General features: G+C 53.6%; 3 protein-coding genes and 1 long non-coding RNA gene across 7 annotated transcripts; 2 read left to right on the forward strand and 2 right to left on the reverse strand.

The window, feature by feature from the left end:
• Positions 1–396: 396 nt before the first annotated feature.
• Positions 397–60,246, forward strand: ADAMTSL4 (ADAMTS like 4). 4 transcript variants are annotated; one of them, XM_073322868.1, is made up of 19 exons: positions 397–440; positions 1,282–1,391; positions 16,869–17,017; positions 25,020–25,089; positions 29,293–30,098; positions 30,816–32,142; positions 33,833–33,935; positions 45,434–45,570; positions 46,977–47,181; positions 49,484–49,662; positions 49,981–50,086; positions 50,509–50,751; positions 51,493–51,622; positions 52,722–52,926; positions 53,312–53,485; positions 54,328–54,501; positions 56,313–56,492; positions 57,190–57,334; positions 58,331–60,246. In XM_073322868.1, the coding sequence occupies exons 3-19, from the start codon at positions 16,986–16,988 to the stop codon at positions 58,468–58,470; spliced, it is 4,356 nt and encodes a 1,451-aa protein (XP_073178969.1). In that variant the 5' UTR covers positions 397–440; positions 1,282–1,391; positions 16,869–16,985; the 3' UTR covers positions 58,471–60,246. The 4 variants fall into 4 exon arrangements, with proteins under 4 accessions (XP_073178969.1, XP_073178970.1, XP_073178968.1 ...); XM_073322869.1 differs by lacking the exon at positions 397–440 and adding an exon at positions 10,571–10,687 and having other exon boundaries at positions 578–1,391; XM_073322867.1 differs by lacking the exon at positions 397–440 and adding an exon at positions 578–822.
• A 38,628-nt stretch (positions 60,247–98,874) lies between these two features.
• On the reverse strand, positions 98,875–105,306 carry MCL1 (MCL1 apoptosis regulator, BCL2 family member). Its single transcript, XM_073323497.1, has 3 exons — positions 104,638–105,306; positions 102,243–102,490; positions 98,875–101,633 (listed from the first exon to the last, which is right to left on the reverse strand). The coding sequence occupies exons 1-3, from the start codon at positions 105,266–105,268 to the stop codon at positions 101,517–101,519; spliced, it is 996 nt and encodes a 331-aa protein (XP_073179598.1). The 5' UTR covers positions 105,269–105,306; the 3' UTR covers positions 98,875–101,516.
• A 13,996-nt stretch (positions 105,307–119,302) lies between these two features.
• LOC140902465 (uncharacterized) lies at positions 119,303–128,307 on the forward strand. The gene is made up of 3 exons (XR_012156071.1): positions 119,303–119,348; positions 127,389–127,430; positions 127,950–128,307. It is a non-coding gene; the product is annotated as an uncharacterized lncRNA (long non-coding RNA).
• ENSA (endosulfine alpha) lies at positions 121,652–134,578 on the reverse strand. Its single transcript, XM_073322558.1, has 4 exons — positions 134,407–134,578; positions 127,439–127,564; positions 124,677–124,843; positions 121,652–122,913 (listed from the first exon to the last, which is right to left on the reverse strand). Exons 1-4 carry the CDS (start codon positions 134,461–134,463, stop codon positions 122,856–122,858), a joined length of 408 nt encoding a protein of 135 aa, XP_073178659.1. The 5' UTR covers positions 134,464–134,578; the 3' UTR covers positions 121,652–122,855.
• Positions 134,579–140,776: the final 6,198 nt, after the last annotated feature.

A 140,776-nucleotide genomic window follows, 5' to 3' on the forward strand; every position in this document is an offset into this window, starting at 1 on the left:
GGGACGAGACACCCCGATATTAGGGGCTTTGTCTTGCAACTATACCTACCCCCCCCCCCCCGCAAGAAAAAAAATGGTGCTATTTTTCACACTTGCTATGTGGTCACCCTGGGCAAAAGTCCCTCCCTTCTCCGTGCCTCGGTCCGTCCCCCCTCCCGGGAGGGGATAATCACCCCACTTTGGGGGAGGGGATTGTTATTGCCTTTGAATTTCCAGCCCCTGGGGTGCAGGGGTCAGAGGGTGGCTAGGCGGAATGTGTGAATCGCAGCTGGCAATTGGGGGGCGGGCCGGGGAGCGGGGGGGCAGGAGTCCAGAGCGGCTGCTGCTCTGGGGGGGAGGGGGTCTCTCGGCTCGGCTCGGCTCGGCTCGGCTTTTCTCTTCCGTCCTTTTTCAGGCCAGGCGCTGGGAGCCTCTCGCCGGCAGCAACTTCGTGCGGGGAGGTAGGAGGCCGCGGGGGGCCAGGGGAGCCAAGCCCCCGGGCGCAGGGGAGGGAGCGCGGCCGGAGGCGGCGGGGGGAAGCGGGCTGGGGAGGCGGAGCGGCCGGGGATGCATGGGGAAGGAGGCGGAGAAGGGGCAGGAGGAGGCAGGGCTGGCCGGGCGGCCGCTGCTGCGATCCGCGCCCGGGGGGCTGCACCCGGGGACCGGCTGGAACTGACCAGCCAGGCAGCGAGGGCTACCGGGAGCCGGGGCAGCGGTCGGCGGGGTGAGCCGGCCCCGGTGCACCCACCCTTGGGGGCGAAAGGGGCTCCCATCCGGCAGCAAGAAAGTTACAGCCAGGTCCGGAGCGGCCGCTGGACCCCTCTGCCTGCATTGCACTGGGAGGTGGGCGCAGACCAGAAGTGGGGTGAGGGGCTTGCAAACCGCCCAGCGCCCCCGGATCACCAGTACTGGACTGGGGGCATCCGTAGACGCTGGAAAAGCGAGTTTTCTGCCTTGGAAAAGGAACCCAGCTGTTTGAGCCCAAGCAAAATATCTGGCGTTACCAGCTACTTAGTGGATTTCCCTCCCAAAATATTATAGCCGTCTCCCGTTTCTTTCTATCCTTCCATTCCCCCGTTTCTTTCTATCCTTCCATTCCCCCGTTTCTTTCTTTCTTTCTTTCTTTCTTTCTTTCTTTCTTTCTTTCTTTCTTTCTTTCTTTCTTTCTTTCTTTCTTTCTTTCTTTCTTTCTTTCTTTCTTTCTTTCTACTCTCCATACACCCCATCTATTTATCTATTTATCCCTATACAACCTCTCTCTCTCTCTATCTCATCTTCTTCCCCGCCCCCTTATTTCTCCAGGAGCATATTTCTTTCTCAAAACAAACCCGAGAGCCAAGGGGTTAAACGTCCAGTCTGCAGCCCCCTTGCCCCAACCCCTGGATGTGACTTGGGAGCTCTTCAGAAAGAAGGTAAGTGACGCCGGTTGATTATTCTCTGTAGATAAGTGGATTGCCATGGAAAAGCAGCTCTTCTCCATTCGGCCCCTGTCTATTACTCACTGGAACTGGGTCAGTTGCACTGTAGTTTGAAACCTGTTGCCTGGGTGTGCTGCTGGCTAATTGTCATACACCTGTTGGGTTTTTGAGACTATCTTTTAGCTGCTACTCCCCAGAAAAATGCCAGAAAATTGTGTTGTGTGTGTGTGTGTTAAAATGGGTCTTGTTGTACCAACCTTGGTTGCAAATGAAGCTTTCATCTGCTCGTAATATTTCACCTTGCACTGATGTCTGTCTGAAAGAACCACCGGGTGGATTGTTGTAAAAGCAATGGGGTGGGGCGGGGGTTCATAATATTTCAGACACCAGATGCTTAACAAAAAGTCAATCTGACTTTTTAAAGTTCCCCTTTTTTCTGCCCATCGTGGGTGTGACATAGTTACCAGGATGTGTTTATTTGTGTGCACCGGGGTGTGTTGAAAGCAGTGGCTGGGAAGTGGCAATGAGAGCCGGGGCAATGCTTTAGCAAGCCACACACACAAAACAGCGCCCATCAAGTTTGTTTTAACTTTTATTTCTTGCAGAGACAAAGCTTTGCCCCATCCCTGCCTGGAAAACAGCTCAAAATAAATTGTTATGGAATGTGCAAGTGAAAAATTCTCCCCCCTCCCCAGCGGTTTTCTCCTTCCCAGTTGTGATTCTCACACTTGAAGGCTTTGGTCCTGATCCAAAGCCCCTGTCGAAGTCAATGGCCAGGCTGCCCCATTGATTTTGGGCCTCTCTGTGCAGTAGCAAAGAGCAAAATGCTCCATTCTACTGTTTCACTTTGGCATCCAAAAATACTTCAGATTCTTTCATTTCAAAGGGCTCAGGGAAGGGGGCAGGGAGGGGGATGTTTACAAACAAGGATGGGTTACAGAGGGGAAGAGAAAGGTGCATGCAAAGCTCTGGCCTTTAGCCATTTCTGGGCCCAGCACAGATCCACCCTGAGGGTCCGGGTATTTACTGGGCTGCGTTTTCCTTTTTCTAAGATACTCCAGTGAGGAATCTGGGCAGTGGAAGCCACTGGCAGCTCTGCCGTTATCACTAAAGGGGCAAAGGATTGTGTTGAGAGAAATATAAAAGGACCCTGCATCGCATAAAGGAACCTAGAGAGTGCTGTTGGGTTTTTTTAACCCTGATCTATAGCCACTTTTGGCTGGCACTTCCCTCCCGTGATATATTCGAGAGTTAAAACCTATGACCTCTCTCCCATTTGGTCCTCGGTGCCAGCCTGGGTGGTCCTCGGTGCAAGCATGGGATTGGGTCTTTTCTCTGCGATAGATAGATCCATATTTTTATGGGACACATTGCTTCAAACTCAGCCCAATTTGGTGCCAACCCGTCGCACCCAGCCCAGGACTCTGTTCCCAAACAGACTAAAAACCACCTCTTGATGCGTATCACCCCATTGCAGCAGCTGCTGGGGTGACTGGAACCTCAGTCCTTCCAGGAGTACGTGTGCTGGACTCTGTTTTCATTCACACGGCACGGCTTAATCCCCGAGGGAAAACGTTAGCGGGCCGTAATCCTCTGGGAGGTGGCAAGCGGAACCCACCTGCTGTCAACTCCCAGCAAAATTCCCTTTATAGAGCCATGTGTCGAATAAAGGCCCAGATTGTTTCACTGCATTGCAGTGTGCTGATTGGGAAGCTCCCGTGTGGAGTGGAGTTGCTTGGTGGAAAAAAAATGACTTCACTATAAATGTGTTAGTGGGCTTTCTCTCCGGTGCATATGCACTGTGGTAGCAGCTCGAGCAAGGTGGAGTGTGGGCCACATCGGGACCTCCAGACACTTTTGAACAGACCCCCCAAAATCTTTTTATTTGCTTATTATGATCATTATTGTTGCTGGCTGTTTTTTTATTATTTTCTCTGGAGTCTGGACCTTGGCTATACCTTGACCAAGAAGTTTGGAACTTGACAAAAGGAAATAATTGACTACCCCTGGGATAGACTTTCTAGAGCTAGCTTTCACAGAATCATAGAGTTGGAAGGGACCTCAGGAGATCATCTTGTCCAACCCCCTGCTCAAAGCAGGACCAATCCTCAATTTTTGCCCCAGATCTGCAAATGGTCCCCTCAAGGATTGAACTCATACAACCCTGGGTTTAGCAGGCCAATGCTCAAACCACTGAGCTATCCTTCCCCCCATTTGGAAGAGGAGAGGAAGAGGAGAGTTTGTTTAATCATCAGATCAGGGACCGGGAGTCATGACACCTGGGTTCTTTTCCCCGTTCTTCCATTGTGTTACCTTGTTCAAGTCATTTGCCTGCTCTTCAGTATTGCCAATGACAAGTGTTTGAAAATTATGAGTCATCTCTCCACCCCCACTTGCGGGCAAAAAATAAATAAATAAAATCCACCAGATTGGTTTAGAAATGATGAGATTTCTAAAGAAAAGAATAAATTTTGTGGGCTTCCTGTAAGGCCTCGGGATTCTGAGACTTTGATGTTCATGACTTGCAGCTTTTTTCATAACCATGAGGGCGAGTAATGTACTATAAAAAAAAAAACCCAAACAAACAGGAACCTGAGATTCTGATATATTCACATGACTCCAGCAGCTGGGTCTGCAAGAAAAGCATCAAATAGCTCAAGATTCTCAGTTAAATTAGGAGAGCTGACACTACAGGGTTTGTGCCTCTGTCTTCCTAAGGGGAGAATATTCCTTGCTTTTACAGGGGAGTTGTGAAATATAACTGGTTAGGGTCTCACGGGCTCCCATGGGAAGTTTGCCTGAGTGGGGAGTTCAGATCCTGGCTATCTGTGAAAGGTTTTGACCTCCTCCAATGAAAGGTGATCTATAAGAGCAAAGTATTATTTAACAAGGATATGGGGATATATTGTACGCTTAGAGGAGGTGTATATTTGAGTGGTAATACCAGCATTAACCCCTGCCCACGCATTAACCCTAAATCCTGCCCCCAAGCCCCCAAATCCTCTGTCCGAGTCAGTTTAGAACCAGCACGGAGTACTAGAGACTAAACCTCATATCTAGCCTGATCTCCTGTAATCTAAGGTCAGGAGCAGCCCCAGAAGCTTTGAGCGGTCCCCAAAATAATGTGCAGTGGCATTTGCTAATTGCGGCCTGGAACGGAACAAACTCTGTTTCTAGTGGAAGAGAATGGAAAGCCAAAGCTATTTCAGTGCCCTGCAATGTTCAGATTGCAATCCATGCCTGTGACAGGGCAGGGTGTGTGTGTGTGTGTTATGACTTTGCTGTAGTATAAAATCCCTCCTAATTGATGGTTCCATGCACCTGGATTATTCTGTGTATTCTGGAGCACCACCCTTTGTGCTGGGCACCATCCCAACACATAAGAGATGGTGCCCGAGACATCATTAGATGAGCTGCAAGTAGCATTTCCCTGCCATATTTATCCCTTTGATTGGAGTAAGTGCGCAGCGAGCCTAAATGTCACGTTTAGACGCTTCCTTTTCACACCTCTATCCATGGGAATCAAAGAAAGTAGAGACAGAAGAACCATATGGGTTCATGGCCAGCACTGGATTTTTCCCTATGCACACTGGCGATGCTCTGGTAGCTTTCCCTTGCAGGAGCCGCCACCCCTGCTAACAAGCTGGCTTGTCTCTCTACAAAAGTGTACTCAGCCAGAGATAGTACAGCGGTACAAGCGTCCCCTCGTTATAGAAAGGGGCTTACAGGAAGGGGCAATAAACTATCTCAGCATCAGGCACTTTTATACCAGGACAACAGCTAGGTGTGAACCAGGCTTCAGAATGTTCAGTTGACCGCCCTCTTGAGAAGGGATAATAGACGACCGAGGGTACGTCTACACTGCAGAAAAAACCCTGTGGCAGCAAGTATCAGAGTATCAATTGTCTGGGGTTCACAGGGCTAAACATTGCAATGTTAAGTGTTCCCGCTCAGGCTGGAGTTGGGGCTCTGAAACCCAGAAAGGGGGGGATTGAGTTGACCCAGGCTCTGGGACTCGCTGACGTGGCTTTTGTTTTGCAGTGTGGATGTACCCTTAGGCCCTCATTCTGCAAACACTTAACACAGAGCTGCTGGACTTTATGACCAAGAGAAATCATGCTGAAATCCAGTTTGTGAGGGAAAACCTGGAAAATTTGGGAGAAATGTTTCATGGGGGGGTAAAAATCCCCATTTCCCACTCAGCTCTGGTAGTGACGTTTCTGCCACGGATGCTGATTTGCACCAGTTTGCAGCATGTTCTGCTTGACCGGCCCTTGTCCCCCGGTGGATGGAAGCTGATTCGTTACTTGGTACATCTAGTTACAGGTGCTTTCAGCAGCAGTGTGTGATCCTGGCTGTGGGCCTGCAGCTGCAATGACATCCATGCAGGCGGACTCCTGCACCCAGATCTGATTGCAGGATCGGGGTTGGCTGATCTCTGATTTAATGCAGATGGTGAGGTTGTTAATATGAAAGGCTAGATTCTCCCAAGAACGCAGGGCCAGATTTCCAGGGGATCAGCAGTGCACCCCTGATTGGGGCTAGATTCTCCAAAGCACTCAGCACCCAGCAGCTCCCATGGTGAGATTTTGCAAAGATGTTGGCAACCCGCCCCCCACGCTGAGCTCATCTGAAACTCTTGGGCTTTAGGAAGACGCAATCTGTTCTTGTGTTCCAAAACGTGAGCAGCGCTTGGACGCTGGTGTTGAGGAGCCTTGTAAAGCAGATGTGCAACCAAAGGAAGGCAGGGACTTTTAATGGGACTGAACTAAGCGGAGCAGTTTGGCTCCAAGCGGGAGCGTTCTCCTGATGTTGGCTCTTCGTTTCCTCTTGTCTCCGTGTCTCTGCTTTATTTCCCAGCGATTTGCCTCCTTTTCCAGTGTATCTCCAAGAAAAGAGTACGTCATAGTATTAAGGAACATATGTGAGTGTAATGAATTGGAACAGGTCCGGGTCTCCAGGGAGGCGGTGTGGCAATCCGGAGGATCTGGGGCCTAGTCCTAGACCTGACACTTAACGTCTGCCCTTAGGCAGGTTATTCAGGCCCAGATCAATCGATGGAAGGGAAATCGGTGGCCGTCAAGAGCCGAAATCCCTTTGAAGAGCTGGGCCTTAGAGCCTGTGATACTTACGCTTGTCCTCAAGTCTATCCCCGTTGGGCTAAGCCTGTGTTTAAGCGCTTTGATAAATGGTACTCAGGTGTTTTGCTGAATCAGGGCCAAAGTAACTAGTGATTTGGGGGGCCCAACGTGAGACAGGCTACAGGATGCTGGAGAGGCCCAGTTCCTGTTGACTCTGATTGGTGTGGTGGGTGCTCAGTACCTTTGAGGCACTAAAAATCCAAGGCCCCCTCTGGAAATTTGGCTTTGAACTTCTGTGATGTGTTATCACCAGATGGGGAAAATGCCTCCCTGAGTCAATGGGGAGGAGTGGAGGATGGGCTATAAAGCTCAGGCTGCAAAACTGGGTTCCCTTAACCCCTCAAAGTCCCAGGGCGTTTGAGGTGTCAGTCCCGGGCTGCCTCTAGTCATTCCTGGTAGATGAAATGCCTCCTCCCTGGAATGGGCTGCCGATGTGCTAAGTGGCGGTCCTGCTACTTCGGACCCTGCTGTTTTACTGTCAGATGTTGCTGTGGTTTGAAAATCCCACAGAGGAGAAAGTCTCTTTTCAAAGACACTCAGGCCCCTTATATGTGATGGGACAGGCCAGGCAAAAAGAGCTGGGACTGGGTTTTGGTCCCAAGCTACACCCCCTTTTCATCAGTCTCCCATCCAATTGGTCAGTTCTATGCTGACCATAGTCTCGGCAGGGGGCCGATGGAGAGAGGAGGTGGAGCCGTAATACAAAGCACTCCGGCAGTCCTTAGCTGGTGTAAAGATCCTTAGGGGGCGTGTGGCTCAGAGCAGCCCTTAGGCTGCTCTAAGTTGTGGCATGGGTTGGCCCAGCCCTGAGTCAGACCGAAGATCAGGGGAGGAGGGAGATGGCTTAGAACCACTCTTCTTCCCCTCTTAGGGTCCCCTCGCTCTTTGCAAAGATCATGGATCTCCATTTTATTGTGATGACCTGGCTTTTGTTTAAGGACTGAACCACTGCTCTTGTCCAGATATTCGTTACTAGGGAATATGAAACAGCTTGTCCAGTGAGAAAGGGGCAGAAAAGCTATGATGCTGTGTGGGAAATGGCTACAGGCAAACAGTCCTGTTTTGAGCTGGCTAGTTATAATATGGGGTTTTCCTCTCCCTTTTTCTTTATTACTGTCAGGACTATTTGCCTGAAAATGGGGTTTTTGCTGTTCTCTGGGGCTCCCTTTCTCCCTCCTGACATCATGTTTCTCATTTCACTGTTGTAGTGTTGCCAGCTCTTGGCATTTTATCGTGATAGCTGGTGTTTCTTTCCATAAAGCCCCAGCTCCTGGAATCCTTTGACAGTACAAAAATCTCACCTTCAGTGTAAAAGAAAAAGAAGGTTTCTAGCCCTCACAGTGGCAGATAAAAGCTCGTGTCCGGAAGGCTCAAAACCCAGAAAGCAAATAAAAAGAACTCAAAATGCATTATTATTTTTAAATCTCGTTATTTTAAGCCCATCTGATGATTTTGGAGGGCCTGAAGAGTGATTTTAGGATGCTTGCAGTTGGCAGTCCTGTAGCTGGCTGCCACAGAAATGACTCTGATGTTATAACTTCAGGTAGGGAATTTATAGGCTTTGGAGCCAAATTCCTGAGTTCTCATGCAAAAGTTCTCAAATCCCTTAATAATAGAGATCAATAAAAGGAGTGAAGGCAGGATCTTTTCCATACAGAGTGTTCCTGAAAGTTTTTTCCACTAGGCATCAGCTGTCTTGGCATTCAGCATTCGTTTTATTCATTGTTTTTTGTGTGTTATTAAAATGGCTTGCTAGACAGTTAGCTCACAGCATCCAACTTTATCTGCAAATCACCTCCTGTTTTCTGTGTGAAAACATCTGTCTTAGCTTTCTGCTTTCCCCGGACACTTAATTCCTCTAGCATATTTTTTTCCCCTTTGCCCCCTCCCTTCCCCCACCTCCCTGCTGCAAACGACTGGTGGCTCGTATGAGGTTATCAGGAACTTTGTGCTCTTGAATCTGAACAAAACCGAGCAGGGCTGTTTCTTTAACAATGGGGGTTTGGATTCAGTTCATAACCCAGATCTGGGCCCCACCCAGAGAAACTCTTCCAAGCCCTGGTGTGTTTTGGAATCTGGATTTCATGGTTGGCTCTCTTACTATAACAAACCAAATGCAAAATCCCACATCTCAAATTTTGGGGCGTGTGAAATGCACGTTCAGATCGGGTTCCAAATTTTCCAGCTTTCTAGTTGAAAGAGGAAGCATCTGGTAGTTTAGATCGCCAATTTAGGGTTAGGGTGGGATTTTCAAAGGGTCTGGAATAGGAAATATTATTATAATCTCAAAAATTGTGTTCTATCCTAGAAAGGTTCCTATACCAGGCCCATCACCATGGCGCCTGGTCCCTTTGCAGTAGTGCAGTAAGAGATGGGGCTAGCATGTGTCACACTTTTTCTTTAATTTTTCTGTGGGACCAGAGACCCAAACACAATAAACTTGCCTTGACCTATGAGAACCAGAAAGTGAAACTGACTAAAAACATGAAGTGAAATTGACCAGTCTGGTTTTACAGTCAAAAGTGAGCAAAATATTAAATACCCCAATAGCATCAGGGATGAAAGCCGAACTGGACACAGATTGCTAAGTCCTGGCCTTTTGACTCCTGTTTATTCCTGTGGCGAGTGATGGCGCAAATAAGAAGCTCCCATTGTCATTCCTATACAGCCCCTTTATAATATCGTGTCCTCATATTTAACAAGTTCTGGTGAAAGTTTAGCAGCTGGCATTCCAGCACCGACCAGCTGACAAGTGCAGCTATGAGGGTTTCTCGTAGCTCGAAGGACAGTTCAGATTGTGGGGAGAGTCACTGTATGGTCTGAGAAGAGCGAGGTTCTCATCCCAGCTCTGACAAGGATTCCCTGAGTGAGTCACTGCAACGCCCTGCCTCAGTTTCCCCTTCTGTGCGATGGGGAGGATAATGCTGTCCTTGTTCACGGAGGCCTTTGGGAGGGTTAGTTAGTTCATGTCTGAAAAGTGCTGTAAGCGCTAAGCACTGAGAGCTAAGAAGTGGTTAAATAATGTGCTAGGGAGGACATAGGAGGAGAGGCAGGCAGGATACCTTTCTCTGCCTTGCCCTTAAATCCAGGGCCAGATCAGAGGGCCCATGGGCGACCCCTGTTGGGTGGTATCTGATGACGTAACAGGTGAAACATCACTTACAACGTGATCTGATTCCCAACTACCTTCACTTTTCCGATTGGCCTCAGCAGGCCCGCCCTCCGCTCCCCCAGCCCCTTACGGCGTTAGCTCGGTGGAGGGGTGGCCGGGGACAGACATGATCATGGCTTCAAGCCCAGAGATCTGGTTCCAAAGTGATTAGCACTAATTGTGTTCCCCACAGACAAAAACCCGCTGCGAGAAGTCTCCGGGCTTCTTTCCGTCCTTTGCATAATCTCCTCTGAAACCTTGAGGAGGGATTGTCTCCCTCTTGATTCTTAGCTGAACTGGCAGGTTCATAGAGTCATAGACCTTAAGATCTGTAAGAGCCATTAGATCATCCCGTCAGACCCCCTGCTTAACTGTATCCTCAGCATTGCAGGCCCCTGGAGCTCTAGCCCTGGGGATTAGGTGCTGCCGGAACTAGGGGGCTCCCATCAGAGGAGTCTTTTAATGTCCCCTGGTTCCCAGACGTTGTGGTGGCTCAGCTATCTTGGAGATTAGGCCTGGTCGGCCTGAGTGGTGGTGACGGCTGCTGGATTGACGGTGCTGGAGAGCTCTGTGTCTTCAAAGGACAGGGGCTGCGTCCGTGTAGGCCTGATCTGCAGTGTGGCTCAGTCCTACCCCAGAGAGAACTGTCTCAGGAGGGGAGGCAATGAGCCCCTGAGCTCCCCATTCAGGCGTTGACCCCCCAGGCCCACTGGGATGGCAGTGCTCACTGCCGTGAGGAATCGATCTCACCATGCCATACTCTGATCCCATGGATATTTGCAAGGTTAGGCTAGGCTGAGAAGGAACGACGCGGGTAGGGATTACAGGCAGGCTGGGGAGATGCTTCCTGAGGCTAAACGCATTGTCCTCCTTCTCCACAGCAGCATCTGCTCAGGCGATGTGATAGACACGGGCCTTTGAAGTCCAAGGTTCTGGAGTGGATTGCGCCGGGCTTGGGAGTTCCTGGCAGAGGTCGGGCTGATCAGAGAGCTGGCAGGGTGAGCGGTGACTAATTTGCAATGCCAGGGAGTTAGTCCTGCCAGCCTTGGCACAATCATCAGTCAGTGAGGCCTGATTCTCAAGCAGTGTACAGGAAGGTCATGTGGCTTAGTGGACAGATCACTGGGGTCGGGTTCAGGACACTTCCGGTCTATTCCCTCTCACCAAGAGATGTGCCTTGGCTGAGCAGTTGTCCTGCTGCCTGGCCGTGGCTTGGTGAACCCTCCCACACCCTGGAGAGATGGTGCTATTTCTAATCGCCCGCTTGGTCACGACCGATTTGGGAAGCTAAAGGGGAATGCAGGGGGCGCGGCGTATTTAGATCCCACTTGGCCATCTGAGCGAGTGCCACATAACAAGGAGCTGGAGACATCCCAACTAGATAAAAATACCAGAGCGTGGATTAGGGGCTGGTTGGCCAACAGGGGACAGAGCCAAAATCTCACATCTAGCACAACCACCTTAAAGTTAAGAGAGCCTAACTTTCACTAAGGCCCACTGTTGAGGTATCAAGGGAGGCAGTGTGGCCTCGTGGATAGACATGTGGGTTCGATTTCCACCTCGGCCACCGGCCTGCTGGGTGACCATGGCTCTGTGCCTCAGTTTCCCCATCTGTAAAACGGGGATCATCATCGCCACCTCCCTGGTAAAGCGCTTTGAAATCTACCAATGGAAAGTGCTAATTAACAGCCAGGGACTAAGTGTAACTGTAATTCATGCCCACTTTAAGGCCCTCTTGCTCTGCCAGAGTGTTGTAAATGGGAATCAGGCTCTTGTCTTCATGACAGGAAGCTGTGGTTTATCTCAAGATAGGATCTTGGTATAAGATCCTAGTGGACAGGGCAGGAATGGTTTTATCCTGATGGAGCTAATCAGGCTCAATAATATACTCCCCATCTGGAGTTTACCTGGGCTAGCTACATGCAGGTAAAAACCCCTGAGCCCTGTCTCTGCTAGGATTGTACACTGAGACAGCTAGCTCTGTGTCATGAGTGTTTTAAAATATTCCCAGCCAAACTCCGGATGAGACATCGGAATTGCAACAATGTTTACAAACTGAAAACATTTTTGGTTTGTGTCGATTGAAAAATTTAATTTCAATTTGGGCCCTTTTTAACCTTTCTTTAGTATAAATTAAGTTACATTTCGAACCACCAAACCCCAAATTTGGGTTCCAAGAGCAGCAAAATGAGAGATTTTGAAACTTTTCCCCAAGTGTTTTTCATGTCAGGAAATTGGTGGAAATGGACCTTTTCCTGCAGACAGGTTCGGTTTTGGTGAATCAACATTTTTCAACAAAAAAATTGTTTTGTCTCAAAATTCCCAGCCAGCTCAATATAAAAACACACCTTGTTTTTGCAGTGAAATGGCCAGAGGCCGAGGGGAGCTGGTCTGATTTTACCCGAGAGTAACTGACTGCAGAATCTAAGCCAGCGATGTGGAGTGTCAGCCCCACGTTTGGGGCGTGGATTTACATGGATGACTTTTTAAATAGGGAGTTGAATGCAAATAGAAATGTGACCATGGGGTTTATTTTTAAAAGCAACAAAAACATTTGTGGTTGTTATGGAAACAGTTGCACTCCCCCCTCCCCCTCCCCTCGTCATTTTGGGAACCTAAACATAACAGCACAAGACCCAGGAAGAGAAATTGTCTAATGGGGCTGGATTCTGAATTCCCTTGCACCCCTGGGTGCTAGAGATGGGAAGCCAAAGGACCATCGTCCTCCTACTTCTGAGAACCTGAACTCAGCGGGGTGCAACGGAGGAGGGGGGCAGGTCCCCCTCCTTGGCCCCTGACCACAGCCAGGTGGCATCCCAGCAAAGCCCCTTTGCTTAGCCACATAGGGGTGGCTGGGCCAAATTTATGTGGCATTGTGACCTCATGCACCAGGTTGCAACGCCACTCATTCAGATTTGGCCTGGCCCCGCCTCCACCATAATGGAGGGCCGGCTGAAGCAAACTTGTCCCCCCCCACCACTTTTTCAGTCCTTCCAGAACCGCACCGCCCCCCCACCCCAAAAAAAAACAGAGAGGAAGAACCACACGCAGGACAAAAAGCCAGTCTCTGCCCCAAGGAGCTTGCAATGGCTGGGGACAGCCAGCCGGGTGGGCGAGCACAGGGAAACGACGAGACGATTGTGGTCAGTGTGGCGGCCGGTGGGGATGGCACAGCAGCAGCCTGGCTAGTCTCGGGTGCTTTGGAGTCACCCTGGTTAAGTAGCGTTTTAAGAGGGTTTAGAAGCAGATAATTTTGTGGATGTTGACAGGGAGCTTCCCCGTCGGCGTGAGGAGCAGCAGGGGAGGAAGGACAAAGGGGCTCATTTGCCTGCGCATCACGTGGGCGACAGAGGCTGGGATCGTGGGTCGACATCTCGAGGGCACGGGAGAGATGCTAGGGAGGGAGGGGCCAGGCCGGGAAGGGCCCTGAAAGTGAAGGCAAGTAGCCGACCTTTGATGCGATGGAGAAGAGGCAGCCAGTGGAGGGATGCAGAGTAGGGCCAAGCGACGGGCTAGGAAAACCGTCTTTGCAACAGCCTCGTGAATGGCTCTGAGCGAGGCCAGACTGTATCTGTCCGGGCCAGAGAGGAGAAGGTTGCAGCAATTGAGATGCAAGATAAGAGCCTGCCTGGTCTGGTCCTCGTCGGGGCAGGGACTGTCTCTTGCTCTGTTCATGCAGTGCTCAGCGCGAGGGGCATCTAGGTGCCACCATGCGACAACAGCCGACGGTTGTCTGCAGTGCCGGTCCCGGGATATGAGAGAGACGAGGTGGGTGAGGAGATATCTTTGTTTGGATCCAGCTTCTGATGGTGAAAGAGACAAACTCTCATCTTCTTCAACCCGAACGTTTCTCTCTCTCACCAACAGACGTTGGTCCAATGAAGCCGAGGTTCTCAACCTTATTCTCTCTGAGGGTCCCCCAAGATACTATTAAAAACTCCACTGCTCATCTCTGCCACAACAACTGTACATAAAAGCCAGGGCCAGCATTAGGGGGTAGCAAGCAGGGCAATTGCCTGGGGCCCCATGTCTCCTCGGGCTCCGTGAAGTTAAGTTGCTCAATCTTCGGCTTCAGCCCTGGGTGGCGGCTTCAGCTTTCGGCCCTGGGCCCCAGCAAATCTAATCCTGGCCCTGCTTGGCGGCCCCCCTGACACCTGCTCGTGGCCCCCCAGGGGCCCCTGAACCCCTGGTTGAGAACCACTGCAATAAAGGATATTACCTCCCCCACCTTGTCTCTCTCAACCATCACTAGAGGGAGGAGTTGGTTCACCTGCAATCCAGGGCCTGACCCCACCCTCCCGCGCCCGAGTCCCGTGGGCGACAGTGGTGTTACACTAGTGCCGCTGAAATCAGGATGGGGCCCCGAGTCTGCATCCGGTGCTGAGGAATGCACAACCGCTCAGCCAGAGGACAGGCGCAGGGGGACAGGGCCCTGGACACAGTGCACCCGAGATCTAGTGGGGATCGGTTCTGATCTCCCTGACCCCGGGCGAAATCCAGCGGGACCCTATTGGCTTCAGTGGCGCAGCCATGTAAACAGAGCAGAGCTTATCAGGAAGTGCTCCAGGGACTGACTCGGAGACGTGCTCTTCCCGGATGGGTGCAGAGGGGGGTCATATGGAAGCGGGGGGGGGGGGGGGCAGGTAGTCCCAGTGCCAGCCCATCTGGAGCTCCTCAGCCCAAGGTGATGGAAGATGATTTCAAGGCTGGGTGGTGAAACCTAACAGGAGGGATGGAAGGGGTTAAACTCCTAGTCCTGAGAACGCTGGAGTCTCCGGGGAAGTGATCAAAGCTTATAAATGCCGCCCAGGGAGCCATCTAAAGGAAGGATGGAATTAGCCTGCGTAAGGAGCAATGGCCCCAAGCGGAGGAAGGAACTGTTCGGGCTTTGCAGGGGGAATTCTTTATCAGGACAGTTGAACAGTGCGCAGCCATCCTCCCCCGCAGCCGGGGGACGGGGCCTCGGCCCTGCAGGGACGGGAACTCTGGGGGCGTGCAAGCTGCCGTCCTGCCTGGCGAGCGCCAGAGCCCCCCCACTCTGCACGGGGGGGTGGGAATGGTGACATGGGGCGCAGAGCGTACAAGGCGGGGTGTCCACGCGCGCTGTGTCTCTGGGCTGGGTACGCAGCTCTGTGCGTGGAAGCAGAAGTGGGTCTGCGTGTGCAGTGTGTGTGTGGGGGGGTTGTGTGTGTGTGGGGGGGTGCGCGCACCTCCGCCTGTGGACATCTCGGCTTGCTCTGGGCTGCTGGCTCCCGCTGTGCGGTGACCGACTTTGTCCCACTGGCTGCAGCGTGTTGCCAGCTGCCCAGATTCCTTCCACAAAACACACAGGCCAAGAAAGAAGCCTCCAGCCCGGGCTGACAGCGTCCTGCCTCGAGGGGCTGGGGCCAGGCTTTCCCCCAGGATCCTGACACAGCGGGGATTCTCCTGGCAATTGCTCTGGGTAGAACCAGGGGGCAAAGTCTCAGGGTTGTGCTGAACTTCGATCTAAGAGAAAGTCCTTATTTCAAAGGCTGGTGGGAGAGCCGAGCTTGTGTGTTGCACTGCCCGGTACCTCCCTGGATGGGACCATCTGGGAGAGCAGCAGCCCTGACTTTGGTTTGGACCTCCCCTCTGTATAACACGGTCCTGACGGGCCCTGGCTCTGGGGCAGGGGCTGGGTGGCTCAGTGGGTTGAGAAGGGGCTGCAGTGCCCATCTCCCTAGGTTACCTGTTCGACACCAGCCCAGAGCAGCAGTAGCCAGCAGGAGGGACAGTCAGGTGCCCTTGTTCTCGAACAGGTCGGGTGGGTCCAGTTCCCGGGGAGACGAATGCTGGTGAGGGTGGCTGTTAATTGCCCCCCAGTCTAGTGGCCTCAGTGGAAAGCCCGAGGGCTGAACTGGCCCATGGAGACTGCACACGAGACCTTAGCCCCTGGCCCCCCTTTCTGATGACCTTGTGGGACGTTGACAAGAGGCAACCGATCCACAAGCAGCTGTTCTTGAGCCGGGGTAGGGCAGAAGCTGATCCCGTCCCCAGGAGACCTGCCCGCCCCAGCCTGGGCTTGGATCCTCCGGAGGTGTCTCAATAAAGCCCATGTTTGAGATGGGATGAGCCCGTCCCATCCAGTCTGCCAGGGGGCCTGCACCCTGGAGTGACCCTTGTGGAAGATATTTCCCAGCTGCTGTTCAGTGTTCCTCAGGCGAGCCGTTCTGCCGTCTCAGAGATCTCACAGTCTGGAAGTCGTCCCTGGGATCTAGCCTGGTCTCCGCTTTATCCTGGTGATGCCTCTCCGCCCCTGAGGCATGGGTCACCGTACTCACTGATGGCAATTTAGGCGTGGAATTCCAAAGGAGATTAAGGGAGTCCGGTGCCTAACTCTCACTTCAGTAGGATTTGGGCATTGATTCCTATAGGTTCCTGTGAAAATCCCACGCTTTGTAAGCACCCGTCCCATTGAAACCCTCCCTCCACGAGGGGCAGCTGCACTGAGCGACCCCCGCTGTGCTAAGAGGCGTGACAATGGATAGACGCGTTCCCTCTGAGAATCACAGCCGCCACTGGCGGGGCACCAGTTCTTGGGATTTTACTGGGAGTCTCGCGAGATTTGTCGTTTTCCTCAAAGCCCCAGCTCCTGGAGTCAGGTGATGATGAGCTCTCAGCTTGTATTTCAATAAGAAAAGACATTTCCTAACCTGCACAGTTGGAGAGAAAAGCTGGAACATGTGACCCCCCCCAACAAAGGCTCTAAACCCAGAAAGGAAATAACAAGATCCCCGAGTTCATTATTTTGTTTCAATCTCGTGATTTTTTGAAGGCCTGTCTCCTGGTGTTTGAATGCTTGGGGGCTGGCAATGCTGCATCTGAGATGGCTGGGAACCTCACAACAATCCCATCCTCCTTCTCTGAAAGCACAGGCCTCTGCCACCTGAGCTAATGGAGAATCTTCACTGCAGTGTGGCGTCTAAGACACACAGCGAGCAGTTCCCAGTTCTTTCCAGCAGAGAGCCACATTTGCAATGATGCTTCTCCCATGCAGCTGGTTCTTTGATTATGAAATGTCCCTAAGGGATTCAGTGTTAGGTTTAAGAACAGAGCCACCCTTAAAACCAGAATTGCCTGGACGTGCCGTCAATATTTAAGGTGGAGGTAAAGGGTTTATGTAACAATTGACTTTTGTCTCTTACTATTTTTACGCAGGGAGGCAAGGACGCCTTAAAAAGACTCTCAGGACAGCCCAGATGCTGAGAAGAAGAGGAGGTCATTTGAAGAAGTAAAGCAAGGAGCTTCCACTTCAAAGGAAGGAACTGAGGCAGGATGGGATCTGTGCATGGAGGCTGGATCAGCAGGTAAGGAGGTATAGTCCCTGGGCTTCTCTGTAGGTTTAGATGTTGTGAAGTGGGAAAGAGAAAGACCTGGAATCCAATGCACAGGGACTTCAGTCAATCTGTGGAACTCACTGCTGCAGGCAGTAGAGCCAACCCCTGCTCAGTTTATTTATATGGCTTACTGTGTCCATAGGGGTCCAGCCACCGTCATCCCTCACTTTACAGCTAGAGGGACAGCACTTTGCTCAAGCACACCAAGTGAGTCAAGGGCAGAGCCAGAAATAATCTCTCTGAGCAACTCACAGTCTGCAATGCGTTTATCTCACAATCCCCCAGAGGCAGGGCGGTACTACTATCCCCACTGTACAGATGGGAAACTGCGGCACAGAGCAGCTAAGGGACTTGCCCAAGGTCACACAGAGAGGCTGTGTCAGAGCAGGCAGTCCAGCCCAGCCAACCCAAATCCCATGCTACTGTCCTAATCACTAGACCATCCTTCCTCCTGTGCTCTCTGCCTCCCAGCCCGTGTCCCATTCACTGGCCCATGCATGTAAGCCATGCGAGCTCAGGTAACATGGTTAATCAGATCTCAGGCTTCAGGGTGGCAAGTGACCACCTGCTGGGGTCAGGAGGGAATTCCCTCCTTCCTCACCACCCCACGTTCCACGCTGCACAGTCAGCCAGGTGCAGTGTGGAATGTTTTTTATTTCCTTTGTTTGGAGCATCAGGTCTCGGCCATTGCCGGAGGCAGGGATGCCAGACGTGACGAGCCGACAGTCTGATCTGCTGGGGCAACTCCTCTCTTCTCCCTCACCACGCCCCAGCTCCTACTTCCTGGGCATTACTGGGTGGCCGTGGTCAGAAAAGTGACAACTGATGGCCCCTTCTTATCCAGACATTGGCGTGCGAGTGTGTGCACACGTGTGTGAGCACATGTAGAACCAGAGCTCCTTTAGTGACACAGATTAATATTTATCTTGCTAGCCCCCCAGAGCCATCTCAGCTCTGGGGAAGGGAGCTGGCCTCTGTCTGTTACCATTAGCCCAGCCCAGCTTCAGGATCAGGTGGGTTCAGTTCTGTCTCAGCCCCTCCAGGTCAGGGTTACGTGCGGGATGGCGCGTAAACCACACAGAACGTGGCGTGATTCTTACGAGCCTGGGGGAAGGTGTGGGGATGGTGGGTAGAAAGCCCGTCCTTTTACTTGTCAGCTGAGCCAGCCAGACCGAGGGTCTTTGAGACATGACAAATGTGGGTCCGCCCCCTGTTAAGGCCGTTCCCCCCCAAGAACAGAAAGATGCTCCCAGCTGGCTGGGTCTGCAAGGCAGGGATCCTAGGTGTTCACAGGGAATTTTACAACATTGATTGGACACACAAGCCTGCCGGGTGCTAAATGCCTCTGGTTCAGTCCTGGTCCCACGGAGCATAATGCAAGGGTCATAAACAGACCAAAAACCAGGGTGAAGGGAAGAAGGTAAAGATCAGGGAGGATTAATAGGCTCATGTGGCCACTTAGATCCAAAGCCCACTGAAATCACAACAGATCCGCCAGTCCCTGGGGCTCTGGATTGGCTCTAGGGCATGGACACATGGTGGTGGCTTCCCTTTAAATCTCACTTCTTGTAAGGTTTGCAGGAGTGAGTTTTATGAGGGGGTTGGAAGTGAGGCCAAGGCAGTGGCTTGGCAAACAGTTAGTGTCCTATTATATAGGGGCAGCCTAAAAGACTGGGTACGTGCCCCCATCTCTCCCTCTGGGGGCTGGTGCAGCTAAAGGATAAAAGCCTGCTGTTGTTGCTAGCTAGTGGAGTTGCTGCTATAGCGTAAGACCGTGCTGCAGATCCAAGCTTTGATTTTGCTGCTGACCAGTTCTAGAACGGGACGGGGACGGGAAAGGAGACCGGCCCGCACCAATGTAGTCGCATCGTTGCCGTGACAAGGGCACAAAATGCACCAAAAAAGGGACCACCAGCTACCAGCGTGGGGGTGAAGCAAATTCAGCTCACTTCTGCCTCAGGGATGTGGGAGCTTCCCTGCTGGGACGCAGCCCCGAGCCCCCGGTGCCCAGCACGACGCACGTCCCTGCGAGATGAAATGGGCAGCCGTGCCTCTGGCATCGCTTGGAGCTAAGGGGCCCGTGGAGGGGCCGCAGATTAAACTAGAGCCCACGGGAAACTGCGACGCCGAGCATCCCATGCTCCGTGTCGGGCTGAGATTGAGCGCCACACTGCATGCGGGGACCTGTTTGCTGGCGAACTCCATGCTCAGCACCTGGCCCGTGTGGTCTGATGCTGCTCAAGCTGGGCTGGTCGGCTCCACAATGTCTCCTGGTGCTGAGATGGTGACCCAGAAAGTGTCCGCTGGCCTCCTAGCTTGGGCTGTGTCCTTCCCTGGCTGCATTCCTTCGCCTCTAGCTCCCTTCGCGTTCCTGGTAAATGCCGTGGAACTTGCCCTGACAGCCCAGAGGGCCCAGCTGTAGCCAGGATGGCGAGCAGAACTGGGGCCAGATCCTCAGTAGATCTCTGCTGAATCTGAATCTGCATGGGTGTAAATGACAGCACAGGCTGCCGGGCAGCAGAGAATGAGACCCAGGGAGTTTCTGAGAGCCGCTGTCCAACCCTGAGCCTGACTGATCACATTTACACTGGGGTAAATCAGATTCTTCTAGCTCATGGGATGAGTTCTCCTTAGACCCTGCGCTACCATCCTGAGCTGTTTAACCCAGGAGCAGCCGGATTGCAGGATCGTGTGAGCAGCGGCAGAAGGGCTGGTGCCTGAGTGCGGAGTGGAGGTGCATGGGAAATGTTCTGGCGTTGACTTTCTAGTGGGAGTCCTGCTATGGGACCAGGAGTCAGAGCACGAAGGGAGGCATGTCGTGATACCACATCATCAGCCATTTGGGACCCTTGAATGGTTTGCTGCTCGGGCTCTGAGACGCAGAGATCTCGGCTCCACGTTGGCCTGGGGTGCTTCTCAGGCTGGGAGCAGATGAGACACTGAAGAAGGCGCCCTCTCCAGGGGAGGTCAGGGCCAAGGGCCGCGGCTACTTAATTCCAACCCTGCCGAGGTGGTGGAGCAGCTCCCAGGAGCTCTCTCGAACAAGCCGACCTTTCAGACCATGGCTCGACGCGCCTGCAACTCCCCGTCCAAGGCGGGGGAAACAATAATAAACACAGAGCGCGAGAGAGTTCATCTGTGTCGACAGCGCTTGAAAAGACCAGCAATCTTTAGTCCTCCTGGCTCGCACCCGGCTTCCGGCTGGGGACTGGGCTTTGCCACCAATTCCCTGCCGGAGACCATTGCCCGAAGCTGAATGAGATCTAACAGGGGCACCTCGGAGGAGAAAGAGGGGAGGGTTCGGCTGGGATAAGCGCGCCAGGCGGTCAGTCTGAGGCTCTGAATTTGAGACTTTAATCTGAATCAGAATTAGAATCTGAATCTACTCCGAATCCAGATTTTTAATCTGAACATGAATACATTTCCCAAGGGTGGAGGAGCATTCACCAGCAGTGGCAATTTAAAATTGGCTGTTGTTCTAAAATACACGCTCGAGTTCAAACAGGATTTAATTCAGGGCAGTTCTCTGGCCTGTGTTATGTGGGAGGGCAGACGAAAGTGGTCCCGTCTGGCTTTAGAAGCTAGGAATCTATAATCAAAACCACACATCTTAATTTGAATCTGAATGAATCGAATTTGAATCCTGCATCTTAATTGGAATACATTTAAAATGAATCGTAACTGGAATCAGAACTTGATTCTTAGTCTTAATTTGAATACGTCTCATTTGAATGTTACTTTGAATAAATGTAATCTGAATTCTACTCTGGATTTGGATTTTAGGCCCTGATCCTGGAGAGATGTTCACAAGAGCTTCGTTTTATGTACGTGGGCGTTCCCATTTAAATGAACGAGACTGTAAAGTTAAACAGGCTTAAGGGTTTGCAGGGTCCTCCCTTCATCTTAATTTGAACCTTAATCATTTGAATCAGCGTTTTAATAAACTTGATCTGAATCTTATTCTGAACTGTAATTAGAATCTCAGGATATTTTAATATGAGTTTAGGGCTAAAATGTCAACAGTGCCTAAGTGATTTAGGAGCCTGCATTACATTGGTATTTAGACTCCTAAATCAGTTAGGTTACATCTACACTGCAAAGAAAAACCTGTGGCACTGAATCTCAGAGCCTGGATCAATTGACTTGGGCTTGCGAGACTCGGGCTGCAGGGCTAAAAATAGCCGTGTAGACGCTCCCATTTGGGCTGGAACCCGGGCTCTGAAACCCAGTGAGAGGGGACAATCTCAGAGGCCAGGCTCCAGCCCGAGCAGGAGCGTCTACGCTGCTGTTTTTAGCCATGCAGTGTAAGCCCCACGAGCCTGGGTTGCTTGACTTGGGCTCTGAGGTTTTCCTTTGGAGTGTAGACGTACCCTTAGGTGCTTATCAAAACATTGCCCTGAATCAATTTAATTTACCTCTGCATCACTCCTTGATCAGACTGATTTTAACCCAGCACCCTGAGCTCTGGATCCCACATTTGCTCCGCTCTGGCTGCAGGTGCTTCCCTGAATAATCAAGCAATGCGATCACCTCAGTTCTCTGGGCTGCCTTCGGGGCCCCCGCACTGCCGCCAGCTCTTGCTGGGGGAAAGATGGAGCCTTGAACTCGGGGCTCGGTGGGCGGATGTGCGAATCCTCCTGGAATGTCTGCGTCGGTTTCGTCCACCATCAGAGACCTTGGATGGGGGGGTTGGATTCCCTTGAGGCAGAGCTTTTCCGGTCTTCTTTGGACAACGACTTTTCCCCAAGTGCTGCCCAAGTGTGGCCACTGGCCACATTCCTCCAGTCTGAAAATATCCCGTGCCCTTGACCTGATGGCCTGGCGGAGCAGGGCTGGGCTGGCTTTCCCAGGCTGCTGGCTGAAGGAACGCTGTGGAGGATGTACCCTCTCCAGCTGGTTAACCCCTGGGGCCTCGGCCGGCTCCCGTCCTCAGTGTGTGCGGAGGATCAGGGGTCTCGCCCCTCATTTCCCAGGCCAGGGATTCTGCAGGCAGCTCCGGGCCAGACACCATGGGCAGGCCGCTGGGGCTGTGTCCAACCCTCCCTTGGCTGCAGCAGGAGTCACAAGCACCGACTAGCATTACTCCAGATGCTGGCCGAGAGCTCGATGAGGGCCCCTGATGCATGACGTGGACTGGCCCAGCCCGGGTTTACTCTCCAGTCACCCGCCCAGCTGGCCGCTCTTTACATCCTCTCGCTGTGTTTGCTGCCTCTCCGGTGCCATTTCTGCCACCTGGGTGTGAAACTGCACGCTCCTTTGCTGGCTGCCCCTGAAACCCAGCCTGGTGCTGCAACCTCCCCGCGCGAGTCACCCTGGGCACCGGATTCCCGCTCTGTTCCTGGCCGGGCTGGTGGATCATCTGGCAAGTCCAGGAAAGGGTCAGGAATTCCAGACCCCAAAGAGCAAATAATGGGCTGAGAGGGGCCCTAGCCCTAGATCTTCATCGCTGCCCTGGTAGGTGACTGATCGCTGCCTCCCTGATGCTGCTTCTACCGGGATTTCACTGGGAAAGGCCTCTCCACGGACCCCTCGCTTGCGATCGCACTAGCCCCCGGGACAGACACCGCTGCGTCGACAGAAGGATTCCTCTATTGACTCTCCAGCCTCTCGCAGAGGTGGGGGAAACCTCTTCCCTCGCTGGTGGGATAGTCTAGACTATGGAGCTGTGCCGCTGTGGGGTGGATGTACCACTCATCCTGCTGTCCATGGGGAGGAGACATGGGCTGAGGGGGCTGTCAAGGAGCAGGTGTCTTGGAAGAAGGAGGGGCACTGATTTACCATTCTATTTCCCATGTTCTCATCTAGCTCCTCTATCTCCGGGTCTTTCGTCTAGTCACCGTAATGATGCCTCTCCAGTATTTTATGTCCATAGATCTCCCAAGTTCTTTGCAAAGGAGGGCGATAACCTTAGCCCCATTTTAAAGAGGGGGAAAACTAAGTCATGGAGCAGGGCTGTGACTTGTCCGAGGTCATGCAGCAGTAGAGCTGGGAATAGAAGGCAGGTCTTCTGAGTCCCTAGCTCAGGGGTGGGCAAACTTTTTGGCCCAAGGGCCACATCTGGGTATGGAAATTGTACAGTGGGCCATGAATGCTCATGGTTCCCAGCCAATGAGAGCTGCGGGGGCAGCGCTTGGGGCCGGGGCAGCGTGCGGAACCCTCCAGCTGCCCCTACGCATAGGAGCCGGAGGGAGGACATGCCACTGGGTCTGGGAGCCACATGGAGCCCCAGCATGTGCGGAGCAGGGCAAGCCCTGGACCCTGCTCCCCGTCAGGAGCTTGAGGGCCGGATTAAAACATTTGAAGGGCCGGATACGGCCCCCGGGCCGTAGTTTGCCCACCCCTGCTCTCGCTGGTGCGTTAGCCATGAGGGCACGGTGCACTCCCACTCTCTTGGGAGGAGCGGTTGGCTTTGTAACGTCCAGCCAGCCGGAGACAGGCACTGGGGCAGCTCCTGCCTCATTGCACTGGAGCTGCAGCCCCCTCCTGCAACCCTCAGGCGAAGATGTGCTGTCCAGAGCGGCCCTTGCTCTGTCAGACTGACGCCGTAGCTGCCAGGCTGTCCCAGCCGCCCCCGGCTGACTCAGGGTTCACGAGCAGTTCTGGTTCCCGTTTTTGTGCTGAAAGGAGCGAGGGGGGCTCTTCCTGGAGAGTGGTGGGGGCTTTGAGTGGGGACGAGCGGGTCAGAAAGACAACGAGCAGCTCTTTTGCTGTTTGGAGGAGAAAAAAAAAAAAGAGAGAGAAGATACTTGGCCGATTTGTGTGAACTCATCATCTGGGAGGAGAGTGGATGACTCAGGAGGCAACAATGGAGAATAACTAGGTCACTGGTTCAAATGGGAGCCCCCGTTCAGATAGTTCCGGGGGTCATGGGGTGAGGGTTTGGGGCCCCCTCCAGATTATTCATAGGTCTCTATGCTCCATGGTGGCCCCTGCTTTTTGCCAGCCCCAGACTTTGGACGTGGTTATTAGAAAAGCAAACTTTGCCTTCCCCCCCGTTTGAATTTTTCGGCAGTGACTCCCCTGGGAATTGGGATTACGGGAACTTTTCATCTCCAAGGTGCTGGTTCATCTCTAGTGCTGGTCAAGGAGCGTGGTGGGATTGGGGTAGGGAGCTGCTTGCTACGCGGCCGCCCGTTCGAACCCCGCCTTTCCCCACCCCCAGGCAATGTGGGAATGGGAGGTGGCTCAGGGCTCCGGGTTCAAATCCAACCCAGGTTGCTAGTGACACGAAATTGTCACCAAATTGTTCCTGAGTTGGAGGTGCTTTTCTGAGTGCTGCTTCGAATGCTGGAGTCCTCGAGGGGTTTGTTATTGTAGAGTTGCTCATGGGCATACTGGTTTGTTATTTTCTGGTTGCTCCTGGGCGTTGGGGCTGCCTATGCAGGCTTGTTGTTGGAGGGTTGCCGGTGAGCACAGGGGCAGCATGCGCAGGTTTATTATGGTAGGGTTGCGGTGGCAGGGTGCCTTGCTTTTATAGTTTCACAGACTCCAAGGCCAGTAGGGACCGTTGTGATCCTCTGGTCTGCTTTGTTATTGTAGGGTTGCTGTTGATCACTGGGACGTGGGCACTGGTGCAGAAACAGGGGCTCCTAGCCACAAGGCAAGAAAGCAGCGCTGTGGTTGGTTTGGATAAAATCTGTACAACGGATTACATGGGCCGATAGCAGAGACCCATGGAGACGGGTCTCACCCATTCTGGGCCGTCCAGCCGGGGTGGGGTGGAGCGGGTAGACACCCCTGTGTTACCGTGAAGAGCGGATTTGGGCACCTCTCCTCCTGGATTCGCGTGTGGAACCATCTCTGAACATTAGCAGCTGTGAGGTGTCGGGATAATGGGGGGGCTGGGTGGCCTGGAATCCAGCCCTTCCCAGGAGAGCGAGGGGTTAACAGCGGCCGAAGGGAGCTGGGCATTGGAGCCAGCAGGGTGGGCACCTCCTCTTGCTAACGGCCGCGTCTCTGGTTTTCTCTCCAGGCTTTGCATGGCTGGACTGGCCCTGGCTCTGGTCCTGCTGACGGCCCAGCTCTGCCAAGGCAGCCGGAAGGTGAGTCACCAGACCAAGGACCTTACAGCTGGGCGGGAGGATCGGGGTGGGGGCGGCTTGGGAAGCACAGACGAGTTATCTCGCCAGCCCCAATGTGCATCGCCACCTCCTGGAGTCACAGGCTTCATCACCAGCAGGGAACCTGCCTGGGGCGTCCCTCTTGGGATCTGCTGCTGGGCTAGTGGAGATAGACCTTGGCCCCCTCCCCCGGAGCCGGGCTGGCCCGCAGGGCTAACGGGGATAGACCCTGGCCCCCTCCCCCAGAGCCGGACTGGCCCACAAGGCTAATGGGGATAGACTGTGACCCCCTCCCCGGAGCCGGGCTGGTACATTAGGCAGGGTTGGTGACCTGGAGACCTTTCTCCTGGAAAGCAATGGGGAGGTGCCCCTTAGGGGGTGCTCTCCCTTCTGTGGGGGTGACGCCAAGCGTGCTGGCTGCACCTGATCAGTCACAATCTCCTGGTGCTTTTTGGGGTGTTATACTGGCCAGTCCCAACTGGAGGTAGATGGTGTTCTCCCTCCATCAACTCCCTTGGGGCTGGGTATATTGTACTCCAGCACTGCATTGCCTGGGGTGTTGCTGTGGGCTGTTAAACAGCTGCCATGTTCTTCCCCAGAGGTGGCTAAAATCAGGCAAAGCAGGAGCAAGTGGGAATGGTGGGGCAGGGATAACCCCCTGGGGCCTGGTTCTCAGTGACGGTGCAGCTCCTTTATGCTATTCAGGCAGGAAACATTCCCCTGAGAAAGCCCTCATCCTGGGGCCTCCACTGTGCTCTGGCTAGTCTCTGCTTCCCCCAGCTCATATGGGGCTGTGAGAAGCTGAGCATGAGTTAGAGCAACCTCAGGGCTGCTCTAAATTACACCGAGGGCCAGGCAAGGCCCTGTGTGCAGGGATCACAAGTGTAGTGTTGCCAGAGCAGCTGTGGGGGGGCTGTCTCCTGGGTCGGGACTCCTGGGTTCTATTCCCAGCTGGGAGGTGGGGGGAGATGGGGGTCTAGTGGTCAGAGTAGGAGGGATGCTGAGAGTCCGGACTCCTGGGTTCCATTCCTGATTCTGGAAGGGAAGTATAGTCTAAGGGTCAGAGCAACCCCCCCCCAACACACACCCGGATCCCACCCTTGGAGGAACAAGTAAAGATCAGGCCTGGGTTAACCAGTAGCAGAGGAAGGTACAGAAACAAGTGGGAGAAAGAGGCTTAAGCTTGGCTCCAGATTCTGCCCTGGGATTTGCATACGCTGTGGGAGCTGCGTGCACGCGGCACCAAACAGGGATGGGAGAGCACCAAGTGAGCGAGATGGGCAGGTTCTCCAGGCAAAAGGCCGCTTCCTTTTGCCAGATTCTCCCCTGGAGGGGCTCTGCAGGCAGCCTGCATGTCAGGGCTGCTTGCGGGCTTGGGGAGAGGCAGGGGCAGGGGAGACGTGCATTAAAACACAGCGTCACATCACGGGCCAAGTCTATGAGGAGCGGGATGCTGGAGGGGAGGGCGGGAGCTTCTGAACGACCGTCATCGAGGAAATTCCCAAAGAGCCGAGCCAGCGCGGAGTGTCCTCCCTGCGGCCTTGGTATGTTGCAGCGAGCACTGGCCGGGGCAGGAGCAGCATCTTGTCCGCTTTAGGAGTTTACAGCCCGTGGAAATCAGCAGCAATCTGGGCTGAGGGGGAAGCCAGACGCTCTGCGGGGTGGGGTGGTTCTCTGTGTGTTTTCTCCGGGGCAGCCTTGCTAACCCGGCCGCGTGTTGCAAAACGGAGCTTTCCCTGGCTCTGCCGAGCAGTCCCTGTGCCCCCCCCCCCAGCCCTTCCTCCGCCAGCGTCCTTAGGAGCCAGAGGCCCTCAAGCAAAAGCCAAGTCGTGAGCCGATGTTTGCTCTTTGCCCTGCATGTTGTGCACAGTCAGTGAGCGCCACACTCAGCCGCTCTGATCTGCTGGCGTGCTACGCCCTCTTGGGCACACCGCCGTACGAGGCACCAACAGTTGGAGGATTGGGCCCACAGCTGGGGGAGTTTGGGATTTGGATTGGCGGGCCCTGCTGGTTGGGGTGTGTGGCTGAGGGTTGGGGACAGGGGCTCTGGGTGTCACTCAGCAGCTGGCAAAGCCCCCCTTTTTACAGCAGGGGAAACTGAGGCACGGCACGGGGCCGTGATTTGCCCCAGGTCACCCCGCAAGCAGTGCTTGGACTAGAACCTGCGGGCCAGGCCAGTGCTCTGCCTAGTCGGACACAGGGTTACAGTAGCACCGAAGGGCCCCAACTGGGCTCTGCAGAGACACAGAGTGCGAGGCAATCCCTGCCCTCTTGCTCCCAGTCTGAACAGCCAAAGGGGAAACTGAGGCACGATAGCCGGCCACAGTCGCCCAGCGGGTCAGTGACAGAGCTGGGACTAGAGCGCTGTAAGCAGCCTCCCAGCTCTGGCTGGGCAGTCTAAGGGCTGCCCCAGTGCTCCAGGGTGGTATCCTTGTGTGAAGGGTCAGCGGGGCTGTACTCAGCCCTGCCCCCACGGCTTACACTGCACAGGTAGCTATGCTTCTGAGCGCTGGAAAGGCTCTGAGGCATCGTGGGCCTGAGCCCCAGCAGGCGTAAATCCAGATCGACTCCAGTCAAATGGCGCCCATTGATGCCAGCAGCAGACTTGGCCCTCAGCTCTCAGCCTGACTGTGTCGGTCCTTCAGGTGCCGTTGTTCTTGGGGGGGAAGGAGAGGGGGCCCCAAATCCTTTGAAATCTCTTTCCCTCTGCCCGTCTCCACTGCTTCTCTGGCCCAGGAGGGGGCAGAGGAATGTGCTGGGCACAGGGCAGTCAGGGCCTTGGTGTGGAACGCCCGGCCGGCGCTTTCCAGTGTCCCTGGAAATGAAAAGAAAAACATGGGAAATTTCTGATGCGGACACGGGGGCCTGGACAGGCTCGTGGGGGGAGGTTGTGTGATGGGGGTGCTAGATCACTGGTTTGAATGCAGCCTGGGGCGTTACTGGGAGACAGTCATTATGCCCATCTAGCAGCTGTTTGCTGTTGGCCTGCATGGAATGAGTTGCTAGTTCTCAGCCTAGGACCAGTGTTTCCCAGCGGCTAGAATAGTGGAGCAGGACTCAGGAGACCCAGGTTCTACCCCTGACCGCCTCTTGCTCTGCCTCAGTTTCCCCATCTGTCAAATGGTGATAAGATCCTGACCTGCTTTGCACTGTGCTTTGAGATCTCCTAATAAAAAGTGTTCTACAAATGCTAGGGGTCATTGATGCTTCCCCTGGAGATGCTGAACCTTAGCTGAATCTCCTTCCATCTTTTTGATGAATGAGCCATACAAAATATATATATAGCCCGCCCAGAGAAGCTCGCGGGCTGTAGCCAGGCTGGCCAGCTTGATCCGAGCCACTAGAGCAGAGGCCCCAACCTGTGGGGCGCAGGAGGAACGTTTGTTGGGGGGCAGTGGCAGTGCTCTGCTTTGCACTGAGTGGGTTTAACAGGCCTCTCCCCGCCCCACGGTACCTGTGCCCTCGTTAAAATCCAGCCAAGCACTAGCGTCTCCTGAACCATGCCAAATATTGGCGAGCACGTCTGTTTTCTTAATTTCCTTTTTTGGCGAAGGCTGAGCCCTCCAGCCCAGGGGCCTTTGGGATGCTGTAGTGAGGAGCAGCGAACAGCTGGGCAGCGATAAACTCCCCAGCCTGCTCCCCACAGCTGGACCCGCCCCGGCTGGCGTGGGATTGTCCCTCTGTCTGAGGCACCCGGGAGAGGCCAGGCCAGGCAGAGCCAGCTGAGGTGGGGGGAACAGGGAAGGACCCCACGTTTCGCAGCAGGGACACAGAAGGAAAAGCTGAGTGGGCAGGTCCGTGCCCCTCGTCCCAGCCTGCTTCCCTTCAGCCCCGTCTTTTGGCTTCTCTTCCCCCGTCTCCGGTCTCTTCCCAGGTACCAACCCGCTCGCCGCCGGATCCAGGAGGCTCTCCCTGCCCACCTACGTCTTTCCGTCTGTCTTAGCTCCAGAGACCTGGGCCACAGCTACCCCTTGGCACCCAGCGCCATCCCTGAGTCCTGGCTGGCATGGGGCTGCTGGGTCAGGCGTTCAGCTGTGTAGAGGGGATGCGAGCCCCTGGTCAGATGCTCACGGGGTGGAGGTGGGAGGCTCCGACTGAGGCCAGGCCAGTGGAGTTGAAGTCCCCTGCTCTTCAGAGCCATGGCCAGAGCCCCCCGGTGACGGCTGTCTCCTTGTGCCCTTGCAGGTCCCACAGCGGACGTCTCGGCAGGTGCCCGAGGAGGACGGAGATGGAAACCAAGTGGCGGGCACCTGGAGCGGCTGGGGCCCGTGGTCGTCCTGCTCCCAGCCCTGTGGGGTGGGGGTCTTGGAAAGGGTCCGCACCTGCCTGCCCCCCTATCTGCGAGCCCCCTGGGGGGGCCCTCATGGCCCACGCACGTACGCTCAGCCCCTGTACCCGGAGGAACGGGCCAATCCTTACCCACCCCGGCCGTCCTACCCCCTTCACACTGATGGGGAGTCAGGGGCGCCTCTATCCCCACCGGGGCCTGCCTTCCCCCTCCACACCGGCTCTGCCCTCCCCCTCCACAGCGGCCCCAGCCACACCCGGCCGGCCCCCCCTCCCGCCCGCTTCGGGCCCCAGAACAGATACATCCGCCGCGAGTCCTTCCCCTCCGAGCAGCTACCTTCGTCCCCGCTGCGGGACGCCTCCTCCCGCCCCTCCAGCCGCGGGAGGGACCCAGCCCTCGCCCCCGGAGCCCCAAGGCGGGAAGAGGACCCGTCTGGCAAAGCAGGCACCTCCAGCCGCAGCCTGGCCCACTCTTCGCGTCGGCTGCGCCACCCGGATGCTCCCGCCACCTCCAGCCCGCAGAGGCCCTCCAGACATGGCGGCGCAGCCCTGGCGCGGCTGCCCGCCCAGGACTCTCTCCCGCTCTTCAAACCCGAGCGGCGAGGCAGCCACCAGGCGGGCGGCACAGCCGGCAGCTCCCAACACGGTGCCCTCGGGTCCAGGTGGGCGACATCCCCAACACAGGAGTCCCGCGCCGCCAGGAGGTGAGAGCCAGGTTCCCCCGTCGGTCCCCCGTGGCAGAGCCTGGGCTCGCAACCAGGCCGGGGTGGGAGGCGAGGGAGAGGGAACCGGCTGGCTCTGGGCGTTGGGTCAGGTGCCCTTTGTCCGCCAGTCACTGACTGGAGGGCGGGGGTCCCGGCACTGTTCCTACTGCCCTGGCCTCTGCTCTGAAGCCCCCCTCCCAGCGGGGAGGCTCGGATCCTAACTCCCATAGGCACCAAAATACCTTGGATCTGGGCATGGAGACCATGGTGGGGGTGCAGATCCCGTCTCTGTCCTCGCCCTGGGAAATGGAAATTCAGGGCCTGGGTCCCCAGGGCCGCCCACCTGCCACGGTCCCCAGGGCTAAATCCACTCAGAGACTGAAAAGGAGTCAGCTGATCCTCACTATCATATGTCAGGCCTTATCTGGAATGCCCCGGTGGCAACAGCAGGGAGAGAGCTCAGATCCTCCCACTCCAGAAGCCTAGTCCCACCCCCACTAAACTGTGGGAGAATCCCCTTGAGCTGTGTGCAGTACAGGGCACGTGACACAAGGCGTACCATTCTGAAGCCAGTAGGCACACACGTTAGCCAGCTCCCTCCTTGCCCACTGTCCTGGGTGGGATGCCCATTCTAGGGGCAAGAAGACAGATGGGTCCCTGGCTCCCCCTTTGCTCTGTTTATGCAGGGCCTGTAACAATACTTCCCCCCCATTGCAGGTCTCGAATTCGAGAGTCCATCAAACCGGGTAAATATGGCTACGGGAAGGTGCCCTTTGCGCTGCCCCTGCACAAGGAGGTGGCGGAGGGGGGCACGCCACGGTTCAAGAGACACCGAGGGCCCCCGAGCGACCAGCCACCGCTGCCCACCAAGACTCCCAAGCGCAAGGCCAAGGAAGCCCCCCGCCGGGAGAAGGAGCCGCCGGCCAAGGGCGAGCACCATCCGCACCACAAGCAGAGGAAGTCCGTGCCGGCGGAGGACTCTGTGCAGCCCCGGCTCCAGGCTGGAGAGCTGGCAGAGAACAGCTCCGAGCTGGCAGGGCATAGGGCGAGGCCCAGAGGTGGGGGAGACGGGCCCGCTCCACACCGCCAGCCCCACACGGCCGAGCAGGGCAGCGCTGGGCCACTGAAGGCCGAGGCCACAGCGAAGTCCCACGCAGGCCCCTCGGCGGAAGAGGCGAGTCCTGGAGAGAATTGGGAGCCGGCAGCAGCGCCCCCAGAGCCACGAGGGGCCCGGCATCGCACCGCGGAGGGCACTCCCCAGCCAGGCCCGTCTCCCACGGAGCAGGTTGGCTGGGCTCCGTCGGCCACCGTAGGGCCTGGCGGGGGAGAGCCAACGGCTCCGGAGGAGACAGGTTCACGGGAGTGGCGCCCGAGGGCGGGTGTGCAGGCACCCACCGAGCGAGGAGGAGGAGATGGGCTCGGGGGCGCCACAAGGGGCACCCAGCAGTCTTCCCGCCCTGGGACACCCGTGGGAGAGAGGGCCCCAAGCAGCGGCCGCGCCCCTCGGCCACGGGGGGAGCTGCGCCTCACGCACAAGGTGCTGAAGAACCACAGCTCCACCGTGGAGGCTCAGCTGGAGCCCAAGGGACACGGGGCAGGGGGTGGCCACAAGGAGACACCAGAACTTGGCCACCCCCATCCCCGCTCCCACCATCGGGCCGCAGGAGCACCAAAACCCTGGCCTGAGGCCACCCACCTGGCCCGGCCAGAGGGAGCAGGCCCTGCTGACCCTGCCGCACCCTCCCATCTCCGCCAGCCGGCCAGGCCCCGTGTTCAGAGACAGAACGAGTACCGCCCAGGCGGCTACAGCACCCGGGCCTCCCAGAGCCTCTTCGTGGAACAGCCCTCGCCTCACCGGCTGGCAGAACCGGACATCTGGCTGCTCCACCGTGGCAACCCCGTCCAGTTCCAGGCCAGGGGGCAAAGGCCCAGGCTGGGCCTGCACCCAGGCCGCGAGGTGCCCCAGTGGAATCTCTACGACCCCGGCACAGAGACCTTCCACTGCGAGGGGGAGAGCAAGCAGTTCAAAGCCTGCAGGCAGGAGGTAAGGGCCTCTGCTTTCCCTACAGGGGCGCTGGATGCCTCCCCCTGGTGGGACTAGAACTTAGAGCCCCATGCTTCAAACCCCCTACAGGAGAATCTCCATTCTCCATGAGCAGTATAGGGCATAAGACACACAGGTGATCAGCTCTGCTTCCCTCCAGGAGAGGGCAGTGCTGGGTACACATGCCCACCCATTTTATTACAGTATTAGCCACCCCATCTTACAGGCGAGAGGGGCAGCAACTTGCCCAAGGTCACCCAGCCCATCCCAGGAAAAGAACCCAGGAGTCCTGACTCCCTCCTCCTCCACTTTAGCCAGCGGGACCAAACTATCTTGTGGGGCCTGCGTCCATTTAACAGTAAAAGGCTTCGAGTCCATCTAGGGAAGCAGCCGCCAGCGAAGCGGAGAGCGTCTGAGCTGGGAAGGCAGACAACGAGCGATTTGGTTGCTAATGGGGTTTTTTGTGCCAATTTATCCTTTTTTTTTTGGTTTAATAAACAGTGAAAAAATACACAAATGTCAGGCCCAGCCAGTTCCAGGCGAGCCCCGCTGCCGTGCTCCGAGAGCACAGGGCTTATAAATCACCCATCCCGCTCGTTTATACAACCCGGGCCAAACCTCCCCCATTGGCTGGCGGGAACTTGCTCCTCTAAATAGCTGTGAGGGCTGGAGGTGCAGGACGGGGCCCAGGGCATGCTGGGTGAGTTACAGGGGCTGTTCGGAAGAAGTTATTTAGGGGCCCCATTGTCTGGTGACTTGAGGTCATGTGGTTAAGGGGAGGGAGCCAGGACACCTGGGTTCACTCTGTGAGGGGAGTGCGTTCCACTGGTTAGAGCAGGGAAGGGGGCTGAGCGGGGAATGTGGTTTGATGGTTAGAGCAGGTGACAGGGAGGCATAAGTCCTGGGTTCTGTTTCGCTGGTTCTCTCTGTGGCCCCGGGCTAGTTGCATCCCTTCTCTTTGCCTCAGTTTCCCCCCGTATAATGGGACAGCCCTCTCCTGCCTCACTGAGTGCAACTCCAGGAACATTTTTAAAGCACCTGGAGATCTTCACAGGGAAGGTGCCCAAACAAGGCAAGCACTCCATGGCAATGGCTCCCCCTTTCTGGCAAAGAACGTGCATTCACGGCCCATAGCATCTTTCCCCACAGCTGGGACCTTGAGGGCTTTGCGGACACAAGGGATTGATCCCTTCCATTGAGAGATGGTGGGATGGGGGGTGGCTAAGCAGTGTAAGGAAGAAAAAGGATGGGCAAAGAGTGGAAGGAATGGGGTAGGAGAAGAGGGGAGGACGGATGCTGGGGAGGAGAAAGAAAGGATGATGAGCATCACATGAGCAATCCCTGGTGAACAGCTGCCATGTCCCACCCCAGAGGTGGCTGCATTTTGCCACTGAGTAAGCAACCTCTGTTACAGCATTGCTATGTGGCCCTTGACCAAGTGCTGCCCCCCCCCACTCCAGAGGAGGCTGCATTTCGGCAGTGCACAAGTGATCTCTGTGCCGCGTTGCTGTGTGGCTGGTAAAGACCTGCCATGCCCCACCCCAGAGGCAACTGCATTTCAGAGCCCAGGGTATTTGTATCTCATGTTGGTGGCGGGCACTGATATAGCAACACGCGCCACCATGTGGAGACCTGCTTGGTGTCTCCTAGCGCCAGATTCAGCTGCATCCCAGCTTCCTTTCCCTTCCAGCCGTGCCCAGCTGACCAGCCCGACGCCCGAGCCGTGCAGTGTGCTGCCTTCAACACCCAGGAGTTCATGGGCCGCCTCTACCAGTGGGAGCCCTTCACAGACGGTAGGGGACTGGGAGCCGGGACTGGCATTCGGTTACGGGGCAGGGGGAAGTCCAGTGGACCCTCGTGCGATACCATCTCATTGCTCTGCCATGGCTTGGCGTTCCCAGGGGGTGCCTACGTCTTTGGTGGGCTGGCTAGGGGCCCCCTCTGGGCCCGCTGCCTCTCCACGGCTCTGCCGGTGCCCCTCAGTCCTGACCCGCAGCCCCCCTGCTATCCCAGCCCTCCCCCCTCACTCAGATCTGCCCGTGCCCCTCAATCCTGACCCGCAGCCCCCTTTGCGGGTGGAGTCTGGGGCTCCCCACTTGCACAGCTTTGCAGGTGCCCCTCAGTCCTGCCCGGCCACCCCGCCCTCCCGTTCCAGCCCAGGGGCTGGTGCACGGCGGCCTCGTGCCATGGCCAAAGTAGGAAAGCACCGGGCTCCTTTCGCACAGCCTGAGACCAGGCTGTGGACCAGCCCCCCACTCCTGCGTTTAACCCCTCAGTGCTCCCAGCTGGGATGGGCAGCTTTGCTCTCCGATGGCTGTGTCCCTGAGACCCCGGCCTGCAGCTGGGATTGGCCTTCGCTGCTTTCCGCTCCCTCCAGGGCCCTGTGCTCAGCTTCATCCTGGACTGGTTTTATCTCGGGGGCTGTTGGCTGCGGCCCCTCTCGCTCTCTGGGTCCTTTCCCCTTTCTTTGCTCCCGCGCAGGCGCAGGCAACTGCTCCCACCCCGCCTCGTTCCTGGTGGCCGGGTTTGGTCTCTGCACCTGGGGGACATGTTCTCCACGGCCAAGGGGCTGTCGGGCCTGTGTACACACACGGTGACGGATGGGCCCCAGCTGGGCCAGGGCGCGTCTATCCTGTCGGCTCCAGGGTGACCCATGCTGACGGGTGTGAACCAGAGATGTGTCCACATCTCCCAGCCAAGGGAGTGGGTCACGGCGCTGTCTGGTGGCGCTCAGCTGAACCCAGCAAACTCATTTCACTGGTGATGGAAGCACACTGCCCTGCTCCCTTGGCCGAGCAGGGTGTGTGCCGGGTGTCCTTGAGAAGCCTTTCCCACAGCCTGGGTTGCTCTCTGATGAGCCGGTTAGTTCTCAGTGCTCTGGAGCGTAACCCGGGCCTGGGGTTTGGGCAGGGGGCAGTTTCGTGGGTGTCCTGTTGAGCACAGCAGCAGTTCGGGGGCTGGCGTGTGCAGAAGCGTGATTGGGTGTACCTGTGTGCGGCATGTGGGGCGAGGATGGTGCCTGGATGGATCTCCCCGTATGCTTTGTGCGTGTGTCTCTGGCTGTGTCCATGGGCTCCTCCCTGCATGTACCGCATGGATCTGCGTGTGTGTTTCATGCAAGCATGGACTGCGTGTGCCTTGCTGGCTGTGAGCATGTCTGCAGGGAAAGGGCCTTTTGTCTCTTAAATCACCGCATCCAGGGCACTTTGGAAGCCAATTAGCTGGAAAACTTCTCTCCAGGGAGGCTGTTGTACTAAGGAAGGGGGTGGAGGGTTCCTCATGGTGGGGGCTGGGGTCCCAGCAGGGCGCTGGGACATTCCCATTTCCTGCCTCGGCCCCTGACTCTCTTGCTCTGAGTTTGCTCACTTCCTTTCGCTGTGTCCTCAGCAGGAGTGCGGGAGAGGGGGCACGGACTGGAGGGGGTGAGGGGTTGCAGGGGGTGGGGGGGCACAGGCGGGTGGGAGGGCAGGACCTTGACACCTCTCAGGTCTCGGGGGCAGCTGCAGCAGGGCTGGATGGGAATTAAATAATAATCCGTAAGAGCACAGTGTCAAACTTTGGAAAACAATTTGCTTTGAGTTGGAGACAGTTCTGATCCAGAGAGGGTCCGGGGGGCGGTTCTAATCTGGGGGGACCAGGCACCAGTTCTGATCTAGGGGAAGCCAAGGGCTGGTCCCAATCCAGGTGTTGTGTTTCAGGGAGCAGTTCCGATCCAGAGGGAACCAGGGGCTGCATCTGATCCAGATGGGCAGGGCTAGTTCCAATCGGGGGAGGCGACGGGCTTGATTCCAATGCCGATCTGAGGAATCTGATCTCGGTTCTGAGCCAGGGCATCGCAGCCAGTTCTGACCCAGGGCACTGGGGTCACTTCTAATCTCATTCAAACTGGTTCGTCCGGTCGCTGCTGGGAACCCTGGGGGATCTTCTGTGAAATTAGTCACCACTTCTGGGTGCAGGCAGCAGCTGCAACCCCAGCCACTGGCTCCCTTTCTGAAATGCCAACCCCTGGGCCCCACGCCCCTCGCAGAACCAGAGATGGAACTCAGGAGTCCTGACACCCAGCTTCTCCCACTCACAGCACTAGCTGATTTGGGGGTGAGGAGTGCCCAGGAAACCCCCTGAGAGGAGCCCCTCTGTGCCCCACAGTCCTCGGAGGCCAAGACCCAGGCTGGAATATTTCAGCACGAAGTGAATTGGATGGAGAAAAGTCGAAGCTGGCGGGGGGTGGGGTGGAGGTTGGAGTCAGCCCCCCATCTCTGTGCTGCGGTGCCCACTCCATCCTCCCTTCCCGCCCCTGCTGTCTGTGCCAGGCCCCCTCCTCCCCCGTGTCCATGGCACGAGGGCTGGCAGGTGTTTTTTGCCGAGTTCAGCAGATCCAGCCTTTTCGGCCGTAATCCCCTTTCTCATGGCCGATGGCCTGTGCAGTAATCACCGAATGGCATCAGCCCCACGCCCAGTCTGTTATTCTATGCCCTGCCGGGGCTCTCTGCCCAGCTCAGTCATTAGGCAGGGCAGGGGCAGCAGGAATCCAGAACCCACTCTGGGTGCCAGCGGGTGCCCCCATGCCTTGGGCCCGCTGGCTGGCTGCCTTCCCCGACTCTCTTCTTCTTCGTTCTTTTCTTTCATCTTCTCTTTTATGTCTCTGTCATTCTTTCTCTCCTTCCTTTCCTGCATTGTCTCTTCCTCCGCTCTCGTCTCTCTCCTCCATTCACGTTTCTTTCTTTCTTTCTTTCCACTCCCCCCACCCCCAGCTGGCACCTTCCATCCCTGCAGGACCCCTTTGCAAACAATCCCCTGCCAGAGCCGCCTTGCCCACGCTGCTGTGCTCTCCCTTCCCTGCCCTCCCCCCACCCCAGCCATGTCCCCGGAATGGCCCAGGTCTAATGATGTGCGTAGCAAATTGATTAAGCGCTGGAAGATTTATAACCAGCTGACGCTACACTGTTCATTGTGCACCGGGTGCAGCAGAACCAAGGACTGTGCACATCTGAGCCGCCAGCCTCTCTGCCTTCCCTGGGGAGAGCCCATCTCACGTCTCCATCCTGCAGCCGTGGGGTTGCCCCTCTCCCCATGCCCTGCCCACCGTGGGTCTAGCACTGGGGTGGGGGTTGTTAGCCATCAGGCTGCTGCGAAGGGGGTCTTTATCAGATTCCTTTCTAAACCCAGCCGAGCAGCTGGCAGTAGCATCTCTGTTAATGACTCTTCATCCCTCTCCGGCCCCGCAAGGATTTCAAAGTGCTTTACACAATGAATCAAACTCCCTGGGAGGCAGGGATCAACCATGTTACAGGTGGGGAAACTGAGGCACAGAGCAGGGGGATGCGATTGGCCCAGTATCACACAGCCCGTCAGTGGCAGAGATAGGACTAGAACCCAGGAGTCCTGGTGCCCAGTCCCCAGCTCTAACCACAGGGCCACACTCCCCTCCAAAAAGCCAGAAATAGAACCCAGGAGTCCGGACATCCAACCCTCCCTGTCTGTATCCCGGGGCTCTGGCATGGGGTGTGCTGCTCACGAGTGGGGGTGCCAGTTCCAGGGCAAATGGATCTCTGAGCTTGCCCCAGAGCCAGGTAGCAGGGCCCCCTCCCGCTTAGCTGAGCCCCTGAGCCAGGGTGTGGGGGACTGCAGGGTAGCTAACAACGTCCTGAGCATTCATTAAATAGTGTTATCAGCAGGTGCCGGCCATTTCCCTGCGCTCGGTGCCGCAGGCCGCCTAAGCAGCTTTAGCCAGTTAATACAAGGACACGACTTATTAACGGCTCTGCACGGCCAGGGCTGGACCAACCTGGAGTCCATGATTAGCTCAGCGCAGCTGGGGCCTTTCCGAGGACGGGCTTTTGCTAATCCAGTTCCACGGCAGCATCAAAGGCAGCCACCCCCACCCGGCGCCTCTGGGGGATAATTTCCAAAGTGAATTTGCTGGTGCCACTACAGTTTGGATCCAGCGCTGCCTTATCCCCAACTCCCAGTGATGGGCCCATGGGGCGAGAGGCTCATCCCTGTGGATTGGGGCCCAGATCTCCAAATGAGTCAGGGCCCCAGATCTGCTGGTGCATCCCCATGGGTCAGGGGTCAGGATCTCACAGTGTGTCCCAGTGGGGCAGGGGCCTGGACCTCCAAGCATGTCTCAGTGAGGCAGAAGCCTGGATCTCTTGGCATGGCCCAGTGCGGCAGGGGCCTGGATCTCCTGGCGTGGCTCAGTGCGGCAGGGCCCTGAATCTTTTGGGGTGTCCCAATGGGGCAGGAGCCCGGATCTCCTGGGGTGTCCCAGTGGGGCAGGGGCCTGGATATCCCAGCATGTCCCAGTGGGGCAGGGACCCAGATCTCCCTCAGCTGACCAACTGCTCCAACCCTCTGTGCTCTGCTCAATGTGGGCCCCCCCATCTTGCATTGTAAAGCTGGCCCTGTAGGTTCAGAGCCATGCACTTTGATTTGGGGGCTGGGGGAATTGTTCTGTCTCTCAGCTCCTTCCAGGGGCTAAAGCTAGCCAGAGCCCATCCAGATGTGCAAGGTCCTTCCCCTTCCCATCCAGATGTGCAGGGTCATGCCCCGCACACGCACTCCCCACGCATCTACCTTTCTACCGTCCATGCCCAGCCAGCCCTCGGCTGCCGAGCCCAGCCGGGGGGTGAGGACGTGAGGGATGAATAGCGTTTCTGTTCAAACACTGTGTTCTTTCCAGTTGGCCGGGGGTAGAGCCGTGGCCTCCAGCCGCTGAGACAGCACGTTGGGAAAATAAACCCTGGCTGGGTTATTATTATTACTAAAGGGTCCCACTCCGGCTGTGCCCACCCCTCCCCTGAGCTGGCACCAGAGGGCACCAGCATCTCTAATCACTCGCTCTGCTGTGGAAGGGGTGGCACCCAGGTCTTGCAGCGCGATCCAGGGCAGAATTGGGGCCTCCCGCCTGTCCCTCAAGTTGATGCCTTGTGTCCAGCTGCTGGGACGCACCCTGGCTTCTGGCCAGCGTTAAACCAGCCCTGATACCCACAGCACACCAGGGAGAGGGGAGGTGCCAGGTTGGAGGGCAAGGCAGGGTCACCCAATGGGGACTAGGACAGAGCAACTCTGGGCTCAACCTCGCGTCCACAGCACCCCTCCCTTCCCCCTGAACTCTAGGGGAGGTCAGATCTCAGTGGGCTCAGGTCCATCTGGATTGGGGTCAGAACTTGGTGGATTCAGTCCATCAGCATCAGAACTTGATGGGTTTGGGTCTACCTGGATCTGGATCAGAACTTTGTGGGTTCAGATCCATCTGGGTCAGTACTTGATGGGTTTGGGTCTGTCTGGGTCAGTACTTGGTAGATGTGGGTCCATCTGGATCGGGGTCAGAACTCGGTGATTCTGATTTGTCCCATCTAGTTTGAAATATCCCACCTGATGAGGTTTCCACCCCCGCCTGGCGACGATTCTGCTGTCTCATTAGACCCCCATCGATACCAAACACCCCCTGCTGACCCTCCCGAAGGCTGTCTCCTGCCCCAGCCCCTCTCGCTCTCACCCCTTGGACCAGCCTCAAAAATCAATCTTCCCTTAACGTGGTGGCAACCACCCTTTGCCCCTGCCAGCGGGGTTTGAGCCCTGGACCGCTGCCCCTTGAGCTAAAGGAGTAACTGTCAGTTAGCAGCAGTTGTAGGATGTTATCCTTGGTGAGGGCTCTCCTGTCCCCCTCAGCCCCCAGTGCTGCGCTCAGACCACACCCTTCTTGAGTGTTATTCACCCCCATGCTCCAAGACGCTGAGTGCCCAGCAGCTTGAGGGGCGGGAGGGTCAGGCAGATAGCTCAGGAGGAGACAGGTTGAAAAAGAGGCTGTCAATCTCTTTGTTTTACTGCAGGGCTGGGGGGAGTTGCGAAGCGTGCAGCACAGGAATAGGGCAGCATCCCTTTAAACAGTTTGTGAACCCTCTAACAGCGCTCACCATGCTCTGGACTGTAGAAGATGCCACCCGCCTGCTGCTCCGGCCGTGTCTAAAACAAAACACGGTGAGCACCAGTAGAGGGCCTACACAGTATTAAAGGGGATACCAGCTTATTCCTCTGTACCACAAAAGGCTTTCGGGGGCGGGACTTCGCAGCCGGAGGGGAGGCCGGCTACAGAAAAGGCTGCAACCCACTAGCCTAATGCAAAACCCTGACTGGAAACAAGCATTTGCCCCAGTCCGTACGTATCCAGCTCCCACCTCCGCTGTCCCACGCGCCTCCCGTCAGCGCCCACGCTCCATTTACAACCGGAGCGGCCTGGACTCTTACCGCAGCTCCACAGCCGGATTCAATCACCCAGACTGGCGTGGGGCGGGAGCGAGGCCGGGGGTGGGGGAGCTCAGGGGGCCCTGCAGACGTTTGCTTCGAAGTATGCGGTGATCTGTCAGGCTGGGGAGCTGTGCCAGGAACTTCCTAGCCTAACGAGCCCTGTCCCGCAGAGGGGCAGGGGCTGGGAGATCAGGTGCCGATGACCTTTGCTGGGGGGGGTGGGATGGGGTTGCAAGAAACGACTCGGGCTATGGGCAGGAGCCCTTGCGCTCGACCTGGAACCGCCTCGAGACCGATCCTGGGGGAGGCAGAGAACGTGACACTCAGTGATTCTCAACCTTTCCAGATGACTGTACCCCTTTCCAGAGTCTGATTTGTCTTGCGTACCCCAGGTTTCACCTCACTTAAAAACTCCGTGCTTACAAAATCAGACCGAAAAATACAAAAGTGTCACGGATTACGGGAAAATTGCTTTCTCATTTTTCCCATATAATTCTAAAATAAATTAATTGGAATATAAATATTACACTTACATTTCAGTGTGAGCCTTGTTCACTTGCGAGACTTGTCTGAAGCCAGAGCCCGCGGCAGCGGGGCTGAAGCCTGTAACTCAGCTTCATGGGGGTCTCCTGTGGCCTGGGGCCCTGGGTCAATTGCCCTGCTTGCCACTCCCAGTGGTGGCCCTGCATTTGCGAGCCCCCAGGTTGAGAAACACTGATCTAGATGAGTTGACTACCTCCTGGAAGTCCTCTGCGTGCCCCCAGGGGTACATGTGCCCCTGATTGAGAACCACTGACCTAAGAGCCGAGGGCTAAGTCTCTTTACTGCCCTGTTTGCCCAGGGTTGTGAAGATCACGGGTGGGCCGTAGTGGATGGCTGGGGCTGCGCCGTGAGACTGAATGGGGGTGGGGGAGGAGGCGGTGCAGCCTGGCACCTGCTTTTGGGGGTCACTTCAGGCCTGAGGTAGTGGATGGCTGGGGCTGCGCCGTGAGACTGAATGGGGGTGGGAGAGGAGGCGGTGCAGCCTGGCACCTGCTTTTGGGGGTCACTTCAGGCCTGAGGTCATTTTCCCAAGAAACTTTTTTTAGAAGGCATTTAGGAGCCTGGCTCCTGCAGTGGGAGGAGACCGATGCAAGGAGTTCGTTTACTCTGCAGCTGGGGGTGTGACTGACACCTGTGGAGAGGCCCAGGGACCACGTGCTGCAGCCATGCACCCCAGCTGCCGGGGAGACGTACCCCAAGTGTCACTGCAAGCCAGCGGGGACGGGGGGGCTCTGGCTTCAGACGCCTCCGTGCAAATGAACAGCCCTGCAAAGGTGCAACCGCTGCCAGGTAAACCGCCCATTTGGCTCCCAATGTGAAAGGGCGGGGCTTTGATTATGTTGGGGGGTTGGTGACTCAGTGAGCTTGGTTACCCAGAAACCACCCGGCCGTTCTGCCCTGTGATCTGCCTCTGCGATCTGCGGGGTGGGGAGGGAAGCAGCGGGCCTGAGATTCTGGCCAAGACTCAGAGGCCTGGGGAAGAAAAGAGCCCAGACGGATGGGACCTTTACGTTGGAAACGGGAGAGCAGAAAGTCATCCCAAGTGATTAATGACCTGTGAAGAATGATAGTGGTGGAAAAAGATGGGCGGCCAGCCAGGCTGGGCTGGAGTCTTCTCCTGCATTTGTTCCCCATCCCTCCATCTTCCATTTTCGCTCTCTCTTCCCACTGCTTTGTTCATCCCTGTTTTCTCCTTCTCTCTCTGGTCCCCCCTCCATTTTCCCTCTCAGATGCCTGGAGAGCCCCATAATCAGCCCTTTCCCCACTCTCTGCAGAATGGGCCCAGAAGATGCTGGGGAGAGCGGCTGCTGGGGTCAGACCCTGAGGCCGGCTGAGAGCAGAGCACACGGTGTGTGTATGGAGGGTTATTCTGGTGAACCCAGAAACTCCCAGTTTCCAGCCTCTTGGACTGATGCTGTGTTGGTATAATCCCCTCTCTATCAGTGTAACTCCACTCACAGTGGGGAGTGGGGCACTGCTTTAACTATGCAGCTACAGGATAGTATAGCCCTCAAAACCAGTAAGGTGCCACAAGTCCTCCTTTTCTTTTTGCGAATACAGACTAACACAGCTGTTACTCTGAAACCTGTGGTGTGCGATGCTCTTACATTGATTTAAACCTGGCCCAGCTCCTGCTGGGGAAATGTACAGATGCAAGTTAAACTGGGAGAAACAGTTTGACATAGAGACGAGCGTCCGCACCCAAAAGCTGAACTAAAAGCCATTTAACTGGTGCAGCTTCTGGCAGATCTTAAATTGACGGGGCGACGACTCTCTGTAACTGCAGCCGCAACACAGGGCCGGACCCACTTTAACCCCGCTGGTCTCAGAGGGCTGTGGGTAGGGGTTAGTCCCGTGGCTTAATGCACGGCTGGACTGTCCGAAGAACCTGCCTAGACCAGAGGACAAAAACTTTGCCTAGATAAGCCCTTCGTTTCCTTTGTAGCTTTCTTTGAAGGGCTTTAGCAAATGCATTTGGAAAGTCAAAAGGGCTCCTCTGCCCTTTCTCTTATCCACTGTGGTGCACAAAGGACATGGGTCTTTGCCAGCCCACCCACGTCAGGGCGAGACGTGGCTCGTCTGAGCAAACAGCAATTTGCGCCCCGCTTGGCCCTGGTGTAACTGATTTCCCAAGGTGTCTGGCCCACAGAGAAGCAGCCCCAAACCTCTGCAGGATTTAGAGCCAGGTGGTTTTCCTTTCCAGGAGCTGGGCTCGCTATTTACTGGCTGCTACTGTTGTAGTACCAGAGCGTCTCCCAATCTGTAATGGTTTTATCTTCACACACACACACACATCCCCCCCGCTTGTGGGCAAGGCTAATTAATGGGAGTGAGGCATCCAACGACCTTGGAGAAGCTGGGCCTATGTCATGTGCCCAAGGGGACACAGGACGCTGGGGAAAGAGCAGGGAAACAACCCTAGCTCTTCTAAGTTTGAGGCTACCGCACTGACCACTGGGCCATCCTTCCTCCTCTCCCTGCGCCCCAGTGACAAAGCCGGGCTGGGCCCTGGCTGCCATCCAGCCCCCCGGCAGAGCTGTCACCGTCCAGGAGACGCACTGTGCGGCCTTTAGCCAGGAGCTCAGCCACCACGTTCTCGTGTTCCCGGGGCAATGCCCTCCGGTCCTGGCTACGCATCATCCCACGGGGCTAGTGATGATGCAGGGAAAAGCTTGGCAAGAACCGAAAGCTGGACGTTCAAGCCAGACCCATCCCAAGTAGACCATGATTGGCCCGCGACCCTGGGGTAAAGCCGGAGTAAACAGGAGGCAACGGGGTGAAAGCAGCTTCCCCCGCCCAGCCCCTCCCCCTCTGTATTATTTCTGCTCCCGGCCAATATTTGGATTTCTGCTGGACGCGGTGGGAGTGGGGACGCGAGGGGAGGGGCTCGCACAAAAAGCCCTTTGTTCCCTGCCCCACTGTCAGCCCCAAGGCTTTGCCAGCCAGGGCTGCCAGGGGAGATGGGGCAGCGAAAGGCCAATTGCCGCACGTCCCAGGGGGCAGGGGGGAGGGAGCCATGTGGATGGCCGGGGGGGGCGGGAGGCGGGGGGACCTTTGGTGATAAATCACCCCCGGAGCCAGCAGCTCTTAGTAAAATAAACTGTGGAAAATGTTAAAAAGCCTTGGCTGCTCCCCCACCCCACCCTGTCCTGAAGCGAGGTGGGGGCCGGCAGAGGGGGGTTAACCCTTTGCGGGGTAGCATGCAGCCTGCAGGGTGGGGAGCTTGGGCAGGACTAGACAAGGTGGGCATTCGATTCCCCCCCCCCACAACCCTGTTTCATTAACGAGCCCTGAGAGGGTTTGGACATTCAGCAGTGACGCCAAAATGCCCCGGGCCGGGCCCCCGGGCCCCAGTACTCAGAGCCAGGCTGGGCTAGCGGGTGGCTAGGAGATCTTGGAAACAAACCGGGGTTAGGGGGCAGGAGCCCAATAGAGGGCGCTCTCCCCTCTGAGTCAGTGCCCCGCTAGGGGGCCCTGTGCTGGGGGGGGCGCTGAGGGGGCTCAGTAGGTGGCGCTCTCTCCTCTGAGTCAGTGCGGGGGGGGGGGGGGGGGGCAGATGAGCCCCCAAACCCCGGTCTATCATTAAAGATCCCCCAGCAATCTCCCCAAGGTTGCCGCCTTCTGCAAGCCGAATTCCCCAGCAGTCCCCCCGGACGCGATATTTTCTTTCCTGTCCCATCCCGAAGAGCGAGCGCCCTGTTTGCCCTGTCTGTGCCCGCCGGGCACGCGCCTGCAGCCCTCCGTGGGCTCCTCCGAGCTCCAGGCAGCACACGCTGCCAACGATAACGTGTCTTTGGTTTCTCTGCGAGCCCCCGGGCGGCTCCCAGTGCGGCCCCTGGATCCCAGAGCGACCCCCGCTGGGTCCCCAGCCTGGTGTCTCTCTGGCCCCTTGCCTGGTCCATGCCCTGGGGTCAGTCCCAGCTGAGCGGCTGCTTTTCAGGAGGGCAGCTCGCCCGTGCCCAGAGCTGGGGTTGGGGTGCACGGCCCACCCGCCAGGGGCACTAGCCTGAACCTACCATCCCCTCTAGCCTCATGCTGCTTCACCAGCTTGGGGGAGGGGGGGCAATGCCCTGATCTGACCCCTCCCCCCCCGAGAAGCCCCCTTAATCCCCCTCCAGGATATAGTAAGTCCCACGAATGCTTGTCAGCCTCCCCATGTGCTGTGGGGGTCACCCAGGCCGGCCAGGGCCCACCCCTGGGGGCAGTGGGGCAGCTTCCCCACCCCACCCTTTAGCTGTGCCCTGGGTAAGCCGCATTTTAGGGCTGAGCGGGCGCTGGGTTGCCACCAGGACACCTGGGGTCTGTTTCCACGGGACAATGGCAGGGAAAGGGGGCGACGATCCAGTCTGGGAGCTCTCCAGGGCCAGGCCGGGCTCCCACTGGGGCTGCCCGGCGCACGGTTTCCCTGTTCTTGGTCGGGGCTCGAGGCGCGGCCATCGCCCGCGCGCGGGTTCTCCCTGGCAGGGCCGCCCTGAACCCCGGCTCCGTGTCGTTGCAGTGCGGGGCTCCCAGCGCTGCGAGCTGAACTGCCGCCCGGTGGGGTACCGTTTCTACGTGCGGCACACGGAGAAGGTGCAGGACGGCACGCCGTGCGAGGCCACCTCCCTCGACATCTGCGTGGCTGGAGAGTGCTTGGTAAGTGAGGCGGGGGTGGGGGCGTGTACGTGCAGGGGGGAGCTCTGTGCTCTTGGACAAACCCCCCCCCGCCCCCCCCGCCCTGGACCCACTGCTCTAGGCCCTGTCTGTGGCTGGAGTTGAAGGGAGAGGGGCTGGGGAGGGGGAACAGGGCAGACTCTGGCCGGGAATGGGGCATAGGGACGTCTCTGGGTCTGAGCAGCAGGCTGGGAGCCTGGACTCCTGGGTTCTCTTCCTGTCTCAGCCACTGACATCCTCAGTGACATTAGGAGAGTGGCACCCGTGCTCTGTGCCTCAGTTTCCCCCTTGGTGCAAAAGGAGGGAGCCATGGGGCAGCCCCCGGGGGGATATACAGAATCTGTGATCCAAGCCCCCGGGGGAAGGACGCTGTGGGGGAAGCCCAGAGCCCGGCCCCACCTAGCAGCCCTCGCCCACCAACTCAACTCCCTCTGCCCTTCCCACGCACCCCCTTCCCCTCTCTGATGGCCTGTCCCATCTCCCAGCACCCTCCCCGCCCTGCCATGTACTCCTCCCTCGTTAACCCCTTCCTCCCTGACCTTGAGCACTGATTGCATGGGTGTGGGGGTGTCATTTATACCCTGTGTTTAACCCCCAACTTTAACATCTGGCCCAGTGTGGGTCCCCCTCCCTGCCTGGCTCAGCTGGGCTCTTCAGGGGTTGGAAACCCCTGTGCCCTCCAAAACTGGACCAGCTGCTAGGCTGCCCCTAGGAGCAGCAGCACCTCTTGGCAGAGCAGGGGTGCTCCCCTGGCTGCAGTCGGGGAGCCCCCCTTGCTCTGGGGTCCCTCTGGGGAACAGGAAGGAAATGGGGGAAGCGCTGCAGAGGGGCCTGTGTTGGGGAGGGGTGCGTGGGGGATGGGGCCACTGTGGTCACATATCTCTAAGCTTATGGAGTCCGGCTGAGACCTGGGCGAGAGTTGGGGCGGCCCCCTAATTTAAAGCAGGCCCTGGTTAGTTTCTCAGGGGCTCACCCTGGTTCGTTTCTCTGGGACTCACCGCCTCTCCCCATGACAGGCTGCTCCAGGGCCTATTCGGAGAGGTGCGGGGGGGTCCCCCGGGGCTAGGGGGTCGGGCAGTGAGTGTGTCGGGTCTCGGCCCAGCTCCTAGCACGATGTGGGTTTGCTCCCGCCTCTCCAGGCCACCCTCCAGCCAGGCCAAGCTTCGCCCAGGGAGGGGAGGCCCCGGGGCTCAGTCGGAACATGGCCAGGGCACTGGGGTACTTGTGCCACACATGGGGGGGTCTGTTCTGCACAGGGATCACGGGCAGGGCAGGAGAGGCGGGGGGCTGGCAGGGATGGAGCTAGGTGGCCAGAGGGGAGGGCCCTTGCCGCGGCTCCGTCCCATCCCAGCTCACATGCCTGTTTCTCCCTGGCCTTCGCTCCGCAGAGCCCTGGCTGCGACGGGATCCTGGGGTCCAACCAGACGCTGGACAGCTGCGGTGTGTGCGGGGGCGACCACTCCACCTGCAAGCTGGTGGTGGGCAACTTCAGCGACTCCAACGTGCCCATCGGCTACCACAAAATCCTCGAGATCCCCCAGGGCGCCACCAGGATCAACGTGACCGAGATGACCCGGAGCCCCAACTACCTGGGTAAGGGCTGGGTGGGATGGGATGGGATTGGGAGGATGGGTCCCTCTTGGGACTTTGCTCGTCACACCAAGGGACTCTGCACTTGCACTGGGACTTGTGCAAGCTCGCATGCACACACGTGCGATATACACACACCCCGGACTCACACATCTTGCATGCACACACACCTTGCACGCGAGCATGCACACACGTGTCTGTGTGCCTTATATGTGCGCACCGCTGTTGCACACACATTTTGCACAAGCATGTGGCTTACATATTGCCTGCACACTTCACGCACAGGTATCACAAGCACATGGGCACCTAGCTCGCCTACCTTACACGCTCACGTGTCTCATATATGCACACCTGGCACGTACATTTTGCCTGCTCGCTCCTTGCTCATGCCCAGCCCACATGCACTGTCTGCACACCTTGCACGAGCACGCTTTGCACAGATGCATTGCACGTACGTGCCTAATACACGTGCACCTGGCATGTACCTCTCCTGCATCACCTGTACACTTTGCACATGCAGACCTCGGGCACGTGCCGCACATGCACACCTTGTGTGCACACGCCATATCCTCATGCAGGCACGCCGCACCTAGCTGTCACACACCCGGACACGTCACACCCAGCTTGCACGCACACCCAGCTGAGATGAGGGCAGGCAGCTGTCCTGCTCCAGGGTCTCGGCTGATCGCCTGCATGGTCAGGAAGGGGTTTGGTAGATTCCTTCCCATGCAGCTCTGTGCTCTAGGCAAGAGTATCCTCTGGCGCACCAGGTGTTGGCGCTGGCTAGGGGCATGAGACAGGGGCAACGAGCTGCTGCGTTGGGAGAGCCTCTCCCAGGCTTGGAGGAGTTTGGGTCCAGATTGGCACTTTGCCGCTCAGGCCATTTTCTGATGGGATCTGGGACAGCCAGTGCAATGCACCTACACTTGTGTGCAGAGAGACATGCACACACATGCACAGGTACACGGATACATGCACGTGTGTGCACCTACCCACGCACTCGTTCGCAGACGCACCCACATGCAGGCCAGGCTCACGGACACACGGGTAACCTGAAACCCATCCACTGCCACAGACCCCTCCATACGGGCACATAGACCCACACATTCACACACACACACACGTGTCCTGCACAATGACACACAGAGATGGGCACGCAGACATACACGTGTTCACTGACACACACAGTCGTACACACACCCCTGTACCCTGACACACGCTGACATGCACAGACACACGTGGACACTGACGCACACAGACATAAACACACCCACACCTGTACAATAAGACACGGAGATGTGCATACAGACATACACGTGTCCACGGCAAACACAGACATATGTACCCCCCCATTACACTGACACCCACAGACATATACACACCCATGTACACTGACACGCACACAGACATACACACGTGGACATTGACACACATAGATATACACACACACACACCCCTGTACACTGACATACACACACATACACACCCCGGTACACTAACACACACACACCTGTACACTCACACCCACACCCCAGTACACTGTCACACCCACCCCCTTGTGTGTGGTTTTTGGGAGGGGGGTGAGGGGGTGAGAGAACCTGGATTTGTGCAGGAAATGGCCCAACTTTATTATCATGCACATTGTGTAAAGAGTTGTCACTTTGGATGGGCTATCACCAGCAGGAGAGTGAATTTGTGTGGGGGGGTGGAGGGTGAGAAAACCTGGATTTGTGCTGGAAATGACCCACCTGATGATCACTTTAGATAAGCTATTACCAGCAGGACAGTGGGGTGGGAGGAGGTATTTTTTCATATTCTCTGTGTATAAATAAAGTCTGCTGCAGTTTCCACGGCATGCATCCGATGAAGTGAGCTGTAGCTCACGAAAGCTCATGCTCAAATAAATTGGTTAGTCTCTAAGGTGCCACAAGTACTCCTTTTCTTTTTACCCACCCCCTTGTTCACTGACACACACCTGCACGCAGATTTATACAGGCACACCTGTACACCGACACACAGAAACATGCGTGCAAAATCTACAAGGACATGTGCACACACACACACACACACACACACTGAGTGCACCTTTCACTAGCATGCAGGCTGCCCGGGCTCCCCGTTCTTGCCAGGTTGTGCTGTGACCCCAGCCCCACAATGCGGCAGCTCTCCCTGTGCCCCGGAGCGTGGGCTCCAGGCCCGCAGTCCATGCAGAGCACGCCGGGGTCCCAAGCGAGCACGGGGGAAGTCCTGGAGCCCCAGGCTCAGGACGCTGACGCAGCCCCTCACCCACTTCTGTGCGCTGCAGCCTTGAGGGGCCGCTCCGGCAAGTCGATCATCAACGGGAACTGGGCAGTGGATCCCCCCGGGCGCTACGAGGCGGGCGGCACCGTCTTCATCTACACCCGGCCGGGCCACGAGGAGCCCAGCGCAGGGGGAGAGTCGCTGACGGCCGAGGGGCCCACCACAGAGCCCATTGATGTGTATGTGAGTACGGAGGGGGGCCAGGGGGGCTGGAGAAGGGGGCCACTGTGTGCCGTAGAGGGGAATGGGGGAGCTGGGAGGGATTTTGGACCCTGGGACCCATGGGGAGCAGTCTAGGGGTGGGGGGGTTCCTAGGCTCTGGGGGGGGGGGGATCTTGGGGAAGGAGGCTCGCAGAGGAGCAGCCGGCTGGCTCCGAGCATGGCAGGCCATTGCTGGCTGTGGCGGGTGAGGCTCAGAGACCGGCTGGGCGGCCTGTTGAATGGTGGGTGCCTCTCACCCCTGGGCCCCCTGCTCGAGCCGCTCTCTGTCGTCTCCCCCAGATGATCTTCCAGCAGGACAACCCTGGCGTCGCCTACCGCTTCTTTCTGGCGGGGGCCAGACCCGACAACCCCGCCCACGACCCCCCCGGCCGCCGGCAGGACGTCAGTAAGGAACCTCCTATCACCCTCTGGACGCCCTTCCCCCCCGTCAGCCCTCGGGGGCCCTTCACCCTCCATCATCCCCTGGGGCCCTTCACCCCCTCTGTCACCCCTGGGGGCCTCCCCCCATCACATCCCTGGGGGCCCTTCACCTCCCATCACCCTCCAGGGGGCCCTTCACTCCCTCCCCAGGGGGCCCTCCCCCCCCCATCACCCTGCAGGAGCCCTTCTCCCCACATCATCCCACGGGGCCCCTTCAACCCCCATCACCCTCCAGGGGGGCCATTCCCATCCACCCCTTGGAGGCCTCCCCCCATCACCTCCCAGGTGGCCTTCGCCTCCCTAACACCCCCTGAGGGGCCCATCCCCCCTGGGAGGCCCTCCCCCCCATATCACCCATCGAGGGCGCCCTTCTGTTCTCCCCTCCAGGTGCCCTGACCATGTTGTCGCCGAGCGACCAGCTGGTGCCGCCCACCTCCTACAATCACCCCATGGGGACCCGGCACCGGGCGCCGGCACCGGCCAGCCAGTCGGGCAGGACCCCCGGGACACTGCAGCGTAACGTCCGCGTCCCCCCACTGCCGCCCCCACCCGCCCTGCCCCGGCCCCAGCCGCACGACGTCTATTGGAAACGGGTGGGGAGCACCGACTGCTCCGCCTCCTGTGGGAAAGGTGAGCGACCCCCGCGCCCCGTCCCCCGCACAGCCTGGCCCCTCCTCCGCCCCGTCCCCCCACGACCCACCCCAGTACCCCCATCCTCCCCACTACCTGTCCCCTCCTTCGCCTCGTCCTCCTGATTCCTGTCCCCTCCTCCGCCCCGTCCCCCCACGACCCATCCGCTCCTATGCCCCATCCCCCAAGACATGTCCCCCTGATCCCCATCCCCGCCATGACCCGTCCCCTCCTACACCCCGTCCTCACTCCCTGTCCCCCTGATCCCCATTCTGCCTCCTTCCCATTCCCCCACTGCCCTTCCCCCCACTCCTTGTCCCCTGCTCCCCAATCCCATTGCCCCATTCCTCCCTGCCTCCCTGATGCCCCCCCCCGACCCCCAGCCGGGTGCATGAGCAAACTCTGTGGCTTCCCCAACAACTCCAGCAGCCCGCAGCAGCTCACTCACCGCTGCAAATGCTGCTTTCCCTTGTGTCTATGACCCCCAGGTTATCGGGGGGCCCTCCCAGCCCCCGCTGTCCCCCCCGGCCATGTCTATGACCCCCAGGTTATTGGGGTCCCCCTCCCTGCCCATGCTGTCCCCCCGACCGTGTCTATGACCCCCAGGTTGTTGGGGTCCCCCTCCCCACCCACGCTGTCCCCTCGGCTGTGTCTATGACCCCTGTGTTATATGGGGCCTCCTTTCCTTCTCCCTTCCATGCTGACAGCCTCTCCCCCACACCCCCCGCCGTGTCTCTGCAGGGCTCTGGCAGCCCGTATTCCGGTGCAGCACGCGCCACTCCCAGGAGCAGGTGGGGGAGGAGCAATGCGCCGATGCCCCCAAACCGCCCGCGCCAGACGAAGCCTGCAACACGCAGCCCTGCCCGGCCTAGTGAGTGTCTGCGTCCCCCGGCCTGGCCAGAGCCCTCTGCGGGGAGCCAAGGACACAGGGCCCTGGGCACGGAGGGCAGGTCCGGGGCTGTAGTGAGTGCAGGTCTCCCCCAGGACTGTAGTGAGTGTGGGTCCTCCCCCCCCCGGGGCTGTAGTGAGTGTGGGTCTCCCCCCACCGGGGCTGTAGTGAGTGCGGATCCCGCCCCCCCCCCCGGGGCTGTAGTGAGTGCGGATCCTGCCCCCCCCCCCCCCCGGGGCTGTAGTGAGTGCGGATCCCGCCCCCCCGCCGGGGCTGTAGTGAGTGCGGGTCCCGCCCCCCCCCCCGGGGCTGTAGTGAGTGTGGGTCTCCCCCCACCGGGGCTGTAGTGAGTGCGGATCCCGCCCCCCCCCGGGGCTGTAGTGAGTGCGGGTCCCGCCCCCCCCCCCTGGGCTGTAGTGAGTGTGGATCCTGCCCCCCCACCGGGGCTGTAGTGAGTGCAGATCCTGCCCCCCCACCGGAGCTGTAGTGAGTGCGGATCCTGCCCCCCCCCGGGGCTGTAGTGAGTGCGGGTCCCGCCCCCCCCGGGGCTGTAGTGAGTGCAGATCCCGCCCCCGCACTGGGGCCGTAGTGAGTGCGGGTCCTCCCCCCACCGGGGCTGTAGTGAGTGCGGATCCTGCCCCCCCACCGGGGCTGCAGTGAGTTCAGGTCGTCCCCCGTCCCCCCCCGGGGCTGCAGTGAGTGCGGGTCCTCCCCACCGGGGCTGCAGTGAGTTCAGGTCGTCCCCCGTCCCGCCCCCGGGGCTGCAGTGAGTGCGGGTCCTCCCTACCCGGGGCTGCAGTGAGTTCAGGTCGTCCCCCGTCCCCCCCCGGGGCTGCAGTCAGTTTGGGTGTGTCCCCCCCTGGGGCTGCAGTGAGTGCGGGTCCTCACCCCCGGGGCTGCAGTGAGTTCAGGTCATCCCCCGTGTCCCCCCTCGGGGCTGCAGTGAGTTTGGGTGTCCCCCCTGGGGCTGTGGTTCCCGCGGGCGCCCCATGTGCAGGCTCCCACGGCCACAGGGCAGGGCCTGGAGTCTGGAAGGCCGCGGTGCCCAGCCCGGGCTGACCCTGACTCTCTCCGGCCGCAGCTGGGACGTGGGCGAGTGGTCGGCCTGTAGCAAGTCCTGCGGGCCGGGCACCCAGCACCGCCAGGTCCTGTGCCGCCAGACCTACGCCAACCGCAGCACCATGGTGCACCCGCAGCACTGCGGCCAGCTGGACAAGCCCAGCCCCACCCAGCCCTGCCAGCTCCGCGTCTGCAGCCACTGGGAGGTGCGCACCAACTGGAGCGCGGTAAGGACGGGCCGGGGCTCGGGGCCGGGGCTAGCGCCGGGAGCTGGGCACGGAGGGGGGCGGCCCCCATGCGTCAGGGCCTGACCTCAGCCCTGGGCGGGGCTCGAATGTGGAGGGGGGATAGGGGGCGGGAGGGGCCATGGGTCTGATCTGGGGTGGGAGGGGGCACGTGGGGTAGGTGGGCCCATGGGTCTGATCTGGGGTTCCTGGGAGGCGGTGCTGTGGAGGGGGGATGCCTCGGGGGGGGTGCCATGAGGGAGGGGAGCCCCTGGGGGGCAGGACTGTGTATGTGGGGGGGGTTCCCTCCCATCCCATACAGGGAGGCGTTGTCGTGGTGACACCAGTCTCCATGGTGACACCACCTCCGGCTCCGCCCTCCCCCCAGTGCTCGGTTCTGTGCGGCCTGGGCCACCGGACCCGCCACATCCGCTGCATCAGTAACCGCGGCGACCTGCTGAGCGATGGCGAGTGCAACGGCAGCCACCGGCCCCCGGCCAACGAGGCCTGCGACATGGGGCCCTGCGTGCGCAGCTGGTTCCACAGCGACTGGAGCAGCACGGTCGGTGACCCCCCCCCGGCTCCGCCGGTGCCCCTCACTCCCGACCCACAGCCCCCTGCTAGCCCAGCCCCCCACCTCCGCCGGTGCCCCTCACTCCCGACCCACAGCCCCTGCTAGCCCAGCCCTGGGAACCACCCCGCTCCGCCGGTGCCCCTCACTCCGACCCACAGCCCCTGCTAGCCCAGCCCTGCCCCATCCCAGCTCTGCTGATGCCCCTCAATCCCGACCCGCAGACCCCTGCTAGCCCAGGCCTGGGCCCCTGGAGCAGGGACAGCCCAGTCATGCCAGATTTTGCGGTGATCTTGCAATGCTGAAGCCCTTCCACTAGGAACAAGGTTGAGGCCCAGCAAACTCACTTCTCTTGTGACCTGAGATTCTTGGGAACCCCCCAGCCTGGCCCGGATAAGTTCAGTGGGTTCCTCAGGGGATTCCCCATAGGAGAAGCTCCCTGCCTCAGGGCTGGGGCTGCGGCATCCCTGGGGTCGGGGGCCAGGAGGGGCTACGTGCAGACCCTGGCCTGTGGCTCCCTGCCTGGAGAAGCCCAGCCATGGCTTCCCTGCGATGCTGGGCAGTGCTGCCTTCTAGCGTCCCAAGGCCCCAGGAGTGCAGCTGGGTGGATCTGCTGAAGGATGGATAATAAGCCCCATCAGCCCCCCCTGCCCCTTGCAGGGCCCAAGGAGCCATGGGGCCAGTGAGGGGTGGATCCCTGTGTAATGAACCAAGGTGCAGGGGTCTGAGCCGTCCCAGGCTAGATAGCACCAGGCCCCAGGAGTCCTACGCTGGGAGGTGCCCCCGGCCAGGTTCCCTGATGGTGTCTCTCTCTCTCTCTCCCATCGGCCCAGTGTTCGGTGGAGTGCGGGACGGGGATCCAGCGCCGCTCTGTGGTCTGTCTGTCCAGCTATGCCAACGGGCAGGTGGAGGAGACCTGCGCAGGCACCAAGCCAGCCGACATGCGGGCCTGCAACAGCGGGCCCTGCCACCGCACTGTCAAGTGGTACACGGGGCCCTGGAGCCAGGTGAGGAGGGGTGTGGGCGCCGGGCCGAGCTGGGTGGGAAAGCACCCTGCTCTTGGGGCCAGGCCTGGGGACACTTCTCTGCAGCCTCCTGGGATCATTTGCACTCAGCATGGGGTATGTGTGCTGCACACGCGTGTGCCAGGCAGAGCAATCAGTGCTGCGTGTGTGCGCTCACGGGCCCATACGTAACAGTCAGTGCTCTGTGTGTGTGTGCATATGTATTGGTGTGTATTTGTGCCCATGCATAACAATCAGTGGTGTGTGTGTGAGACACATATCCAGCATACAGTCCAGCCTAACGAGTAGCTGTGTCACCCCTGCCCTCTAACCTGGGGGCCCTTTACACTGCTTGGCGTCTATAGCCTCCAATCTGGACCGCTCCAAAACAACCTCCGGTGTGCAAGTCACTCCCAGCTACGTCTGTGTGTGCTCCAGCCAGACACACCTTGGCCCTCACCAGCCTTGGCTATACTGCAGGGTGACCCCAGCACTCCCCTGGTCCTAGATTTCCCCCCAGAAATGTATGTCCTGTCCTGCCCGGCCCTCTGCTGGACAATACAAGCGAGTATAAAGTCCCTCCATTTATTACTAGAAGTGACATGCACACATCTCGTTCCCCCAAATGGAGTTTCGCAGACACTTCGATTCCGACACGTGGATTAGATAAACCAATAAAACAAGTTTATTAACTGCCAGGAGAGAGATTTTAGGTGAGTTACAAGTCATGAGGCATAACAGTCAGAAATGGATACAAGAAAAGTAAAGAGAAACACTGCAGGTGCCTAACTTCGCAATCTCTGTTTAATTCGGGGCAAGGTTTACTCCCCACGTGTTCTCTGCCGTTTTACTGAAGAAGCTTCTTAGGCCAGGAGCCCTTCCCCAGTTCAATGGCGGCTTCCTTTGTCCCTCTGGTGCAGAGAATCGATGGGCAGAGAGAGAGAGAGAAGGGGAGCCTTGGGGTGTCTGTCCCCCTTTTTACAGCATCTCCCCTCCTCTTGGAAAACATTTCTGGCTGAGATTCTGGCGACAGAGAGTCTGTGTGGAAGGATGTTCCCTGCTGCTTTTCCTCACCTGTTTGGGGTTTCTGTTTCTACCCGCCCTGCTTGATGTCTCTGTTTGCTGCTTAAATGCCAATTAAGCAGAGCCCATGTTCCTTTGTTTGAGACAGGCCTGTTTGCCGGGCTCCCTTTGGACCATGTGTTAAGATCCCCATGCAGTTGGAATCTATCGCTTCACAATGTGGCCACCCATATTTTATCAGGACAGTATTGACCAGCAGACAATGACTTTTCTGATGATACCTCCCAAGGCATAACTCAGTACCCAGATTGTTACAGTAGTGTGCAGGGTGTGCACATGGGGACATTCTGTCACGGGGTGTATGGCTCCCCTGGTCTGTGTTTGCACTCGCCAACCCCAGTTTTGCCCTCCTGGGGGCCAAGGTCTCTCGCAGACCCCATAGGGACACACCGCAATTCCAGGAAGCACACAGAGCAGCAGCTGCTTTGCCAGCGAACAGAGACGGAGAGATTAGCGTCTCCCATGACCAGCTGGGCTGGTCCCGCTAGGACATGCCCTAATGACGAGCACTCCGGGTGGGACGTGGGTGGTGGGTGGGTAGCGGGTGGGTTTTCCCTCAGTGCCGGGTGGGTGACATGCAGGAGCCCTGCATCCGATAAAGTGAGCTGTCGCTCACGAAAGCTCATGCTCAAATAAATTGGTTCGTCTCTAAGGTGCCACAAGTCCTCCTTTTCTTTTTGAGTGCCCCCAGTGGCCTGAGCCCTTTCCCTCCCCTCCCTTCCCCCCCGCAGTGCTCGGCGGACTGTGGCACCGGTTCCCAGCGGCGGGACGTGATCTGTGTCAGCAAGCTGGGCTCAGAGTTCAACGTGACGGAGGCCTCAGAGTGCGCCCCCCTGGAGAAGCCGTCCTCCCTGCAGCCCTGCACTGGAACTGCCTGCGACGCTCGCTGGTTCTCCACCTCCTGGAGCGCGGTGAGAGCCTGCAGGCCCCTCCCTGACAGACCTGGGCTCCCACCCCCAACCCAGGCCCCTGCCAGCTGAGCCTAGGGAGACTCCCCTTCAGATGAGAGCCATACAAGGGCTATGACATGCAGTCGAACCATTCCGATCCCATCCACTAGAGGACAGTGCAGTACGTGCCCTGTGGCCATGCCAATCTGGTTGCCCATTTTTCCAGGCCCTGGAGGTTTGGCATAGCATGAGTGGCTATTCGTTTGCCAGATACTTGAGAGGCAGCGTCTCCTGCAGGGCCGTCAGGGAAAAGTGGGGGCTCAGCTTCACTCAGTGCGTCGGCTCTAAGCTGCCCCCAGCCTCAGGAAGAAAAAAATGGCATAAAATGGCATAAAAAATCCCAGCATAAAACCTAGTGTCCTGGCCAAGTCGGGTTGTCCCCTCCCCCTCTCTCCCCGTACAGGCCCCAACTTCACTTCCTCTCTTAAACTGCTGTTCAACAGCTGCTGCACCCAAACCATTTCAGCATTGAGTGAGCCCTGTGCAGCATTGCCGAGTGGCTGTTGCCAGCTGCCACGCTCTGCACCAGAGGTGGCTGCATCTCTGTGCTGGGTGGGGAGGCCGATTCCCCTGCACAAAATCTGCAGAGCAGTGCAGGGGTCCTTATGGTTCGGGGGGGATGTCGGTCACTCTCCTAACCCCCTCTCTGCCCCCGCAGTGTTCCAAGTCGTGTGTGGGGGGAGTCCAGGTGCGGGAGGTGCAGTGCCTGACCCAGAACAAAACCTTCAGCAATCTCTGCCAGTCGGACCTCAAGCCCATCAAGAAACGTTCCTGCAATACCCAGCCCTGTACCCCTGAGCTCGGTAAGGGATGCCAACCGCCTGTGTGGTCAGCCACCCCCTTTTCCACCCCACTTCACCCCTGCCTGAGTCCATCTGTATACCTCTCCTCTACAGTGCCCTAAGCAGAGAGCAGCCAAAGGGAGCCCAGGGCAGGGGGAGTGTCTAACAGGGGAGGTGGTGCAGACGCTGGGGCCAGGACCTGGTGCAGACTGATACGGAAGGGATGGACTCCCTGAGTGAGGAGTGCCCCTCCCAAGCCTCATGAGAGGTGGGGGCTTGGGGTATGAGCAAAGGACTGGCAACCAGGACTCCTGGGTTCTATTCTCAGCGCAGGCTAGTGATGAGAGCCAGGACTCCTGGGTCCTATTCCCAGTGCAGGGAAGGCTAGTGATGAGAGCCAGGACTCCTGAGTCCTATTCCCAGTGCAGGGAAGGCTAGTGATGAGAGCCAGGACTCCTGGGTCCTATTCCCAGTGCAGGGAAGGCTAGTGATGAGAGCCAGGACTCCTGGGTCCTATTCCCAGTGCAGGGAAGGCTAGTGATGAGAGCCAGGACTCCTGGGTCCTATTCCCAGTGCAGGGAAGGCTAGTGATGAGAGCCAGGACTCCTGGGTCCTATTCCCAGTGCAGGGAAGGCTAGTGATGAGAGCCAGGACTCCTGGGTCCTATTCCCAGTGCAGGGAAGGCTAGTGATGAGAGCCAGGACTCCTGGGTCCTATTCCCAGTGCAGGGAAGGCTAGTGATGAGAGCCAGGACTCCTGGGTCCTATTCTCAGCTCTGTCACTTTTCTTCTCTGTGCCTCGGTTTCCCCTTCTGTGCAGTGGATGATACTTCCTGCCCCGCCCCCATCTTGGTAAAACCCCTCTGAGAGCGAGGGCTGCTCCCTGGGTGCCGAGCAGTGATGATGGATTGGAAGCCCGCCAAGGGCGGGGGGTGTGGGACCAAACGGGGTTTCCCCACAGCGTTAACCCCGAGTGCGCCGCACCCCCGGCTCCTCACCGCTCCCCTCCTCTTTGCAGACGAGAACTGCAGGGACAAGTACCACAACTGCCCCGTGGTGGTGCAGGCCCGGCTCTGCGCCTATTCGTACTACAAGCTGGTGTGCTGCGCCTCCTGCACGCGGGCCGTGGCGCGGAGCAAGGACTTGCAGAGCCGGTAGCGGCGCCGGCCGGCCAGAGACGGGGGCCAGGCTCTCGCACGCTCATCATGCGGATGGGCGTGTTCCTTGGGGAGGACTCGGACGGACCTGGGCTGCTCGTCCCCCCCAAGGCCACCCCGCAGCATGTGGGGAGGGAGCAACCAGACTGTGCCCAAGAGGCCGGAACGGCTTTGAACGAGGATCATGGCCAGGCCGCATGCCTGGCTCGTCCCAGGGCCACACATCTTCCCTGTCGCTGGAGAGGCCAGTTCCGCTCGCAACTCTAGGGCCCAATCCTGGGTGGAGCTGAGTGCCGGGAGTTTGTCCCCGCTCACTCCAGCAGAGGCAGTCCTGCCCAGGATCAGGGCCCTTGTGTGTTACTGACCAATTCTGCGTACGGGCCCAGTGGTGAGGGGAAGGGGCCGCCGCAGGCCGCGATACTGACTGCTCCCTGGGGCCGGGATGCTGTAGGGCCCCACCCCCGGCCCGGCTGCCCCGTCATCACGTAGCCCCACAGGTGAGCCCGGAAAGCCCGCCACCCACCCTCCACTGGAAGGAATTGGTGCTTCCTGCTGGGTAACGCGACTCCCAGCGCTTCCACGGAGCCTGACCCTCGTGTTGCCTGCATCCCATGGAGCTGCGAAGCCCAGTGGTGCCCCGTGCCGGCCGGCCTCGTAATGGTGCAAAGGGACCCATGTGCTACGTGTCCCACCCCAGAGCCTGGCCTGGGCGTCATGTCTGAGGCCTCCAAGCCCCCTCTTTGGGCATGGAGGTGACACAACTCAGAGGCTGGGGGAGCTCCCAGTCCAGCTTCTGGCAGACACAAGTCACCGCCCCGATTAGCACCAGGCCGAGGACCGAACGGGCAGCAGGAACCTGAACTCCCCTCTCACCCCTAGGGGGTGCCCCTGCACGTGGGGAGCTTGCCCTGCACACCCAGCTCAGCAGCTTCTGCCGGTGCTGACGTGACCCCTGAATGCGTGTCAAGCTCGAGTGAGTCCCCTCTAGTTGTTTCCCCATCAACTTCCTTCCCTGTCCCTGCTTTGTCTGGGGAACTTACAGAGCAAACCTCCTCTGTAGAGCCCACGCCCCCAGGACGTCTGCATGGGCTGGCTGGCTGGCTGCTTTGGTGATAGCGTCACTGAACTGCTTCTCCCTCATGTCTTTCTGCTTCTCTTGAGACCAATGGGATTCTTGCTGTTAACTTCATGGGCTACAGATCAGCCCCTAGATTTCCCTTCACTTTTATTGTCCATGTGTAATCCCCACCTGCCTGCTTGAGCTATACACAGGATTTGAACCTGGGAGCTTCAGGAGAGAAAAAAAAAAAAAGCACACACGTCTACCAGTTGAGCTAAAGCATCACCTCTCTTAGGCAGTGTCTGTAGTAGACCTTTAACCTCTTGTGGACCAGCCATTGGACGACAACATGGACACACCATGCTGGAGCATTGCAGGGCCACATTTTATGAGGCTGGGTGAAGAAGAGGGTAGCAGGGGGTAGAAAACCCCTGACAAATAAAGGCATTATATTAAAGACATTTTATAGAAAATTTTTACTGCAAAGCCATTCAGAGTGTCCAGATTATATAAATATATAACTATATATTATAAAGATTGTATCTGGGTTTTTTTGTGCAAATCTAATTTATTTTGTATTAAAGATGAGCTGATGTTTCCCTGTGGGCTTATATTTTCCCCCCCTTTTTAAGAAATATGTTACTTTTGCCAACTTGAAGAACACAAAAAAGAGTATTCAGGATTAGTTACCTGGTTAAGGGTTGGTTGGTGCAGAGAAATCTTAGATGGGAGGGGGGAACTGGGGCTGGGAAAGACTGTGTAAAGAATAATAATGTTTTATTATTGTATTACAATAGGATCTAGAGTCCTCAACTGAGTTTGGGGCCCTGTTGTGCCAGGCATTGCATAGGCTGAGTGAGAGACAGTCCCCAAAAGGTTACAATCTAAAGCCCTGATTCAGCAGAGCGCTTAAGTCAGTGGAGCATGAGCTAACAGAGAGCTGGGCATCAAGACACCTGAGACAGCGGTAAGAGCAGGGAGCCAGGATGGTTCTGATTCACATGCTTGAAGTTAAGGGCATGTTCATGTGTGTTGCGGAATTGGGGCCTTAGACTCTGCGCTCTGCTTGGCTGGGATGGTGGCATGAGCCTGGTGAATTTCACTCTCTGTCAGGGACCAACCTGGCTACAGCATCATTGCAGACAACAATGGGAGACAACTGAATTTTGCTTCTGAAATGGCCACTCCCCAATACGAAGAAAAAGGAAGCAAAACTGAACAGCAACAGTGACTTCCTGAGCAATGGCAGGAAACAAAACATCTCCAGAAGACTCACTCTCCACAATCCTTTAACCCTGACATACAGCCCCAAATACGCTGACCAGCTTTGCAGAACTTCTGAAAAATTGAGGAACCTTCACCAAGACCTCACGTACTCCAAAAGGGACCCTCTCAAACAAGAAATCAGTGTATGGTGCCACACATGGGAAGGAAAAAGATCAGGAATCCTACGTGGAGACCATGCAAGAAAACCAAAACAACTATCAACTCCCTCTGATGCCAGCCATCCAACACAAAACAAAACCGTGGAACCAACTCCAAGAACTCCACAACCCACAGAACACCACCTCCAGGAGAAACCAGGGCACCAGGACCCACGTGGACGCTACATGACACCCCAACATCATCCATCTATCAAGACCACCCGTATCTGGAGCTGAATTGTCTCTACTCTACAAGGGACTGAACTTTGCCCAACTGCAAAATCTGGTATTGTACTAACGTCGAGAACTAGAGGAATTCTTTCGCTGACTCTGCTTCAAAGAATTTCACAACAATAGCAACACCACCCACAACTATCACGTCCCCACCGACAGGTCATAAGGGAAAAGAATCATATGACCCCCCAGTAGACGATATCACGCCATCATCATTACACTGATTGTGTCAGGGAAAAAATTGAAATCCTTAGTAAAACATCACATCCACCCCAATCTCTCTACCACCGAGAGAACAGCTACACAGTCCCTGAAAGCTAACCACCAGATACGGATCAAACCCGCATGCAATGGGGGCACCATTGTAATACTCAACCGTGATGACTACGTTAACGAGGCCAGCCAACAATTCTCTGACGCCGCCTACTAGGAAGAGATCAGAGAAGACCCCCACCACAAGTCACCCAGGAATTTAATCATCAAATCCTTCCCCAAACTACTCTCAAGAGAAACTCTACAATCTCGTTCCCCACAATTCCACCCCAGGGACCTTCTGCATGCTTCCCAAGAGGCACAAGAGACCCCAGGCAGACCCATCATATCTGGCCATGGCACTCCTACTGAAGGAATATTGAGACCCATAGAGACCATCCTCAAACCACTCACCTCACAAAGGGCCAGCTTCCTCCAGGACACAACTGACTTCCTCCAAAATCTCCCAACATTAACAACCTCCCTCAGAACACCATCCTTGCCACTATGGAGATTACTTCCCTATATGCCAACATCCCACACAGTGATGGCATAGCTGCCTGCCTCAAATATCCACAAGACAATGGACGACTCTCAGATATCCACCCCAAACATGTCGCCAAAGTCATCCTTTTCCTCCTCACCCATAACAATCTTGCCAAGCTCATCAGCAGAAGCAAGCTCCCCACAGACCCACTCAGAGTGGCACCAGACCCCGCCAGAACAACAGATGCAAAACCTACAGACCTGTCTCCACTGCTACAATGATCAACACCTCCCACAACACACCTTTCAGAATCCTTGGGTCCTACACATGCCCATCACAACATGTGACGTACCTCATCCAGGGCACTAAATGTCCCGGTCCCAACTATGTGGATGAAACCAGACAATCACTACACTCTCAGATGAATTCACACAGGAAAACGCTAAAAGACACAAACACCACATCACCTGTGGCTACCACTTGTCACAAAGTGATCACAATCTGACCTCTCAGTCCTCAGCCTTGAAGGAAACCTGCACGACATCTTCAAAAGACGAGCCTGGGAGCTTAAATTCATACCTTTGTTAGATGCTAAAAATCATGGTCTTAATAAAGACAAAGGATTTATGGCTTATTACAACAATGTGTAACCCATTCACCCACTTTTGGTCCTGCAGGGGTGTTAACGGGCCGCATCTCTTTGAATGGTCCTTATGCTAAACAATCTGTTCCACGTTCTGTTTAGCTATGAGGTGCTGACTACCTTTCCCAGCCCTGCAGAAGAAGCTCAAAAACGTCTCTCACACCAACAGAGGCTGGGCCAATAAAATATATTCCCTCCCGCACCTCGTCTCTCTACCATCTTTCTAGTCAGTTTCACCTCTGCATTTCGTCCTTCTATCCAGGCTGCATAGGGGGAGGAAAAGCCACTCTGCTCCTGAGTCCCATCATATCGTTCCTATCTCAGAGTAACTGCATGGCCTGCAAGGGCATCACGCCTGATTTACACCAGGGTAAGCAGAAACTCAGGCCCATTGAGCTCAGTGGAGTTACTCCGGATTTACACAGGAGCAAGTGAGAGCCGAATCAGCCATTCTCCCCCAATTGCCTGCAAACTTAAGGAAGGCAGAGGCCGGACAGTGCGTAATCTGCATCCTGATGCAGCCGGATCCTAGTCCTGAACTCACACTCATATGGTCTCACGTGGCTGATTGCACTGTAAACAATCCACCATCTCTAGCTGCCTGTCCGCCCACAGGAGCTGTCTTCTCCCAGACACACCTGTCACCCGTCCAGCTAGTCTCCTATTCCCATGACAGGCTCTGGCGGCAGAACCTAGCACATGCTGGCCAATCGGACTCAGAGAGCTACGCTTCTCTGCTACAAAGAGGGATGGGTCTTCCAGAGGGCAGACGCTGGAGGGAACCTTGTGGGGCGGAAGGGGCAGTGGAGCATGAGCTAACAGAGAGCTGGGCATCAAGACACCTGAGACAGCGGTAAGAGCAGGGAGCCAGGATAGTTCTGTTTCTATTCCTGGCCTGCCATCTTCAGTTAGTCCCATCCCTGCTCTGCGCTTAACATCTCCAGGGGCAATGTGGGGTGGATTGGGAGCCTTCAGTAATGAATGGCAAGGTGCTTTGCGATCCGTGGCGAGGAGGTGACGGAGGAACCATCCTTGCAGCCTGAGGGGTGCCCAGCGGTTTGCCTCTCGCTGCAGGGCCTGCCGCCGGACACATGGTAGCTCTAAGGAGCACGTTTGCTTTGGTCTGGTGTGTTATTGACATCTGGCAAGGACAGCTGTCCAGCCCGGCTTGCGGCCTCTGAGCTGAGCTCCGTGGGACGCTTTTCTGCTGGTGCAGGCCGGTCTGCAGACTGGGTCTTCTTGACACGGTTACTGCCCGAGTTTAGCAGAACCAAACACTGCCCCTGCTAGTGGCTGGGCTCTCGTTAGAGGCAGCAGCTCGGCTGTAGGGTCACCCAAAGCTGCTCTGAAACAATCAGCATCAGCAATCCTCCCCACCCCTTCCCTAGCAGCATGAGAAGCTGGTTGCTTTCGCTGGGCAGGGCCCGTTAGCAGCTCACGGACCTCACGGTACTGTGATTTGCTCTGAACTGCTGCACTCCAACACCCCCCCGCCACCCCCAGCACTGCTGGGCCTCCTAGTTGCATGGGCCTCCACTGCTGGGCCTCCTAGTTGCATGGGCCCCCACCCCCAGCACTGCTGGGCCTCCTAGTAGCAACTAATCAGCATGCAAGCCCTAGAGACGCCCCCCTGCCAGGAGTGGTGTCCTGGTACCTGACGCAGCCCTAGGGCAGCGGGATGCTCTGAGGTGACCTGCCACTGCACTATCAGCTGAGAGGGGGCAGCAATGAGCTGGGGGGATCCCACGCTGCCCAGACAGCTGTGGCCACGGTAGCGCACACACGGGAGATACAGCACAGAACCCAGCAAAGCACATGCCCTGAGCACCTGGAACCAGCACATTGCCAGCAAGGTAAGTAGCCCTTCCCCGCCCGGGGAATTCACCTCCTCCTTCAAGCCTGAATTCTGCCCTGCCTCTTTGCTGGTTCCCAGTGCAGTCAGTTTATAGGCACACGGCTCTGACCGGGCTCTGCGATGCACAGACCTATATGGCGAGTGAGCCCAACGGGGGCCCACCAGTGCAAAACCTATGTGAGAGAGCGGACTCCAGCCCCCGCGTTTCCTGCCCCCCCCCCCCGGCACAAACCAGTGAGTTATACGTGCACTTGCCCTGGCGTAAAGATCTGCAGGGCAGGACAATGGCTCCTAAGGCCCTGCTCAGGAACACCCTGATACGAGGCCAAAATGGGGCTTTGTGAAAACTCCCTGTGCCAGCGTGCAGGGGGTGACCAGGAGCCGGGGGGCCGAGCACTCAGCTGCTAATTAGTCCCCGGAGGAAGCTGATGGGGTAATTGTCTGATTGGGGGCTAGTTGGGATAAAGATTCAAGCAGTCCAGCAGCGCTAGGATTGGAAGGACATGCTCGGGAGGGGGGCGAAGGACAGGACAGTCACACAGCGGCCCTCTACCCTCCAAGCCCTGAGCAGAGAGCCACACGCACGGCAGGTTTTGTATATCGACTGTTGCCCAGGGTAAAAGGTCACTGAGCGCACACCCTGGGGAGTGTGAGGAAGAAGGCGGGCGGGTGAGGGCACCCCATCACCCCAAAGCACCGCCAACAGCTGGGACCAGGAAAGGAAGACTACAGCCAGGACAAAGCCAAGCTGCCCTGAAACCGACTTATGCCACGCAGAGAGGCCAGGTCATTGTGAAACCCAGCCCAACCCCTGCAGGCTCGGCGAGATGGAGAGGAAACCAAGGGAATTCGGATTCCCAAAGGGGGCAGCAGCAGCCGGATATCCTAGGGCTCGGCTCCCATCGAGGCACCAAAACAAGGGCCCAAGTCTGCAAAGCGCCCGGCACACAGCGCGTCCCGTGGCGCCGATTTTTAGCACCCAACATGCAGCGCCCTTGTGAACATCTTGGTGAAAAGAGCCACAACCGCTGGTGTGTTACCTGTTTCAGCCACCAGGGGTCACCAGCGATCAGCTTCAGCGGAACACCGCGCCCAGGGCTGCGCAGAGTCTGTCTACACGGCGCCCTAAAGCTGGACTCTTGACTCAGGCTTGCGCCTAAGGTATGGGCACGCTAGCACAGCTGGGAGACGCAGCCCCAGCCCTGGTAAGCCCAGGCTGAGCGTGCGGTGTGGACGCTCCAGTGCGGTGGTGGAATCTAGGCTGCAGTGCAGACGCTCCAGCCAGGGTCCGGGCCCCTCCAGCTGAGGACTCAATCCACGTGCTGTGATTGTACCAGAGCATGGGGCGGGGCGTCTGACCGATGGTCACTCCACAGCAGCCTGGGGGCGAGCAGCAAGGTGTAGACTTCGCCCCCCCATCCCCACGGGCCGCAGGGCTCTGACACAGCCGAGGCGCTCCTAGGAAACGCACGTCACACAGCCCGGCCCAGACCGTCCTTTGCTGGTCCTACCAGTTCCCCGAGGTTGACATTAGTCCCGGCTCCTAGGAAGGTTGCACACAACCCGACAGTAACATGGCCACAACTGCACTTTTTTAACGCAAAGGTAGTAAACATCATTCAGGGACGGGAACCCAGGATGTCACAGGCAATTGCCCTCCATCACAATTATCCCCATTTTACAGCTGGGGAAACTGAGGAATGGGGGGGGGAAGGGCCTTGCTCAAGGTCAGCCAGCAGGCTGAGCGAGGCATAGAATACAACCGAGGTCTCCTGCACCCAAGTCCAATGCACTGGCCACTAGGCTGCTTCCAAAAGGAGCCTAAATGAATTGTGACTCCAATTCCCATAGAATTTCTATAGGATTTGACCACCTAACTCCCTTAGGAACGTTTGAAAATCATGGCTGTAATGAATGGTTTTGTGCCCAGCAGGCATGTGGCACCGTTACACAAAGCCTCTCCAGTCCGCAGCGTGTGAGCAAGTTTTGATTCTTGGGATGACATGAGGTGGGGTATCTGGGAAAGAAGTGGGGTGGGGACTAATGGTTGGAGCAGGGAGGGCTGGGAGCCAGGGCTCTATGGAAAATGGGAGCCAGGACTCTTGGGTTCTAGTCCCAGCACTGGGAGGGGAGTGGGGGCTCGTGGTTAGAGCGGGGCACTGGGAGACAGGACTCCTGGGTTCTGTTCCCGCCACTGGGAGGAGAGTGGGGGCTAGTGGTTAGAGCGGGGCACTGGGAGACAGGACTCCTGGGTTCTGTTCCCGCCACTGGGAGGAGAGTGGGGGCTAGTGGTTAGAGCGGGGCACTGGGAGACAGGACTCCTGGGTTCTGTTCCCGCCACTGGGAGGAGAGTGGGGGCTAGTGGTTAGAGCGGGGCACTGGGAGACAGGACTCCTGGGTTCTGTTCCCACGACTGGGAGGAGAGTGGGGACTAGTGGTTAGAGCAGGGCACTGGGAGACAGGACTCCTGGGTTCTGTTCCCGCCACTGGGAGGAGAGTGGGGGCTAGTGGTTAGAGCGGGGCACTGGGAGACAGGACTCCTGGGTTCTGTTCCCGCCACTGGGAGGAGAGTGGGGGCTAGTGGTTAGAGCAGGGCACTGGGAGACAGGACTCCTGGGTTCTGTTCCCACCACTGGGAGGAGAGTGGGGACTAGTGGTTTGAGCAGGGCACTGGGAGACAGGACTCCTGGGTTCTGTTCCTAGCTCTGGGCAGGAGGTGCCCGTGTGGTGGTGCAGAGGCCAGGATGCACAGGGCTTGTTTTCTATCTGCACTGTAGTGTCCACGTGCTCAGTCCTATCTCAAATATCCTGTTATGAAGCCATTCAAGGGCAATCTCCTGGCTATAAAACCCTAAACACCCGCCCATGCCCTGCAGACCTGCCATGGGAACGGCCAGGCCCCAGTTCCTGCAGTGCAGCCCGGCGGGCAAGGGGGACGGCCGGACGGTGACTGACCACCCAGGTGCTCTGCCCTTGTGGTGAGGGAGGGCTCAGCTGGGAGCAATGTACAGAGGCTGCTGGACATGGGCAGCCCCTGCAGTTCCTCCCATGCCCAGCCAGCTGCCTGCATGCCACCTGGGGACGTCCACACTGCAAAAAACCCGGCAGCAGTGAGTCTCAGAGCCTGGATCAGCTGGCTCAGGCTCACACTACGGTGCTAAAAATACCAGTGTAGACGTCCCCCCTCGGGCTGGAGCCCAGGCTCTGGGGCCTGCCCTGGGTCTGAGACGTACTCCTGAGCCCTGGCCTGGGCTGAGAAATCAGCTGCTGGGGCTGGAAAAGGACAGTGGCCACAGCAAAGGAGCATGGGAGGGGGCTCAGATACTGCAGCCAGGGGGAGCGTGTAAAGAACAGAGAGAGAGAGAGAGGGAGAGAGAGGTGAAGGGTGAATATGGGGCTAGCTAGCTCACGATGGGTGGGTGGGTGGCTAAGTTCCCTCTAAGCTGTGTGACCGTGCAGCAGGCTATCAAGGGCCGTGCAGGCAGGGAGAGGCACCTCTCACCTGGCCTGAGCTGCTGCGGCAAGAGAGGGCTGGGGTGGGAATCCCCTCTCCCCACCGCAGCCCCGGGGCAGCCTGCACCCCAAACTCTTCATCCCCGGCCCCACCCCAGAGCCCGCACCGCCAGCCAGAGCCCTCACCCTCCTGCACCCCAGCCCTGTGTCCCAGCCCTGAGCCCCCTTGCCACACTCCAAACCCCTCAGCCCCATTCCCACCACACATCACCTCCATATTGGTGCAGCTAACAAAATTCATTCTGCACATGGTCATGAAAAATTAGAGGAAACAGTGGATGGATGGATGGATAGAGGGGGTACATGAGGAAGGCTGGATGGCTAGACAGGGGTTCTGTGGATGGATGGGTGGGTGGGTGGATAGAGGGGGTACATGAGAAAGGCTGGATGGCTAGACAGGGGTTCTGTGGTTGGATGGGTGAGTAGGTGGATAGAGGGGGTACATGAGGAAGGCTGGATGGCTAGACAGGGGTTCTGTGGATGGATGGGTGGGTAGGTGTGTATATGGAGACATCTTTTATTCAGGCTGGATCAGGCCCTGAGACCCTTCAGGAGCAGGGCAGGTCCCGTCCAAAGGACAAGCTGGGCTGGGCATGTGATTGGCACAGAGCCGGGCACTCCCTTAAAGCCCTCTCCTGTCCCAGCAGAGCAGCAGGGAGGTGCCTGCGTTCGCATTTGCAGCCCCGAGACCTCTCCCATCACATCACCAGCACCAGCCCACTCCTTGATGCCCTGCAGGGAGCAGCTGCTGCTGGAGGGATGACCTTGGCCAGCCCGTCTGCACCCCTTGCCCAGCCCCCCGGCCTCATGGGCCCGGCCCCCACTCCCACGGAGAACAGAGCCGCTCTGGGCCGACCCACGTTCGGGGCTTGTGCTGAGGCTGCTGCTGGCAGGTCCCCCCCTCCCAAGTTGTGTTCCTGGTTCTCTGGGATGCTGAGGCCCCACTGGGAATCTAAGGGGCATTGGAGTGGGGGGAGGCCGATCCCTGAGAAGCCTCCCCCCATCCCCTGGCACTGAAGGCGACGTAGGGTGGTGTGGCACTGATATGGGGGGCTCTGCACCCGCCCTTCTCCCAGCCCCAGTGCAGGGGGTGGATCGGGGGCGTGGCCCGAGTGCCCTGCGCTGTGGCTAGTCTCTGCTCCCCAGGGGCCGTAGCAGAAGGTAGAGCAGCCCTGAGGCTGCTGCAGTTGAACCCCGGGGCTCAACCCCAGAGCATGGGGCGCGCGAAGGGGGCTTAGCACTGCCTGAACCCCAACCCCGCCAGGCCATGCCCCAAGCTCAGGGGTGGAGGGGGTGGGAAGCAGGCGAAGGGTGATTAGTGAGCTGCGGGAGCGGGGACTGCTGGGAACTTGGCGGCTCATGGGCCGTAGGCTGGGGGCTGCCAACCAGCATTCCTGAGCAGTGACTCAGCCGTCGGCCTGCCGGGCCCCAGGCTCCCCAGGGTCAAGGCAGATAACCCCAGCGCATCCGGATTCCTGCTGGCGCATCGGCCGGCGAAACACCAGCAGGGGCCTGTCCCGAGGAGCGGGAATTGCTGGGCGGGTGGCTGGAGTTTGGATTTGTCGCAGGAAATCCCTGGCCTTTGAAACAGATGAACGAAGGGATGGCAGGCGACTCCGGCAGCCCGGCTCAGCTCTGCCATCGCCCTCGGCAGCGCCGCACGGGGGCAAGCCAGGGGCTGGTGTCTTGCACACGCACACACGCATAGGCACAAGTGCGCACACCTGCATTCTCACACACACACGCACACATGCACCTTGCAGCAGCTGGGAGACCTCCCCCCCCCCGATCTGTGCCATGCCCAGCCCCGGGGTGGGGGGGCTGCCCCGACAGGCCCCCGTGGTGTAAGCGAGAGGCTTTTGGTTGCTCAGCTCAGGGCCATCCAGCCACACCCTGGTGCCAGTATCTGGGTGCTCCTGCTGGTTGGTTCCAAAGGTGCCCGGCGCTGGCCGGGGGCACGGCCGGGCGGGGCGGGTGACTCCAGCCAGGCTCCCTTGGCAGGGTGTTTTCCGAGGCCCTGCTCTGGCTCTGGGGTGGGCTGGGGGGGGCTCCCATTCCAGCCCATGGTGGGGCAGCCACTACTGCCCCCTCGCCTTGCACAGTGAGAGGGAGGCGGGCCTGGGGCGCCCCCCCACGCATGGGGGGGGGCAGTGTGTGTGTGTGTGTGAAGTGATTTTTTATCCTAGGTCAGGCCTGACCGTTTAAATGATGGTGGGGGGGGAGCTGCAGGTCGGGGTTCAGGGGCAGCGGCAGAGTTGGGGGAGTGGGTGCCCAGGGGGCTGTGTTGGGCGTGAGGGCGACGGCAGAGCTGGGGGTGGGTCGGGGCCGTTGCTGCACTGGGAAGGGAGCTATGTCGGGTGTGGGGGGGATGATAGGAGAGCTGGGGGGTGGGGGCCATTGCCGCACTAGGGAGGGGGGCTGGAGACCCGCGCAGCCCCCTGAGAGCTCTGTGCACGGCCTGACCTGCATTTGCTCTACCTGGGCCCTCTGGGGATGTCTCTAGCTGCAGTTGCTGGTCAAGTGCCTCGTCACAGACCAGCCGAAAGGGGAACTTTCCCCAGACATGATGTGGAAACCTCTTCTCCCCTCAGCGCTGCGTGGGCTGAGCCCAGTGCAGGGAGGTGCCGTGCACCCATGCACGCAGAGCTCCCCTGCACTGGAGAGCCAGATGGCTGCTTGCGAGGTGCCCACGTGAGATGAGTTTGGCAGGTCTCAGCTCGGTCACTAGCAGAGCCCGCGGACAGAGACAGAGCTGCACCCAGCCCTGGAGCCTGGATGCCCCCTGGAAGGGGTCACTGCTGTGGGGACCTAAGTCCCTGGGGCTGCCAATCCTACGCACTGGGTATCTGAAGTGCATCAGACGAAATGCAGGGGGCCCCAGGGCTGGGATATCAGGGGCTGTGGGTCGGGATTGAGGGGCACCAGCTGAGCTGGGGGAGGTGGACCCCAAGGCAGGGATAGCAGGGGCTGTGGGTCGGGAGGGGGACTGGCTGAGCTGGGGAAGGGGGACCCCAGGGTGCGGATAGCAGGGGCTGTGGGTTGGAATTGAGGGGCACCAGCAGAGCTGGGGGAGGGGGACCCCAGGCGGGGATAGCAGGGGCTGCAGGTCGGGATTGAGGGGCACCGGCAGAGCTGGCGGGGGGGTGAGGGGATGTCCCAGGCTTGGCTAGGGCTAGCAGGAGCAGGGAGCCGTCCTAGGAGCTGTGTGTGGGACTCGTTTCTGTTCCTGGCCGTGGGCTGGGAACTTGCCGCTCGGCTGCGTTGCAGCTTCCCCTCTCTGTCTCTACCGCAGCCCGGGGCTTTTCACCCCACTCGGCCCACCACATCCTGTCGCTTTCGTTTTCCCTTTGCCTTGCAGCTGAGCCCGTCCAAGGCCGGGAAGTTTGTGTTTGTGTGGGGGGGGGATTTGCTGGAATTCACGGCAAAAGTCCTGGCTTCCCCACTAGCCGCTGGGCAGCTCTGCTGAGCCAGGTGGAGAGAGAGGAGGCTGCTGCAGAGACCCCCCTGCCCCCCAGCAGGGCTCATTACCTCTGCAACGGCCCTGTCTTCTCCCTGCTCCGCAGACCAGGGCCGAGCCAGGCCGGCCAATCTGGATTGTTGCGAGCTGTGTGTAACCTCGTTCCGGGGTGAGTTCAAACCGGCTCGAGATTGGCAGGTGTGGACGCACCCGGCAGAGGCTGGGACAGAAGGCGCGTGTGACCTTGCGGGGGTGGGAGCTGCGCTGCCGGCTGGTTTGAGCCCGGCCATGTCAGTGCCACAGGCCTTGGTCCGTTCCCTGGAAATAAAAGAGGTTGCACCAAATACCCGACTAGGCCTGAACAGTGCCTAGCTGCAAAGAGGGGCACCAGGAGCAAGCTTCCACCCCTTGCCCGGGCATTGTCCCGCTGCTCTCCCATGGTGGCATCCTGCCCCCGTCTTCCCCACCCAGCCGCTTCCCACTGGCGGGCCCTGTGCAGAGCGTGCTCCAGATGGCAGATGGCTGGGAGCTGGCACACCCCCCCCCCTTGGTGCCAGGCATGGCTGGCAGCAGACACACAGAGCTTTATCTTGCTTGTCTGCTGGGTTCTGCACACAGGAGCCAGAGGCAGAGATGGCCTGTTCCCCAGCTGCTGCTCAGGGGGGCAATGGGGTGCTTGACGGAGCAGAGTTGCCACGACGCCCCATTCAAGCCACCCGGAGAAGGAGCAGGGGGCAGAGTCGGGTGTGGGGGCAGCGTCCTGTAATGGGGTGGAGGGGGGACCCTGCCCCACACACTATAAAAACTGTTCCAGCAACCACTGCATGGGGGCGTGAGGGGATCCCAGGTTTACCCCCTGCAATTTGTACCACCTTGGGTTACGATCCTGCCCCGAGCAGGGTCAGGCAGGGCCGGGCGTGGACGCGAGACCACCAGGGAGCAGCTGATTGGGGCAGACGCACATCCTGGAGCAGCACTAGCCGGGGCTGTGACGCCCACCCCTCGAGACGGGTCTCTCAGCTGAGAAGTAAAAGCCAAGAGGTTACTGGCCCATAAAAATCCCTTGAACCCTGAACCCTGATGGCCCGGTCTAATCCCCTCCCCCTCCCCATTCTTCAGCTTCAGCAGGAAATAGGAGTCTTCCTTGCTTCTTATCCTGCACGGCTGTTTGCCTGTGACAGGCCGGCTGCACCCTAGCCCAGAAGTGGCTGCATTCCAGCGCGGGGGACGTGATCCCGCACCAAACGTTTCAGGCTGAAAAGCATGTTTCATACAGGTTTATGAAGCTTTAGAAAATCTTAACCCGCCACGGGCCTGTACACAGCCTTGGGGTATGTTCATCCCACTGGCCCTAGCCACAGCCCCCCAAGAATCTCCCCTGCAAAGGTGGGGGAGGCGCCTCAGGTGAGCCAGGGTAGCGCTGCCATAGAGGGGGCATGGCTAGTGAAGGGGGGGTCGCAGCGAGTCCTGGGACGGCTGGCGTTGGAGGTCGTCAGCTCTGTGCTGGCCGTGTGGCACTCACCGGGAGAACAGAACTCCCCCGCCGGCGAGCATGTGGGGAGGGCAGGGCTGGAGGGCGCTGGTCTCGCTGAGCCAGGCAGTTCTGCAAGCCCGGCGCTCGGCCCCTCCAGCCCACACTGCACGGCTCAGCAGAACCCGGCAGCGAAAGCAGAATCTGCGGCTGCCAACGTGCTGGACCAAGGTTTGGGGCAGGAAATAGCCGGCCAGCCTCTGAGGCCAGGTTCCACATCTCGATCTCGCAACTGTGTAAAGGCAGCAAATGCTCCGGCAGGCAGCATGGGCTAGTAGGCAGGGCAGTGGCCTGGAGGCCAGGACAGCTAGGTTCTAGGCCTAGCTCAGCTACTGACCTTCAGCACATCAGGGCCCCTCTCTGTGCCTCAGTTTCCCCTCCTACCCATTAGCTATTTAGCTTGGAAGCTCCTTGGGTATGGCCTGTCTTTCCCTTTGTGTCAGTGTAGCATCTGGCCCGGCGGGGCCCTGAGCTCAGGTTCTTCCTCACGTCCTGTCCCATACTGTGGCGCTGCACAGCTGTGAAACAGCTGCCATGTCACACCCCAGAGGTGGCTGCATTTCACTGGTAGCTGCAGGTCAGATTTCTTTCTAAAGTGCTCAGCGCCCTGCTGCCCCACCTGCGCTGGGTGCTGAACTCCTTTGGAAAAGCCGGATGCTTCATTTGGGTCCCTCGGCAGGGTCTTGTTCTGAGCTCAAGGAAGCAAGTGGCTTGTTCACAGGCGGGTTGGCAGCCAGCGTCAAGGACCTGACTTTGTCCAGGCAAAGTGGGGACAAGCCACTGCCCATGAGAGTCGGGGATTCTCAGCGCTGGGTTGTGCCAGGCATGTCAGCGCTGGAGAGCAGAGATTGCTGAACAGGCCGGACGCCTAACGAGCCGCTGTACATATTTCCACAGCCAGCAGGGGTGATTCATCCCCTGCTATTTGTTCCTGGCGAGGCCAGGAATCTGGCGGTTTCGTGGGTGTAGCCAGTAAAGCCGGGCTGGGGACTGAGCAATGCTTGGAATGTACCTCGAGCCCCTAGGGGCATAGGTGTAGTGTGCTGGAGAGAGTGGGGTCTAGGGGTTAGAGCAGGGGGCTGGGAGTCAGGAGTCCTGAAATCTAGTCTGGCTCGGGGAGGGGACTGGTTTCCAGTGGTTGGCGAAGGTGGGTCTGGGTGTCAGGACTCCTGGGTTCCATTCCCATTTCTGAGCTGGGACTAGGAGTCAGGACTCCTGGATTCTGCTTTCATCTCTTACCCTGGCTGGTTGCATGACCTCGAGTAATTTTCACCGGCCCGTGCCTCAGTTTCCCCTTCTCTAAAATGGGACTAATGATCCTGCCCCATGGCACAGGGGAATTATGGGGGGGCTCATATATTCCCAGGGTAGATGAGAGCAGAGCCAGGCCCATGGCACCTGCCAGAGGAGGACTGGAGGACTTCATTATTGAGATAACGACCCCCATCTGTGTAACGCCAGAGCTTCTCCCAATGAATTACACCCAGCCACCCCACCCCCTCCAGCATGATCGCCTCTTGATAGAAGAGGAAACTGAGAGCCAGCGAGCAGAAGCTAAAGATCTAAAAACAAAATCTAAAAAGAAAAAAAGCTTTAAAGCGAAACCAAAAAAACCCTGTTGGCTGCTAGCAAAGTGTTCGCTCTGCTTGTATGCTCCCCCCCATCCCACCCCTGCCTGCAGCTGGGCTACAAGACACCATTGTCTCCTTGTTTCCGCGGCCTCTATCCAGCTGCTCCTCTTGCCTTGTCCTGAGCCTGGACGCTCTTTGGGCCAGGGGCTGGCTCTTTGCTCTGGGTTTGTGCAGCACCTGGAGCAGGGTCCGTGATACAGGCTCCCAGCCCCGGTGCGAATACAAACCGTAAGAAGAAAAACAGCCAGGAAGGCAGCGGCAGAGCTGGGCTTGGAACCCAGGAGTCCTGGGCTGATAGTGACTAGCCATAAAGGCTTTAATGGTGGGCAGCTGACCAGATCGGCACCTTCTGGGCAGGAAGTTTCTGGGACAACCCGGGGAGCTGCTCTGCCGCTTGCTTTGCAATGTGGTTATCGTGGCCCAGAAGCTTCCTGCTGGGTCTGACTCAGTGCCCTGGTGTTTATGGGGGGGAAGGAAAGGGAAAGGGGGGGGGCTGCATTCCTTTGCAGCTCGGGGACCCCCTGCAGCTCCCAGGCATTCCAGAGCAAGCCCGTACCTGCCGCTGGCAACAATGGGGGAGCGGTTTGCCGGGACGGGAAGTGTGCGGGCAGACAAGAGCTCGCGGCCAGCCCTGCTCGCCCGCCCCCCTGCCCATGTGAAATGCACCAGCTCAGCTAGTGAGTGCAAAGTGCGGGGGCCTTCAAAGGCAGTGATGTCTAGCGATTAGAACAGGGGCCAGGGGCGGGGAGTGAGACTGGGAGTCAGGATTCCTGGGTTCTTTTTCCAGCTCAGGGGCGAGAGTGTGTCTATGGTTACACCAGGGGACTGGCATTTCGGGACTCCTGGGTTCCCCTTCCGACACCGACTCGCTGCGTGATCTTGGGCAAGCCCCTTGCCCTCTCTGTGTCTCAGGCTCTCCATGGGGGTTACTGATCCTGGGGCCGGCCCCCGGGGCAGCTCGTGAGGTTTAATCCCGTCGTGTCAGCAGAGCCAGGTGAGCCCCTCGGGCTGACGGCCCCACCCTGGGGCTGATACAAGCTCGTGATGCCCGTGTGATACGGTGCGTGCCAAGACTGCTGAAAATAGCCCGAAGAGAACCCGCTGGGCCATGACAGCTCTTCCTGCCTGCGCAGTGGCCTGTGTCCGGCTCCGTGGCTGGGAGACACGCCGGCCGTGTGGCTGTGGGCTGCATGACGTCAGGCCGTGCGGGGCTCCCCCACCCCGCCCCAGGGCCCGGCAGGCTCCGCAATCTGAGCTGGACGCCCCAGCCTCGGCTGCCTTGCGCTACACCAGGGGCTCCAGACGGGGCCTCCCGCCCACAAGCCTCGCAGCCCCAGCCTGTCCCCCTGGCCTCCTTCCCTCACCTCCCGCAGCGCCCCCACCCAATCTCCTTCCCCCGCCTTCCCCTCCCTCTCCCAGCCGCCTCATCCTCAGCCCCACGTCCTCCTAACCCCCACCCCCTTCGTCTCCCTCTCACCACCTCTTCTCCTTCCAATCCTTGCAGCCCCCAAGCCTGTCCCCTCACCTCCCCTGGGACTACCCCAGTGGCATGGCTGGGTCCTGCACAGGCCCACCTGAATCCAGCGCAGTGTGAACTCTGCGCAAACCGACTAAGCCAGAGACAAAAGCCGCCTTGGCCAGCAGGCCAGCGTCTGCTCAGGTTTAGTGCCCGTGTAAACAGGGCTGGGCCCACAGGGCTCCTAGCAGCACCTGCCCCAATGGCGCTTTGGGGAGATTCCCAGATCTTTCTCCCTTAGCGTTTGACCGCACAGGCCTGGATGGAAGATTAGGATCTGGCCCCTCCCTCCCTCCCCCCGCTATGCTCGGGAATTTTGCAACTGGATCGTGACCCAAGCTTTGCAGCGGGGACACATTTCCCAGCTCCCTGCAAGAGGGGGAATTCGCCTCGCAGCAAAATTACCGGCGTCAATCCTTGTCACAACGGAGCAGCCCTGACTCTCGCTAACACGAGTGCCGTGGCACTTTGCTGGGGCGCTCGCACTGGTGTCGTGTCCGTTCGTAGCCGTGCAATGAGTTTGCGTTCGTGTGACTGAGAGGAGAATTTGGGTTCGTAACTCTGCAAATGCCCCAGGATGGAATAACGTCCCGGGTACAGAGAGCTCAGAATTTCCCCTGGACTGTTTGCAACTTAAGCTGGGAGTCGCTTTGCTCGCTGGCTTTGCAAACTTTCCCCGCCTCGTGCTTTCTGACAGAGCTCTCCCACTCCCTCGGCAGCCTTCCAAAGCGTTTGCAGCCGTGTGAGACCGAAAGTCCCTGAGCTTGGGAAAATGCAGAGGCTCATCTAGGAGAGGCGGGGTGAAAAGGGACCCTGCAGACATAACTGCTCTGCCCTACGCTTCCCCTCTCATCAGCTGGGCAGGGCTAGCCCAGCTCTGGGAAGGGAACCGGGTCTAGTCTGGCTCGTGAGTGGTCCCCAGCATTGGTGACTAAGGCCTCGATCTTCCAACGCAGTGTAGGCATCTAACTCCCACTGGAGGTTTGGTGCCTAAATACTTTTGGGGATCTGGGCCTAAGAACCAGCTCCACCCCCATGCCTGAGCTGCACAGGGGTCGTTGAGAGCAGACAGTGAAAATCCTGCGGGTCAGAAGGCTGACGAAAGGGGTGGTGCTCTGCCCCAGCACCAGCCGCATTTAAGTGCAGGCAGGCAGGCGGCGACTCTACCTGGTACAATGTGAGCACGGGGCGAGGAGTCAGGACTTCAGCTGTCCGTGCCTCAGCTTCTCCACCTGCACAACAGGGACAATAACACTGGATTGCGAGGGTTAATTAGCAAACCGTCTGCAAACTGTTTCCGAGGGAAGCCTTGTGCATTGTAACGCATCTGGGGTCACTTGGAAGATTATGGCAACAACAGGGGTCCTCTGGTTCCCAAAAGCCCCTACATTCCCTGCACCTAAAGGAGAATCCCCATGTGCTGTCAGCAGTATAGGGCCTACGATACACAGTTGAGACGTTCTCATTGCATCCAATAGAGGGCACTGCCACTTGTGTATATGTGTGCGTGCATTATCCAGCTGGTTGCATTATCATCGTGTGTTGCGGGCAGTGCCAGGCGGCTGCAAGGATGTTGACTATAGATGGGGGAAGATGGGGAAGGGCAGTGATTGGGTCAGAGCCCTCTCCTGCAAGAGCCCGCACTGCCTGGGCCCCAGCTGCCCTGCAGGGAGGCTCATGGGGGCTCCTGCCCCACCCTCCCGGCTGGAGTCAGAGAGGGGCGGGGATTGTGGCTTCCTTCCTGGCTGTTGTGTGCAGCTCCCTGACCTCGCCCCAGGCCAGGCTCAGGGGTCAGCTCTCTGCCACGTGTGCAACTGATGTCTATGAGCAAGTGATGATTGACCTCTGTCCCCCTTCCCCACCCCCCCAGCTGGGTGTACGTGAGGTTTCACATACTCCTACAATGCACTGAGCCCGTCAGGGCCACCAGGGGTCCCAAGCACACGCCAGCAGGCACGGATAACATGCAGTGTGCATGCTCCCCACCACACCCCGCCCCCCCCCCAATCTTCCTGCAGCCCTGCACAGACCCCTCTGCTGCATTCTGCAGCTCCCCCCGCTCTTCCAGACCTGGGATCCCACACAACCCTGCCGACGCCCCTCCGTGCTGACTGTCCCTCATCCCCCATGGGCTATTCCAGAGCCCTCCAGTCCACGGGGCTCCCATGCTCCTCTGGCTCGACCCTCCCCCCTCATTTCAGTCCTGGGCTCCCCCCAGACAGCTCTTCTGCAGCCCATGCCCCTGGCCCTGCTGTTCAGTCCTGACCCTTACCTGAGCGCAGCTGGGGAACCATCTCTGGGCCAGCAACTAACCGGAGCTGGACTGAGAACGACCAAAACTCATCTCATGTGTGACATAAGCCATGGGGTGAACAGGCCTCCAGGGGTGGAGGCCAGTGGAATGAGACAGGCCGAAGCTGAGGCATTCTCTACTCTCACTGGACCTAGAGCCTTTCCTGGCTGCCTCAAGGGCCACCAGCAAATCACAAATCCTTGTCTTTGCCCGCACTGAGCTCACCCAGCCTGCCCCCAAGCACCTGCCCCTGTGGGGGACTCAGCGCTCAGGGGCCTGATCCCTTCCATGGGGGGACTCGGCTGGCTGCAAAGGCGTTTGCTACACCAGGGATCCATTTGGCCCTCCGCCTATTTTCCGCTGACACTACCAGCAGCAGGAGCGTTTTAACTCCACGCTGGGGGTTCTGGTGCATCTGGTTACATATAAACAGGAGCTACAAAAGGCCTTTTGTCCGGCCCCCTCCCCCGCCATACAGGCCTCCCTTGTTTCACTTTCCACCGCTAATTTCAGCCAGGGCAGAGCGGCTGTGTCCTTGCACGGAGACCCGCCCTGCAGCCGTGGCATCCCGCGCCGATGTTTCCAAGGGCCGCTCCTGTATTTAACACCCGCTGCAGGAACTGGGGTTAGCAGGACCGGACAGGGTAGCAAGGAAGGGCTGAGCAAGTGGTAACGCGGTCTGGCTAGTGGTTAGAACAGGGGACCGGGAGCCAGGACTCCTGGGTTCCCGTCTCAGCTTTGGGCAGGAGCGTGGTCTGGTGGCTAGAGCAAGGGAGAAGGACTCAGGACTCCTGGGGTCCATTTGTAGCGCTGCCACTGACTCATGGTATGACTGTGCCTCCCGGCTCGCTTGGTGCCTCAGTTTCCCCAGCTGCAGACTAGAGATGCGTACGCCACAGCGAGTGGCGTGAGACCTAATAAATATTTGCACAGCACTTTGAGATCCTGTAGCACCCTTTGGAGGACACAGTACTCCTGTTTACCGGAGGAGCCAGAATGGCTTTGTAAGCGGGTCCCAGTGTGACCTAGCGGCTTGAGCACCAGACTGGGAGCCAGGAGATGTGGTTGCTATTCCCAGCTCTGTCGCTCACCTGGGACAAGGACTTTCCCCTCTCTGTGCCTCAGTTTCCCTTCCCAATTCTCCGTGCCTGCACAGCAGCTGGGGGCCTGGTCTCAGCTGGGCCTCTAAGACCGACCGTAAGAATCAGTGCAGCTCAAACGGCTGCAAAATATTGACCCAGGACACACGGTGCCCCAAGGTCATGACTTTTTACAGCGCTTGTGATTTTTAAGCCCGATCTGCATTTGCAGTCTCTGCGTGAGTGGGGGGCTGGCGCGGCTGCTGGGGGGCTGGCACGGCTGCTGGCGGACGGTGTGAGAGGATGGACCGAGCGTGGGAGCCACGCGGAGGAAAGCGGGAGAGACAGGGCAGCCGGGCGAGAAACAGCCATAAGGGGCCCCACGGCGGCTGATCCCCAGCCTCTGGGGGAGTTACTCCTGATTTACACCAGGCTGAGGGGAGAGTCAGGCCCAGGGGAATCTCTCCACCTAGCAGGACAGGGAGCAGCTCCCCTCCCCCTATGTGATGCAGGAACTGGCTTCCTGGAAGCCGACCCATGTGATTTCCCTCCATGATGCTATTACCAGCACTGTTGCTGGGCAGAGCAAACTGCCTAGTAGGCGTGTGTGTGTGCAGGCCGGCGTGTGTGCACAGGCGTGTCAGTGTATGTTCAAAATGGGCCAATCAGAGCGGAAGCAGCCCCGGCCGCAGAGCAACACCCTGTCCCCATGTGGGGGAATCTTCCCTTTGCACTGGGACTGAGAGGGGAGTGGGTGCTAGTGGTTAGAGCCGGACGAGGGCTGAAAGTCAGGGCTCCTGGGTTCTGTCTCTAGCTCTGGGAGGGCAGTGGGGTCTAGTGGTTAGTGCGGGGGAGGCTGGAAATCAGGACTCCTGGGTTCTGTTCCGAGATCTGAGAGAGGAGGGTAGGGTGATCAGACAGCAAGTGTGAAAAATCGGGACAGGGAGTGGGGGGTAATAGCAGCCTATATAAGAAAAAGCCACAAATATTGGGACTGTCCCTATAAAATTGGGACATCTGGTCACCCTAGAGGAAGGGGGTCTAGCAGGTTACCTCAGGGGAAACTGGGAGTCAGGACTCCTGGGTCCTCTCCCCAGCTTCGGTTTTCTCCCTGGAAAAAGCACATTGGACGCCCGGTTAATCTGGTGCAATGGCCCCTGACGGGCATTGCAGCTAAAGACAGCCTCTGGGGCAACACTTGCACTGATTCAATATACAGTGTGATCCGAGCTAGCCCTCGGGTGGGATGAACCTCCCATGGGACCGTTCACCAGGACAAGCCCTCGGGGAGAGCCAGACCCGTGGAACGTCGTGTGTCCCAGATGAGCTCTGCTTTTGGCCCAGAGGCCCGGGCGCCAGCCCTGACCTGAAACGAAACGAATGGGAGCACACAAGTCCGCTAGTGTCGGAGCGTGTGCAGGGGGCGAACGAGAGTGCACAGGGATGTGTGTGCCTCTTAGTGCCCATGGCCACGTGGGTCCGTGTGAGCACACCAATGCTGTGCGTGTAAGTGTCAGGATGCACGAGTGGGAACAGGGTGGACGTGTCAGGGAGCATGTTGCTGGGCAGAGCAAACTGCCTAGTAGGAGTGTGTGTGAGCAATGCATGCCTGAAATGACATGTGAGGATGTAAGTGTGCAAATCTGAGAGCATATGGGACTGCATCTTCACCACAGTGCATGTGTGTGAGTGCCCATCTGAGTGTGTGTTCATCGGTGAGTGTGAGTACCCAAAATCAGGTGTCTGCATGACAGTGGGTGTGTTTGTGTGGGTGTCTATGTGCGTGTGTGTGTCCGTGCGCATGGGTGTGTGAAACCTGTACATCAAGTACTCCCTTGGGAAAATATTCTGCTGATTCCTGCAGAAAAGTCCTGAGTCAATTGTGGGAAAGGCGCTAGATACCGCAGGGACTGCTGGATTGCTGCTGTAAATAACCTTTCTAAATATAGTGGGGAGGGAAGTTCTCAGTGCCATATCCCACGATCCCGGGGACACGATCGCGCCCAGGGTAATATATTAATAGCTGAGTGTGCCGTGTTGCATTTCGTTATCATTCGATGCCCCCACGGAGGGGGATGGACCCTTTCATGCATTTTCACCTATCTCGGTTGGGTGATCGCTGAAGGAACTTCTATAAGCAGCTGGGAGAGCCATCCCTGTCCAGTGGCACGATGCACTGTATCAGCTGTTCTGCTCCACCCCAGAGGTAGCTGCATTTCAAGGCTGGATGAGCAATCCCTGTGCGGTGTCATGGTGCACTGTATCAGCTTCTCTCCTCCACCCCAGCGGTGGCTGCATTTCAAGGCTGGATGAGTGATCCCTGTGCAGTATCATGCTGCACAGTATCAGCTGCTCTGCTCCATCCCAGAGGGGGTTGCATTTCAGTGACAGGTGAAGTGACTTCTATATGTTGCTTGTAATCACAGCTTCATCAAGGCCAGAAGGGACCATTAGATCCTCAAGTCTGAGCTCCCAGACCAGAGAATTTCACCCATTTACCTCTGTATTGCGTCCAGGATCTTGCAATGGGCAGGGAAAGGGGGCTCCCAGCACACTTTATGATGGCAAGTTGCAGCAGGACCATGCGAGAGATGACGTTCCGTGATGAGTTTCTAAGAAATGGCCCCCCTTGGGTTTCAGAGAACCCGGAATTGGCTCTCACCTGTGGTCACTTCCTTCTTCCCCAGCTACACACAACTCGCAAGCACTAGCCGCAGCATTCTCACTGCTGGTGCTTTCCAGCCCATTTCACGCTCATGCAAATGACGGCACAAGAGGTTGGGTAAGGGAGACTCATTTCCCCGGTTTTCAGATGAGGCGTACAATCAGGGTGTTGGCCACCTCGTCACCGTAAATCCCATGGTATCTTCCACAGCCCGGGGTAAATTCCAATCTGGGTAATTACCCTTTAGCCTCCTTCAATCCCCCTCCGCGGTTTCAGCTGGCTAAGGTTCTAACCTTTTGTATGGCGCTGCTGTGAATTGCTGTGAATTGTTCGAAAGCTGCCTGCATTCCGCCCCAGAGGTGGCCGCATTTCCACGCTGGGTGAGCGAGCTCTGTGCAGTGTCGTGGTGTGTGGTATCAGCTGCTCTGCTCCACCCGAGAGTGACTTCATTGTAACAATATGTTCCTTGCCTTCGATTTCTCAACTTTGCTTTGGCCTGTTTGGCTACTAATAAATAAACCTTAGCGCTTCTACAGAGCTTTTCATCCATCGGGCGCAACATGCTTTGCAGAGGAGGGTCAGGATCATGCCCCTCATTTTGCAGATGGGGAAACTGAGGCACAAGGAGGGTAGAGGTGACTTGCCGAGGGTTGCACAGCAAGTCAGTGGCAGAGCTAGGAAAAGACCCAGCAGCTCTGACACCCAGCCATTGTCCTATCATATTGCCTCGTGAAAAGAAATAATCAATAGTTAATGATGCTGAGATGTTCTCGCTTGCAAAGCCCAGCCAGACATCAAGCTTTTACCAGATGCTCAAAGTAACTTTGCTTGTGGCTGCTGGGACAGTCCCCTGCATAGAAACCTCGGAGAAGCAAAAAGTACCGGGGAAATACATCTACAAACGTCCCCCAGGCTGCAGAACTACCAGAGGCTGCCTTCGTGTCCTACCGCCTGGCTCTTCGGATACCTCCCTTGCAGCTGCCCTTCCAGCCATGAGCTGCTGTTGCCACAGGGATGGACAGCTGCAAGATCCTGTCCCGCTGTCCTGGTTGGGAGACCTCAGCTGTCTGGGCTTAGCACCTGCAGAACATAAGGGGAAACAGGCCCAAAACGGAACCAGCCACATCCCCGCAGGGGGTCTCAAATGGCAGCACTGGTGTGGCTTAAAGCTGCAATAGGCTCAGCAAGACAGGATGGGGGAACTAGAGGCGGATCTCAAAGAGGAAGCTATGAGCTGGCAAACCAGGAGGGACCATCCCATCTCCAATGGTGCCAGAGATGGATGCACAACCCACCCACTGACACCTGCACTGTGCAATACGATGGTACCAGGAGGAATTCCTTCCTGATCCCCCTGTTGGCTGTCACCTTATGCCCCGAAGCATGAGGATTGCCAGGCCTTCAAATCTCTCTCAGCATTGGTGCCAGTCTTTGCTCAGACCAACATCTAATTAACGAAATGATTCACTTTGGTAACAGACACAACAGGAGTTAAACCAACACGAAGATCAGCAGCTAAAAACACCAGGGGCCAGGCGGCTGCTGAACAGCAGGTGTCTCTCAGAGGCAGTTTTGTCTAGTGGTTAGAGGACAAGTAGCTGTCAGGACTCCTGGGTTCTATTCCCAGCTCTGCATGAACAAAAATGAGTCACTTCACAGGTTTTTTAGGGCAGAAAGAACCATTAAACCACCTAGTCTGACCTCCTGTATAACACAGGCCAGAGGCTTTGCCCAGCATCTCCAGTGAAATTGAAATCAACATTTTGTGCTTGGCTTTCGGAGAGGCCTCCAGTCTGGATTTGAAGACATCAAGACATTGCAAATCCCTTGGTAGTTTGTTCCAAGGGTTACTCACCCTCATTTTTATTTCCAATGTGCCGTGAGCTGGCTCCAGCGTCTGAGGAGTGTAACCCTCAGTGCGTGGGACTGGTCCCACACAAGCTGCATTCTGAATGGGCCCAGCCCGCCCTGCGCACCCACGGCACAAACTCAGCCGGTGTGTCGTCCTGGCTGCCTTGGCTGGAGAACAGCTGCCCCAGGACAAGGAATGAGTGGGGGGGTGCTCACTGAAGTGCCTTTTTTTGACATCCCCCCCGCCCCCAGCAACATCTGCAGGCACCAGATGGGTGATCTCCCTGCATGACACAGATGGCACCTCGGATCTGGTGGTGGGGATGGAGGGGTTCAGCTCAGCCTTGGGCGTTTTGTACACAGAGGGCTTCAGATCAGTGGGGTATGTGTGAACCAGCTCTGGTAAAATCAGATCTGCCCCAAATCCAACCCAAGCTGTTTTCCACGCTCAATCGCTAAGGATTCTCCCTGGCTGATTCCCCGCCCGCCCTCCTTCCTGTGAGCTGGGATCTAAAGAGTGCAAATGGGAGAGGGGCCCTGGGCATCCACCCAGCTCCAAATCCTAGGGAAGGAGCAGAAAGCCACTCGATGGGATACTGCTCAGTACTGAGGATGGGGGCGATACGGCAGAGCCTGCAGCTGTGCAAATTCCCCGCTTGTTCAGGGCACGTCAGCCCCGCACTGCAGCTGCCCCTGCTGGTCCGTATCCTGGGATTGCTCTGCTAATGCACCTCACGTCCAAGCCCCCGGCCCCCTCGGGAATCCAGTCCCGATCGCTCCACTCATGTCTCTGCCCACGGCTCCATCCGGCCTGGGGTTCCCTCAGCCCAGCCAATGCATCTCGGTCCAGGCTTCCAGCACTCCTTCCCCGCTATTTTGGCCCAGAGCCCGCCGCTGCTCCTCAATCCACGGCTACAGCATTGCAGGGCCTGGTGACAGCACGCTGCTCTGCCAGCGTCCATCATTCCTGAGCTCCGACAGCTGGGTATTAGCCCGGGGCCCCGACATGCATTTTTCCCATGGCACCTCGGGGCCTGTCTGCAGCGCCCCTTGGGCCAGAGGCACCCGCTCCATGGGTGCTCTGGGGCTCAAGCACCCACGGGAGAAAATAGGGGGTGCTCGGCAGGCACCAGTCACAGCTGTTGGGTGGGCCGCCGATCAGCTGTTCAGCAGCTGGTGGGAGGCGGAGAGGGGTCCGGAGAGGAGCCAGTGGCAGGCTGGAGGAGGGAGTAGGAAGAGGCGGAGAGAGGGTGGGGCCTCAGGGCGGAGCACCCACAGGGCAAACCAGAAATCAGCACCTATGCCTCAGGGGACCCTGGGAAAGGGGCTTCCAATCCCATTGGACATTGTGGGCCCCCTGTGCATTTGGCTGAGACCCGGCAAACTCGAGACAGGTGTGAGGCTCTGGCGACAGGCTGGGGACGCTGACAGCCCACAGCGCATTCAGCCCAGGGCAGGAAGTTTGCTTGGATTTGTGAAGGAGGTAGCCGTTAGTTCGGATTCAGAGGCTGGTTTCATTGAGCTCCCCTGGAACAACTCCAGTAAAAATCTCAGGCACCATCTGGAAGCAGGCACCGTTAGCCTGCGGTTCAGCTCGGACGGCGTTAAAAAAGCGACATTCTTGAGCTCACATTTCACTAGCACTTTGAAGGCTCCCCCCCAAAGCGCTTCTCAAGCTGTGTATTCAGACAACACCAGGGTAATGCACCCACCTCTGGGGTGGAGGAGAGCAACCAACTAGCACACAGCCGGGGAGAGAGCAGAAATTATGGCCAACAGACCAAATCTCTGGTCCTATGGAAAGTACTAGGGAACTTTAATATTTACTTAGATCTGACAGGTCTGCAGCTGCTAAGATTTCTCCCACAGGGCATCTCTAGAGAGCATGTCCCCACAAAGTCAGTATGGTCTAGTGGATAGGGCAGGAGACCCTGGGTTAAATTCCCTGCTGCTGGGTAATCTTGGGTGAGCGACTGCCCTCTCTTTGTGCCTCAGTTTCCCCATCTTTAAAATGGGTCTAATGATACTGACCTCCTCAGGGATGTACCGATGAATGGTGGCATATTAGGACTAGGTACTGTTGTATGGTGTATTGCCCTGGGAAGATCTGTAGATCTTTGAGCCTCCAAAGACAGAGAGTGGCTGAATCTACGCCATGCCCTCCACTGTGAAGGGCTCCTCGGTAGTTTCTTTAATGTGCATTCCACTGCAGTCCGGCCCTCCGAACCATAATAGCATGAGCCGTGTAGCACCATGCTGCAGGCCCTGATTACCCAAGCTCTGTAATCGCATCTTCCGGGGTCAACAGCCTAGGAACTGCTGAGCCCAGTGGGGATCAAAGCCCTGTTCCGCTGGCTTGAGCTGAGCCAAGTGTTGTTTTATTCATGGCCCCACCGTGGTGTCACTGTGGCAGACAGAAACACGCTGAGCTGCCAAGGGGAAAAGCTTAGTCAAGCGCTAAAAAAAACACTTCATGCAGCCCGGCATGGGACTCAAGCGTTGAGACTATGGATGCATGCATGGTTTGGGGGTTCCAGGCCCTAAGGGAGCTTGTGGGAACAGGTCCAGAATGGGATCTGCAGCTGGCATTGTCAGCTCCACTGGCCACAAGCAACCCTAGAGAGAGGGGCACATTTCTCCAACTCTACTAAACTGGCTCGCAGGCATCAGAAGTAGCAAACGGCTCTTGGGGTTAGCAATGGGGCAGAGATTTGGTTTCCATGGGGGCTGGTTCTGCTCTGGCTTGGTGGCTGGATCAGAGCGTGGCTCATCTGGCTCTGTAGCCTGCCTCTGACAGTGGCTGTGTGCCGGCTGCTTGGGCAGGGATGGTGGAGGACACCCCTTAATGGGCAATACTAGACTTGAATGGCCTGTGGCGAGTGATTGAGTCTTTCAGGCTATATGTGATTCCTCCAGAGCTGAGGAGGCAGTAGGGTCTAGTGGTTAGAGCAAAAGGGTAGCCATCAGCTTTGGGCAAGTGGCCTGCTTGCAATGCCTCAGTTTCCCCATCTACACAATGGGGCTAATAAACCCTGTCTACAAAGTGGTTCAAGGTCCTCAAGTGCCATAGAAGGGCTGTGTAGAAAGAGGGGCTAATACGACTGGGGACTCAGACACCTGGGTTCTACTCCCATCTCCGCCAGTGACCGTGTGCAAGTCAGTGCCCTTGTTTGTGCCTCAGTTTCCCCTTTCGCCACCTGTCTTGAACTCCATGGCTGTGTGATGCCTAGCACAATGGAACCTCTAAGCACTGCCATGAGACTTGGCGGAGGGTTCACATGTTGGCTGGGGCCATGTGTATAATGAGGTGAAATATGCCCAAGCCTGGCCTTAAAAACCCCTCTGAGCATATGGTTTCCTCTACTCTTTCCCCGGCCACTGCTGCCGGTAACAACCAAAATATTTGTGTTCTGTGGAAACTCTTGTTTCTAACCCAGTTCGGCTTAGTCATGGGCCTCGTGAAAAGGTCAGCCTCCCCCGGCTGCCCTGAGGTGAAAAATACCCACTCGGTTCAACGTTCCAGCTGCATGTCAGGGGGCCGGATGACTCATGGGGAAACCAGATACAAAGCAAAGCCGCTTCCCTAGCGATGGCGGGGAAAATCCGGGGCTCAGCTGGTGAACGCTTGGCAAGACCACTGATTGGCCACTTGGCTCCGTAACCTCGAGGAGGCCTGGATGCTTATAGATGCCCCTATGGCACCCAGCAATGCCAGGGGATTGACTGTTAATGTGATAAGCCTCCTGCGTTCTCACCCAGGGGGTCCCAGAGTAATGCCTCAAAAGGCGAAGCTGAACCTCTGGGAGGTCCCTGGTGAGAAATGCATTCAAAGCAGGGCATGTGAGAATCAGCTGATCAAATTGATCCGTCCAAGATGTTTATATGACTCCGTGGGCACCCTCGAGATACCCTGTGATCCCGTGGATATTTCCTGGGGACCCAATGATACCACCCCAAGATATTCATCCAGTTCCATTGGTTCTTCCAAGAGACTCACTACTGCCCCCATGATGCTTATCTGACTCCACTGATGCTCCCAAGATGTGCCTCTGACCCCCATCTGACCCCAGCAATAACCCCCAGATGCCCATCCAGTCTCACCAATCCCTCTCTGAGCCCGGCGTTAACCCTCAACCTTGTGTTAATGTTCAGGAGACTGACCAGTTTCTCCTTGAACCATGGTGAGATGGATCCTGCTGAGGCCTTGCTGGGCCTGAGTCTACCACCCTCACTAGCCCTTTATATTCAGCACCGGGCAGCTTCCATCTAAGGATCCCAAAACGCTTTGACCAAAGCCAGGTCGGTATCACAACCCCCATTTTACAGAGGGCAAAAATGAGGCACAGAGAGGGGCGCTGACGTGCCTGAGCTCACATGGTGCAGGGAATCCAGGCCTCTTGGCGTGAGCCTTATCCACAAGACCACCTTCCCCCCCCGCCAGATTAAACTGGGATGGAGGACCAGTAATGTCCAGGCACCCCCATGCTGCAGGAGAGAGCGGCTAGCAGGGAAACTGGAGGGGACGAGGGAATTTTTGGCTCCTATTGAAACAAGCCACTTAAGGGATGATCTAGCAGATTTCCTTTTCCCCAAACACCTACCCCAGGCTGAGGGCATCCTCCCAGCTCGCATAGATAATGCCCTGGGATGTGTGGAGCCCAGACCTCGATGCTTCAAACTGCATGACCCCCGCCCCTCAAGGGAGCAAACCGCACGAGAAATATCACTGTGTCTGCCGCAGAGGCATGGAGGGCTGGGAGTCAAGCCCGTAACTAAAGAGACCACAGTCCATCCTGCTGACCAGTAGCGTCTCGTTGCTTCCTTGGGCTTCCCCACCTGTCTGTCTCCTGTCCTAGGATATGTCTGCTCTGCAGTCACGGGGCGTGAGCGCAGCTTGTGTACACACAGCCAAGCTAGCTCGGGTCTGTCTACATGAGCTGCGACAGCACCTCTTGTGAGGCCTAAGTGACTAACCCATCCCCTTCCAGCACGCTCCGGGGTCTATACTTGAGAGGGCTGCTTCCATTTCCTTCCCCTCCCTAACCCAGCAGCTGTCACACACTTCCCCTCCCTGTGCAGGAATAACGCCCTTTGCCCTCCGCAGGGACTCAGCCAGTTTGCAGAAGGCGTGGGAGGGCCCAGCCCTGGGCAGAAGCCCAGCTTGAGGCTGTTAAACACCCCCGGGTTTCTGGGTGGTGCCCAGGCCTAGCATGGGGTTCTGCAGCTGCCAGCCTGCCCCGCTCCCCCAGTGCCACCCTAGCAGCTCCAGGGTGCCTAATGGAAACTGCTCCTAGATGCAAGATCAGCTGCAACAGGGGCTCTGAAAGGCAGCTCAGAACAAGGGGCGGTGCATCTTGGATCTCTGTGTCTAAGCAACCCAAGGGCCCCCCATACTCCATGCGGCTTTGATAGCAGGGCGCAGGGTGCGTTTAACTGGGTCAGAAGACAGGAGAGCCCCTGGGCACAGGGCCTGGGGGCCTTGAGCTAGGACTGCCCCTGTGATAACTGGCAGCAAGGGCTTCCCAGAAGGATCGCTCGGCCATGGACCTGGGACAAGGGTGTGTTGCTATAAATGGGTGTGGTGTGTTCCGGTCTCTGCCTGTCAGGGTGTGTGTGTGTTTGTGCTGGAAGGAGGTTGTGTTTGTGTGTGAAGGGTGTGTGTTAGGCTTGGGGGGAGGTGCTGTGTGTAGCAGGAAGCTGTGGGAGTGGGGGTTGTGTGTGTGTGTGTGTGTACAGAGGGGTTGTGTGGGCTGTGTATAGGGGTTTTTTGGGTGGTATACAGAGGGGGTTGTGTATGCAGAGGGTTGTATAGGGGGGAAGGGATAGCTCAGTGGTTTGAGCCTTGCCCTTTTAAACCCAGGGTTGTGAGTTCAGTCCTTGAGGGGGCCATTTAGGGATCTGAGGCAAAAATTGGGGATTGGCAAAAAAGGGGGTTGGACTAGATGACCTCCTGGGGTCCCTTCCAACCCTGATATTCTATGATAAGTTGTATGGGGGTGGGCTGTGTGATATAGAGAAGGGGTTGCATAAATTTTGTATGCAGTGTGTGTAGCAGGTTGTGTGGTGTATAGCAGGGGTTGGGGCTGTGTGGAGGGGGTAGTATGTGGGGGGAAAGAGCAGTGTTAAGGTGGGGGATTGTGTGTGTGCGACTGTGTTTTCAGGGAGGGGGGTGTTTTGTGTGTGTGTTTGCAGTGCCTAGCACATCAGGGCCCTGCTCCTGGTGTGTGTAATCTATATCCAGCTGGGAGAGCCAGACTTGTGTGTCCACATGCAGCTGAGATAGTGCAGGCTGGATCCCCCAGAGATGGACTCAGGGGCGGGCTAACCGCCCCCCAAGGCTGCAGGTGGCCTCCAGCCAGCTGGGCTCTGGTCCCTTTGCTCACGTCCAGTGGGGGGCAGGAGAACATGTGACTGTCTCCTGTCTCTGCAAAGTGCTGAGTGGAGGAGCAGGAGGTGCAGGGATGGGGAAAGCAGGAGATCCCATGATGCTGAGCTCACATGCAGAGGGAGCATGCAACACCCACGGGGTGGGGGGGTGGATTAGCTCCCTCCCAGGTCGAGCTTCACTCTGCACAAGTGGGGAGGGGGAGGGGATCTCTCCACTTGCCAGCTGGACTGCTCAGGATTTCCAGGCCGAAGCAGATTTCCCTTGAGCCCCTGGGTGCCGAGAAGGAACAAGGCAGGATGGGCTAATTAACTGGCTGTCGATTGGCTGGGGAAGTGGGATCCAGGCTGCCCCTCGCAAAGGGGCAAACAAAAGGGGCAGCTGTCGCCTCCCGGGACGGGTTGCCGCTGTTTGGGAACAGATGGCAGGCCAGGCCTGCAGCACCAGCTGCCATCCGGCCCCAGCTGGCTCTCAAGCGCTGCATTGTTCTCGGTTCTGTTTGACGTTTACCTGCCAGCCCAGGCCTGAGTTGCTTTCTTGTCCCCTTTGATCTCCTCCCCCAGGCTGTTTATTTGCCAGTCCCCCTCTTTTCCCTTTGCCGGGATCCGATGAACCTTCTCAAAGGTGATGGGGCTGGGGAGAAAGGGGTTGGAACCGGAAATAGCACCGGGAAGGGGAATTCCAGCCCGAGACAGCAGGAAGGAAGCCCAGTGAGATAAATTCAGCTCAGCTGGGTTCCTGGATGTGCTTCCACGGCCACCTTACCCCATGTGGGCTTTGGGCTCCAGATCCCTGGGTTCTGGCTCTGATCTAGGGCATGTCATTTCTCGTGCTCTGTGCCTCAGTTTCCCCATCTGTAAAACAGGGCGTGGTGCTACTTCCCCTGTGTCGCAAAATACTTTCAGACCAATGGATGAAAAGAGCTAGGTTCTGCCAGCCCTTGGGCGGGACAAACATCCAATTGGAAATCATTGGGGGCTTTAGCCTGCATGTAGAATGGAGCCCTGCTCCAGCTCTGGGGCTTTGTTATATCCCACAGGGAGCCAAGCCTCTCTGAATGTGAGCTATTCGCTGCCACTTGCATCTGATGCCCAGTCCTGTCTCTAGCCCACCCCCTCTCTGCTCAGCAGGCCCGCTCTGCTCACGGAGAAGCGATAAGCTGCAGCTGGCGTTTTATCTCTCCTGGTCCTTTGCTGTTCCAGGAAGTGGGCCCTGATCTCTTGAGCGAGCTCGCCTTCTGCCTGGGGCCCCAGTTAGGTCCATGCCCTCTTTCCTTCAGATTTCTCAGTAAAACCGAAATGTTTCACTTTATTCTTAGCAAGAGCCTTCTGAATTCTGAGAAAGCAGGGTCAGCTGGGCGGGCCCGAGCATGCTTAAAATGAAACTGACTCAGCTGTAGACACAAGGCGGATGATAAGCTACCTCTGCACCTTCCCTTAGAGGTGGCCACGTTGTACTAGGTGCTGTGTGCACCCAGTGAGGAGCAGTCCCTGCCCCAAAGAGCTTACAATCTCGTTGCCCCATTTTGCACCTGGGAACTGAGGCCCAGAGAAATTAGCTGATTTACCCACAGTGGCAGAGCCAGGGCTAACACACAAATCTCCTGAGTTCCAGCCCAGTGCCTTACCCACAAGCCCTGTCATCCATTGAGTTCAGTATCCTGTCTCTGACCCTGCCTAGCACCAGATGCCTCAGAAGAAGGTGCAAGAAACTTTTCGTCAGGCAGATGAGGAATAATCTGCCTCCCACATTAGGTTTCCTCCTGGTCACTTTAATTCAATTCGTTTAGACCCTGAAGCATGAGGTTTAATATCTCTACCAAAACATACTTTAGCATTAACTATTCCAACTCATTCGTCCTTCCTCGGCAGCTAACCCAGTTCCCTCGGTGAAGCTCCCTTACCACTGACCTAGAGTACCCAAAGCTGCCCAGCTCCCAGCTACGTGGCGAGAAACGGGGTCTGCATTTAGAGCAGGAGAGATGACCATCCAGCGCTAAAGCCTGGGATCTTGCTGCAGTAGACATATCTGCGCCGTCAGGCCAAGGACAAAGCAGTGGAACATCCCCTGGATGGTCCATGGAGTGGACTCAGGACCCCAAATGTGTTTTCTGACCTCCGATTTCTCCAAGCTCCTGGGCTTGCTTTTGTTTGTTGACTCAGGCTTGGTCTACACCATGAAGTGAAATCAATCTAACTACATCGGCTGTGAAAAAATTCACGTCCTGTGTGATGCACTTAAGCTCTGGGGTAGATGCTGCCAGGTCCGCGGCAGATTTCCAGGGCGGTGGGTTAACTACAGCGAGGGAAGAACCCCCCCCGGCGCTGCAGTGACTCTCAACACTACTGCATTACTGCAGCGCAGCTGCGGTGTTTCTAGTTTCAGGGACCTCCTGGGAACTCAATGCACCCGCAGGAAAGAGAGGAGGTTCTCGGGAATGAATGGGCAGCGCTGGAGGAAGGCCTTGTCCGAGCTCGGACTAGAACCCCGGTGTCTTGTATCCCAGTCTGTAGCACAACAGGCAGAGCAAAGGCTGTAGCTGTTCAAGTGTCCTACCTGCGGCCCTGCCAACGTACCTTAGCCCTGCCCTGGAGGGGGTGAACAAGAGCAGGGGGCTCCGGCTCTGTGGCCCGTTCAACCTGGAGCCTGTCCTCTAAGATCACCAGCCAGGGACCCTGTTGTTATAGTTGTTGCCTAGATTTTGTGACCAGGCCGAGAGCCTTTGGCACATTGCACAGATGTTGTCAAACAGCCAGCAGCTGGTAACGACTGACCGTGTGGAACCCATGCCTGTAATGACTCGAATGGTTCCTACTGGCCTTTGAGTCTATGAAAGTAAGTGGGGGTGACCAGGGATTTCTTTTATTGCACCTTGAAGGGCAACTGAAATGAACCTGGTTTAAAAGCAACCCAGGCTGTTCAATGCACTATTTACACTCGAGAAAGGAATTAAAATGGGAGCCATCACACATTGCAGCCCTGGCTGGGACCCAGGCATGAATTCATCCTGATGGAATGCCTCCCACGCTCACTTCTATGTCCATCCTTGAACACTCTGGGCCGGACTCTTTGGCCCTAGACTCTGCACTTGGGGCAGGGACAGGGGTGGAGAGAGAAGGTAGCACTTCCTGCATCGGGCGCCATGCAGGGCGGCGCTCACATCGGGTACATCCACACAGCCGCTGGGACGAGCGACGCCCAGCTCGGGTAGATGATCATGCACTAGCTGGGCTCAAGCGAGCGCCGAAAAAAAAGAGCGGTGTAGCTGTGGCAGGAGGCGAACCACTCAAGGACACGCTTCGGGGGTCAGGCAGGGTAATATTCAGGTGGCTATCCCATGCCACCCTGCTGGTTTTAGGCACCAGCTCAAGCTAGCACGTGCATATCTACCTGAGCTAGGAATGACACCTCCCAGCAGCTGTGTGGAAGTATCTATACATTCTCCTCTATTCTGTTCTACTGGCCCCCGAGAAGCACAGAGTAGCCACAGTGCAGTGTGCTCTTGCCTGGCACCCTATGCTGAGGGACTGGGAGCAGGGCTGGTGCAGCGATAGACCAGCTAGGGAGGCCCCCTGCCCTGAGTGGACTCTAGGGGGCTATTTACACCCATTTCAAGGCAGCTTTATGCAGCCAAGGTGGCATGAAACACCCTCAGGGCAACTCATGTCAGTTTTACATCAATGTAACTCCAGTGAGACCGAAGAACCAGGCTCATGCATACTTGTACCAGCACTCGTACGGTCATGCAAACTTGAACCAGTGCAAACTTGTTGGGGGGACAGAATATCTTCCCCTCATCTCAAGCGATTATTTCTCCTTCTTCTTGGAAGGATTCCCTTTGTTGTTGTTGCAAGGCCCTGGGGTCTCTTATTACAGTATGAGCCAAGGCAATGATCTCATTGGAAAGCAATGGTGTTAACAGATGGGCAGCATTCAAGTGTTTGTTCCCAGGATGGAAAGTTAAAAGAGGCGGTGTAACTTAGAGAGGCTCCCTTGCAAAGACAAGATCCCATATAAGTCAGCTTTGTCCACTGGACGATGCTTAGGTGCAAAGCACTTTGGGGGTGCTGAAGAGCGTTCATCGCAGCAGCTTTGCATGAACCCCATTAGTCTTGGGGCAGCTTTCATGGCTTTCTCAATCCTTACTCTTTCTACTGAGACTTCCAAGAAAGGGAGTCTGCTGGCCAACATGCCGGGGATTTCTGGGACACTGGCATCTGCTCACTGGCAAGAGAACAGAGCAAAGGGACTTTCTAAGAACGCGCTTCACAAATGGCAGCTTTGAAAGGCGAACAGAATGTCCCGCCTGGAGCCGGCGGGCTGGCAAAAAGGAAAGGCAAAGGGACCTGAAAAACAGGTGCCAATCCAACAGTCGGGACCAAGATGTGAAGTGAGAACATTGCGCACAACCAGCTGTTGGGGTGGGTTGGCTCATGACTTTATCTGCTCAGCTAGTGCTAAAAATCTGTAAATGGGGATCACAGGCCTGCCTCACAGGGGTGAGAATAAATACTTGGAACATTTTAAATTGTTCAGATACTACAGTAATGTGATAAGTACCTAAAATATCCAGAGTAGAAGGATGGACAGCAAGGTTAGGGTCGCACTTCAATAAAGTACCTTTCCTTTGATGACTACTTCTGAGAAGAAAACTGATGTGAGTTCGTCTAAGGAAAGACTCAAAGTGGAGCACTTTAGAGAAGGAAGTTGAGGCCGTGCGTGGAGATTCAGGAGATCTGGTTCTGCTACAGACTCCGGCTTTGTCTACACTGCCACTTGCAGCGCTGAAACTTTCTTCTCTCGGGGTGTGAAAAAACGATGCACGTTTCAGTGCTGTAAAGTGGCCGTGTAGACCGTGCTAATCCCAGCGCTGGGAGCTATTCCCCACGCGGAGATGGTTTTATTACAGCACTGCTCTCTTTTATTACAGAGCAGCCACATTCGGCAGCGCTTTAGCGTCGGCTGTGTAGACAAACCCATAGTTTGGGATCTCAATCACGTCACTTCATCTATGCGCCTTGCTCTCCAGTCTTGAAAATGGGGATAATAGTACTTCGATACCTGATCGGGAGTTAGGAGACGTTCAGATATTATGGTGATGGATGGGAGCTATTTAATGGAGTCTAACGGGAAGGTGAATACAACCATCTACAAAGCATTGGAGTAGCCTCCCAAGAGAAATAATGGAAGGCTCGCTGTTTGGGGCATTTAAAACTGAACAGACTCTAGGAAAGAATCCAGGAAAATGGTGCTGTTGGGGTTTTGGAAATTGCTGGATTCGATCACATAACAGGTTGCCTCCCTCTCCAATTTCTATGAACGCCTTAGGCTGTCTTTTTGTCACAGTACTGTCCCGCTACCTGCGGAAGCATGCATGCCAAGAGAGATTTGCACAACGGTTGCAGTGCAACACCAAAAAATTTCAGGCATGATTTGCACATTGCTGTTTGCATGGTATTTCAGAAAACCATCTTCAGCTTGCATCCATTAAAGGAAACGGGCCTAGCCTCATGCCACAGGATGAAGTAAGCGCTTTAGCAAGAATGCAAAAAAACACATTGCTGAGTGTTTAGTGTGTGATACTTTGGAACAGCGTAACTTTGGTAGATGGAGCCAAGCTATGGGATTTTAGTTGGGAGCAGCAGTGAATAGCTGGCAAAGACTGTTGACCACTGCTGTCCTCTGTTTATGGCGTCTGTCTGTCACTATAGAAACTATTACATCATGCCCTGAGCATTATAATTGGGAGATCGAACAGTACATTTGTTAGCTTGAGAACTTGCAATGTTTCGCTCCAAACCAGTAGTACAAAAGCACTGCTAGACAAGGGCCCAATGAGAACATCAGATTAACCTTTTGTTAGTGCTGAGATTGCTACGTTTGCAGCACCATAAAGTAAGTTTCTAGCCATAGCAGGTGGCAAGAGCTGGACCTTTAAACATCACTTCTGATTACCATTTTGCTCCTTTCCCCACTTCAATCCTGACCTGAAAGTTGTAGTCAAGGCCGAGTTCCTCAAAAGGTATTCAGACTCCTAACTTCCAAGCCTTAATACCTTTGAGGGCTGGGCCCAGGGGCCTAACAACCACTTTTGACAGAAACGAATTCTTTGTAAAGTTACAAAGCGATCCCCTCCCTCCTCGCCCTTCAAAGGGTATGAAGCATTTATGCCTGAGCAACAACTGCCGTCAGGCTGCATGTGGTGGATGCAAGACAGTAAACAGAATGAATTGATTTTAAAAAGGTCCAAAGACACATTGCGGGCAGACCTTTTCGGTATTCCAGCCACGTACCAACTCTTCATGGTGCACAGTAAGTCCCTCTGCCTCTGGTGTTAAATGCAGAGACATGTCAATGGGGTACAGAATAAAAATAATGGTTGCCCCATAGGGATTGGGGGGGGGGAAGAAGGGGAGAGAAGAAGTGTGGTGAAGTTTTGAAGAAAAGGTGAGTTTTGAACTATCCCCAAAGTGGCAGGCTGCCATTTCAGCAGTTTGAGGACACTGCTGTCACTTTTAATTCCGTTATTAGCATCCTGGGAATATATTCCGTAGTCCAGTTTTTGACTGAGTTGCAAAGCTTCCTGAAGTGGGGGAGGGGTTGGAAACCCCACTCTGAGGTCCAAATCCCAGAGCCAGCATTGAAAATCTCAGCCCCAGTTTCTAATATAAGAAAGTGAGCGGAGATTGGCTAATGGGCTACAAACACCATCAGTGGTAGGGGAGTAAGGAATTCAAGTAGTCCAGGGAATCTTTATTAAAAAGAGAGAAAGGGCTGCGGATGGGGGATGATAGATATGTTCAAGATGATAGAGCAGGCATTGATAACATGTTCCTACTTCCAGGCACTGCTGGATCACTCTCAGAAAGGATAAATGAATGAATGCAGTGACCTTGTTCAAAAATTGGAGGAAACTCTTAGTTAATAAAGGTTCATGTTCTAAACAACTGCTTCAGAGAAGGAAAAATGGATTGTGATTACTGGCACATTTTCTGCTCTCTGAAAGCCCTTATTTGAAAGGGAAAGGAAGTTTCCACCCTTTTACCAAAGCCGAGATAGCCTGTATTGAATAGATAGCCTTCACAGTATATACATGGTTACCAGGAAGCAAGGCAGCTTTGACGCACTTTACACCCACTACCTAGAAACAGAGCAGCCAAGTGGTGAAGGGGAAACCAGTCTACAAATTCCATATTTGCATGTTTCCATAGCAAATCCCCACCTTTGCATGAAGCCACTGGACTTTGGGAAGGGCTTGCATAGAGAGCATTCCTAAAAGTAGCTTAAAAGGAAGACACAGCCAAACACTGCCAGATGCCTTGTCACCATATACAAAAACTGCCAACTTTCTTCCAGTGGCAGAGGCCCAGATTCTCAAAGGTGTTGGGGCCCTTAACTTCCATTGATTCCAATGGAAGTTAGGAGCCCAAATACCTTTGAGGATTGGGCCAAAGTGACCATCTGCTGCTGAAGGTGGCCATCTGCTGCATTGTTCAATGAAAGCGGACAGACTGTTCATTCGAAGTGGGGGTGGGGAGAATTGCACTGAGCATTTTCTAGTTGAATCGTGACAAGGTTTCATTTTTAACAATGCTGTCAAGAATTCTGCCACTCTTTGCCTCCCAAGCAAGAGATGAATGCAAAGAAGCAGCAGGGAAAAGACCCCATGAGTTAGGAACACGACCATCCCCCGCTACACCACAAAATACAGCATTTGCCTTTTCAGACAGGCCTATGAAACAGCTGTTTGCCAGCGTGCCAAGTACCCTGCCTCCCACATTCCCCACCTATAAGCAATTTGTCATTAGCACCAGTAAACACAGAGCCAGCCTAAAGCTTTTGAGAGGGTGAGCAAGCATGATTCTTGGGTACACAGCACACTCTTAACTCATTACCCATACCTCGCACCCCACTCTCCTGTAATCTCATACAGCTGGTTGCTCCTTCAATGCCAGCACTCATACCGCAGGAACTCCCCGCCCCCCCAGTTGCTATACCTTTAAAAGCAGTCCTACCTACCACCCTCAGCTTGCAGTGAGGGAGGGCATCTGCGTAAGTCAAAAAGATGGCAGCTGTAGCACATATCCCATTGTTGAGAGGAACCTTTGGTAAGACATCATGTCAGTATGATCAAACATATTGCTTCTGCAGCAAGATGCAGCAGGCCAGTTGCCCTCATAGTGCAATCCCCTCATGGAGGAGAGAAGCTGGAGCAGTGAGGTACTTGTTTCTAAAGAAGCTTGTATGGGACAGGTTTCAGAGTAACAGCTGTGTTAGTCTGTATTCGCAAAAAGAAAAGGAGGACTTGTGGCACCTTAGAGACTAACCAATTTATTTGAGTTAATCCTGGGTATCTGCTTCAGGCAGGAATACTACTTGAATACCAATTGATGTTTTCTTGCCCTGGACAAGAAAGGAGGCTAAATGTATAGCTAGAACTATGCTGTTAGCTTATACAGTGGCTGTAATTAATAGTAAACCCTTGCCAGGTTATAAAAAGTGTGTGTGGTTTAAATACAGATATCATACTTACTATATTTGCATAGTTTATTTTAGCAGGGAACAGGCTACAGAAAAGCAGGCAGGCACAATTGCAGAATAGTTGGAATCTAATAGACCCGTGAAAAGCTATGCCTGTTTGGTGAAGGCTGTTGCATTTCTGGGGGCTGAGAAGAGGAGGAAGAAGAGGAACAAGTATTTCAGTTGTACACATTGTCTGGACCCTGCCTGAATGTCAGGGCAGTGCTGAAGAGACTAACCCTATCCAAGCTTAAACGAAAACTCTAAAGATTAAAGGCTATTTGTGAAATGTTACTGCAACTGTTGAATTAGCCTCTCCCTTTGTGGTTGAGCCTTTGAGTGCAGCTGTTAGCACTTTTTATGTAGCCCTGTGTGATGTTTAGCTGAACGCTTGCATGTGACTGTTGAAGAGGTAAATTGAGCTGCTTAGTGAAGAAAGACCCCCCTTCTCCTTTTAAAGAGAGCTGTGATCTGCTGAACACGTTAAGATTTAAAGGGTTAGAGATGAATGTGAGTGTTTCCTTACTAACACACAATTTTGGGTCAACTGAACATAATCATGGAGTAAGGGTTCTCACAACTTTTGCACTATCAACAGGATGTTGGGGATTTGTCTTGACACCTCCTCATTCACAGTTGGACACTACTGCTAAGACAGCTAGAGCAGCTGTACATGGAGTACTAGAAAAGCTACAATGCTTTGTCATCTGTGTAACTTGATGCAACAGCTGGATGCAAGCAGAAGTGGGACTGCGGTAATAGGTAGTGCTAAGCCCTGTGAGAGCTACCCCAGGCCCCTGTACAGTATATTCATTCATACTATAACTGAAGACTTCTGCTACCACTGTAGGCTGGAAATTACATGCACATTAGAGAGAGAAGTTCACTACAGTCACAGCATACACTTGGCCACAAAATACTGTTATGGGGTGCTACTGCCTTAACTTCCAGGCAGAGGAACAGCAGCAAGATTTAACTGTGCAGAAGTGAACAAAAACCACTTTATTGACAAGAGTAGGACGCTCATTTATTATGTAAACAAGCAAGCCTGATGCTAGCACCATGTTTGAAGTCTAGGCTTTGTTTTACATTAGCTTCCACTTCAACCCTAATTCAGTCTGAACAAGATTTTAAATACAGTGAAGACTAACATACCTCATTTTGCTGAAAACCCAAAATTTAATATGAAGCTATTGTGCATACAGAGAGGGAATCAACTGGCTCAGTTCAAAAAAAAAATTAATACCAGATTACTCCCTGCAAGCCTGTCCAGAGTGAATGTGAGAAATAGCTATTGAAGGATTGAATTGAGTATGTCAAATTAATGGATTCATGGTGCTAACTGCAGATTCAATCCAATTTAGTTGTTTTATTTAGTTTGAGAAAATGCTTACATTCAAATTAGCTTAGTTTTGAATCAAGACTAAAAAAATAGGTCAAAATAAAACATGACTAGGAAATAGCCAACAGTGGCTTCCAGAACACTCACCCAGCCATTAAAGAGTCAGGAATAATCCAAAGATTAAAACAATCTAATAAAAAAAACCAAAAACTCGTGCTGCGGCCAGCAAGTCATAGGGAACACAGGCATCAGTCACATAGCCAAACTTCGCCAGAGAAGCCTAGCAGTTTTACTAGAGTACATGAGGAAGAGACACTTTGTGGAAGTCAGGGTAAGAGAGAAGCAAAAAAGGAAATGCTGTGTACAGCATTTCAATAAAGGGATCTGGACTCACTCTAGCCATCTCTCTCAAGAGATCATCTCTGTAAAAATGTACATATTTTACAGACATTTACAAAGTTCTCTGTACAAGCCTCCCCACCCCCTGCGAAGTTGTTTTGTTTTTTTACATACTTACAACTGCACTCCCTCTCTTTATGACTGCAGGTGTTCTTTGAGAGTCATAACAGAGGTGGCAAATAATGGCCTAAGGAGCTCTACTGGCAGCCTGTTAAAGTTGGCTAGCTACAGCAAGGTCAGGGCTTCTCAGCTTTCAAGATGACTGTACCCCTTTTCACTGCTGATGGAATGTAGGCATATTTCAGCAAAAGTTCCACTCATAGCTGGTATATCTGGTTATACCCAGAATATACCTTTTTGCACTTCTAACTCAAGACACAAGCCACAAACTTAGAGACTCAATGGGTCCACAGGACCCTAGTCCACATTTCCAGTGAGCTATGATCACAACTCAGAGCGAAGGAAATGAAACTCATTCCGTATACAGCCATCATACCAAAACTAATAAAAGCCTCTAGACAGTCCGGAGTAAGAGCCGCTGGTGCTTTTGTTGACTTGAACAGGAGCTGTTCCCCTTAGTGACAAGACTGCACTTAAAAACAGTACTCTTAGCATCCTTTCACAAGGCTCTTCAAGGAAGCAGTATTACTTGCTTCATTTTCTGTTCTCTTTAGCAAAAAAATCCTCTTGTTGGTACTCTCAGTCAGACTGCACCACACTACCCTTTCAGGGGGGAAGGGGAGGGAGGGGGAAGTCACTCAGTGAGATTCCCAGATGTTATTCTCTATGTTCCCTTGAAGTACAGTGTCATAGGTATTCTTTCACAGCAGGAAGTGTGCAGTTCACTAACTCCAGATGCAAAGGAGAGCTAGTCCACCTCGCATTTAGGTCATTTATATCATTCCATGGCTCATCGCATCATGTAGGCCAAGCTTGCTCCCAGTCCAGCAAAGCCTGCAAAAGCCACCAGAACATTCCTGATGCTACCTTCTAGATCCTCTACACGGAAGAATTCAACAAATCCCTCCTGGAAGAAAGAAGTGAATTATTAATGTCTAACATTAGCCATTTACCTGGGGTGGGGTGGGGGGAGGGGGGGGGGAAGGGGAAAAAGAGGTGCTCACAATGCAATTTGTCTTTATGAAGTTCTCATAACAGTAGCATCCCTGCACACCACCAACTGGGGACTAATCATGACAAACTTGTACCAAATACAGAAGCAATTCAGTACATTCTACCTGATTAAGGGAACCTGTCTAGTGGCTTGAGTGTGGAATTTGGCTCTAATTGCAGAATACTCATGGCATGACAGAACTCAATTCACCTTTGCACCTTCTGATTCCTATCTTTAATTTGGGGATAATGTCCACAGGGCTTTCAGATGTATGGATGAAAGTGCTCTAAGTGCAGAGTAACATCATAAAACACCATGTATCTTTATTACACCAATTAAGTGATTCATAATCCGCTTGCACTGCTCCAGCCAGTAGTTTTAAGTGGATTGGTAAATCATCCTGTATACCTTAGGCATGTACAAGCACAGGTGTCACCAAGTGTCAGCCAGAGATAGGCAATTACTACTAGACTTATGGACAACTTCATTAACCACATTCAGTCCCTGCAATCTTTCACTTACCCAGCCTCTTTGGTTAACTAGCCAATCTCGTTTGCCTGTGACAAGCACATCTGTGATGATCCCTGCTAGTGTGTTGATGCAATTCTCCTGGTTTATGCTCTTCAGGTGTTTTGCAACAAAGGCACCAAAAGAGATGAGTGTCACAATTCTACCCCAGTTTGTTACTCCATCATTGAAAACATGGGTTGCAACGGCAGTCACTGACTTCAGATCCTCCTCGTTCTTGATGTCTAGCTTCCGAAGCATTCCTGAAGTAAGAGATTAGCAGAAGAACATAGTGAGTTACTTTTGTAGTCTCAGTGTAAGCAACTGCAAATACTATACAATAGGTAGCATAAACACCAGCAAAAATATCTGCCTTAAAGGCTAGACAACTATTGTATATCCTTCCTCCCAAGAGGAAGAGAGGAAGATGGGGAAACCATTATCTCCATGCATGCAGGCATTAAGTCTGGAAGCTTTAGTACACAATTATATTAGCATGAGCTATTTTAGTTAGTTAAATTCTTTTTGAGACAGGGACCTAAAATGAAAGCGCTGTGACACTGCACACTTAAGCTTTGGGAAAAACCTCTGTATTAGCCAAATCACAGTACCCTCCTCCTCACTGGATTTAGAATGACAGATCAAACAAAACCAGTTTCTTTTCAGCCTGTCTTTTGGCCTCTCCTTGAACAGGCTAGGTGAGTTAGAACAATTATGAAACTGTCACGCCTTTATTATGTTTATTAAAAGGAAGTCCAACCATTCTGACCCCTTGATGAATTAGCATAAATTAGACATTTGAAGCTACTTTCTTGTTATAGTTAACATTTACAGGATTCTTCTCCAATATTAGTTCCCTATTCAGCACCAGGAGTTAAAAGATTAGTTATCCAAAAATACTGGTTTATCCCAGCATTACTCAAACTCATGAAAGAGGTACCATAATTTATTCAGGTGGCTTAATGCCAACTGTAAAGGCTAATGAATTCTATTCCCAGGGAACTAAATCCATTTGAAGTCCTTATCTTCTTTGATCTTAGTAAAAATATAACCCTGTGGAAAGTCTACAGTATCTCAAATACTTTAGACTCTTCTAAAATTTAATGAGTTATTTGAGCTCTCTCTTCAAAAAAGAAAAAAAAAGTTACAATATTGCTCAAAAGTAGGAGTTTTGGGACTTCATATTATGGTAAGTACTGTAACATGTAACTTACACAAATTTCATGAAAAAAGTTTTCAAAGTCTGGCATTTCAATAGAACCTGACGAACTCAGAGCTTAAGGTAAAACTGAAATTCTGTTTTGCTATTACTCAGACACTAGAATAGAACTGAAGAAAAATGTGACCTTCAGAAGTTCCCAGAAATTTTCAGACTGGAGTATTACTAATCAAGAAGATACAGGACACCCAGCCATGGACATGGACTTCAGCGTTCAAATTTCTGTAGCTATTTTAAGACTATTGTGCAGCATTACACACTCAGGGTGAAGCTGGTGTAAAATGCTAGAATAGTGTAATGAGAGATAGAAGTCAGAATAAATACTTGCTAGCACTTCTGTTCTACTGCAGCCTAGAAAACGAAGGCGACGAATCCATAACTGGCTAACCTTTGGACAAGATTTACAATATATTTGCATGTTTGCCCACTTTCTGCACCCTACTATGGTTAATAAGTGACAATCTAGTTTTGCAGAAGTTAAAGGGTTTTCCCCACCCTCTTGATAAACAAGGTTTAGTTTCGTTTTTGAAGGAACTAAGGTTATTCTTTCCCAACGGCTTCTGAAAGAATGCCCCGTAACTGGTGCCAAGAGCCCCGCAGCCCAGCCTGCTGCATTCAGCTGACCCCTCTCCCAGCCCTGCTTCCCGGGGCGGAGTCTCCAGTCCCTAGATCAGTAGTTGGCAACTTTTTTCCATTTGCGGACCCCCCCCGGATATCTTGCAGGGCGCCCAGCTGCGGAGCAGAGGTTGAAAGCCACTAGCCTACGGCAAGGCCAGCCTGGCGCGGACCCTTTAGCCACAGGGGTCCACGGAGCACAGGCTGAAAAACCACCGCCCGCGATCGCCCCAAAACACCCCCCCGCCCCCGAGGTGACTCAACAACCGCTGCCTGATACAGGCCACCGGCAAGGTCCCCACCTCCGCTCGGCAGAGGGGGGCCCACAGCGCGGGGGGGCCCACAGCGCGGGAACGCCCCCCGCCCCCCCCCCGGCAGCTCCCCTCAACTGGGATCCAGCCAACAGCGGCAGGCCCCAGCCTGAACCCGGCTCCCCCAGGCGCCCGCCTCTCCAGTGCCGGGGCCAACTAGGAGCAACCCGGGTCCGCCCCCGCCGCCATCTTGGACGCCGCCGCCCCCTCGCCCCGCCCCTCTTCCCCCGCGGGCGGCCTGGCCCGGCCCGGCCCCGCCCCTCACCTTGGAAGGCGATCTGGTGCTTCTCCATGACGCCGTCGCCGACCCTCCGCAGCGTCCCCAGCGCCTTTTCCATGGCGGCGGGGCCCGCGCCCCGCGGCCCGCTCGGCAGCCGCTTGTGGAGCTTCTTGCCGCCGGGCCCGCCGAGCTCCGCGGCCTCCCGCAGGTAGCGGCCGATGAGCTCGAGCGAGTCCCGGTACAGCCCGTCCAGGTCGTCGTCGTCCTCCGCGGGCGGGGTGCCGGGCAAGGAGCCGGCGGCGGGCGGCGGCGGGCCCATCCTCTCGGCGTCGGGGTCGCAGCCGTCCAGTTCCTCTTCCGGCCGCCACAGCGAGGCCGGCCGGGGCCCCACGGCCACCAGCGCCGGCGGGGCGGGGGTGGGGGAGCCGCTCCGCGCGCGGGGCCCCTCGCCAATCAGCGCGCGGGCCCCCTCAGAGCGGCCGTTGGGACCCCAAGCGGCTCCGCCAATCAGCGGCGCCGGCCGGCCGGCCTCCGCCGGAGGGCCGGGGTCCCGCGCGCCTGGGGCGGGAGGGCCCCCCGCGCCGCTCGGGGAGTCCGGCGGGGAGGGGGCCAGCGCCGGGCCGCTCCCGCAGTACAGGTTGAGGCCGATCACCGCGTTCCGCTTTAACGCCAACATGGCGCCGTCTGCACCCAGGTCGGACAATCAGTGAAGGCGGGCGGGGGCAGCGCCGTATATATAGGAGAGGGCGGGCCCCACGGGCCAGAAGGGGAAGTGATGAATGGACTGGGGGGGGGGGGCGAAGGCGGGGCCGAAGGCGGGGCCTGAGGAAGCGCTGGCGGCGGGTGGGGGGGGCTGGCTGTGATGAATGAGTGGGGGGGGCGGCGTGGAGGGGAGCACGGAGGCAGGAAAGGGGGGGAGGAGGCAGGAGAGTCTGGTTCGGGGAGGGGGAGGGGAGAAGCGGGGAGGGGGGGGGGGAGGGGAGAAGCGGGGAGGGGGAGGGATCCAGACAGCGATGGAAAAATCCAGCCTCGCTGGCTTTGCGCCTCCTGCGGGTGGGAGGGGGGAAGCTCCTCTCTGAATGCCTGTGGGTTTCCCCACGCTGTTCCCGGAGAGGGGACATATTTTGGTTCTCTTTTAAAGAAGAGAGAGAGAGAGAGAGAGAGAAAAGGGCAATTCTGGACTTTCCAATTGTTCTCACCGCAGATCTATCAATCCTTAAACTTAAAAAAAAAAAAAAAAAGGGTGTGGGGGGGACACCCCAGATCATAAAATGTTCCCTTCGTGGGGGGTGGGAGGGGGGAAAAAAAAAAACCACCAGGATTTAGAACCAAAAAAGAGCACTAAACGGGTAGGCGATGCCTGCGTTCTTGTTAGCGTCATTGCAAGGTTGGTCCCAAACAAGCCCACTTTACAGGGTGCTACGTAAAAGGCTTACTTACAGGCCTCGCTTCAAACCATCGTCAGGGAAGTGCAGCCTTCTCTGGGACGAATCCTGCAAGCCGCTTAGCAGCGCACAGCAACATCGTACCCAATTTCAGGACAGGGAGTGAAGGAAAGCATTGTAGCCAATGGAAAATGAAGGAACTGTGCAGGGTATAAGTGTCAGATTAGGAATACAATGAAGACACCAGGGATAACACACTAAGGATATGTCTACATTAGAGCTGCTACAGCAGCACAGCTATATACTTATGATGTTAATATTGTATATTATATATCATGGGTAAGAAATATTCAGTAAGCCAGATGTTTTTTGCACAAAAGCAATTCACTAGGTCACAATAGGCCATCAAGGTCTACCAATGGGTCGTGAGCCCAAAAAAGTTGAGAACCACTGCCCTAAGTGCCCCAGTATTGCCAAGGTGGACTACACCAAGTAGGGGGAATGAATTGTTTAGAGTAGGGGTCTCAAACTGGGAGTTGGGACCCCTCAGGGGGTCATAAGGTTATTACATGGGGGGGTCACGAGCTGCCAGCCTCCACCCCAAACCCCACTTTGCCTCCAGCATGTATAATGGTGTTAAATACACAAAACAAGTTTTTTTAATTTATGGGGGGGGGTCGCACTCAGAGGCTTGATATGTGAAAGGGGTTACCAGTACAAAATTTTTTGAGAACCACTGGTTTAGAGGTATAATTACGAGACATGTGGTGAAATTGAGCTAGATTTAACAGGTGGTGGAATAGCATCCCAAGCGAGGTGCTGGAAATGTCATTGCTTGAGAGTTATAGCTACACTGGACAAAACACTAGAAAATGTGGTGTATGGAATACCATGACTCTTACGTGGCTAGATCAGACCAAATACATCTTTTCCAGTTTCTGTGATTTCATGGGAAGGATTACTGTGCAAACCTAATGCTGCCTGCTCTTGTCTACACTGGAACATTTCCCTTAACAATTTCCACCATTGTAACCATCATTATTATTAATTACCTCTACTTGCAGTAGCAACTAGCAGCCCCAGTCACAGACCAGGACCCTGTTGTGATAGGTGCTGTGCTGTGCACAGGACAAAAAGGTGATCACTGCCCCAAAGAGCTGACAATCTAAGTAATGGTGCATCGCTACTGGTGTGTACTGTACTGTCCCAGATACTAAGTGTGATATGCAAGCTATCACTTAAATCCACTTCTGTACCAAATGACTGGAGGAGAGCTAATACGACACTACTTTTTTTAAAAGGCTCCAGAGGCGATTGTGGCAATTACAGGCCGGTAAGCCCAACTTCAGTACCGGGCAAATTGGTTGAAACTATAGTAAAGGACAGAATTATCAGACACATAGATGAGCATGATTTGCTGGGGAAGAGTCAACACAGCTTCTGTAAAGAGAAATCATGCCTCACCAATCTATTAGAATTCTTGGAGGGGGTCAACAAACGTGGACAAGGGTGATCCAGTGGACTGTACTTGGATTTTCAGAAAGCCTTTCACAAGGTCCCTCATGAATGATTCTTAAGCTAAGTAAGCAGACATGGGACAAGAGGGAAGGTCCTCTCATGGATCAATAACTGGTTGAAAGACAGGAATCAGAGGGTAAAAATAAATGGCCAGTTTTTAGAATGGAAAGAGGTAACTAGTGGTCTCCACCAGGGCTCTGTACTGGGACCAGTGCTGTTCAAACATGTTCATAAATGATCTGGAAAAAGGGGTAAACAGAGGTAGCAAAATTTAAGATGATACAAATTACTCAAGATAGTTAAGTCCAAAGCAGACTGTGAAGAGTTACAAAGGATCTCGCAAATCTGTTTGACTGGGTGACAAAATGGCAGATGAAATTCAATGTTGATAAATGCAAAGTAATGCACATTGGAAAATAACCCAACTATATATGCAAAATAATGGGATCTAAATAAGCTCTCACCACTCAAGAAACAAATCTTGGAGTCACTGTGGATAGTTCTCTGAAAATAGCCGCTCAATGTGCAGCAAAAAGAAAAGGAATACTTGTGGCACCTTAGAGACTAACAAATTTATTAGTCTCTAAGCTGCCACAAGTCCTCCTTTTCTTTTTGCGGATACAGACTAACACGGCTGCTACTCTGAAACCTGTCAATGTGCAGCAGCAGTGAAACAGGTAATGTTAGGAACCATTAGAAAGGGATAGACAATAAGACAGAAAATATCATAATGCCACTCTATAAATCCATGGTATGCCCACACCTTGAATACTGTATGCAGTTGTGGTCATCCCATCTCAAAAATGAAAAATTAGAATCGGAAAAGGTACAGAGAAGGGCAACAAAAATGATTAAGGGTATGGAACAGCTTACATATGAGGAGAGATTAAAAAGAGTTTGGAAAAGAGATGACTAAGGGGAGGATATGACAGAGGTCTATAAAATCATGAATGGTGTGGAGAAAGTGAATAAGGAAGTGTTATTTACTTCCAGGGATCACCCAATATAATTAATAGGCAGCAGGTTTAAAACTAACAAAAGGAAGTACTTCTTCACACAACACACAGTCAACCAGGGGATGTTGTGAAGGTCAAAACTACAACTGGGTTCAGAAAAGAATGTGATACGTTCCTGGAGGATAGGTCCATCAATGGGTATTAGTCAAGATGGTCAGGAATGCAACTCCATTGTCTAGGTGTCCCTAGCCTCTGACTGCCAGAAACTGGGAGTGGATGATGGCAATGGAGGTGTGAGGGGGAGATCACTCAGTGATTGTCACATCTGTTCATTCCTTCTGAAGCCCCTGACATTAGCCACTGTCCAAAGACAGGACACTGAACTGGACGGACCATTGGCCTGACCCAGTGTGGCTGCTCTGATGCTCGTACGTTACTCCCTGATCTGTAACAGTCACTGGGCAGTGGGATATACCCATGGGCAGCGGGTGAACCCCCATTTTGGGGAGGCTAACCTGCTGGCCCTGCCCCTTCCACCCAAGGCCCCGACCCTTTCATGCCAGAGCCCCAAAACCTGTCCCTTGATCCCAGAGCTAGGCCGAGCTGCTCCCGCCCCCCACCAAGTGCCAGGCCAGCCCCAACACCAGGTTGAGTCAAGTCGTGCCCCAGAACGCCAGGCTGAGCCACTGCCTCCTGCCTGAGCACCAGGCTGAGCCGCCCCCCACCCCTGTGCCGGGCAGAGCCGGCGCCCCACCCCCCATCCAAGCTGGTGGCCCCAGTGCCTGGCCAAGCCACCTCACTCCCCCGCCAGCCCCCTGCACCCGCTGCTTGCTCTCAGTGTCCCTCCTCACTCCCCTGCCCTCGAGGAGCAGCAGGGACTTGGGGGGTGGGAAGTGGAGTGCAGGTAGGCAGCAGCAGGTGGGGGGGCCTTCTGGGAAGAGGCAGGGTCACCGCAGCCCAGGTGTCCCGGGGTGGGGGCAGCTGTGCCAGGGAAGGCAAAGCCTTCCCTGACCTTTTATACCCGCCATCCATGGGTATACCACATAATGAAGCCCACAGATATGAACACCACATCATGGAGACCTACTTGTCCTTGAGTCACACAGATAATATGCAGTCCTGTCTATACTAGCACCCCACCACAGCAATGGTGAGAAATCAAACTCCTCAGGTGCACATTGCCTTTCTGGTCTGGGGTGGGGAATGAAGAGGTGAAATGAGAGCAAGCTGTGGAGAGGGGATTTACTCCAGATGACTGTTTCTCCCCTCCCTTTGCATGGTTGTGAGCATTCAGAAAGGCTTTGAAGTAGGTTTTGCATTTAACACTTGGCTGATGAGAGGGGTGGGGAGGGTTGCCATTCACACCTCCGCAGCTGCAGTTGTTACTTTGGTTACATCTACACTAGAGACCTTGCTGTGGCACATCGGTACCTATGCAGCTTCACTGATGTAAGATCTCTTGTGTAGCTACTCTATGTTGATGGGAGAGAGTTTTCCCATCAACAGAATTAAACCACCTCCAACAAGCAGTGGTAGCTATGGCCGTGGGAGAAGTTCCTAAAAGGCCTTACACATCCCCCAAGCTGCCATTCCCACTGGGGCATTATAAAAACACGCAAGTAAGCAGGAGAGAGGTCCATGTGTGTAAACTAGTGCAGTGTTCAGGATGCAAGCTCGAGCTCTGACCTTGGGCAAATCACTTAGGACATATCTACATGGGAACAGAAAGTAAAGCTAAATCCAGTGTAGCTGGACTGGAGCGAACCCCAGCTGTAGACTAAGGAAGGTGGGAGTGACACTGATGTAGTTCATCCCATCTTGAAACCCCACAGTAAGCTGCACTGCTACAAATCACAGCTTATTTTATGCCCCAGTGCCTCTAGACAAGGAGATTTGCCCTGATGGCTCTTCACCAGTGTCTGTCATTGTGGTAAATCCCAAGCGAAGAGAGTCCTAAGGTTCAGAACACAGGTTCTGGGAGGTGTGCACAATCCAGAGGGAAGAGAAGACTAAACACCGGAATGGAACTGATTGAAGGAGATGTCTGAAGTGAAGAGGATTTGTGGGCCATCAGGGAGGTGAGAAAAGGGGAACCCTGCAGCTGGAAGAAGCCTGCCATGGGGTCAGAGAAGGGGCTGTGAACCATGCCATTAATAATACATTAATTTGTTTTTCATTTGATAGTCCGAGCACACTCTACAAGGGTAAATAAGTATTATTGTCTCCATTTCATGGATGGGAAAACAAGCCCAGAGAGGGGAAGGGACTTGCACAAAGATCAGCAGCAGAGGCAGGAGTAGAACCCAGGAGTCCTGATGCCCAGGCCCTTGCTTTCTCTGACGGCTAGACCACACTGCCTCCAACTAGACAGCCACATGCAATTTGACATGAGTGAAATAATTGCTTTGTTCTTCCCCCTTAAGCAGACGTTAAGATTAAGCTAGGAAAATACTTAATCTAGGAAAATGCTGCTATGCAATAAACATGGATTGGTTTTGTGTTCAAGCTTTGAGCCTGGAGGAGATGAGAGGATGCCTGAGTTCTGAAGAAAACAGCATGACTCAGATCTGTATCTAACATAGCTCACATTCCTCTGCAAATGGAGGGGGCAATCTCTCACTCACCGAAGGCGTAGTTAATCACTGGTGAAATAAAATAAAGTAGATTTAGCAGTCACAGGCACTCTTTATTTGGTGCAAATCACTTCCTTTGCAACAATGGTCTAATGAGGGAGCATGGTAGGGTTCAAGACAAGCACTTCTGTGAATGAGCAAAATCATTAGGAAGCTACCAACTTCCCTTTACCCCTCCGTCTCCCCCAGTTTGGAGGGAGAGCCCTTGAAGCCCTGACTAGAACCAGCATGGGGTGCAGAGCGTCAAATCAGCATCCCGTGGATTGAAAGATCATCTTGTTTAGTTTGTCCCGGTCTCTGCTCACTTTTGGTCTGTATTTATTATTGGCAGTAAGGATTTGCTTCTTGAAGGCAGCTGTGTGGCACAGCTGTGCCCTGCTGTTTTGGTTGAATGCAGTATTTTTCACTTCCTGTCTTAAGCTCTCGGATGGTGTAAGGCATGCTCTTAAACAGCTGGCGTATTTTAGGGGTCCGTGATGATTCTTGTCCAATGCTGTAGGAGCAGGATGAATGAAAGGTGCTCTATCAATGCCAAATATTATTTGATAGACAGCAGAAGAGGCCGGATAATGGAAGCTAAGCCTTGATACCTGGGAATTTTAGCCATCAATCACCAACCACTGGAGTAACTGCAGCCGTGCAAACCTCTGATATAGACATGCAAAACTGTTTTCAGCCACATGTCGTAGTGATACAACTCATTCCTGCTTGATACCAGAGGCAGTTTGTCATCTTGGGGCTAGTAAAGTGGCTCAGGACTCCAGAGAGCTGGGTTCTATTTCTGACTGTACCACAGGCCTGCTTGGGCTTGGGCAAGTCATTTCCCTTCTCTGTCCTTCTATTCTCTGTCTCTTTTAGATTCTTCAGGGCAGTGAGAGACTGTTCCTATGTGGGGCCCTGATCTCGGTTGGGGCCTTCAGACAGTGCTGTAATATACATAAATATCAAAGCAAATCATGGCTCAGCCAGCCTACATTAGGAGTTTGCACTGCTGCAGCTATTCCACTGGCTGTAATTGGGGCAAATCCCCACTTTTGACTTCGAAGCCACTGCCTGGTCAAAAGCCTTTGTTTTAGAATTACCCAGTACAAGTGAGCCACGTCCACACAGGCTGTGTCTACGATAGCACTTTCCTGAGCAGGGGTAGAGAACACAGGGCTAGTGGATGGCTCCTGAACCCTGTATACCATTGCTACCAGATCATAGGAAAAAAGAACAGTTACTGACCCTACAGTAATGCGGGTTCTTTGACATGTGCTCTCCACACAGATCCTATTCTTGATGTGCACATCCCCCCAGCTGTTCCAGATTGCTGGCCAAAGGAACCCAGTATGCGTGGGGGCCGCACCTGTCCCTTGTGTCCCCTTGTGCCCCCACCTGAGGGCATAAAGAACCCAACTGTCCCTCAGTTCCTTCTCCAGTACAGAATCTGATAGGAGCAGGATGTCATAGTAGGGGGGATGGAAGCAGGCCATAGAATCCATTTTGAAGAATTATATTTCCGGTAGGGCAGTGGTTTTCAACTTGCGGCCCACGGATCACTGCGGTTCACAGACTACATTTAAAATTTCCAAAGGGGTCTGCACCTCCATTTGAAATTTTTAGGGGTCAGTCTGCAAATGAGAAAAGGTTGAAAACCACTGCTGTAGAGTAAGTAACTGTTTTCTTTGCGTGGTGGTCCAAATGGATTCCACTTTTGGTGACCAACAAGCTGCTAATTGCTTGTTGGTGCGTATTCGGTGTCCTACTTAAAAAATGCCTGCAAGATCACCTACCTAAACTGGAATCCAACCTGGAAGGATCTAGTAAGGAACAGGGCCTTGTAAAGGTGTGACTCAAGCGCCTGTAGCCATCCTGTACATTTCAGATGCAGCAATATTCCTCAAACAAGCCGCAGAAGCTGCCTGAGCTCTAGGTTGGAGCTACCCTGGCTAACTCATAACACATCCTTATAACACAACACAGCCTTACGGTTGGAGATCCACTTGGATAACTTCTCTGTGGCTATAGGTTGCTCCTTAACACTATGAGCAAAGGCCAGTCTGAATGATCTGGTCCGTCCACATTAAAAGAAAAGGCCTGTCTGCCATTAAGTGAGTGAATTCTAGCTTCCCCCAGGGTTGAATGAGATTTAAGAAAGAAAGCAGGAGGAGAATGGATTGGTTCCCAAGAGCTCTGTGGCAACCTGATGTTCCTTCTCTCTTCCTGTCTCTCCTGTAATTATGGCTGAACCAACCGGCATACCTGAAGTGGCTTGATCTGTCTCTGTGGGGAGGGTGATTTAGCCTGAGAGACCAGAGCTAGTCGGAGAACAACAATTCCATTGTGCGACAAACTTTTGAGGTTTCAATATTTGTTTTCATTTCACAATGGACTAAAACCAAATATTTTTACAAGATGGGATTGTGTCTAAATGTCTGTTTTCAGCTCTGAAAGATTAGGTTTTTGATTTGGGTCTCTCTCAGTGAGCGAAAAGTTTAGGAATCTTCACATCGAAAATGTCATCAAAACAGATACAGCTCTGCAAAATATCTTAGCTTTGATGGAACCATAGTGTTTTTTGATAAAAAACACTGAGTGGGAAGTGTTTCAACCAACTCCACTAGAGATAGCAGAGGAAGTAGGCTTCCTGGAGGAAGGTTAGTCAGCCCAGGGGGTCAAGTAAGGCCAAAGGGTACTGTGGTGAGGGCACTTAGGGAGTATCAGGTGCCTCAGATCCTAGTGACCGCCCCTTCCTGGCCACCCATTAGGATTGCTATGAGAGGAATTCAAGCCTCTATAATCAGGATTCCTAAGGGTGTTTCAAGCTCCTGGAATTTGAATGGAGTCCAGCCACTACCCCAGTCTCGAAGTCCGTGGGCACACTCTCAGGGCACAGACCTTCTATCTGGAATCCTCCACTCCTGACTGTTAGAATGCACTCTCCAGCCCCCTAGCTCCTCCAGGTGCAGTGCTGACCCTTCAGGCTCCCTGGTATCAAACACACCCCACTCCCAGAACTGCATCTCAAAGCTGTGAAAGCTTCTGGTTCTCCCCACCCCGGCCGAGACACACTTTGTTCAGTCTATCAGGTTTATGCTCTTTATAGTTAATCATGTAAAGCACAGATCATACAAACCCAAAAAGCATCCTAAACTCAAAGTCCCTCACTAGATCACTCTTTCCTTGGGAGATGGTTTATGTTCAGACAGGCAGGGTCCTCCACCCCATTGCCTATCCTGCCCCTGCAGCAGCCTCCTTCATCTCAGGGCTTGTCTACACGGCGACGTCAACAAAACTTTTGTCTTTCATGGGTACTTAAAAATGCCCCCCCCGAAAGACAAAAGTTTTGCCGACACAAGTGGCAGTGTGAATGCGGCTTTATCGGCAGGACCGCTCTCCTGCTGACAAAGTTAACGCCGCTCGCAGGGCTGGAAGTATTTTGTCGGCAATACCAACAGCTTTTGTCGCTAAAAGCTGTGTAGTGTAGACAAGTCCTTAATCTGGTGCAAGGTGTTTCCCTCCGGAGTTCCACCAAGTCCCTTTATAGAGTCTTACTAAGGTCACCTTTTGTTCTGCCTTTTGGTCATTTTACATTCATCCCAACCCTGCCTTCAGACAAGGGGAGGAACAGGAACTGGCTTCTCCCACAGAGAGCAAATCTGTTCTCCCAAGCTGTTTCACTTTGAATAGGCCTTTGAGTGCTGATTGTTCACCATTGTTTCTGGCCTGTCCGAGACATGACAACCCTGCAAACTCACAGGGGATCCATATACATAGAGGCTTTCCATGATGCAGTAATTTTATGATCTGAATTTTGGACAATAGTATGAAATTGTAAGTGATCCAGACAGAATCCTCACTTTGTCACACAGGCAGGGCGATCCCTATGACAGGGCTGCAACTACATGGCACACAACACTGTAAAGTCAATCATCAAGTGATCAAACTACTGAGGTCAGCTGGTATTGAGCAATAATCTTGATTACAGTGCCAGTCAATAGGTGGGAAACTGACATCACTACAGAAAGATGATAAGAAGGGCAGGCCCGACGCAACTGAAAGTAAAAATACTCAAATCGTTATGTCATAGAAGACGCCATGAAAGTAGCTTTACAACTCTGAGGCAGTGGGATTGCCCCTCAGGGACGACAAGTCCCTGACTAGTGGATGGCCAAGTGACTCTCTGCCTATATATTAATCATTTCCTTTTCAAACTAGCAATAAAACTTCAGGCTTGGTGGCTGCAGGAAATCCTAAGCCTGGAGTTGTGCTGTACCCGAACATACAAGAGGCCATACTATAGGGCATGCTCCACCGAAGCACAAGAAAAGGGAAATTTGAAGGTGAGATCTGTAAAGGAAATGACTCTGACCCTGATTTTCCTTTGACACTGGGTTTTACATCAGTGTAACTGCATTAAAATCAGTGGAAAACACAGTAATAGTAACCGCATCTACGTGTATGCTTCTTCACCATTGCTACCCACAGTGAAGCCAGACAGGAGGAGATTTGCCTGAGAACACCGGAACCACTGAAACTCCATTGAAATCAATGGAATTACTTCTGATTTACATTAATGCCTGAGAGGAGAATCAACTCCAATGCCTGGAAGTGGAAGGGGCAGGATTTCTGGATAAAAATAGCACAGGCCCAAGAGTGGCCTCTCAACTGCACAGTGGGAAAAGGGACAGAAAAGGAGATCCTTGGAAAGCAGTAACACTGTGTGTAGCGAGAGTGGGTAGTAAACTCCCTATGTGGAGGGGAGAAAATCCAGGGCACCTGCAATTGAGCTGCATACACCACCCTTTGGACCTGATTTTCATATGGATTGAGCACCAGCACATCCCATTGATACCAACCAGAGTTGCAAGCACTCAGCAGTGCTGAAAATGAGACCTGTAACATCACAGACCATCAGAGACACGATACTGGCCTACACAATCCTAAGGTCTGATCTTGTCTGGCACTTCCTATGTTCTAGACCTAGGAGAGGATAGCCCCTATTTTGATAGCAGTGGTTTGACTGCATTCAGGATACTGCAGTCCAGCTCAAAAAAAGATACCAAACTGGCAACATCCTGCCAAGGGGTGGGGAAAGGAAGTAGAGCACAGTGCCGCCTGCTTTTTCTCAACTGCACTGCAAGCAGAACATCGGAGGGAAGCAGCATAGGTTCTAGGATCCTGAAGTTGTTGAAGCAACAAGGGTGCTAGGTGTCCAATAAAGGTTACATCGCAGAACCAATTACTTGCATCCAGGGTGGTTAAAGGAAGGCCAAGAGGCGATATGATTTGAAGGGCATCAGCAACAAGGAGAGAAAAAGCTATTAAAGTAATGGGATAAAACAGAGCGAGAAAAAATGTAGGCTGGAAACCAAGACCTGGCTACTGCTGAAGCTATGGAAAAATATAGAGGGGAGCAATGGGAATCCTGCTCATTACGTTCACCACCTTTTAGCTAGACAAAGCACTCTGGAATGTTTTGCAGGGAAAAGTTCTGTGATCAGCTAGAGCAGAGGATGCACTTAATTCTCTTTGGGGTCTTGTAATCTCTGTATTTCTTATTATGAGTATGTGCCACTACCATCCACTCTATGGGAGCTTCAAGCTTCATTATCAGAATGAGTCAGTTAGACAAACAACCTGCACCTTGGGAAGGTAACCTTGAGCTGTTCTTTGAGCCACCTAGGCCAGATGGATGGAGCAAAATTGTGCTTTAGCGGTATAGCTTATTCCTGCCACCAAGTGAAACAAGTGATACCAGCAAAAGCAGAGGTTTTTTTGGCCAACATCTCCAACAAAAACATGAGCCAACAAAATTCTTGACCAACCTGTTCCCTCTACCCCAGACACAGCTGCATTTCTGTAGGGCCAGTGGACTGTGCCTACAGTTGTCTGGGATGAAAGATACTCGACCAGTGTAAAACTAAATATTTCTTTTAATTAAAAATTGGTTGAGCAAGCTGCATTGGGTTGACTCCCCTCTGAAGCCAACTGAGTATACAGAACTCTGAACAGACTGGGGGTTTGTGCCAGCCCAGCCATGTCGGTCACAAATCACACCTCTGAGTGATACAACTATGCCAATAAAAGTTTGTAACATAGACGTGGCCCTAGTCACTTATCTTTTAACGGAGAGAATGTTCTTCTTGGCCTGGGGGTGGACAGCTCCTCTCCCACACCCAGGGTAAATGTAAAAGTTACACCTATCTTGCATAATTCTTCTTGTGCTGGTCTAGTTCACCAGCTCCTGTTTACCATTTACACATGGACAATCTCTACGTAACAAACCAAAGTTTGGCACTGAACAATGCATTCCAGGCAAGTTATTTTTGCTTCAGTAGATCAAAGTGTTTCCTTTTACTGGACCAACAAACAAAGTGTCAGGCCCCCCAAGGTCCATTCTTTAGCTCTGAGGACTCTATCCTTGCTGGGTATTGAATTCTTGCCACTAAAACCAATACAGGTTTAAAAAGGCTTAGGAGCTCAGAGACCATTCAGGCACCACAGGGCAAGACCTAGCACATATTTCCCATCAAGTGCTGAGCCTTGAGTACACAAACAAACATGGGCAAAGCACATACTTGGCATAAGACACAGAACAGTATGTTCTTGCCCAGGGCACAGTACAGAAACTTGCACTCATGGCCTGGCTGGGGAACAGATGAACTTGAGTTTTGAAACATCTAACAAGGATCTAATATATTTAAATAGAAAACTGATCTACAAAAGTGTCAAGTCCTCTTTATGGCCGTTTGATGGGTCTTTAATTCAGACACATATATTTCAAAGTGGCTATAAGACTGAGATGTGTTTCAGCATCAATTATAAATGTGGTGGGAAGACAGGGGGAGTTTTCATTCATTTCTCTTTCTAGCAAGAAACTTAGGTTAGGCCTAACCTTCTCTCACTGAAATCAATAGGAATTTTGCCAGGATTTTAACAGGAGCAGGATTGGTCCCTATTGTAAACATGCAACCAGTCTAAGTTAAATACACACACACACACACACACGTACGTGTAAAGTAAGTGCTGAGCACAGGATTGGTGTTAGGCTTTTCTAAGGTGCCTCTTCCCATGTATGCTGGTATTACTGCATATTCCCTACAAATGAAATGTAAACCCTTAGAGCTAGTCTGGTTTCAATAAGTGATGTCAGTGAAATGAAATGCTGTGATTTAATAATAGGATCTAACTGCAAAGAGAAAGACAACAGATATTAAACCTTAAAACAAATCAGAGAGATATTTTAAATGCAGGAGCTTATTTTCCAGTCTTAACATCAAATTCCATCACCATTGTATTAAAGTGGGTTAATATACTTATTTTCAAAATAAGATATAAGATGATCCATGTATCTAGGTTCAGACCCATAGCACTGCTAAACCACTGGGGATGGCTGCCTCGACTAAGCTCTGGGTTGGAAAAATTTGCATTCCCTAGGATCACAGTTCAAAATCCTGGTGGAAATCAACTCAATACTCTGCCCTTACACAGCAGATAAAATCAGTTCCAAAGTTTTCTGTTAATAGAAGTCTTTCAAAGGAGACTTTAAATACTGAGTTACCATTAGTCACACCCACACACACTTTTACAGAACCTAGATTTCATAATGGTAGATAGATGTTGCCCCAGAATTCTTGACCAACTTCTCCCCCACATCACTGCTGGTTACTGCCCTCACCCAAACATACAGCTCCATTTCATGGGGACCAGATGGACTGTGTCTGGTTTTTGGGGTGATCAGTGTAAAACTAAGTACTTTAGTTAAAACATTGGCTGAGGGAAGAGCTTTGTGCTGACTTCAGTCAGAACCAGATGAGTGTCGATTTCCAAATTCTTGATTAGCATCCGCCACTTAGCTCACTTGATCTCTATTATTGATTGGCCGTTTTTTTCCCCCCAATCAGTAAAGTGGGTCAGGATAGGGCACTCTAATCACTTGCACTAATATTTGCCAAAAGGGTACTTACCAGAAACGTTATATTACAGTTATAGAGATTGGAGAGTCCCATTTGCTTTCAGCTGTACTTTTGTTTTCTATTTGGTGCTATACACATTTATCTCAAAGTGCTAAACATAGGCTGTAGCCTAAAAAGAGCAGAGGTAAAGAAGGCAGGTGTTGGTGGGATCAACACTACCGCACACAGATACCCTGAAACTGGAGATTATTCAACTGAGAGGGAAAATATTAGCCAGGACCTTTGTGTTATCCTCTTGTCTCATTCTGTGCCTTCTCCCTAGGTTCAAGCAGGAGAAAGGACCTTATATCCAGAACAAGAGAGGTAAGTTAGTAGGCTGCAGGTGAGTGCTCCATTAAGTTTTGCTTCAGAACCTTTGAAGTCAATGGGAGTCTCCAATGGGTTTTGGATCAGACCCTTGTCCATGGTAGTTACATTCCTACAATCTCAGTCTTCATATACAAGGAAACACGATGCTCAGCCCACCTTTTTCTCCATGTACCACTGGAAGGGCCACAAAAGAATGAGGGGAGAGGGAAAAAACCATCCTCCAAAGCCCCAATAGTCTACAATGAATCCTGACTCAACCCTAGGCCCCATAGGTATCAACTTGTCCTTGGTCCACTGCAAAATTGGAACCTTTGGCCAGATAGGGTTCTGGAACACTGCACATGGATGAAAGATTTTTAACCACTACACGTCTCAAGGGTGATGGAGAGGGGAGATTGAAAATATTGCCTCAGCCCGCTGTGATCTAATTGTAGCACAGGGGCCACATATTCTACTGTCGCGGTACACGATGGGAACCTGCACTAATGCAAGGCCCCTTCCTTGCGAGGGCCTGCTAAACTACCCTTTGCTAGACTAGACTGTGGTGGGCATACTGTCCCTAGAGCCGCCGCTAGGGGTAAGCGGACTAAGCAATTGCTTAGGGCCCTGAGCAGCTCAAGGGGGCCTCCTATTTGCTTATTATAGGGGGGGTGACTTCCTTCCCACCCCAAAAGGAACAGGGTATTAAGAAATACCATTGCAACAAACAGAAATTTCATAAGGGAAAATGTATTCCCTAGGAAAGTGCTTTTATACATCAGTTTTTTAAAAATAAACCACCTCAAAGGAGTTTCTTTCAGTGCAGTTAATTGTTACAGGGGAAACAGGAAAATAGTTTTGATGGAGGGGAAAAAAAAAAATCAATCACATGATTTTAGAAGTGTTGTAAGTTAGTTTTGCTTAGAGGGAGAGAGAAGTGGGGGGAGGAGGGAAGATGTTGGATTTTTTTTATCGCTAGATAAGATTAACAACATTTCTTCTGCCCCCTGCTGCTCACAAAAAGGAATGCTACAGGCTTCCTTTAAACGCTAGTGGGCTCAATTCTCCATCAGCCTGTACCTTGTACAATCATTTACACCAGTTTAAAATCGGAAAGATGGTGTTTTGCACCAATGCAAAAGACCAAATCTTCAGGACAAACCTAGCATTCCAGTCCTAAAAAACCTGAAAGACTTAATAATATTGGGACATTAACAAATCTAGTTTGCATTTCCTACCTGTGCAATAAGATAAAGTACTCCAAAGCAAATGAATGTATTTCAGATATTGAAAGTCCCCCACTCCCAGAGAAGTATGAATGGCTCTGTGGAGCTACCGTTTACACATTTCTGCAATGCCTATTCAATCAAACTACAGCACAGCATCATCCTGTAAATACAGTCACTTTGCTCAACAAGCTTTGGTTGAAATCCTACTAACAGTGAACTGAAAGTTTCCTTGCACTTAAAAAAAAAAAATCAAGATTTATAATACTTCTGTTAGCTCAGACACTGATCTGGACACAAGCGTTGTTTTTTTCCAGCCAGTAGAAACAAAAGACTACTCAGCTATTTTATCTAGGGTTTTATTCCATGACATCAATACCTTACTTATCCTCCAATAGTACCAACAGATTCAACCTTTAAGGCAAGCTCAACTTGCGATCCCTTCTATACCATAGTCCAGCAGTGGATAAATAACGGGCATGAGTGTTGGTTTGATATAATTGTGCCTTATCTGGATGCCACCCTCTCTTCAGGAAACATGATTCCATAGGAATTGCAGCAAGGAACCCTTTGGGATGAAAAGTCAGCTCTTTTTTGGGATCCTGGCATCTGTGTCTAGGAAAGTATCAGTCAGCTTGGCCCATGAAGAAAAACACAAATCCAAACATACTAGCTCATTAAACATGCAGAGGTCCTTTACTGTTTTGCTGTCAGGGCTTCTATTTCTAATTAATAATAGTTAGCTTCATCCTTTCACAAGCAAACAAAAGAAGTTTCCACTTAGTTATTTCCCCAGAAGAGGGAATATATATATAAAAAATTATAGCCATGCTTCAGTTTTTCCCAGAAGTCCGTTTAGACTAAGGAGAAATCATTCCAAGGACAAAATATTTGTATCCTAAAGTTGTATGTGGTGCAACTGTCCAATGAAGATCACTAATTCTATTTCCACATTTAAGGCTGCACACCAAGAAGCTGAGCTGCAAATGCCAAACAGTGGAATAGAATTGGAAGGAAGCCACTGTGAAATACATAACGCTCCATCTTTCCCCACTGTTTCAGTTTTCATGACTGAACAAAAAATGACTTCAGTAGGTGTTTGAGACAAGTTTATTTTTTAAAATAATCCTCTCTCCTGATGTTTTTCACCCAGTATTTTGAAGGTAATTTCTTTCTCCTTTATATATAAATACACTTGGTATTTCCTGAATCCTGGAGGGAGTAGGGGGAATGGTTCGACATGTTCATTCCCCTCTGTTCTCTTTGTCAATAAGATTTCACTGAGATCAACACCATGAAGGTTTAGCCAACAGCTAACAGGTACTTAGTGGTGCAAGTGTGGGGTTTGTTTTTTTTTTTGTTTTTTTTTTTGAAGAAAAAAAGCATAGAATAGAAGATAGAGATGAAGATGATGTAAAAAATTATATATATTTATATATATGATTCATATCTATTTACAATGTGGCTGGGACAAACAAACAGCAAGACATTTGAGGAGATTATACAAGACACCAGTAGCTTTTCCCCCAACCTTCTCAGATTGCTTTGGAACCTGGACATAAGGCATGAGGAGACGGAGACTAAAGAATGAAATTACACATTTACAAAGAAGGAGTTCCCCACTCCCGCTAAACCCGGTCTCCTTTTCACTCTGGTGAAATTGACTTTTTATTGACCAGTCTCTATGAAAAGAAAAAAATGGTTCTTTACAACCTCAGAAACATGGATGTTGATTTGTACGATGTGTCAGGCTTGGCTTTTTACTTCTTTTTTGAAGCAGGACTCTTAGGAATACCCTGATTAGCTAGATGCAATACCATGCTTTCCCATTTAGAATCATCAGCAGCAAAACATGGTCAACTGAAACAGACCTTTGTATGAATTACTTGGTAATTTTTAGTCCCTAAAGTAAGGCATAGTAGAGAATGTATGTAGACAAAGCTACATCAATTATGGAGTTTCAAGTGTTAACTTTCACTTGGTTTTCTTCACCTTGATAGGGTATCCTATAGAATGAACTGACTCAACAGATTCCCTCCCCTGTCCCCAAAAACAAAAAAACAAACCCAAATCTTTAAATTCTGGACTTAAAACAGAGATTCATGTTTTCTTTTAGCACAGCAAGCTGCATGCTGAAATCTTAAAGTCATCATTCCAGTGAAACACCTTTTAACCCAATACACTATTGCATCTCTGCTAAAATATTCCTTAAGATGATAAATGCAGTCCGATCCTCTGTTCCCAGTGAAATGCTGTATTTTCTATGCCACACGAAGACCATATTTGACATGCATTATCAGTTGTGATCTTGCATTCCACAGGCTGCATCCATTGAATCAACATGGTTTTCAGGCCTGAAACAGACACAGGCAGGAAAAACAAAACAAAAAACCAAGCTACTAATGTGTTATGTCATTAATGCAAGTTTGCTTTTATGCTTCTTTCCACTCCATCCTCTCAGGTGGTTTTTGTTTTTGTTTTTTTAAAACAGGCTGGTGACCTTCTATCCTGAAATCCTATATCTTCAAAGAGAATTTCCTCTTCCCCACGCATCCTCATGTGTTTAGAAGGGTCATAATTATTGTCCCATTTTTCTGAACTACAAAAGCCATGTTTGCTTTACACTCTTCCTAATCCTTTCCAACAGACTTAAAAATATTTGTATTGGTAACAGGCTGCAGTGCAGAGTTAGTTATTCTGTAATTTCAGCTATTAGTTAAGGGGCTAGCCTAGGACTCAGAATTATGGAATCTATGAATGAATCTAAGGTCAGAAGGGTCTACTGTGATCATCTACTCTGACCTCGTACAAAACATAGGCCATAATACTTCCCCCAAATAATTCCTAGAGCAGATCCTTTAGAAAAAAACCTAATCTCTATTTAAGAAAGGTCAGTGATGGCGAATCCACCATAACCTTTGGTAAATTGTTCCAATGGTTAATTACTCTCACCGTTAAAAATTTACACCTTATTTCCAGTCTGAAACTTGGGAGATACAGGTTCAGTTCCTTGCTTGGCCTCAGTCGTCCTTCGTGACAATGAGCAAATCACTTAGTCTCTGAGCCTCAGTTCTCCATCTGTAAAAGGGGGATAATAGTACTGCCGTGCCTCACTGGGGTGCTAGGAGGATCAATACATTAAGGATTGTGAGGTGCTCAGATACTACGGTGATCAGGGCCATACGAGTTCCTGAGACAGAGCGATTTAGTCACAGGTACAAGTTCTGATTGAAGGTAAGCAGGTGGTTTTAAATGTTGACAATTAAGAACACTGGATTTTCAAAGAGGAAATCAAAGATTAAAAACCTGCTGATTCCAGGAAGTAGAACTTGAGAGTCTTCTGTCAAGAGGGCTTACTCTAATTTTGCCAAAGCACATTGGTTCCTGTGACTATGGAACAGTTCCCAATTTGCTCAGCCAAGCAGAATAGGAAATCTTGACATTTCTTTAAAAAAAACCAAACACACATTTTGCTGAATTACTTTCTGTATTCTCACTAATTTCTTGTTCAGGAGTTCCACTATTCATTTAGCTCAAGCATAAAACATATACCCATGGGCCACCTGTTTACTGGTTATCCTAGTCCTGGCCAATTCTCTGATTGCCTTCTGTACAGTCACCATACCTCTCAGTACCTTGGACCTAGTAGCTGAACGGCAAGAGGCCCCTAGAGTCTCAGGACTTGCATTCCAGTTGTGCAACCAAGCTGAGAGCCAATAGTGGACTGATCCTTTAGTGCAGTATTCTACTTTTATAAGCTTCCTTGCTTGTATAGTGAGGTGGCAAAGTTCAAACACTTCTGCTATAACTCCTCTGATACCTGAGGGATTTGAGCTGCATGCAAACTAAGGCAGCAAACTGACTTTGTATGGAAAGGATCCACTCAGCTGACTGATCACCAGCTGTAAAAATCTGCACACACCCAGGACTATAAACACATCTCACTTGCTTTTCCTTTTGTTTGATTACTGTAAGTATTTGAATAATTACATTAATTCCGATCATCCCAGCCCTATAATACAGTGAAGTTCAATCAGTTTGACACACACACCCCCACAAAAAAAAACAAAACAAAAAACCCTCAACAACAACAACAAAAACAGAAGTGCAGGTTTACCCTGCCAGCTTGCTGGTTACAAGTGATGACTTTCTTGGTGGAAGATCTTGTGGTGTCGGGATATGGTCTCCTGTCACCAGGTTATTGTCAGGCCCGGTGCTTGGCAACTGCTTGTTCTTCATCTTTGCCTTGGCCATATTGTAGTCACCCGAGTCAAAATACTTTTGCTGAAAGAGGGACAGGATTTCAGGTTACTTCGGCAAAGTCTTAAGAAAATATACTGCCCAAAGACTTGTTGGAATACTGTGAACATACAAGACTTATCTAACCATGAATGTATTTTCTTGATTTTAGTAGTAGCTTGGTCAATGTACACCATTGTGTCACTGAATTTGCAGACTCGTTAGATAAGCCTAGCCTGCACTTAGAAGTTCCAGTAAAGCCATAAAACTATAGCTACCGCAGCAGAACCCTGCTACTATAGACAGAGGGCTTTTGCTGGTATAGTTCATTCGGGTTCGGTGCACAAAATAAGCTACCCCAGCAAAAGCGCTTTTGTGCTGGAATAACCACATCTAAGCTAGGGTTTTTGCTGGCACAGCTATGTTGTAAACAAACAAACCCAAGCAAAATAACTCTCACACCCCTATCAGGCAAAGCTATGCTAGCAAGATTTATGTATAGCCCTGGCCTAAGAACAGGCACTAAATCCTCACTTTAAAGAAACAGTTACATAACACTTGAAGCCGGACAAGCAGGCTCCTTCCACACAAGGAAATCCACCTTCACATTTTATACACATACTTTTAAGTAAGTTTGTAACACAACCAGTCACCCCCAACGAATTTTAGGCCTTTCTGTAATACTTATTTTAAAGAAGTAAATGATCATGGTTATCACTTTACTAACGTGTACTGTAAATAAATACAAGTCACCAAGTACAACAGCAGTTGATAAAGCTTTAGAACAGAGAATCTCTGTTGTGTTTACTAAGTTCCTTAAAGGGACTTTTAAAGCCCAAACACTTGACCTACTGTCACATGGCTGGTTTCAGAGTAACAGCCGTGTTTGTCTGTATTCGCAAAAAGAACAGGAGGACTTGTGGCACCTTAGAGACTAACCAATTTATTTGAGCATAAGCTTTTGTGAGCTACAGCTCACTTCATCGGATGCTGTAACCCTAATGGGGAAAGACCCTGGGACCCAATTTTCATTCACACCATTCTGGTAGCATAAAAGAAGCCTTAAAGTGGGTGTAAATGTCATGTCTGCCAGAGCACCATAAAGGGGCTTTGGTGTAAATGAGAAGGGCCTGATTTTGCTCTCCCACTGGTGAGAATTAGAGGAGAATCAGGCCCTAAATATCGGATTTAAAAACAAAAACCCCAACTGCTTCCATGCCAAGAAATTAAATAATCATTATTTTTGTGCTTGCCCTGCAGGCTGTTACCTAAAACAATATTAGCAGAGTAACATCAACAGCAAGAGATAATGCTGGCACACAACCATGTTTTGGCAGGATGAAAGGCTATAAATAAAAGCTATAAAAGGAAAACAATGATGTTAATTCCAGTGAAGCAAAGCAGAGGCAGTGGGCAGAATCCCTGTGTTCTAAATGGGAAAAAAGAGCAAAATAGTTGCGTTTTCCCAGCTTCTCAGAGGATTTTTATACAACCTGAAGGGGATAAGACTGTACCAGACTGCTTTACAATAGCTTTGTAAAATATTACAGCTATAAACAAGATGCCAGGCTTTGCTTTACTGAATTTCAGCGAGGGCTTTAACAAATTCCTCAGACGGAGGAGTCATGAGGCCTAATATACCATTGCCTTGAACCTTGGCCAGTCGTACACCAGTCCGGAGTGGGTGTAAAATGCTGCCATTCTGAGCTGGTGGCATTTCTACACCCACTTTGCACAGGTCTAAGTGACTGCACAAGGTGCAGGGCAATGGAAAAATCAAGCCCACAGTTTCTAATTTTGCATCATTGTTCTTTAAGAGTTCTACTTTGAACCCACATATGAGATTTGGAACATCTGATCTGCCAGATCACTGGCTGGTGCACGACCAGCCCCACAGCGTTAAGGTAGATCCCAGGGAGAGGCCCAGGTGGCACAAGGAAGTCAGTGCACTAGTTTCTAAGTATCAGAGTCCAAAGCATGATGGGTCACAATGTGGAGAAATGGGAAGCCACTGAAACAATATTCACATAGCAAAATCCACCACACAAAAGACAGCATCGCTGTTCATGAAAGGCCCAAGACAAGAACAGCCTGGGATGATCTAGATCAGGAGGTGCAGAGCTTGGGAAACAGGGGAATGTGCCACACAGACATCTACTATGGCGACTTCAGTGGGTTTTAGATGGGGCCAATCCCAAAGAGCTTTAATCAGGTCCTACAGACCCCTGGCACAAGCTTGCATCATCAATAACATTCATAAGCACAAAGTCACTCAAGGTACAAGTAAACTCATTCATTCTGGACATTTACATCAAAATTACGTTTGTTCCTACATTTGAATACTTTTCAAGTGGTCTTGTCCAACTTATTTCATGCCTGATATATCCCCAGGCCACCAATGGTAATGAATATAAACGGCATAACAACAAGTTCAGGTCACTGGCCCGGTTTGGTCAATAGATAGAAATATAAGCACCTTAGGTACATACTGAATCCAAATCTCTCATTCAATTCAGTCTTTACTAACAATGTCTAGACTACTTTAAATGCTACTGTCTATATCTTATACACTTTTCTTTACACCATCTAGTGATGATGACGCTTAGCTTCCAAGACAAGAGCATTTGAGTAGGTAAGTACCCCTTTCTGCAGTCTTTTCATTAGGAAGTCTGACCCTCCTGGCTTCTGTCCTAAATTAGGATATTTGGCTTTTAGTTTTGCTTCTTCTGCTTTCTCAGGGATGACTGCTTCCTTCTCCTGTGTATCCTGAAAAACAAGAAACGGATTAAAGCTATTCAACCCTATGAAAGAGGACACCTTTATTTTACCTCAGAAATCTAGTTATATAATGTTTGTCCTATAACTACAAGCCTAATGTTTCGCTAATTGAGGTGTGGCCCCTTAAATGCTTAAACATACTTTGAGAACACTGTAAACTCAATTCTAAACCCATAGGGGGAGTGGCTTTCTCAGAAAGCCTGTGGGAAAGCGGACAGATAAAATGAGCCAGGTGAGAGATACAGTCATTGATAAGGAGCCATCAGTAAGTTCAACCCAGGCAATGAGATTCAGCAGGGAGTCATCAGTTTCACATCAAGTCCCACCAGTTAAATGTGGCACCATCTCTAACTCTTCTAACCTTTCCACACAGCAGCAGCCAATTGGCTTAGCCAATATGGGTGATGGCTAGAAATTCAACCAAGCTTTTATACTCAAGCGCAAGCAACATGCCAGAAACAGCTCCCAGATGGGTCACAGAGATCAAGTTCTGCTGCTTCAACATGGAGTAGTTATTCACATGTATCCAATGCATCAACATTCCCCAGTGCCGTTTCCTAGCATTGCTTAAAGATAGTTGTTTTAAACAATTGAGCTCTCTGATCACTAAGAATCATTAAAAGGACAAGAGGCAAATCAATGTTTTTAGTGCATATTTTTTCATAAAGGGGAATTCCATAATGCTGAAGAGTGCATGTAGACAGCCCAGGAAGCCAGAAGGTCTCTGTATCCATACAGCACAGATCATATCAGAGAGGTTTACCCTGAGCCACCCCACCCCTGTGTGTGCCTCAGCCCTATGCTGAAGAGAAAACCGTTCCCGAGCAAGATGTTATTTCACCATCCAAGACTCTTTATCCTATGGACTGCGTTACACAGGTCAGACTTGCAGTCCTTTCTGGCCTTAAGATCTATGAATCTTTGGCCCCTCTGCAGAGATCCCACCAATCCCTCAGGTGTGATGGTTTTTGCAACATGCACACCTGTCTACTAAGAATTGGACTGAGACTTTGCAACTTGTGTCGTAAAAACCAAACAATGCCGACTCAAGTCAGTTTCTACCAAGGCCAAATTCAAACTGGCAACTCCAAACCCATTATCGATCATCTATGCCATCCAGTATTGCGGACGCAGCAAGCTCAGCCCCAGGGGCAGAACACCACATACTATATATATCATATCTCTGGTTGATCAAGAAGTGGCATTGACTTGTTCTGTGGCAAGTTCCTTCTCATCCCCCTGGGCCCAAAGGCTTCTTGCCTAAGCACAGAGTAGATTAGGCAAGGTAAAAACAGGGTTGAGATTTTCCATGTCCTTGCTGGAGTCAAGGGGAAAAAAACAAAACACCTTTATCTTCAGCTTGGCATGCAGGTGTCAATATGGTCACGAAGAGAGTTGCTAGAGCAAGATCATGGAGATAGAAGAAACAGGATTCTGCTCAATGTCACTAGAGGGACCACGAGTTTGAGCCAGACTAGCTACTCCTATGTTCCGATTACATTTAGTTCCTCTTGCTAAAAGGGCAGGACAGAATCCATCCAATTAGACAATCTACATTTGATTTTAGTAAAGAGAACAGGCAAATTTCTGCCTTAACGGTTAGGATTGGGCACATTATTGTTGAGTTCAAGACACCTTTGCTCAGAAATATATAGATGGAACACTACTGAAACAGACATGTGAAACTTTAAAATTGGAAAAATTAACAAAAAAGAAATAAATCAGTATCCTAACCTAGAAAATTAGTGGAGGCCTGTAAATATCTGATAATGTAGACTGGTTTTTAAGTGACAACATCAGGACTATTGTAAAGAAGTTGCTGTACAAGAGCAGAAATTCTTGATGGCTTCAAAATTGATGCCATCTGCAACTATTTGTCTCAGCACAGTGGTAGAGGAGGTTTGAGGGCTGCCTTGGATGTATTACTCACTAACGCCCCTCCAATCACGTGCGGAAAGAGGAATAGAAGGATTGTCACACTTCTGTCGTCCAAGACAGTGCTTAACCCAGCCCTATTCTTTAAGCGGAGTTTGCTTAAGTAAAGAGGACTGTGTAGACATGAGTCAAGCAGAGCGTGGATGTCAGCAGAACCACAGAGTGACTACGTTTCTCAGTTCTTTCAGAATTTTTAAATACAGCTTTGAGAGCAGACTCAATGGTATAAAAGCCCTGAGAATATGAATTACCAAATACAGTAAATTCCATTTCCTAGAGCTATACTGCTTATTACACCAGAGGGTCAACAGTAGCTGGCCAGAAATAGAATGGCACAGTCCATCCTAAGAAATCTTGCTGTTCTGTTATTCTTGAGAAGTCAGCTGTTGGAAGGCATTTCAGTGGTCTCTAAGTTTTTCAAAGATTTAGAACAGAGGCCACTGGCCTGTTTAAGATCTGGATTTAGATGATTTTTCTCTACAGAGAGCAGCCTAATGGGCTGTGTCAGCTCTCTCTCCCTGCTGCATTCACTTTCTGGAAACCTCCATTCCTGCTAGTCACTATTGCCACCAATTCCAGAAAAGTAAGATCTTGCACAGTGAGAACTCAGTTCAATTTAGAAGGCCTGTGCAGCATATCTAAGATCCTCAGATTTTATTTGTTGCTGGCCTGCACCAACCTGTGATATTTGGTCCATTACCAGGCAACACACTGGAAGGAGAGGCAACATATTTCGAGAAGCCACTGCAAAATTAATAGATTAGCCAACAGAAAGTGAAGGCAGGCGTGCTCACATCTCAAAATCCACATCATCATAACTGTTCATTGTTCACTGTCTCAGACTGATCGAGCCATAGACAGACACTGAAAGCTCTCAGTCTTGGGTCTGGTCCTTCCAGGTAAGGAGAGAAGTACAGGAGGAAGTTGGTACTGCTGGTGGTACCAATACTGAATGTGTATTTTGGCAGTTAGAGTCCATGCTGGGTCGAGAGGGAGGTAGACTGATAGCATCCTGGCTGATAGTTGAATAGCGGGTTGGAGATAGGGGGTAGAAACCATGTTTCCTACCTGCGTAGGTATCTTATTCGCCAATCTATCAAGCATATGAGAAACTGGGATGGAGAGGCTTGGAAGCCAGGAGGCAAGATATGTGCCTGGCCCAGCACAGACAGGCACACTGGAGGATGCTCTGTGGATGACAGGTGGTGGCTAGTGACTATGTGTAGCCCAACTAGAAACATACAAGTTGGTATCTGGTCTATTAAAGGCAGTTGACAGCTGCTGAGAAGTTGGCTGTGGAACCTAAGCCACAAGTGTTCTCAGATATTTTCTGCTATAGTATTCATTCCAATGGTGTTAGGGTTAATGGAGATTTATCGCTCTGGCTGTCTTAATGAAGTTCTCTTTTCTAGGAAGTGGATACAGGTAGACAGATGCCACTCAGCCATCTACAACTCAAAGAGACACTGTCCCAAGAAATAAAGAGATTCTTTACTGTCAGAGAATTAGAGAGAGAAGCACAAGTTCCAAAGCGGTGTTTGGTGTCTCAGCAGGAATTCTGGCAGTGTTACCCATAGCCCAATAGTTCTTACCAGATACTCTCAATCCCACCTCCTCCGTTCAATTATTTATTTTTAAGTCATATCTCCATACATGGCCACAAAGGCTATTTCCCTCCCATTATCCTAGGTACGCGATCTTAAACTGCTGATCAGGCCCTTTACAGTCAATGGCTTTGTGCTTTACTCTACTTATTGGAATAAGATCAGTGGCCAACACCATAGCTGGGAAATTAATACCAATTAGCATTTTTCGGACAGCATGGCTATATGTGCAGCACTGCAATACACCTGAACAAAGAGACAATGGCACCTTTTCAAAAGTGTGATGCCACTTGCCTATCAAGATAGATTAAGCCACCAGGATCCACATAGGACACACTTATGTCCTGCCACTATATACAGACTGCCACAGAGCTGATGTTAATGTTTAGTCACTGTTCAAAATTAACGGTGATACACAGCTGCCACTTTTCCCAGAGGACGTGTATCACTGAACACATGTGCCCAGATGGCCAGCAGGTTTTAGCTGCATGACTGTTAGCCTGTATTTTAATACTGTAAGAGCCGGAAAGCCTATTGTTCTGACAGATCCCTGTTGTACTGGTGCCACCATAGTTTGGGCAATAACCAGTTTGGCTGAGAGCTGGCCATGTGTTTGTATGAGAACACCTGGCCTGTGCTAATCCTGCTCCAGTTCTGAAGCTTGAGATGGCAGCGCTGTGTATAGAAACTCTGAGACAAAACAGGCTTCAAGGTGTTCTTGCAAACTCTATTACCCAGAATGCTCTTCCGCTTCACAACTATTAGAGATGGGGTGAGAGCTCCGAGAAAGCATTTAGATGCGAGTGTTACAGGTGGTTAAAATGTTTCTTTTGTGTAGGATTTGTGTGCCAGAGTAGTAGAAAGATTTTAACCTCCAGGCTGCACACCATATAGCTGTTTGTGGCAGCACAAGTAAAAGGGTCAAAGATTTTCTGCATCACGGGAACTCAATCTTGTGGCAGTGATCTAGCAGTGGCCGTTAGTAAGTGGTTGGACGGTATCATTGCTGGGGTGAAAATGTCTAGCCAGCTGTCACAGTCCATTTACTTAGTATAAAACTTATTCTGGACCCTTGCAGGCACAAATGCAGTTCTCTTTTGCATAGCTTCCCAACTGGTCCTATATAGGGCCCGATCCACAGTCCATTGAAATCAATGGGAGTCTCCTACTGACTTCAATGGGATTTGGATCATGCTCATACACAAGCTTCAGAAACATTTAGATTTTTTAAAATTAAGTCTGATGGTGGAGTGGCATTTGATATTCAGGGTCCCCTGCAAAAGTCATTAAGAGAAACGATGCCTTCTGAGGTTGGGAAGTTACATCCTCTGTTGTACCCATTTTAGCATTTTAAAACGAGAGACTCTTTAGGAGCAAGTATTTCCCTATATTAAAAACCAAGAGTTAAAAGAGTTAATATTTAAAATTAAGGTTTCAGATTGGAAACACTTTCTCCCCCATCCCAACATATATGATTTCTAGGACAGACGATGCCAAGGCATTTTGGAAGAGACCATTTAAGTCACGTTTCTCCTTTCCCTAAAGCTACCGTCTCCTCTTTGGTTACCAGCCACTTAAAGAGAATCAAGAGAAAAGAACAATTGGAAAGACAACGCGTCTTTGATAGGACAGTCTTTAAATAAATATCCACTTTAAATAAAGTGGATAAGTCTGAGTAGCTGTTCCCCTCACGACACCGTGGGCAACACTCTAAGGATGTCGATGACTCAGGGGAGCTGCACACCATGAGGCAAAACAAGAATTTTTGTGCAGAAGGGTTATGTGGGATAATTTTAAATCATTACTCACTACAGTTCACTCCTGCAGTGTTAATACAAAACCTCCACTACAGTTTAAAACCACCCCCGAAGTAATAATTTTGCCTCTTCTCATCTACTGCAGCTGCATTTTCGGGCCGCCCCCCTGAATTCTGCTTTAGCCTAAGGAACTTTATTACCCTCAAATAAATCAACAGCTTGTGCATGTAACTACAGAATTGGCTACAACAAAGTGGTTGCTTTACTGCAAGCCTGAACTGGTATTTTGAGAGAAACATCTCTCCCCCTTAATACCAAAGGGAAATTCCCTTACTTCCTTTGAAGCAGCCGTTATTATATAATCCTAATTTACCTCCACCTCATGCAAACCTGATCTCGCCTTGCCTGAAAAATTATTTACGGAGAAGTCATGAAACTGAGGTGAACTGACATGATTTATACTGAAACCACCAAACCATCTGCTTTTAAAGCAACTCCTGCACTCTTAATGCTTCTTGTGGCTGTCAGTGGGCTGGGCAGTCAGCTTTGTCCCACCATCGGGGTCTTAACAGGGGGGAGAGGGATACTTATTATAAGCCATTTCACATATATGTTCGCAGAGTTGTAGCTGTGTTGGTCCCAGGAGACACGCATGGGTACGTGTGGTAGTATTTTTCACTGGACCAGCTTCTGTTGGTAGAAGATACAAGCTTTCATCTACAAGCTTTTCGATTCTTCAGATGACCTGATGGGGCAGGTGAGCTGAAGAAGAGCTCTGTGTAGCTCAAAAGCTTGTACCTTCCACCAACAGACACTGGCTGGTGCAATAAAAGATATTACCTCATCCATCTTGTTTCGCTCCACAACATGTAATCATGGTTTCATGGAGACCTGTAACCTTAGCCCTGCTCTACACTTAAAACTTCCACCCCTGAGCACCCTAGTTAAACCAACCTGACCCAGGTGAAGACACAGCAAAATCAATGGAAGAATTCAAGCCCCCCAAGCTCCAACTAACAGTGGAGCCCCCCATGCTGAAGTCCAAAGCCCAACCCAGCACTCCCAGATCCTCCCTCCACCATAATCCCCTGCCCCTAGTGGACCCACCCCGAGCCTGGATTCAGACCAGGAGCTCCCCCAAAATCACAATCTCCCCCCATTCCTCTGACCCTCTCCCACCCCATGGCTGCCCCCTTGCTCCAGAAGCTTCCACACCCCCCCAGTATCCCATCACCCTGCTCTGACCCAACCCTGTCCCGCCTCAGAGCTGCCCCACGCCCCAGAGGCCTCCACACCCCCCGCATCCCACAATCCACCACCCCTCACCCACCCAGACTCACTCTGCACTTAAGCCCTATCTACCCCTCGACTCACACCCCCCGGAAGTACCACCCCAGGAGGCCTGTAGCCAATGACCAAACACCATTACCGGGAGCGACGAATACGGCAGCCAATCACAGTGCGGCGGGCGCGTACGGGCAGTCCAAGTGGCCAATCGGAACCCAGAACGATCCCGCCGCGACTCAGCCCTCACCTGTTTCTCGTCGCCCGTCTGTTCGCACCGGCTGTCGGTACCGAGCTTCTCCGACATGGTGGGGCAGGGAAGGGAAGAGGGACGTGACTGAGAGAAGGGCCGGTGTTCTGCTTCCCACACTCTCCCCGGCTCCTGTCACTTTCACTCTGTAACCAAAATGGCCGCCGCCGCCGCCCCCTAACGTTTCTGCCTGGTAACTGACAAGCAGAGCAGCCAATAAGAAAGCTTCGGAGGCCGGGGTGACATCATAACCAACCAATCACAGCCCTCAGAAGACGGGACGAGGGGGGTGGGATACTGAGATGGGACAGATGGGGCAAAGGGCCAATGGAGAGTGAGGCAAGAGCAAACCGGGCAGGGCAAAACTTGGGAATGACGAAAACTGAGCGGGACCAATAAGAGGCGAAGAGGAGGCCGTGGGGCGGGGAACCAAAATAGGGGGCGGGGTGAGGCGGGTCCTGGCTGTGGCGGGGGAAATTTCATTGGCTGCCCTGAGCTCCGTGGCGCCCGGTCCAGCCCCTGGCTCGAGCAGTGGCCTGGGTGTGAGGGCGGGGACTGGCGTGAGCCCCGCCCCCTAGGCATGGGGCCCCGCCTCCAACCCCCCGTTCGGGACCCGCCGTCACCCACGGGGACCCACCCCCCGGACCCTCTGGGACTCACCACTGCCCCCCCGGGACACGCCCCCCACATCACCCCGGGATCCAGCCCCTCCATATCACCCTAGGACCTACTGGCATCCCCCCCCCCCGACCACCCCACAGGAACCTCTGGGACCTGCCCCTCCACATCAGCCTGGAACCCACCACTGCTCCCCTGGGATCTGTCCCCCAAGACCCTCTGGGACCTCACGGTACCCATATCCCCACCACTGCCCCTGAGGACCCACCCCACATATCACCCTGGGACCTGCCTCCGCCCTCCTGGGACCCACCCCCTCAGAACCCCCTGGCCCCCCCATCACCCCAGGGCCTGCTCCCCGACCTCAGGACACACACCCCCACACCATATTACCTTGGGTGCCATACAGTTTGTGTCTTCTGTGGTGATTCAATGCTGAGTCCTCCTGTTCTTGGGAATTTGGGATGGGTCCCAACTTGGATGAAAATGATGTTTGCACAATTAGTGTGTAACCATGTGAATGGCAGTCGTTAACATGTTCTGATCCCAGTTTGGAGTGAGCAGCCTAGCTTGCATATGGTTCTTTAATCCAGCCATTCTTTATGCCCTTGGGGACAGCTAGAGCCTGAATTTAGGCCCAAAATGTAGATTTTTGTTCAGGTTAAGGGGAAATTTGCACAATATAATATAGCTAGAAATGGGCTCCTCCAGCTGCATTTAAGATCTGAATTTCAAACACACAATACTGAATACTGCTTGCAGATGTGGTCGCCCCATCTCAAAAAAGAAATATTGGAATTGGAACAGGTTCAGAAAAGGGCAACCAAAATGATGAGGGGTATGGAACGGCTTCCGTGTGAGGAGAGATTAATAAGACTGGGACTTTTCAGCTTGGAAAAGAGATGGCTGAGGGGGGAGATGACTGAGGTCTATAAAATCATGATGGGTGTGGAGAAAGTAAATAAGGAAGTGACTGGGCCTGGGAGTGGCTGGCTCATTACAAAAGCAGCTTTGCCTCTCCTGGAATTGACACCTCGTCATCTATTATTAGGAGTGGACCGCATCCACCCTGATCGAATTGGCCCTGCCAACACTGGTTCTCCACTTATTCCTTCACCCTCTCACTTCCCTGGTCCTTCTTGCATGAACAGAGAGCAACAATACCCGAAGTCCAAAGGTGCAAACAATTCAATGTTTATTGGGGTGACCTTCCAGCAAGCTTAAATCCAAGTTCCTTTTTCCTTATTTTTGAATCCCAACTTACTTCCTGTTTTCCCCTAATTTATATAGTAATAGTCTCAGCTATACCTTAACCAATCATTTTACTGAAATTTACCTAACCAGTCCTAACATACTGTAACATATTAGCTAACCAATTATATCCCACCACCTTAATTAGTTTACACCCAGCAAAATTAATTATACAGCAGGCAGAAACAATCACAGAACCAGACAGAGACCATGCCAATAAACAATAGTAAAGGGGGGACTATAATAACAAAACAATACAAAAGTAAGAATTTTACAACTACATCTATAAAGACATAAGGGTTTCCCAGCTGTGTCTATTAATAAGTGAGTTCTTATCAGACAGAAAACTATCAAACTAAATTTCCTTTTACATCTTCTAGGCTCTTCCCTTTCTCTGGAGGTAATAGATCGAATCACCTTTCCAATAGCCCCAGATTGCCTTATTTCAATATAACTAGTTTGAAATGTAAGAATGTGACCGTTTGCTTCCCAGCTTATGGCTGCCTCTGCTGCTTAGCCACAGCCTAAGCCTTAGCCTAAGACCAGGGCCTCAGACTGTCACAGTGAGAGAAGGCCCTTACACAGATTCTTTCTTTTATAACTGTATAACTAGCTAAATAATAAACATATACCTAAATTCTTAAGGTATAGGTTTTTACAAACAGGCTTAAATAGCTATATCCTAACACAAGGTAACTCCCTTCCCTTCATGTGTCATTATATAAAGCCTGCATCTGTAATTTTCACTCCATGCATCTGAAGAAGTGGTGTTTTAGTCCACGAAAACTTATGCTCAAATAAATCTGTTAGTCTTTAAGGTGCCACCAGACTCCTTGTTTTTGTGGATACAGACTAACACGGCTACCCCCTGATACTTGACACCATGCAAGGCACTACATTTAGCCGTATGGAGTGGAAATCCATCAACCTCAACAAAAAACTTGCACAGATACAGACAGACATCATCTTCCTCTCCAAGTGCAAACAGATGGACATCATACCAAATGGACTGAAGGTAAAAAATCCATTGCAATCGACATACTACACTGACTATGGTGAGAGACTGTGCCACACACTCCCAAAGAAACTGAGGAACCTCTTGATCAGCATCCTGTACAGCAGACAGGAGAAGTTCAAGAATGAGCTCTCAAAACTGGAGACTCTCATACAAAACCAACCTTCCACATGAATTTCTACGTGGCTGAACTTTACAAAAACGAGACAAGCCATTTACAACACACACTTCACTTCTCTACAGAGGAAAAAGGACAGTAAACTATCTAAACTCCTACATGCCACAGGGGGCTACAACAGTGGTACCCTCAACTCACCTAACAATATTGTTAATCTATCCAACCGCACACTTAGCCCAGCGGAGTCTGTCCTATCTCAGGGACTCTCTTTCTGCCCTACCACCCCCACAAACACGATACAGTTCTGCAGTGATCTGGAAGCCTACTTTTGTTGTCTCCGACTCAAGGAATATTTTCAACACACCACTGAACAGTACACTGACCCACAGGAACCCTCCTACCAACACTGCAAAAAGAAGAATTCTGTGTGGACTCCTCCTGACGGTTGAAATGACAGACTGGATTTCGACAGAGAGTGCTTCCGCAGATGTGCACAGGCTGAAATTGTGAACAAACAGCATCACTTGCCCCATAACCTGAGCCGTACAGAACGCAAAGCCATCCACAGCCTCAGAAACAACTCTGACATTATAATCAAAGGGGCTGACAAAGGAGGTGCTGTTGTCATAATGAACAGGTCGGATTGTGAACAGGAGGCTGCCAGGCAACTCTCCATCGCCACATTCTAGAGGCCACTATCCTCTGATCCCACTGAGGAGTACCAAAAGAAACTACACCATCTGCTCAAGAAACTCCCTGCTAGAGCACGGGAAGAAATCTACATGGACACCCCCCCAGAGCCCCGACCAGGGGTGGTCTATCTGCTACCCAAGATCTATAAACCTGAAAACGCTGGACGCCCCATCATCTCAGGCATCGGCACTCTTATAGCAGGATTATCTAGCTATTTGGAATCTCTTTCCTCAGACCCTACGCTACCAGCACTCCTAGCTATCTTCGAGACACCACCGACTTCTTGAGGAAACTACAATGCATTGGTGATCTTCCTGAAAACACCATCCTGGCCACCATGGATGTAGAAGCTCTTTACACCAATATTCCACATGAGGATGGACTACAAACTGTCAAGAACAGTATCCCTGATGAGGCCACGGCACACCTGGTGGCTGAGCTTTGTGACTTTGTCCTCACCCACAACCATTTTGGATTTGGGGACGACTTATACCTTCAAGTCAGCGGCACTGCTATGGGTTCCTGCATGGCCCCACAGGATGCCAACATTTTTATGGCTGACTCAGAACAATGCTTCCTCAGCTCTCGTCCCCTAGTGCCCCTCCTCTACTTGCGCTACATTGATGACATCTTCATCATCTGGACCCATGGGAAGAAAGCCCTTGAAGAATTCCACCTAGATTTCAACAATTTCCACCCCACCATCAACCTCAGCCTGGACCAGTCCACACAAGAGATCCACTTCCTGGAAACTACAGTGCAAGTAAGCGATGGTCACATAAACACCACTCTATACCGGAAACCTACTCACCGCTATGCCTACCTACATGCTTCCAGCTTTCATCCAGACCACACCACATGGTCCATTGTCTACAGCCAAGCTCTGCGATACAACCGCATTTGCTCCAACCCCTCAGACAGAGACAAACACCTACAAGATCTTTATCAAGCATTCTTACAACTACAATACCCACCTGCGGAAGTGAAGAAACAGATTGACAGAGCCAGGAGAGTTACCCAGAAGTCACCTACTACAGGACAGGCCGAACAAGGAAAATAACAGAACACCACTGGCCATCACGTACAGCCCCCAGCTAAAACCTCTTCAACACATTATCAACGATCTACAACCTATCCTGGAAAACGATCCCTCACTCTCCCAGACCTTGGGAGGAAGGCCAGTCCTCGCTTACAGACAGCCCCCCAACCTGAAGCAAATACTCACCAGCAACGACACACCACACCACAGAAACACTAACCCAGGAACCAAACCCTGTAGCAAACCTCATTGCCTACTATGTGTAAGGGGACTGTTGCCCCTTACTAACATTCAGTGGGGGTGTTTTAGTTGCTAGTTCCTAGTACTAAAAGGGGAAGGGTCTATGGGAAACCAGGACCCTGAGACTGGTAGCCCCCAGGAACAATGGGGAGAGGCCAATGCTCCAGGTCAGCCTGAATGACAGGGCAGGCAGGCTAATCAGAGAGTCAGGAGGCCAGGGAGGTCCTGTCCTCCATGTGAGTTGGATTTGCCTGGGTCAGACAGAGTGGGGCTGAGCTAAGAAGAAAGCAGGGGCCCAAGCTGAGCTGGGGAGCAGAGCTGGGCCAGATCCCGAGGGACCAGAAAAGCAGCCCAGAGAGAGCAGACCCTGTCCTGGGAGCAGAGCTGCAGCCCCACAGCCAGAGGCACAGCCCAGAGAGAGCAGACTTGCCCTGGGAGCAGAGTTGCAGCAACCAGAGCCAGAGGGGCCAGAGAAGCAGCCCAGGAAGCAGGTCAGTGCTGGGAGCAGAGTCACAGAAGCAGCCTGCAGAGCAGACCTGTCCTGGGAGCAGAGCTGTAGCAACGAGAGCCAGAGGAGCCAGAGAAGCAGCCCAGGGAGCTGGAGGCAGCAACAGCAGCACCCGTGCAGAGACCGAGCGGTGCAGCTGGGGCTGAAGCAGTCTGGAGCTGGGTGCGGTGAGCAGCTGGGGAGAGCGAGGGGGACCCTGGGCAGTGGGCCCAGCACAGGGAGATGCCTCAGCCAAGAGGCTCTGCAGGCCCGGCTTGGATCGTAACCCCGACAGGGCGGGGGCGACACTGGGCAGAAGGGTCCTGCCACTTAGAGCCTAGAGCGTGTGGCCACCACCAGAGCAAGTGTCCAACCCACAGCATCCCTGCACCACAGCCAGAGCCTGAGAAGAAGGCCTGGGACTTACAAGGGACAGACTGGGAACTGCCCTGACGTTCCAGAGACACCGTTTGTGATGTTCCCTGCCACAGAGCAGGGTGATGTGTTTCCTTTAACCTTTCCCATTTTCCTTATTCTTTTTAAAATTAATTGTTGATTAAATAACTTGCATTTGCTTTAACTTGTATGTAATGGTCAGTGGGTCAGAGAAGTGCCCAGTGCAGAGAGAGTACCCTGGAGTGGGGACACCCTAGCCCCTGTCCTAGGTGACCACAGCAGGGTTGGGGGTCGAGCCCCCCAGGAATCCTGGGCCCAGCCTTGTTGGGGTTACGAGGACTCTGCCAGACAGGGGAGTGGAAGGGGAGTCCTCAAGGGCAGGGAGGCCACTGGGCAAAGGAAGTGAGAGCGAGGACTCAGATCCTTTCGCTAGCCCACTTCACCGGGGTAGTGAAGAAGCCAGGAAAGTTCCCTACAATAGCGGGACCATTCCCCTGCTTATGTATGTCCCCA

Source organism: Lepidochelys kempii, chromosome 24 (genome assembly GCF_965140265.1).
Source record: "Lepidochelys kempii isolate rLepKem1 chromosome 24, rLepKem1.hap2, whole genome shotgun sequence".
Lineage (NCBI taxonomy): Eukaryota > Metazoa > Chordata > Testudines > Cheloniidae > Lepidochelys > Lepidochelys kempii.

What these genes read in the sequence shown, in the direction of transcription:
- ADAMTSL4 (XM_073322868.1), top strand. Translation starts at nt 16,986, where the DNA reads ATGGGATCTGTGCATGGAGGCTGGATCAGCAG. An exon ending in ACAGCGACTGGAGCAGCACG is followed by an intron (nt 53,486 to 54,327) that starts GTCGGTGACCCC and finishes CCATCGGCCCAG; the next exon opens with TGTTCGGTGGAGTGCGGGAC. An exon ending in TCTCCACCTCCTGGAGCGCG is followed by an intron (nt 56,493 to 57,189) that starts GTGAGAGCCTGC and finishes CTGCCCCCGCAG; the next exon opens with TGTTCCAAGTCGTGTGTGGG.
- MCL1 (XM_073323497.1), bottom strand. Translation starts at nt 105,268, where the DNA reads ATGTTGGCGTTAAAGCGGAACGCGGTGATCGGCCTCAACCTGTACTGC. An exon ending in GCACCAGATCGCCTTCCAAG is followed by an intron (nt 102,491 to 104,637) that starts GTGAGGGGCGGG and finishes CTCTTACTTCAG; the next exon opens with GAATGCTTCGGAAGCTAGAC. An exon ending in TAGTTAACCAAAGAGGCTGG is followed by an intron (nt 101,634 to 102,242) that starts GTAAGTGAAAGA and finishes TCTTTCTTCCAG; the next exon opens with GAGGGATTTGTTGAATTCTT.
- ENSA (XM_073322558.1), bottom strand. Translation starts at nt 134,463, where the DNA reads ATGTCGGAGAAGCTCGGTACCGACAGCCGGTGCGAACAGACGGGCGAC. An exon ending in TGAAAAGACTGCAGAAAGGG is followed by an intron (nt 124,844 to 127,438) that starts GTACTTACCTAC and finishes TCCCTCTTTCAG; the next exon opens with CAAAAGTATTTTGACTCGGG. An exon ending in GTAACCAGCAAGCTGGCAGG is followed by an intron (nt 122,914 to 124,676) that starts GTAAACCTGCAC and finishes TGTCTGTTTCAG; the next exon opens with GCCTGAAAACCATGTTGATT.